General features: G+C 41.6%; 1 protein-coding gene across 1 annotated transcript; it reads right to left on the bottom strand.

The window, feature by feature from the left end:
- Window positions 1-22578: 22578 nt before the first annotated feature.
- On the bottom strand, window positions 22579-140040 carry LIN28B (lin-28 homolog B; the record flags this gene model as incomplete). Its single annotated transcript, XM_043543136.1, is given in 5 exon segments — window positions 22579-23116; window positions 88388-88572; window positions 134599-134783; window positions 139807-139833; window positions 139836-140040. Coding segments are annotated over 5 exon segments (972 nt in total), but the record flags the coding sequence as incomplete, so codon positions are not given.
- Between the last annotated feature and the right edge of the window lie 4139 nt (window positions 140041-144179).

The following is a 144179-nucleotide window of genomic DNA, read 5'->3' as shown; positions in this document are numbered from 1 at the left end:
GGCAAGGGGAAGTCTGGATTCCATAGGCTGGGGCAATCTGCATGGTGGGGCTGCCCTGGGACATGGAAGTGCCAGCTCTCTGGCAGGAAAGCAGGTACAGTTCTGTTGGTGGAACTCTGCCTGTAGTTTTTGAAAGTTCACTGCACCCAATATATTTCCAGAAACATTTTGGGTTTGACAAATCAGTATTTTTCCAATGAAATGCCATTTCATCAGAAAACTCCCAACCAGCTCTACCTAGGATTGCTGTGTCCCAGGCCTCTGCTCTGGCTGTGACAGTACACGAGCACCCACACTAGATGTGGGGCTGTTGTCAGACAGTTTGGTTTACCCACGTTTTCTTTTTTTCTTTTTGGAAGGTGCAGTTTGCTTCCTGATTAAAGCCATCAGAATGAATTAGTAAAATCACAATAATATCAATGGCAATACAACAATATCCTAAATGCAGGACTGTGACTTGACTGCAGGCTAAGCTGTGGGAAAGGTGGAGGGCAGTATGACTAGACAAGTGCAGGACCCGTGTGTGAACAGAGAAAATTAATGACAGGCCAATTTCTTTTTTAAAATAAACAATAATTTTCCCCAAGTTTGTGCCGCTTTTAAAAGCCCTTCTTTGGATCTTATTCCCCAAGGGCACAGTCCTCCCCCACTGACCTGAGGGATACCAGAAGTGTGCCCAAATAGAGACACAGCAGGCATGAGTGTTGGGAATAAGCGAGCCATATTTTGAGTGGTGGCTGAGTAAAAATCATGGGTGGAGACAAGTGCAAGACTCAGATCCCACTCTCACTGGTGTAAGCCTGGGAAACTTTGCTGGAGCTACTTAGGTTTACACCGGTGTGAGTGAGAGCAGAATCTGCCCAAAAACTTTAATTTGGCTTCTTTGCACCATTAAGGTACCTACTGAAAGAAATCCTGTTTACAGTCTTCCTCAGTCATCCCCCCGCCAAGCCCTCTCTTCCTCTACCCTGCCACTCAGCTTTCTATTTTAATCTCTTTGGGTGGTAATAGTTGAGGAAATGGTCCAGTTCATTTATTATCTTGTTTTAATGAATGTAGTGAGGGTCTGTGTGACTCATGGGGCTGAGGAAGTTGCTCCGGTAATTGCTCATGACTGTTGAACTGCAGAGTAATAACACAGAAATATCCGACTTTACTTAAGGGCTCATACTTCAAGGCCTGTACTAGTTAGTGCCTTCCCCTCCCCTTTCCGTTCTGAAGATGGTGGGAGTGGGGAAATGAAGCATTTTGTGATGACCACACACTTCCGCATAATAGCATTACAGACTGAGACAGCCCTTGTCTTGATGACTCTTTTCCTTATTCTCGGGATATGAATAAAAAGGGGGAGGGTCTGTGTGTGTGGGGGGGGGTGGGGGTGAAATGTAGAACTCCTCCACTGAGACTGATAGCCCAGATGCAGTCTCAGAAACAGACAGGAAGCTTCTTTATTTAAGTAGCTCTTCTAAATACCTCGTCATCCCCTTCGCCGGTAGCAAGCCTCCTTTTGATGCATGAAAGTCCAGTTATGCTAAAAAGGGCACAAATGCGAAAGCTAGCTTACAAACTACTTATGACATAATGGTCTCATTAGGGAATAGGTGGTGGAAGGGGCAGCTAAGCGCCCTAGCCTTTTACATTTGGAAACAACAGTAATAACACAGGCCAACACCACTCTGCCCTTTGTAGAGCAGATTTCATCTGCAGATTTTTTAAGTGCTTTATAAATATGAATTAAGCCTCATCACTTCTGTGGGAGGTAAATATCATCATTCCCATTGCACACATGGGGAAACTGAAAACCAGAGAGTTTGAATAACTTGAGCACCCAGATGGAGTCAGTGGCAGGGCAAGGAATCCCCAATGCTGTACTCGAACCACAAGATTATGCATATGTCCACACAGCAAGAGCTGTGCATGGGCTAGCCGACCTGAGCTGGCACAGGTAACCATAGCAGTGAAGGCTGCGCTGTGCAGGCTAGCAAGCCAAGTACATATCCAGGGTCCATGCTGGGCATATTCTGCCCACATTGAGCTGTTTTCATTGCTATGTTACCTGTACTAGCTGGGTTCAAGCTAGCTCAGAACCTGTACCCAGCTCTTGCTGTGAAGTTACTCGCTTTACTTCCTCTCTGTCAGGAAGCCAGCTTGTGCATTCACAGAACTTTGGGCACAGCATTAAAATCAAAGTCTCCCATAAGCTGGGTTTAAAGGAGCATCCCCGATTGTTCTGGTTAGAATTCAGGTTTATATCCACTTCATAGGCCTGCTACGAGGAACACTTGATCCAGTCGTGCTCTCCTGAGCACTCGTGTGCATTGTACACATACACACTAGCCAATGTGCTACATCACCAAAACTTACAGGGACAAATGAGTTTTGTGATCCTATTCTATCCTATCTCTGTGTCGGACACCTGACAAAGTACCACACGATGCAGCACGATTGGCAGTCTCTGACCAATAAAGGCCCAGGACTTGAGTAGCAGGCCAGGTTTAAGGAGCAATGCCAGAGCCAGAGACTGAACAGTGCCTGGCAAAGCTCTGCTTGGATCACATCAATGCTAATTTCCCCTCCTCATTTACTGTCACTATATTAATTTTCAGATTTTTAAGAGGCAGAAAGAAGATAGCCTCCCATGAGTGGAAAGATCAAAAGAGGTAAAAAGCACACGGGGAAGAAATGGAGAGGCTGAATCTGGGACCAATTCTGGAGAAGCTAGACTTTGAATATATTTATTTGGGGACTGATTCAGCAGAGCTGTCTAGTATCCTACAAAAGTTTATATAGGGTCTGCATAAACCACATGAAATAAATACAGCCTTTCTTTCCCTCCTCTTCCCCCACTTTTAGATATCTGGCTTTCATATTGTCATTGCATGATTGGTTTGTTTGCTCAATTCAGTTAAATATTAAAGATTATCCACTATATTCTGGATAGGTCACTTGGGGGACCAACACCAATGCTGGAAATAAGAATTGTATAACTCTAATGACAAAAGGCTTTGTCAGTAATGAATTTAAGCAGGGAGAGGAGGGACCTTTTGAAAATGCATGGTAGATAAAACCAAGGATAACTCAGACATCCATGCTTTAAGGTTCGTGCATAAATCCTATTAGTTCACCACAGAACATCAACACTAAAGGTCCTTATGTTCTGTCCTTGCTTGCTTTTTTTGACTGCCCATATATGAGTGGCCTCATGTCTCTTTCTTTCAAAGTAAACTAAATCAGAATTCTGCTGAGCGGAGAACTTAAAAGTGAGCAAACCAAAAGGGATGCTCAACCACAGGGCTGACAATGCCCATAATTGTCTCCCCCCAAAACAAGCATTTATCAAAATAATCCTCATGGTGTCTAAATGAGAGCTGGCTATACCATAGATAAAATCAAATACAAATAATTTGAAAGATCATATTAATCATAGAAATGTAGGGCTGGAAGGGACTTTGAGAGATCATCAAGTCCAGCCCCCTATGCTGTGGCAGGACCAACTATACCTAGACCATCCCCGACAGCTGTTTGTCCAACCTGCTCTTAAAAATTTCCAGTGACGGGGATTCCACTACCTGCCTTGGAAGCCTATTCCAGAGTTTAACAGAGTTAGAGAGGTTTTCCGTAATATCTAACCTAAATCTCCCTTGTGGCAGATTAAACCCATTACTTCTTGTCCTATCTTCAGTGGACATGGAAACCAACTGATCATTATCTTCTTTATAACAGCCCTTAACATATTTGAAGACTGTAATCAGATTCTCCCTGAGTCACCGTTTTTCAAGATTTAACATGCCCAGGTTGTTATTTTTTTAAACCTTTCCTCATAATCAGGTTTTCTAAAGTGTCTGTCATTTTTTTGCTCTCCTGGACTCTCTCCAATTTGTCCATGTCTTTCCCAAAGTGTGGTGCTTAGAACAGGGCACAGTACACCAGCTGAGCCTCACCAGTGCTGAGTAGAGAGGGAAAATTACCTCCCACGTCTTACATACAACACTCCTGTGAAAATACCCGACAGTATTAGCCTTTTTTGCCACTGCATTACATTATTGACTCTCATGATCTAGGGGTTTGATTCTGATCTCACTCACACTGGTGTAGGTCAGGAGTAACTCCACTGAAGTCACTTTAAATGAGATCAGAATGAGGCCTCTAATAATTAAGTTACGTGTATTCATTTCTCTTTCATGCAGGGTCAGATTAAAGCAATCCAGGACCCTAAGCACACCATGACACAGAGGCAGGAGTGGCAATAGGAAGACCCCCCCCACCCCCCTTTCCCTATTATTGCTTCAGCAGCTGGGTGTATGTGCTTGGGGATGGTGACAGGGGCAGGACTGGACTGCTGCTCTTTCCTTCCGTCACACACCCAATCCTCTGCTGGGATGTGGGGTGGGAGATACAGAACATTGGTCTTGGGGTTAATATGCCATTGAGATGCATGGAGCACTTACTACCCGGCTCAGGCAGATGTCACTGAATCAGTTATGCTCAGCTCATGTTTTCAAGCTTTCTTTGCCAGGGCTAGAAACCCTTTTTTAAATTAAAGCTGAGATTCTGTTGTAATCACATGATTCCAGGAGCTGGAGCCTGAGGCATGGTCCCATAGTGCCTTAATCTGGCCATGCTTTCCTCAGAATTATGGGAATCCACAGCTCTGTCAGGCCTGGAAAACTGCTGTCCCGTCCCCGCCCCCGCCCCTGCCCCCCCCTCCCCTTCACACTTCTTCCTAGACTTCTGCTTCTAGGCTCTGAGACAAGGTCTCCTCTAGGCTCTCATCAGCTCTCCACGCTGGTAGCTTCCCCCTTGCCCCATAGCTCCAGAGGAAGGGCTGCTTTTCTGACACGATTTGTCTTGAAAACAGGGATTTCCCTACACCCACTCAGGGAGGTGTATGCTCCTCCTGAGTTTCCCCAAACATCCCCCCCAGTTGTCAGCTACTTCAGTGTTGCCAGTGTAGTCATTGACTAGAAATTTGAATTGAAATTGAAACATTAATACACACTTTAAAAGCATATACAGTATAGGCTAAAATACTTGTACCTGAGAAATCATCATGGGTTTGAAAAGTATGAACAAAGATGAGCTTCCTTACACAGCTGTTGTTTTTTATGACAGTGTCAGTGCATTCATTTCAGCAATGTTGGCCAACCTAATAATTTCAAATTATGATTTGTAAGCAAGGTCTAAATGAGCTCTTCCTGCCAGCTAGTGATGAGCCAGATGGTGTGGGGGGAAGACTTCAGGACCAGACTGTATTTACATGAACCCACCTCCTCTGACTAGGTATCCAGCAGACAGAACTGTGTTGCCCACGTAATCAATTTTGGCTGGTTTCGGTTACAAATTGTATTGAATGTTGGGGTAATTAGTATTGAAAGTAGGGATAATTCAGTATTGAATGTAGGGGTAATTAAATGTTGTTATCCTTACTGTATGAGTAAAGGGCAGCAGAACTGTACTTAGCCTATCCTGATTGAGGGGGTCACCGTTAGTGCTTAATTTTTGCCAGCCATGCTTGGAAGTTCATTGCCTTGGGACCTCTGGGCCACATCCGTTATGAAAGTAAAAAACTTGCTTGACCCTGACACCTCTTTCATTACAAATTAAGCACTAGTCACCCTCAACTGAACTGCACTCACTAAGCAAGAGGTTTGGATGGCAGATCCCCGTGCAAAGAGAGAAAGGGTAGAGATGGGTTTTGCTCGGTAGTGTGGGCTCCTCCGAAGGGCTTGTCCACACTGCCGAGTTTTTTTTGCCAAAAGGCATCTTCTGGCAGACAAAACAGAGCCACAGGCACTAGTTGACCTGCCCCTCCCTCTTCTCTGTTTAAAGACAGAGCTGATTCGGCTCCATAGAGAGTCTTTTGTTTTGTTAAGTGACCGCTAGAGCTGAAATCACTGATAATCAGGTCTAAGTGCTTAGACCTGCTGTGGGACAGCATTTCTGTGGAAGACACTGCTGGCCCAGCCTGCACTCACTGTGAACTTCTGTTCACTGTTTGCCATTCCTTACACTTGTCCATGTTGTAACCCAAACTCCATTTGTAAAATGCTCACTCCATTTTGCAAAACCCTGCTGTAATCTTATTAGTTTAGTTTAGATGTGTGAATGAGGTATGTATGGATGATGGAATCAACCTCCAGCTCCAGCCTGTCCTGATGAAATAAAGTGTAAACACCCAATGGCTGAAGGTGCAGACAACAGCCCTGACAAAGTAAGAGGAGTCCACCCTCAAAAGAAAAGAACAAAAGTACAATTGAAGAAACATCAAAGCCAGGTCCTAGGCTGAAAGTCATGTCTGCAATTGACGGATGATCAATCACACCAAACCCAGAGGCCGCGTGACACAGCAAGACCTATAGACTCTGGATTCAAACTAAAGCCTACAAAAAGGATGGGTGAGATGGAAGACTTTGGAGGGTAACGTTCTGCTGCCAACGTGGAAGGGCATCAGTGCATGCCCAGCAGAGACCCAGCTCTTCCTTGTGCCTGGCTTTCCTGGCCAGTTAGCCGCCACAAGCTACAAACCCAAGCCACGTACTCAAGCTACATTCAGGACTGGTAACTATACAGCAGCTGCAGAACATTTGATGTGTGTGTGTGTGTGTGTGTGTGTGTGTGTGTGTGTGTATACATAGGTATTAGATATTAGTTATTGGTCATAAATCAAATTTTGTTATAATAAACGTGACATCTTGTCTTGTCCCCTGAAACGATCCTGTGTAGCTTTGTCTGCATAACAAACTGCATGCATTATTCAAGATATGGGCTTACCATGGATTTATATAGTAAAAGTGGAGGAGTTTGGTTTACCAGACTGATCAGCAAAGTCAATGCTGGCAACTTACATGAAAAGGCTGCAAAACACCAAGCCTCTGGACTGCATCGACATGCAGAAAACTTTATCAGACAGACACTTACAAAGAAGTATTTAATGAGGCTTTTAAGAATGCTGGAGACACAACACAGTTTATGCAAACAAATATGGCTGTCGCATCATACTTTATATTTAAGCAAGAGATACCACACACTGCAAACTGGAGGCCAGTGTTAAATGCATTGTCACTTTTCAGAGCATCCGATGAAGTGAGCTGTAGCTCACGAAAGCTCATGCTCAAATAAATTGGTTAGTCTCTAAGGTGCCACAAGTACTCCTTTTCTTTTTGCATTGTCACTTGTTCATCCTAAAGTTGGCCACTGGTTCCAACCAAGACCAGCAAATGCTCACTATCTTTCTGCAAGAACTCAGCTGACTGGTTAGAAGCATGCAGTGCAACAGTGAAAGACTCAGCAGTTTAAAAAGTGAAGAACTCTCTCACCACATTCAGGAGCCGTGCATACATGGCTGATGAATGAACCAGTGCAAATGGGCATTAAGTATTAAGTCACTGCATACATTAGCTTGATGTCTTTCTAGATGCATTTCTAGATGTTCAGGTTATAGAAGACACATCGGCTTCATCTGTGACAACCCACATCTTAGAAAAGTTAAATGCTTGTAAATTGAACCCCAAAGAGATGGCTGTTTGTGCATTTAATGGAGCTGCAAACTTCTCTGGAAGACATAGTGGAGTACAAGCTTTGCTCAGAGAAAAGTGTCACCCTAATCTCTCCTATATACACTGCAGAGACCATCTACTCCAACTAACATTTGTATGAGCTGCAGGATCTACAAAAGACAGTTAAAAAGCCATAAATTTAATGTCTTTGTTGTACTCTTTTTTTCAGCAAGAATCCGAAGGGACTAAACATCTTGGAAAAAATAGAAGATACACTGGGACTGAAGTTCAGATTAGTCTAACGCTGACTTTCTCATGAACGATCCTTGGCTGTTGTCTTAAAATTACTGCAACCATTATTATTGGCTTTGGAAAGTGTCTACGGAGATGGAATGGATCTAAGTAGTGAGGCTGGTGGACTGTTTTTGCTACTGAGTTCAGAGAAGACTATCGCCATTCTCTGTCCTGTAAGTCTTCTGTTGAAACCTCTTGGGTCATTAATGCCATCCAGGCATCTGCTACAACAACAGTAGATTTTTGTCCAGCAATAAAAGTTACACTTGGATCAATCAGAGATCTAGCCATTGAAAACATATTGGAAGAAGCAAAGACTTCAGTTCATAAGTTGACTAATTAAGCACTTATATTGACTCCTTAAGTGAAAAGGACAAGAAATGTTTGTTAAGCCAGCTGAAAAAGTACACAGACTTGATTCTTACAAATCTACAACAGCAACTTCTGGATTCTGCACAACCTCTACATAAGTATTTTCCACTGAATGCATCTGATGAAGTGAGCTGTAGCTCACGAAAGCTTATGCTCAAATAAATTGGTTAGTCTCTAAGGTGCCACAAGTCCTCCTTTTCTTTTTGCGAATACAGACTAACGCGGCTGCTACTCTGAAATAAGTTTTACAGGTGCCTGTCTTATAAAATACCGACAGTTGAGTGGAGTGAGGCAGGCACTACCTGTAATGGGGCTGCCATGTGATCAGAACAGAATAGAGAATTTGAAGACAGAGTGGAATATAATACAATGAATAAATTAAGATTTGACTTCAACTTCTTCTTTATCATCAATAGTGGTTCGACCGAATCTTTGCGCTGTGTTTCCTGGGATGAAAGAAGTAGGAATTCATCTCTTGCTACTCCCAGTCACAACAGCTACAGCTGAGCATTCTTTTTTCTTCATTGAATAAAATGTTGTGCTCTGAAAGAAGTTGCCTTCTCCTGGATCATGAGCACGTCATGAAGGACTGGAAAAACCGGACACATGAGAAGCCAGCAAAGATGAATTAACTCCATTTGAGAAGTTAATTCATGGACTTGTGCAAAATTACAACAAGAAAGATGTAGATGTAACACTTCATAGTAGGCTTGAGTAGCCAACTTTAATTTGTGTGATGATTTTAAAGCATGAGTTAAATCTAATAAGATGATCATGAAACATTTTTCAGTTGTTGCTATAGTGCCATACAACCCACCTTCACCCTCGTCGGCCCTGTATATTTGAATACCCCCCTGTATAGTTGAACCTCTCCCCCCCACCCCAATTAAATCCCTGGGGAAAACATTGCTTGAAACTTTCCAGGAAGCCGGAGTTTGACAGTTTGATTTGAGCTTCTGTTGTTGCACCACAGCAGCCAGCACAGGAGGCCAGGTGCAGGCGGGGGGCAGAGAGAAGTGGTGTGTGTGCTATGGGGAGTCATCTTCCTCCGGCTGGCTAAGGGGAGAAAGAGAATTGCAAATGCATGTTGCTTAATAGATGCCCTTTGAAAGTGTGATCCAGCCTGGTGCTCCAGGGTTTAATCTGCTTTTCTGCTCTGGTAACTTTGGCCAACAGTTTCAAACTGACTCGTTAATTTAGGTATGTCAACTTGGTGGGTGCCCAAGTTAAAACACCTTAAAGGGGCCAGGTTTTCAGAAAGTGCTAAGTATGTCCCCACTCTGATCACTGGGCCCCTTTTGCAATGTTTCAAGCAGGCACCCAAATTGGAGACACCCCAAATCACCCATGATTCTTGAAGGCTTGGTCTTTGACCTTCTAGCCTTGGCAGTGTGACTTGAGAACTATATCAGCAGTTCAGAGCTTTTAAGGCCAAAGGAATCCTGATAATCTAGTTTGACTTCCTGCATAACACAGGCAATAGAATTTCCTTCAGTAATTTCTGCATCAAGCCAATAACTTCTGGTTCATCTACAGCAGAATCTCTTAGTTCAGTGGTTCCCAAACTTGTTCCGCCACTTGTTCAGGGAAAGCCCCTGGCGGGCCGGGCCAGTTTGTTTACCTGCCGCGTCCGCAGGTTCGGCCGATCGCGGCTCCCAGTAGCCACAGTTCGCTGCTCCAGGCCAATGGGAGCTGCTGAAAGCGGCGGCCAGTACGTCCCTCGGCCCGCGCTGCTTCCAGCAGCTCCCATTGGCCTGGAGCAGCGAACCGTGGCCACTGGGAGCTGCGATTGGCTGAACCTGCGGACGCGGCAGGTAAACAAACCGGCCCGGCCCACCAGGGGCTTTCCCTGCACAAGCAGCGGAACAAGTTTGGGAACCACTGTCTTAGACATTTATCTGGATTTAAAGCCTCCAAGTGATAGAGAATCCATCACGTCCCCAGGTAAGTTGTCCCAATGGCTAATAACACTCATTAAAAATTTGACCCTTATTTCTAGCCTGAATTTGTCTAGCTGCAGCTTCCAACCATTGGATCATGTTGTGATGGGTTGCTACTCCTGGTGCAGAGTCTGGGAGCTGTGAGAAACCACTGCACCCCTCTAACCATTCAGTTGGACTGAGTCTGCTCACACTGCTTCCTTGGTTGGAGACATAGCCAGCCTTACCCAGGCCCTCTTATCATCCAACATGACAGCAGGTGGTGCCACAAACCCAAACTGAGTTCCCTGAGAGTACTTTACCTAAGCCATTCAAGTACAAACAGCAGATCCCAGCCAGTTTGCCAGCTACCCAGGTCCCCACCCCGCCTCTGGAGTATAAAATCAAAATTATATCATCTTGCACTGCACAGGGATTTGTACAGTGTAAGCTCATTAATATGTCCGCCCCTTCCTCAATGTGGAGAGGAATATGCACATTTGTGGTAACCAAGCTGAGATTTTCCCCCCCAGATACATCACTTAAAGGCACACTGGTTTAGGTTAAAATATAAACAAGTTTATTAACTACAAAAAGATAGATTGTAAGTGATTATAAGGGATAGCAAACAGATCAAAGCAGATTACCTAGCAAATAAAAACAAAAAATTAAATTTAACATACTAGATACATTGGATATAAATTAGCTGTTTCTCACCCTGACTGATGAAACAAGAAGGCTTGGAGATTCTCAAGGCACAAGCTGCACTTGCTTTGCAGCTTGGGCTCCTCAGGTTTCCATACACAGGTTAGAAATCCCTTTGGGTCTAGCACTTCTCCCAGTTCAGTCTTTGTGCCTCCGGAGTTTCCAAAAGTCCTCCTGTGTGGGGAGTGAAGAACAACCGATGATGTCACCCCCTGCCTTATATAGCTTTAGTATTTGGCGGGAACCCTTTGTTCCAAACTCATTTCCCAGATCAGTTTGTGAAAGGTACCCAAAATGGAGTCCAGAGTCATGTGGGCTGGTCACATATCCTTGCAGAGTCATAGCAGCTATTACTTATAGGCTGTCTGTACCATTCTCAGAATGGCTCACCAGGTGGGGGATAAACTTCTCCTAAGGCCTATTGTTTTCTCTAATGGGCCATCACCCGGAATGAGCCCTTCCCAACTAGCTATTTAGACTGGAAGCATCCTGCCTACTGGGTGTCACCCAGGTGTGACTACATGTGCAATACACAATCACTATTTATAACATCATATTAAAAAAATGATACATGCATATAAATAGGATAATCATATTCAGCAAATCATAACCTTCCAATGACACCTTACATGACCTGTCTTGTACAAAATGCATCATCATTATGCCATAATCATATCCTAATAATAGCACTGTGAAAAATAGGGGGTGAAGTGTCACACATGTAATGCCTTTTTCTGCTAGATTAGAGAACTGTCTACTGTCAGAGATCTTTTCCAGGTATAGACACTTGTATAGCATTATCACGTCACCTTCTAACCTTCTCTGGGATAAGCTGAATAGATTGAGGTTGGCAACTCCTTTTTTGAAGTGTGGGCACCAGAACCGGACGCAGTACTCCAGTGTTTATGCTCACACTTGAGTTCATAGGTCCACCGCCAGAGGACACTGTAAAGTAGCTTGCTGGGGGAAGCGGGAAAACTACAAGAGCAACACTCTTGCTCTGCGTGGTTTGGAAAAGAGAACCTGGGAATAGACTGTGGGACTCGCTGACTGGGGACGATGGAACTGAGCGCCATGGTCAGGGAGACAGGGACAAGGCTATGGTGAGTGAAAGGGGGTTGTGGGTGGGGGATGACTGAAAGCCAGTTGGCTGGGGGCACATCCTGGCACTCAGATTGGACAAGGAGCTGCGGGAGTGGGAGGTAGACAGGTACTAGGAAGGTGGGGCAGGGGGATGTGGCACAGGGCACTGAGATTGGACAAGGAGCTGGGTTGCTGTGGAGAAATGGGACTGGCTGGGCACAGAGACTAGACCAAGGAGCCAGGGAGATATGCTAGGGAGACTGAGATTGGACGAGGAGCCTGAGGAGAGGGGGAACTGGAACTGGCTGGGCACGGAGACTGAGATTGGGGTGAGAAGCCTGATCAGTTTGGATTGAGACAAGGAGCCAGAAGTGGGGAAGAGACGAGAGTCAGACTGGAGACAGGACAGAAGGGATCAAGCTTCAGGGGAACAGGCATAAGAGTCTGTACCCATTAAAGCACACTTCCCTATAGAGCCTGGAACTTCAAGTCTTGAGCAGTAGTAAGAACTGCCTGGAGAGCCCCAGATCTTCCACCTGCCCTAGGCAGTGCACCCCAGGGTTTGGGGACATGGGCTGGGGGCTGCTTTTGGGCACTCCAGCCCCCTGCTCAGGGCAAGTGGAGGGTGCGGGGCTACCCACAGTGGTCTGGGCTTCCCGCACTACTCTTACCACAGTTTGGCTCTAGCTTCCAGCTTGGCCGGGGGAGAGGGCTTTGGGGGGAAGAAGAGGAGCAGGGGATGGGGCCTCAGGGGTAGAGGATGGTCTGGGATGTGGCCTCGGGGGAAGAGGAGAAGCAGGGGGAAGGGCCACGGAGGGAGAGGGGCTCCTATATGTGTCCCACTTTTGCCTTTTGAAAAGGTGGTCATGCTACCTGGAACAAAACCCAAGATTCCAAAACCTCACCATTTCTCTGCCGTCAGCAGACAACTGTGAAACCCACTGGCAAAATTGTGTCTCATCCTCCTCTAGTGCTGCTCCACATAAAGGAAGGACAGCACTCTATGCTATCAGTTTATTCTGGTATCTCAAGTGGCAGAGATCTGTGCAGTGGATCTACAGATGCCAATCCTGCTGCCAAACCAGGTGGGTGTCAGTGTGGTGCCACGTAATGAAATTTCTGTTTTGTAAAATGCCCGGAGAAAAAGTCTAGGAAATCTCTCTCTCTCGCGTGCTCTCTCTCTCTCATGCACGCACATACAACTAATGTTAAAAGACCATCATTTAAGGTTGTAAAATCAAGCACTTAGATGTTAGGAAATGCCAGAAATTATGTTGCCTGTGCAACCTCAGTTTGGTCCCCTTCTGTGTATGCATTATGATAATCTTCAATTACACGGTCACATATTAATTTTTCCACAGTACCCCTGCCTTGTTCAGTGCACAGGGCTGACTGGTGATCTGGGCATGAATCAGGGTTATGTAGCATAAAAGGCTGTTGTCTGTAGGTCCCTCACTTCATCTGTTGCGTAAATTCAAAAGTGTGTAGTGAATGCAACAGGGGATTGCAGGAAGAGAAAGGAGGGTCTCATGGTTAAGGCAGATGAATGCTGTCCTGGAGAACTGGATTCTCTCCCTGCCTCTGCCACAGAATTTCTATGTGATGCTGGGCAAGTCACTTAAACCACACTTTTCATAAGTGGTCACTAATTGTGTGTTCCTCCTTTTCTGGGTGCCCAGCTTGTGACACTGCGGGGCCTGATTTGCTGAAGTGTTGAGCACTCTTATCTGCAACTGAAGTCAGTTGGAGCTGTACTTGAATATAGAACGTGCTATATAGTGCTAAGCATTATAAGGGGCAAGGAGTGCAGGCCACACCTATGGAATGGGGGACTATATCCTGGAAAGCAGTGATTCTCAAAAGACTTTGGGGCTCACAGTGGACAAACTACTTGACCTGAGCGCCAGGTGTGATGCTGTTGCAAAAAGGTCTAATCAGTGACCTTTGATATATAAACAGGGGAGTAGCAAGGAGGAGTTGGGAGGTGATGGCACCTCTGTATACAGCATTCATGAGACCGATACTGGAATACTGCATGCAGACGGTTCTGGTGGCCACATTTTAAAATGGATATTGAAGTACTGGCTGTGCAGAAAGGAGCCACAAAAATGATTGGTGGGCTGGAGAAAATTCCTTACAGTGAGAAACCTGAAGAGCTCAATCTGTTTAGTTTATCAAAAAGTAGATTGAGGGGTGACTTGATTATAGTGTATGAGTACTTCCCAGGGAGAAAATACCAGGTACTACAGTGCTCTTTAATCTAGTCGACAAAGGCATAGCAGTAACACCTCTGAAGCCAGACTGAGTCAAATTAGAAATAAGGCACAAATGTTTAACAGTGAAGGTGATTTAACCATTGGAATATACTATCAAGGGAAGTGGTGGAGTCTCTATAACTTGATGTCTTCAGATCAACTCTGGATGCCTTTCTGGCAGTTATGCTTCAGTCAAATATGTTATTGGGATCAACAGAGGGCGATCAGATGAGATGGCCCCTTCTGGCCTTTAATTCTATGAAAGTATTCTAAAAATACATTTGAGGGGTCTCAAACTGGGCATGTAAAATAAGTAAAGATTTTTTAGCTTAATCTCTTTATCTCAGCGCCCACCTGCAAAATGGGGAAAATTCCCTTCCTCCCGCCAGGATTTTGTGACGGTAAATTAATGTTTATGAAGAACTCAGATATTATAGTGATAAACGATAGTGTTTTTTAAGTACATTAGAAGCAGGAAGCCAGCTAAACAACCAGTGGGGCTCCTGGGCGCTCGAGATACAAAAGGAGCACTTAAAGACGATAAAATCATCGCAGAGAAACTGAATGGAATTCTTTGCTTCAGTCTTCACGGCTGAGGACGTTAGGGAGATTCCCAAATCTGAGCCGTCTTTTGTAGGTGACAAATCTGAGGAATTGTCACAGATTGAAGTGTCACTAGAGGAGGTTTTAGAATTAATTGATAAACTAAACGGTAACAAGTCACCGGGACCAGATGTCATTCACCCAAGAGTTCTGAAAGAACTCAAATGTGAAATTGCAGAACTATTAACTATGGTTTGTAACCTGTCCTTTAAATCAGCTACTGTAGCCAATGACTGGATGATAGCTAATGTAACACCAATATTTAAGAAGGGCTCTTGAGGTGATCCTGGCAATTACAGACTGGTAAGTCTAATGTCAGTATCGGGCAAATTAGTTGAAACAATAGTAAAGAATAAAATTGTCAGACACACAGAAGAACCTAAATTGTTGCGCAAAAGTCAACATGGTTTCTGTAAAGGGAAATCATGTTTTACTAATCTATTAGAGTTCTTTGAGGGGCTATTAGCCAGGATGGGTAAGGAATGGTGTCCCTAGCTTCTGTTTGTCAGAGGGTGGAGATGGATGGCAGGAGATAGATCACTTGATCATTACCTGTTACGTTCACTCCCTCTGGGGCACCTGGGATTGGCCACTGTCGGTAGACAGGATACTGGGCTGGATGGACCTTTGGTCTGACCCAGTATGGCCATTCTTGTGTTCTTAAGCAACCTAGCTAAGCCCACGAGGAAATTGATAATTCTGTCTTCATAGCAGGATTTGAATAGTGTGAGGAAACTAAACAGACTATTGAATAGCTGCTTATTAAATGAGCACCCTCCAGCCTGTGCACTGACTGAGGTGGGGGTCTTGTAGAAACAACAGTAGGAACTCATGTAGTTAAAGACTGTATCATAATGCATACATGCAAAGTAGGGGCGGGGCTGAATAGGATCCCACTCTCACCTCAGTAGGGACCCTGGACATTCTGCGCATTCAAGCAAGAGAAGCGTGTCAGAATTCTGCCTTTAGGGTTTGGTTGCATATTGAGATTTTAAAATTTTTTAAAATTCGGAAGTGTCCAGCTGAAATAAAAAGGACATAGGCTTGTAATTGTCCCAGGGATGTTTATCCCTGCCTCTTATCCTTATGGTCTTCTCACTTGATCTGCTATCGGATGTATAAAAGTAACCTCTGAATGACATAAAACTGGCATAATAAATCCTTGCCACTCTCCCTTCAGTTTACTACTTAAGTGTTTATAGGATGAGTGAAAGGCAGAGAAGAAGCTGAAGAGCATTAGAGATCATGACCTAATATGTGTGAGATAAGTTGTCTTTTCGGTGTTTTTTTTATTATTACGTTGGGTGGAGGTTACAAAACCTTAACCATAAGGACTGGTGGTAGAATTATTTACAGCATTGATAACTCTCACATTATTTGGTGTTTTCCTTAATGCTCCAGTTCCTGGAGTCATGTGACTCTATGAGACATTAAACTTTTACTTTTAAAATGAAAAAGTTTCTAATCCTCAAAGTTACAGCGAAAAGCTTGAAAATGTGAAGCTTAAAGACACAAAAACCCAAAGGCAAATGAAAAGAATGCAAAACTTATTACTTCAAAATCCGCTGAGGTTTTTTTAAGGCCTAACTCATGATATTTGAACACTTCAAAGTAGCAGTACAATTCACAATTTAAGTTGTCTCAGTTATCTGTGTACCAGTTTTTTTGCCCTAATTGGACAGTTCCATCCCTCCACAATATTGCATGTATTAATGGTGTGTGTGTGAATCCTCACTATCTCAGTGTAGTGATGCGGGACGCGGGGGCTTGCCCAAGCAAGGACAGTGGGTCTCTTATCTAGCTTCAGCTCAAGTCATCAAGTCACAGCTAAGCTCTACTGCTCCTGCTAAATGCCTTCAGTTTTTCTAGCTGCTTAGGAATGCTCCTGAAATGTAGAGTTTTGCTTTCACCTCACCTGCTTTTGCGGGCATCACTTTAGGTTGACCAGTGATATAAAATGTTAGCTCACATTGCTATCTATTGACTAATCAAGCTGGTTGAATACCAGGAGTTTTGATATTCTTATTGGTCATGAAACAATAGCATCAATCTTCATTTTCATCGAGTTGTGGGAAGCCCCAAGAATCCTTCCATTCTGAAAAAGTTGCTTTAGTTTCATGGGCTTCCATTCCGATAATCATTAAGAGCTGCTGTAGTGATTGGGCTACAGATCTATTGCTGTTCTTGTTGATGATACCAATATTACAGAACACACACTATGCGATGTTATATTTAACCTATTTTAACACAATATTAAAAACAAAATATGTGATTAGATACTTTGATAGAGACCCTCTTAAACTGATCATTACTAGCTACAGCAGAGACACTAAATATTCCTAGACTGAAACAAATGCTGTATTTGTAATTGGGTGATAAGTATTACAGTCAAGGGGACTTGTGATGTTTGCCTTTCGATCTCAGATAAAATTTCCTGCAAGAAACCAGAAACTAGATCAAAATTACTCTTGAAAGTTGAAAATGAACATAATGTGTCAATGTAAAGCTATCTGAAAAAAGCAATCCTTCAGGGATGCTACTACAGGGGTTGGGTGGGAACTCTTACTGTTGTGGAAACATCCAAATGCATAAAACCATTCTGCTTTCTATATGATGTACTCAAAATTAAACCCATTGTAAAAATATCTAAATATAAAGGGACACAGTTGGAATTTAATATATAGAAAGATTTAAAAAATGCAAACTCCAGTATACTTGCATGTATATAGGGGGAAATTAAATTCAGTGGCACCAGGATTTCACATTATGCTAAATTTAGATTTGGAATGTGAAGTTTTCAGTTAGTGCTGGATGATTTATAAGTGATACTATTTAATTTTAAAAAATTGTGCATTTCAAATTTTAAATCCCTATGAAACAGATGGGAGCAGAGATTCAGAAGTTATTGAATAAGTGATGGCATGGGAATTAATTACCAAAACAGACATTTTTTGTCACTAAGTAGATGAATAACTTAAATTTATGGTGCATATTGTGAACCAGTTTCAAAAGTGATGATCTTTGACAGCTTCATTTTGACAGCGGGACACAGCTTTTGGGGTAATTTATGCAGCCTTGCTGATGTAACACAGAAGTACAATTATCCATTTATGGGACTTCGTTCTGAATAAGCAAAAATGTATATAACTAAAAAGACCTTTTCTGATGATGATATGCTGAAAAGAACGAACTGTGCTTAAGTATGAATAGTTGGTGTAGGGACAGCATTCTTTATCCTTCAACCATTCAACCCAAAGAAAATCTCCAGAGTCCACTGTAAATGTCAACGTTATATGTTTTATTTTTTAATCAAGTAATTTATTTAAACCTCACAATATCCATGATTGACAGAAATAAAAAGACATTAGGCAATGAAATGAGAATATAAAATACATGATATGTAGAAAGGCAATCAGTGCTTTAGTCCATTAAGAAGACAGTAAACAGGTGAAATGACCTTCAAAACTTCAACTCACTGTCTTTAAAAAAAAAAATACAATTCAAGTGATTTTTATTTCACCTTGTAAACAACATACAAGTCAAAATGGACAATGAGGTAATCTATACTACAGAGGATAATTTAAAACCACTAGATAAGACACAGTATTAAAGACATAGAAATCAGTGTTCACTTTGGTCTCTAGTATGGTTATTGTTGTTATTACCATGAGCAACGCATACTAGTTAAACCCAGTCTGGCGATGTTTGTCAACCAGTTGTTGCTTAAATAGTAATCCAAGAGGTAGTCAAGACCATCATCCTTTTAAAAGCTAGTTACTCTGACATTTGGTTTACTGACAGTGGTAGTAAATATCTTGGGACTTTCCAATATTCTCATAAAAATTCTACCAGAGTCATTTAATTGCAGCCCTGTTTAAGTATAAAACAGAAATGTGTGTTCATAGATCAACCTCACCAGTCAACAATTATGACAGAGGTAACACAACCAACATATCTTAAAGAGGCTGTTGATAGTAACCAAAATAAGGTCTGATGCATTTAACAAGGCTTTGCTTGTCTCTAAAACAAATAATCAAATCTCATTAAGATACCTAGAAAATTAAAATTAGTGCATCTGCACATGTACAAAGCTTTCCCAATTACTTTTAAATCCAGCACAGGGGAATACACATATATATTTTTATGATAAACATTTTCTTACAGATAAATTAATTTAAATTAATTTTAAGACTTAATGAGATTTCCCATGCCCTTTTATAATTCTTCTTACAAAGAATGTTACAAGATCTATAAACACTTTTATGGGGCTCTATTCACAAAACTAAGTATATAACTAAGCAGTAACTCTGGGATAGCACTGGTGCAAAATAAAATTGAGCCAAAAAGGGGAAGGCATGAGGATTAAAACATACTACATTTGGCAGTCCCCAAAAGCTGATTAAAAGCAGAACATTTTGGAGGCTAAAGATGCCAAATTCGACAACAACTACAACAAAAATGCCCACTTGATTCTCCCCGGCCAAAATAGGCTCTATTTTTTTTAAAATAAAACAAACAGTTTAATCTTTTCAGTATGCAAGTGTGCACCTTGTTTTAGCTTTTATTGGAGGACAAAAAAATCATCCCACAATGTCTTCTGAGAGGAGATCAAATCCAGTATCTTATTTTGGATGGAGGAGGAGATGCAGAAGGAAAGAAATTCCCCACGTTTTAAATTTCATCTCCGGTAGTGTGGGGAAGCTAGGAGTACAGCTCTTTCAGAAACTATTTTAATACAATTATGTGGACTGGTTCCATTGTGAGGTGTTCTGGCACACGTAGTCAGGGAAATGGGAATCAAGGCTGCTCCTATAAAGGGCTCTTAAATGGAGAATACTCTACACTTCATCATCAAAAGTGAAGGAACAGTAGGAGGACCCCAAAACATGGATCTGTATAGGATTCCCAAGGACCCATAAATCTCCTTCTCTTATTCATTTGAAGCAGCTTATTTAATCTGAGTAATTGAGGATGAAAACCAGACTTCCTATTGCAATCCAGTGCTAATTAGTTACTTATCACAGCTCTGCAGTTCTGTAGTTAGCTTTAGTGTCTGTGTTTTGTTTTTTGTGAACAGTGCCCACAATCCTTTTGATGAAAAAACAATATATAAACTGTAAAGAACTGTTTGGAGACTTTTCACGATTTCAAACGGATGCTTCATTTTAAACAAGTATTTGCTCTAAAGTACGCAGTGGTGAATTACCAATTTACATATATAGTACAGATAAATAGGTTTGTACCATAGGATCAACAGCCACCTTTAAGGCCAGAGCAGCACAAAGGTGTGTTTATGCAGTAAGTATGAGGTAGCCTTTTGCTGTAAACAGAATAATAATTTTATTGTTACCTATGTAAACGAAGTGGGCTTGATACTTTTTTTTTCAGAAGGTCTGAGCACCTAGGACTGCCATTGGAAATCAATGGGAGCTGCAGCTGCTCACCGTATCTGAAAATCAGACCCTGTGAATGTAAAGTCACACATATTCACATAAGCAACCAGTTCAGGAATACTGCTTTATCGCTTATTTTCACAGGACATCATAATACAAAAAGTTGATATCTGATTATAAGAAACGTAGGTGTATGTCAACTCAGAGGTAGTTATTATTGTCAGTATACAACACTTATATAGAGATATAAAGGTCTAAGTCTATTTGGTTTTGTTCTGAGTAAGCAGGCCTGTAGACTATTCTGTAAAGAAAAAAACAACATTACATGGTATATTCCCTGAGCAAAGTTCTTTGTCCTGAGTATGCTATGTAATAGTGATCACATTCTAATATACAAAAATAAAACCTAAGCTTTCAATAATAAGATAGGTTTGGTATGTGCTCTTAGCAGTTCAGTCTGGTTTTGGTGCACAAAACTCTTTCAAACTGCACCAGGAAGGTCTGTATGTCAGGATTACTTATTTCCTAATGATCTCAGCTCTGAACTTTTTATATGTAAACAGGGAATGACCAATTTTCAAATCCACAATGGCCTATTTCTATAAGGAACTTTGGTTTAAATTTTCAAAGTGACCTAAGTTTTGCATCTTTGCTCTTTAATCTGGTTATTACACCTGCTAGAAGGTTAAGCAATGCCACTTTGATTTGTCTACATAATTTAAATAAGTTTACAATCCTCACGTAAGGCAAGGAAGTACTTCTCTATAGGTACATCACATTCAATATCGTCAAAGGTAAGCTTTGCATTACAGCATACTGAGAATGTCAGTAGAAACCATTGAGATTCTCACAAACACTGTCATGGAATTCAAGCAAAGTTCATCTGCAGGACTCCCGCCCTTCATGGAGGCAGCTGATCCGTATCTATTTACTGCAGCAGCAGCAGCTACAGTAAAAGTTTCATGTGGCAAAACAATTTGGGGAGGGAGGCCTTGCCATATAATGGGCCCAATGCACTGCTGGTGTAAGGCCACTGCAGCCAATGGCATTACAACAGATATGAATTTGGCCTTTTCAGACATGCTATAGTTCTTTTTTGATTATCTGAGCTTAAACCTACCTTCCTGTCTCAATTTTTGTAACAGCCTATGTTTATTGCCAGTGTTAAGGATTATACAGGTTTCTCCAAAGAAATTACATCTGCAATGGGATGGTTAGGACATTTTCTTAGGTATAATTTGTTAATTTACCAATTGCAAATGGACCAGGTTAAGGATGGCCAAAGTGCAGCCATGGGTTGGTTAAAGTGCAGCCCAGTGAGTTTTAGAATGGGGCTTGCAGACATGTTCTTCAGGGCAGAGGAGCAGTCCCAGCATGCACTGAGCCGAGGCTGGTCTGCAGTCTTCTCCATTTCATGGAAAGCAGATGGAGTCCTAGGGCTTCTGGCAAGTCTCGCACTGTTTGCATGTCCCTGCTCTAAGGCCTCTCTGCGTCAACTGTGTATGTTCTTCACTCAGTACTGTACTTTTACTATATGAATAGCAGGGGATGCTGATGAACTGTAAGTGCCCATATAGTTTTATTCTCCACCAAGGCTGTACCCCAATATGTCATTAACTTTGTATTTCTTCTTCCTTTATCTTAAAAAACCCTAGGGAGTTCTCTCCATGACTTTCAGTAGTAAACAAGGGGGAAATCCCCTTGATCTATACACTGACTCAGGGGGACAAATTGGGACCAAGGGAAGCAGCTGCTGCCACCACCCCCGTCCCCACCCCCTTCAAGATTTTCACAAAACTCAAAGGGGGCAGACAGGGTGGTAGCTTGATACCACTCAAACCAATCAGTTCAGAACAACTGACACATTCTCCCCCACACAACGGTCACCTAACTTAAAATTAAACCATATTCATTTAACATAACATTTGAGATCTCAGCACAGAAACTACACATTCATTGTCTTTTCTGGAGTCTACTCCTGAACAAAGATTGTGGCAACAGAGCCATACTTAATCAAGGCATGCCCTTGACAGGTGTGTGGAGAAAAAAACAACATCGCTACACTTTGGGCATCAAGAACAAAATATATACCCAAAATAGAGAGTTAGGGGAATGTCTTAGTATTCTTAGTACCATATCATTGGTAGCTTGGAGAGGTGAAGTATCCTTTGGTTCACACAAAAGTAACAGTCATGATCTTAACTGGTTTTTAAAGCATGTTTCAAGATTGCTGCCAGGAATGAGTATCCAAAAACATTCTGAACCATGACTATTGCTTCACAATGGATGATGTATCCTGGGAAATGGAGACTGTTCTGCTGGTGTGTGTATGTATACATATACAGAGATAGAGATAGTGATTATAGATATGTATACATACAGACAGAAAGACATGATAGAGACACACGCACTCGTGCACATCCACACAAACAGGCATAAAACACAAGACACCCTGCTCAAATGTAATTTGCTTGGAGTGATTTGTCTATTAAAAAAAATAAATTCACAGTTCCTCAACAGTAGTTAAAATTTCAGGTCAGCTACTGATAGTGAAATTACTTCCCCTGTTCTTGCATGAGGTAGACATTCCAAGAGGGTAAAGAAAATGAAAGGTTACGACAAAGCTCTAAGTTTTTTTCCTTTTTTGAACAGAAGGCCCCTTTCTGCTTTGTTCTTCAGGTGATGCAGATAACTTACTGGAGGCAGCTTCTTGTGGTGACCTGCCTGAACGTTCTAAGATCTCTGACCTTCCCTCCTGAGAATATGATGGAGATGAATGGCCGTAAGCCCCTCCCCCTTCTCTCAGGAAAGCAGAAGTGGAAGGCTGTGGTTCTGCTTCATATCTTCCCTGAGAACTAGTGGGCTGTTGTGAAACAGTTTTATGAGGGCAGTTAGCCACCATGTGCATGATGCTCTGACAGTAATGGCACTTCTTTGGCTGTGGAGGTAGACTACATTCCTTAGCATGATGATCAAGGCCACCACAGTTGTAGCATCTACAAATGAAAAAGAGAGTCTGTTATAAAATACGTCAATAAAAATATTCTTCAAAACATTAAAGAAAGAACGAGGAAGAACCAAATCTTAAGATATGTAAACAATTTTTTATTTCATGTGAAGACACACAGCACATTCGTAAAACAGTGGGAGTTTCCACTCAATATTTTATAGTGTTTATTTTCTGGTTGTAAGGATTTAAGGTGAGATTTTTTTCAGAAGTTTCTCATTGATTTAGCAGCACAAGTTCCACTGAAAGGGAATAGGACTTGTGCTCCTCAATCACTTAGGTACTATGAAAATCTCATCCTCATTTAGGCCAGATTCCGCCACCTTCATTCATACTGATGAGTATCTTCCTCCACAAACACTTTGGTATCACTCACACAGAATCTGGCCCTTACTTAGAGTCTGATTCAAAGCCCACTGAAGTCAATGGGAGTCTATCTACTGACTGCAATAGATCAAGTCCTAAGGCCAGATTTTCAAAGGTATTTAGGTGCCTAAAGATGCATTTAATAGCTTTAAAAATATGGCCTAGGGACACAAGAGGTGAAACTGTCAGGGCTCTTTTGTGTGAGACCCAACAGTCACCGACGCTGTGTGCAAATACATTAGAAAAATATATGAAGGGAATAATAATGACTTTATGTACCCCTCAGTGGTAACAAAAGTTAAAGTCCAGAATCAAAAATAAGCTTTATAGTTTATTAAACTGTAAAAATGGATGTTTGGACTCTGCCAAAATGTACCAGTTGTATTTCTCTGCAATAAATAATCTCAGAGAATGTGCTTGGGCTGATAACATTAGAATGGTCCACTAGAGGGCACCAAATATTCAAACATGTGCCCACAATAAAGTCTGTAGCTCATGTAATGTAGATTAAATATCTTTACTTGAATATTTGTAGCAATAAACTGTTTGAGTGCTAGTGTGTTTAATTTGGGTTAATGACTGAAGGTGTGGTTGCAAAAAAATCAGGCTATGATTGCCTACAAGTGCATCCTCACTAATTAGTGCTGTTTGTGCCATATTAGCTACAAGGTAGAAAAGAGTCCTCCATTAAAAGTTGAATAATATGGTGCAATTTGATAAGAAAGAAGTTCATGTTCTTTGATAAACAGTCTCACAGTTTACCCAACCCTTCCAAAGGTATACACCACCTTAAAAACTGTATGGCATCCAAATTAGTCAAATCCAACAGAGCAAAGGGGAAGTTATGATGATAATAGCTAGATCATTTCCCCACCAGGTAATGGGAAGGAAATCTCTGCAAGGGTCCCTTTGAAGAAGAGTTCCTCCCTGATTCTTTCCTCTGTGGGGCAGAGAAGAGGAATTCAACCTCCCATGATCCAGGAGGTTTATAGGAGGCAGTTCTGGAGCCCGGGGGTTCTCCCCACTGCCCGCTGTTGCATGACTTCAGTGAACTCTCCTGCCCCAGGCTGTCCCCTGTACCACCCTTAAAGGGATGTTCTCTCACCATAGAGGAGGTTCTGTAGGAAAAGTTATACAATCCTGTGCTGTGTTACCTTTGTCAGTAATATCTGCATGGATTAGTAGGTAGGGGGAATGATGTGTCCCCAGCCCCAGCTCACCCACCAGATCCCAAGAGTGCTGCAAGGGGATGGGTGGGAATGGTGTCATGGACCCAGCAGCCTGAGTGGAAGGTCCTCTCCATGCCTGGATCATTGTGACATAGTAAGAGGGAGATGGTGGCCAGGAGAAGCTATTGGCAATACCTATTGCTAAGAGGTTGCAGCATGGTTCTGAAAATATAACAGTGAGCATCGTAAAATGGGTTTATTGTTTTCTTCCTTGGAAACCCAGAACTCAACACAATTAAATTTAAGTCTTCCAAAACCAAGTAGACAAACTCCAGAATGTTCAACTATTACATGGCTTTAACCTTTAAAACAGCCATGCCAATGATTAAACACACAGCCAGAATGTAAATACTTTACTGGTAATCTTGTTAACTAAGGGCTCAATCCTGCAGTCCTCAAGCAATACCTCACTGAATGATCCTTATTTATACGACAGGCTCCATTTATGATTTCTTTAAATGAGCACAGTATACATTTTTTTACTATTTGCTAAAAAGAAAATAATTGCATGAACGGTTAAATCATGCACAGAATGCAGGTCTGTGAAGATAATTTCTTTGACGTAATAGGACCATCATGTTACATTCATCTTGACCTTTGTATAGATATTTGCTGTGTTTCTATAATTAGCATTATACATCTTATACATGCATAAATTTAATTAATTGTTTACCATTTTGCTGAGGAAAGTGACACCAAATCACATGATGTGATTTCTATGCTTAACTTACAAACCTGTTAAACAAGGGAAATACTGCTTACATAGACCTGCTCCAAAGCCCACTGGAGTCACCACGAACTTTTCCATGGACTTCAGTGGGCTTTCGATCTAAGTCGCGGTTAGATATTTTAAAACTGCAGATCACTGGAAAATTGCAGTTTTAGCCAGAACCCTGCAATCACTTGTGAACATATTTAACTTTGTGACTGCTGTGTTCGTCTACTTGCATGCCCAAACTGAAGCATGGATGTGTGCATGTTTGCCTTAGCTTGTGAAACAGATTTCACTTTTGGAAGAAAAATTGCTAAAAATAGTATAAAGTTTATACCAGCCTTGAAAAATTGCCATTAATATTTCCAGGCAAGGAGGGGGAACCCTTTCCCTCTAACAACTCTTGCCTATCCATTAGCATGATCCAAAAAATTCCTTGCCTTGGCCAAGCTGAATTTTGCAAGGGCAATTTATAATTTGAATAAGTAAAATGATACATAGAATTCCAATGATTTTTTACAAATCCTTGCATAGAATGTTGTAATGACATCAGCTGTGCCCAATTTTTAGAAGTGTAACCAAAAAAAAAACCCTGCTAAAATGAGTCTTTAAGTGGCTTCAGATGAATGCTAACATTTTTAAATATTCAGTATACATCTGTTTTTTGTGTAATCGGCCAGTAGGATGGAAGAACTGTTTCTCAAACTGAGTCTGTTTGCATGTATTGTAAACTGACCCAGCAATCTTAATTACCCTCTGTAGTTGAAAGGAAAAAAAGAAAATAGGCAGGGTTTTACAAACCACAGTCATCTAGCATTTATTTCCCCAATATTTCAGCAAGGTTAAATAAAATGTTAGATACTTCACACCCATCCTATTCTCTAAGACCAAAATGATAGATATTTCTTATGTTTAGTAAAAATGTTTTCATATATTAAACATTGTACATTGGTTTCCTTTCCCTCAGTCACTGAAGCTATTGCAAAACAAATGACCAAATTAACATCTCTTACTGGTATATAGCTATGTTTGACAGATAAGATCTCTCCAGAACCACTAGATAAAACAATAAGAGTGACAACTGAAAAATAATGGCAATGATCCCTTCCCTTAGCCCTCCTCCCCCAAAGTTCTAGAAAGATACTAAAAAATAAGGGGGGGAGGGTGTTATGATTTAAATTTGATATTAAAGAATGGCATTTTCTTGCTTTCTTTCTATATAGTATAAGATATGTATTTATTCTGTGACTTCTTATCTATGTGTTAGTAAGGATTGTAATCCACTTTGGGAATGATATATCTGACCTTAATTCTGGAGAGAATTTTATAGCTGTAAATTTAACTTATTTTCACTTCCTTCCTTTAGGATCACATTCATCCAGAAGCTTCCTTTCTCTCTCTCTCTTTTAAAAGAGTTCGAAAATAGGTTAAAGGGCCTCAGTAATAGAGTAGGCTGCAGCCACGGACAAATCAATTTAATCAGTCACTATGGTATGCACTGTGTTATCCAATTCAGTGAACCATTTCGCCTCACCAATTGACCAAAAACCTGCTGTCAGGGCCCCCACTTCCACTCCAGGGGCCTCAATCAGCTTTTGCATCTATATTTATCATTACATCCTGCTTTCAAAATAGTTTAATCCTCCCCAGTTTACTTAAATTTCTAGTAGCGTTTTTTGTTGCCCTTGTTTTAATAAAAGCTATTGTAATTAAACTGTAATTTGGCTTTTCAGCCATGTTTTTGTCACCAAGCAAGTCAGTCTACTGGTTGAAGTGTTGCATTAAATTGTGTATGTGCCTGTTCATGTGTGCCTGGACTTAAACAGGAGGGTGGTATTTATTCAGTTCTTCTGACTATTTATTCGTTCCTTGTCAATCACTCTTACCAGCAAGACAGCTCACACCCCATTCTGAAATGCTTTCGTTCTCATGGGATTGACACCAAAATGGAAATGGTCAGCCACCTCGGAGCACACAAATGATACCACATGGTATCATTCATGCACATTGAAATGTGGTATTAACCCTTTTGTTCTAGCTGAGAATTCAAAACACAAACTGTTTGTAATTGCTAATGTGTCAGCTGTATATTCTTACCTTACACCACAATGAAATGAAACCTAATACATTATGATACACAGGCACAGGCTGATCTATGTATGGATTTGTATATTCTTGTGTACACACTGTATACATAAATATACAAAACAATAGACAGGCAAGCTTATACAAAGGAAAATTAAGCAAGTGCACATTTGAACATGCATATATAATCCAAACCAATAACACTGGAATAAATGATTATCCAAAATAAAAATGCCACTGAAACATGGTGATTTAGCTCAGCATCTTAAAATAAAGTTAAAATAAAACAAACTACTATACATCACATGATGTCTAGGTCAACATAAAGTCTAAAGCACAGCTAAAACATGTATGAGCAACTCCTGATTCTGTCTCTTCGAAACGATCTGCTATAAAAGGAACAGCCCCTCATAGTCTTAATAGGCTCTGATAATTTATTAGGTGACTGCATGCTCAAAACCTAACGCAACATGAAGTACAGATAAAGAGATGACAATTATCCTAAATGTGAACACTGCCTCAGTACAGTTAGCTGAGTAAGGAAGGTAGATTAAGACTGCTTCTGAGACACGGAATGAAAAATTTCATGAAATGAAAGCCTTAGGAAATCTGTCTAGCATCATTTAATAACATCCTCAACATACTTTAAAATCAACAGCAAGAAAACAAGTCTATTAAAATCTACAGCTGAGAAAGGAAATATAAAAAACCCACCACCCTAGGAATCTAAGAAACACTCTCCTTCCAAACACCGGTTCACCATCAATTCATAGTTAAATTGAGAATTTTACAAAGTTGAACAAAAACCTTAAATGAATAGGAATGAAAATGATATGAATGTAATAGGTGCAATATTAACTGTAACCAAACTGATGACTGGAATTCATTTTAAAATTACCTATGCCTTCAGAAGCTTAAATGCAAAGTAAAAAACACTTCTAGCATTTAGCTTTCCTTAATTTAAACTCATGTTTTCATGTTCATACTTAGAAACAGTTTTATAGTGACACCAGCACTGTCTTGCAAACAGTTTGCCACAGCTTGGGTGATCTAAGCAACAAGGAAGGCCAGCACAATTGTGTGCGTCTTCACGCTGACCTATAATATGATTTGGACAATAATCCAATATATATGATGAGTAGAGAATAATTGTGTAGCTCTATGGTGTTATCTGTTGACAGAAAAAACTTTAAATTACTTACTGGTGACTACATGATTTTTTACATCTACTTAAAGGGCAGGGGAAAGGGAAGGGCTGCAGGCAGCGGTGTTTAACTCATTTAAATGTTCCCTTTTTCCCCCCCTTTAAATACTAACCAGTAATAAAAACTGCATTTTGGTGCGTTGTGAACAGTGAATGGTTTCTAATACAGTGCGGGGGCTAGTGGTTTAAATGCTTTGAAAGATGGCATGTTATTTTACAGCAAGTGCAAATTAGAGGTTTTACAACACATGACACATAGACTAAAAGGAAACGTTTAAGAGACCTAAGTTTATAAATAAAGTTTTCTTTAGTCATTAGCTCCACAACATTCTTGAGGAAATGAGAGTTTTGCAAGCAAAACACAGGGAAGTTTTCTCTAATTATCCTATTCTGATGCTAGGGGAGTTAAACTATCCATGATATAGCAAAAAGATTAACATTGAACATAATTGTTTCAGTATTTAAAGGCTTCAGTGACATTAGTCTGAAGAACAAGATGGTTGGGGGGAGGGGGGCGGGAGAAGAAGGGAACACCCACACCTTCCCTTGCTGAGCCTGGTTCAGATGTAAACAATTACCCACAGAACATATATGATGAGAGTAACTGTAACGAAATTGCCTGCCCCTGATGCTGTTTTATCATTCTCTTCAGTCAGGGCAATACAGCAGCTGAAGTCAGAAATGCTTCTCCAGCATTACAAGATGCTTCAGTCTGTCCAAAGTCAGCTAATCTATGAGTTCATTTTTCATAGGAATCTAGAATAATTTTTATGGATGATTTAAAGGTTCTAATAACCCAAGACTGGATATTAAACCTTTCCCAATAAGCATTCTAAAAGCTGAGAGCATCACATTTAATTTCCTGCAGCTAAACACAAGCCTTTAAGATGTTCGCGTTATGCAAAGGCTAACCACTGCCGCTGTAGGCTATAAAGCCAAAGAACTTTTATTTGTTAATTTTTTTGTAAAGAAATCAACAGTAAAAACGTCAACCTGACCGAGTGCTAGGAAGTCACTTTAACCTACTTTTGTTTTAAACAGGACTTCTTCCTCATATTACTTAAGAATATAAATGGCAGGCAGGCATATATCTGATGTCTTTACAGATACTGTGAACAGTAAGAGACAGAGACGCTGAATATGAGGTCAAAATCACCACAACTTGAAAACAGACAGCAACTGTCATGGGAAGGGAGGTGGGGTTATTTTTTGTCAGCTGCTACAGAAACAAAAGAAACAAGTTGTACGTGAACAGTCAAGTAAACTACATAAAGTCATGCATGTGGAACCTTAAATTAGAGCAAAAGAAGGGGGAAGGGCAGGCAGGAATTCAGGTTAGCTCTAGATTCTATGCAGCCTGCTACCCATTCCATTTAATATCTTCACCCTGATTCTTATAAATGGAGGTTTATTTGTTTTTTAAAGGGAGGGTATTTTCTTAATCATTTTAAAATTCAGGAAATCCCAGAGGAAACAAAGCAATGGTGTTGCTCACTTGTGTTTAAAACATAACGACATGAGTACTGCTCATGGCATAGGAATTGTATTCATGCGGTTGTCCAGAATTTCACAGTGCTGCTTCACAACTCATCAGGACACACTTTACACTGGTGTGCATTCTTTGCAATCCCATTGTATTGGTTTGTAAATTAGGAGGGCATCATGACCAGGCTTTCTTGAAGGGAAAAACTAATGTGAGACCTGTAACAAACACGAGACATACCCACAAAAATACTCTGCTCATTCTAAGCAAAGAAAAAGACCAGCTGAGGTTTAAGATTTTTCCAGAAACTACTCTGCCTGTTTCACACACTGATTTTATTTACTACGTCATTTTGCTTTCTTACCTTTCGATTAAAGCAGACAGAATCTCACAAAAACAATATTATTTACTTACCCATTAAAATGTTTATTTATATTTTTTAATTATGCTCTTATTGTTTTAATAAAACATATCAGAAAACTGTGTAAATTAACCCAGCTGAAATGTTAGACGATGGTACCTTAGGATCAAATTCCGATGTTTACAAACAGGCCTGACCCTGCAACTGTATCTGCTAATTTGGCCCCTTGTACCCACCCATGCAGGAGGGACCCTGTTAGCTGCAGTGGGAGCCTACAGGGGTCCACGCTGGGGAAGTTAATTGCAGCAGTGGGGCTTTTAAAGTGAAATTCTGTTTGAAAATTCACAGCTTCACTGTTTTTGAGGGGAATGAAAAGCTGATCTGCTCACCTTTATATCCCCTCCCCCTCCAAAATAAAAAATCCTCTAGCACAAGGATAACAAGTAAGAGCTAAGAGGTTAAATTTTTGTAGAGGCTGTTTAAAAGCCTCTCTCTTCTCCTAAGACTGCCTTTTCTCCACATTTAGATAACCCCAACATGCTGTCACGAAGACACTTTCTGCATGGTTTCCAGTAACATAGCATGGATTATTGTTGATGTATGTGTTCATTACAAAAAATGAAATGCCTAATTGTAAACTCATCCGACTGAATAGTTTCATGTGGTTAGTTCTAACTCAATCTATTCTCCCTAGTGTATTTTAGAAGTAATATCAATAGGTTATATTCTTTTGTTGATGATTTTTTTTTCCAACAAAGGAGCTAACAAATCAGGCAGAGCATTTGTCTGATAAATTAGGCATTTGGTGATACGATGAAGTTAAGTTTGGTGGGAAAATAATTGGTTTAGAATGAGCTACTATGGTTTACTAAAAGATTTTGTTTTCCTGATAAGAAGCAACCAGAACAATAAACGTAAGATGGTGGTTAAACCGCACAGACCCATATAGAATTCAGCCATTTTATTATTCTTCTAAAAATGGAGAGGACCACACAGACATTAGCTCTTGAAAAAAACTTCTCTGACAATTCCTTTCCTTTCCATGGAATCTTATTTACACTGTTCACTCAGTCTAGTTTGCAGACAGGGAGGGAAATTATTTTCACGCAATCAAATAAAAAATAGGTATGGAATATGTCTCCTGAAGGAAAAATGCTTTGGCTTTTTTAATTTGTAAAAATTAAACAGTGCATGAACACAGTCGTTTTCTCTCTAGCGGGAGTTAAGAACTTCTGAGAAACAATTTTACGATGTTCAATCTCGATACAAGAATACAATATTTACATGTCAGATTTTAAAAGGTAAAATGTGTATCTGTCCACAGCACTAACACAGCACAGAATGAAAATGCATATTTTAAAAATGGACTCAGTTCTTACTAGATGATAGAACCATTTCAAATTCAGTAACCATTTAAATACACCATGTTGAAAAGAGTCACATAAATTATACGTTTCAGGTGTGAAACGTTGAACTATGAATTCAGATAAATCCTAAAGTTAAGAGCCAACCCACTTACATTTTGAAAAATATATACAAAAAACAGAATGATGTTCCCTGTGAGCTTTGATATTTGACACTAGCAAGCAATTATGACCTTAAATTAAAGTGGCTCCATTTAAAATATCTAACATAAAGCTGTAAGTGGAATTGCAGAATTAACAATAGTTTTTCAGAAAGAATTTTGGTGACCAGTTTCTAAAAAACTTTCTTAAATTTAGCATGCAAGACCTCAGCACAGAAATATTTTACTAACCCATTTTGTACAGAAAATACTCTATCAGAATGAACCAGTGTACCATAATATATATTGTTTGTTTGTTTTATAAAAACAAACATTCTCTGATCTAAGAGGTAAGTGGTGTGCACCAAAATATGAAAATTAAACATATAAAAATATCTATTACCTAACAATGAATTAATTTAACTGGGTAGAAAGTACACATTGACCTATTTACTATTTTTAAAAAGAGAAATTTTAAAATATTTTGTGCATAGCACATTGCCGGTAGACAGACACAGCTACTGACATAGCATAGGGAACACAGAATAATGCCTATGTCACACACATTAATCTAAACCTAATCCTTCCCTAGCATTCAACATTATAGGTTCTAAACTGGGACATTGTTCTGCTATAGAAAAATAAATGACTTTTTTCATTAGAAAGTGCGGCAGGATTTCCAAGTGCCTTATGAACAATTCCTCCTGTGTTTGAATCTTACATCCTCCTGCAACTAAATCTTAACTGGACCTGAGGAGAAAGTAGCTCATTTCCACAAGGAGCTCTTAGGAGCCTATGGTTAAGAAGTTATCAACTTCCATTTAAAGTAATTAACTGCACCCATCCACCCACCTATTTATACAACGTAACTGGGTAGGGAAGCAAAACTGGTTCCTGCCCCAGCCCCTTACATGCCCTTCTGATGGCAAAGAGAGACCTTAAAGAGCCACAAAGAACCACATGGACCTGACATAAGCCACAGAGTCCGCACCTGCAGCCCCTGACGTGCCCATAGCACTCATCACCACAGGGGATGCTGTACTGTGGGGCATGCCTGTGGAAGCTGCCATGAATGAGAGTAGCCTAAACACTACTCTAAGTTAGTGCCTCTCAACCTTTCTAGACCACTGTACCCCCTTCAGGAGTCTGATTCGTCTTGCAGACCCAAGTTTCACATCACTTAAAAACTACCTGATTACAACTGATGCAGCAAGGGTCGATTTAGCTGGTCTAATGAAGACATGCTAAATGAACAACAGAGCGCTCGCCGATCGACCCTGGTACTCCAGCTCCCCGAGAAGAGTAAAAGAAGTGGACTGGAAAGCATCTCCCGTCGATGTAGCACAGTGAAGACACCGGGGTAAATCGACCTAAGCTACGCTGACTCCAGCTATGTGATTCATAGCTAGTGTAACTTAGGTCGACTTACCCCGGTAGTGAAGACAAGCCCTAAGATGGAATTTTTCAAAAAGAGGTGCCTAAAGTTAGGCATCTCAATCCATATTTAGGCATCTAGACACAGTGATTTTTCAGAGGTGCCTGAACAGCCATAGCTGTCTTTTAAGTAAGTGGGAGTTGCAGGTATGCAGCACATCTAAAAATCAGGCAAGTTTTAATGAGATGCCTGACTTTAGGCATGTATGTACTTGAAAACTAAGACTAATGGCTTGTCTACACATGGAGTTATCCAGGAATTGCCTCGTGCTTTAAAAACACACCCTACCTTAATCCAAATTAACTTTCAAGTGTAGACAAGCCCTAAGCATTTTAAAAATCCACAGACTGTTGTGGTGGGAGTCTTTTGTGGTTTTGTGGCTGCTCTTGTTGTTTTTGGGGATTTTGTGTGTGTCCCACCAGTATGTATTTCAGATGTACAACATTGGGACTGGGGAACAAAAACTAAACCATGTTTCTAATGGGTAGAAAACACAGAGGGTCTGTTTTTGTTCTTGCTTACACCATTGTCAATCAGAAGTAACTCCACTCCAAGTCATGGGCATTAGATCAGTGAAAAACCTCGGTGAGTTTGAATCAGGCCCAGTGCTGTAAATGCATCTCTGTAGTCATGCTAATTGATGTGTTAGGTCATGGTTCTAACACGACATGTGCGGCACATGCTGGACTAGGTTTTTCTGGGAATCTTAGCAGATCTGTAGGCAGGATGTTAGGCTGTTTAAGGCTGTGTCTACATTACAAACTTCGGTTGATGAAAATTATGTCAACATAAAGCTGCCACAGTTAGTATAATGCTTATGCTCATGCATACTTGGCTTCTTGTGTCAGGGCTACATGTACTCACCAGGAGTGCTTATGTTGAAGCACAGTGCTGTGCACCATGGGTAGGATCAGTGTGCAATACACATCATCTGGCACGCTGTCTTTTGGGAAGCTTTGGCAATGCATGCTGGGGCAGAAACAAGTCACACAGGGGTGACTGAGAGCAAGGGGATCAAGTTATCATCACGCAACTTTCTCAATGCTATCCATATCTCGTAATTTTGGCACAATTTTTAAAAATCCCACAAAACCAAGCAGCACTTCTCACTGCCTGCCATCTCTGACAGAAGCATGGAGTGTGTAAAGCTCTGCACTATTGTCATGAACATTGCAAACATAGAATGCACAATCCTCCAGTATTTGCAGAGCCGCAGGAAGAGCTGCAACAATGGGGGAACATGATGATTTTGTGGAGGACAGACTGCTATGGGACATAGCAAAAAACAATTCAGGGTGGTTGGAGGCATTCACGGAGCAGCTGCAGATGGTGGAGTGCCACTTCTGGGCCCAAAGAATGAGCGCTTACTGGTGGGATCACAGCATAATGAAGGTTTGGGACTGATGAGCAGTGTCTGCAAAATTTTTGGTTGTGAACGGCCACATTTTTGGATCTGTGTGCTGAGTTCACTCCAGTCCTCCAGCACATGGACACCAAAGTGAGAACTACCCTGACAGTGGAGAAGCGAGTTGCGATCACTCTGTGGAAGTTTGTGACATCGTATTGCTACGGGTCAGTGGGAACCCATTTTGGAGTTGGGAAATCTGCGTGCCGTGTGTGTGTGGCTGTTGTCATGCAGGTGTGAAAGGGCCATGCTAGGCAGGACTGTGACTCTCAGACACAGTGAATGGAGTTGCAGCAGTGAGGTTTCCGAACTGCATTGGGGCAATAGATGGCACACATATCCCTATTTTGGCACCCGCCATAGCATATATCGATAGAAAATGCTACTTTTCTATGGTTTTGCACATGTTGGTGGTCACCAGGCATGCTTCACTGATGTCAGTGTTGGCTGGTCGGGGAAGGTGCATGACATTTGCATCTTTAAGAACACAGGACGATACAGAAAGCTGCAAGCAGGACATTCTTGCCCACTGTAGATTATCATTGGCAATGTTGAAATGCCAATAGTGATCCTGAAGGACCCAGCCTACCCCTTGCTAAGCTGTACACCAGCTTCCTCGACAGGAAGGAAAGATTCAACTACAAGCTCAGCAGGTGCAGAATGACTAGTGAATGCATTTTTGGTAGATTGAAGGGACACTGACATTGTTTACTCAAGACTGGATCTTGGTGAAAAAAAACATCCCAAGGGTTATAGCTGCCTTTTGTGTCCTGCATAATATCTGTGAGGCAAAGAGAGAAAACTTGCCATGGAATGGAGGAGGAGCGGCTGTCTCCTGAGTTCAAACAGCCAGAAACAAGGGCTATTAGAAGAGCTCAACACAGAGCTATGTGACTGAGGGAGGCCTTGAAAGAGCACTTTAACAGTCAGTAATGTGGTGTGGTGGACTGCACTCTGTCTGTCCCTAAAGTTTTGGGGGTGTTAGGAATTGTGCAGTGCTTGCTGTAGAAAAACAAGTTGTGGGCGCTTTCACGAGTGCTAGGCACTCTGCTGCATATGTTGTGAAGTAATAAAGATGAATTATTTACCCCGCTCCCCCCCAAAATAGATTTTTATTGCATATCAAAACCAGTGCAAAACCCCAAAGAAATATAACAAAAACTTCTGAAATAAATTACTGGAACAGAACTTAACAAGGGGAAAGAACTTTCATGTCCATACTGGCTCTACGTACAACAAGAGGGGCTCTCACAGCTCAGCATATGTGAAATGGTGGTTCCTCTTACTGGCCCTCAGCCTGAAATGGTAGGGATGTGGCCCCTGATGCCACATGGAATGTTGGGGAGGGTAGGGTGGTGCTAAAGGGGAGTTATTCACTGACTGCAAAGGGAGGCAACACTGGGACTGTTGAACCTGTAGATCCACAAGAGTCTCCAGCATCTATGTTTGCTGCCAGAGAAGCCCCATTATGTCCTAGTGCATCTCCCTCTCCTGCTGGGACTTCTGGGCCTTTCTCCTGTCTGCTCTTTCCTTCTTCTGCAATGTTCACCCTCCAAGCCCTTCTGTTCATGGTCAATGCAGCACTGGCTTGCAGGGATCTCACTGAACATATCCTCCTGGCTGTCTCCTCTTCTTTCTCTTCCTTATCATGGTCAGGCATTCCATGGCAGCAGCTACAGACCAAACACACTGAGGTACGATTGTCTGTACAGTCACAACGGAAAGCAAAAGTTAAATTTCAGAACACTTTTTCCTTGCATGAAACAATACCATTTCATCCCCTATTTCCATGGATGAGTGCAGGGTAATGGCTTGGAGCACTGGCACTATTTTCCACAGGTGGTGCTGATTTTAGCTGATATCTTGCTCCTGAGGGTAATGAAAAGACAGAGAGCACAACTTCTCCGCTGGCATCCCCAAGCTGCCTGGGCCCGTATGCTGCCAGCCTGTTTCCTGCAATGGTTCCTGCTGAAGTCATTGTGGACTAGCCTGAGAAAGTATCCTACTGTGGAGGAAGCTATAAGGCTGTCATCCCTAGAAACCTTTGGGAGAGGACTGCAGAGCACCTCCAGGGAAGTTTCATTGAGATCCCTCAGGAGGATTCAGGGGACATCCTTGCCATATGCCCCCCCACCTAACTGTACAGGGGAATGAAAAGTAGATAACACTCCCTGTCTTGTACTGCCACCTTTTCTAGTACAAGGAACTTAATTAAAAGTCTATACTTGTGTCCAGCTACGTTGGGGTCAGGTGCCATCTGTACATATAAACATTGTAATGCAATGGGAAATGCATTCACACACTTACCCGAGGCTCCTTCCCCTGCATCTGGGTCACCTGTGTTCAGCTGACAGAATTGACTAATTGATAGTGGTGGAGTCTTGAACAGATCCTGGCTTGCGGCATAGCTGGACCCCAGGATCACATGACCGCCATCTTCCTTTTCCTCTCCACTGTTCATGTCAGGGGGCTGTGTTTCAGGTTCTGAGAGGTACCATGGTGCTCTGTGGGGTTGGTGGGGCTCTGCCAAGCATGGCATGCAGCTTGTTGTAAAATTGGCAAGGCTGAGGCTCAGCACCAGATCAACTGGTGGCCTCCCGGTATGCCTGAAGCAGTTCTTTAGCTTCCATGCAGCAAGGTTGCTGATCCCTGTCGTACCCCTTCACCTGCATCTCCTGTGCAATCTGCTTGTAGATGTCCACATTTCTATGACTGCTCCATAGCTGTGCCAGCACAGCCTCTTTTCTCCACAGGCCCAGGAGATCCAGCACCTCAAAGTAGGAGCACGTCTGGAGCATGTAGCCAGAAAGGTCATCTGCACACAACAAAGGTGAGCTGCCAAGGGTGCTCACCAGGCTGGGGAATCAGGAAAACGCATTTCAAAAATACATGTTTTTTTTTTTAAATGGTGGGTTGCTTCTGGTCTCCATAACCTTTGGGCAGTGAAGTTCACAGTTTTGACCAGAGCGGTCAGAGTCAGACATTGTGGGACAGCTGCTGGAGGACTGTTAGGATCGACATAGGTCACATGGTATCTATGCTGCACAGTATTGACCACAGTAGGTCAGCCATGGCTCAGTGCCGTTCTGGGAGGCTTTGGTGATATTTACTTCAGCAGAAGACAATTTTGAGTGTAGAGACACACACAATTAGGTTGACGCAAGGTGACTTATGTTGACCTAACTTTGTATTGTAGACCAGATTACATAGGACCAAATTCTGCAGTGGCCTACAGGATGGTGGAACACACATACCTCATGTAAGCTGATCAGTAAATAGGTGTGAATGGAAGGAAGTGTAACTCACATTGATTTGGCATTCAGGTGAGGTGCAAAGCCAAAGGAAGGAAGGAATAGCAAGAAAACAACATGAGGGCATAAGTAAAACATAACACCTCTTTTTGTTCCCTTGACATGTAATTGCACTCATTTTGTACACCCACTGAATACCAATTCAGTGCCAGTAATGTGTATATGTCACAGATGCTAGCTTAGCAATTACATCTATTTTCTGACAAATTTACATGCAGCATGTCATTTACAATACTAATTACCAGACTTTACACAGAAATTGTCCTACAGAATTGCAAGAGAATTGAACCTCTCATACCACGTCAGGATTTCACCTATTCTCCTTAGAAGGCCTTAGCATATATCTAAAATATGTTTTATAGTGAGTACCCAGTATACTGAGGTACATTGTAAGGTACACCATACTATGAAACACTCGCTCTTTCATTTGTTGTAGGGGGAGCTCGTAGCTCTAACAACTACTTTGTTTGCAGCAGACTTTTGAAATTCAGCAAGCTGAAAGCCCCCCCAAAGCTAGACACATGCCTTTTGCTTATCCCATGAAATTCCTTTCAGATTCAGCTGAGCTATAAACTGTTAAAAATTGCCATTTCCCTTCTGCTACTTTTGTTGTCATCAAAATTTTGGCAGCATGCCACAATCGGAAATGGACATGGACATTCTAATCTATGGCCCAGCCCACAATGCACTGGGAATACCTGGGAGCTGCCAGAGCAACGGTAGTGATAGTGTGTGGGAAGAGGGCTGGGCTGCACTTGTCCTAAGTACTGTTCTGGAATCAACGTGTGTACACGCACACACATATATGAAATGTACTGTATGATGGTGTAAAATAAAGTTGTAGGGAAACCCTCACACTTGTTTGGCATGTTTGAACACCTGCTTTAAACTCATCTGCCTTCATATATCTCGTATGAATTTGACACCCAAAACCAAAATTATTATGAATGTTTGGTAATGGGACTATTGCATAAATAGTGCCTGCTCCTGCAACATTTTCTCATATAAGCTGTCTTATTGCATTCAGTGAATGGGATTTGTGTAAGTAAAGGCCACTCGTGTGATTAAGGGTTGCAGGATTGGCCAATAATTCATAGCTTCATTTCATTCTTAAGAAATGTAAGAACAGGTATAGCCTGGCACATTCAGCATTGTGAGGTTGAGTCAGTTATCTATAGAGGGGTTCATTCCATAGCTCCTGGAATTGATAGAATAAATCATGTCATATGACGTACATGTTGCACTTCTTTTTGCTACAGTATATCAAAAAGACAATGAATATGGTGGTTGGTTTTCCTTGAAATAATATCTGTAAGATCATGTATTCAATGATCCTGTTGCCTAAAGAGTTAGGAGTGATCAGGCATGCAGTAGCCACACATTACCAGTAATGAAAATCTGCATACCTGTTTACTAAGAAGCAAAGTAGTCTACTTTTAATGCAGTTCTCCAGACTTGTACTCCTTAAAAGTCCACAATGGACTAGCTGTTCCACAAAGTCACAGTGTGGCATTGAAAAAATGATGAAAATAAATATTTAGTGACATTTTTTCTGAAGCTTTCAACATTTCTAGGAAAAATTTGAACCTTGAAAATTTCCAGAATTTTATGTCAAAACACAGAAGTTCCAACATTTAGGGCATGATGAGGGTACGTTATATGGTAACTTGGGGGCATGTGGGGGAGGGAGCAGAACTGGGCCCTAAATGCTTGAGTATCAATTCCTCCTTTCTGGAGGCTTTCCTGCTAATCCAAACTCGCTAGGGCCCTCCAATGGCTGATGGGGTGAAGTGAGTAACTTCAGCTGTATATCTTATAGGGTTTTGTACCAGCTAGTTTTTTCTTTGTCCTGAGTTCTGACAAGATGGGTTCTTGTGTACATGAAAGGCCTACTTCAGTAGGAACTGTGGGTGCTCAGCATCTCTGAAAATCAGGCCCACAAGGTGAGATTTTTAAAACCAACTAAGCAAGTTAGATACACATCTCCTGTTAATTTTCAAATCCTAGCTGGCTATGGAAATCTCACTGGGCATTCAAAGTCTGAAGCACACCAATCTGCGAAGATGTTGGCCTACATGTGCCTAGATCAAAGTTCTGGCTATCCACCCTCAATTTGTATAAGAGAGTTGATGTAGTCATGTGGATGCTCCATATATAGGGAGATATGGAAGGCTGTAAGAAAATTGCGGGCCAATATTTAATTTCAGAAACCTCAATTTCCAATGCTTACCAAACTTCCCATGCTCACGGCAACTCTTTTGCAATACCACTCACAGAACTTTGGCCTCCTGCCTCTCTGTCATGACAGAGGGAAGGCCAAGTCATATTTCAGTGAAGTGGCATAGCAATTCAGTGCATGCAGGGTGAGGGTGGCAGATGGGGCCAGTTCCGCATGTGGGTCGAGGCCAGGCTCCTCAGGGGGCTTGCCCTGCTCGCTACCCTGGCTCCATGCCAAGTGCCGCTGCCTGGAATTGACCCTACTGGCACTGGCTTTGCATTTTGCCTAGGTGCAATTTCACCTCCACCAGGTGGCACAGGCCAGGCTCACCGACCAGCAACATCTCCTGCATGACCTCAAGGACTTTGTCTTCCATGACTGCTGATGAGTGGGGCTGGAGATCGGGGGGGGGGCAGGGGGGTGGCTTGGGTTTGTGCCTCCCACAGGGCACAAGGCTGGGACAAGGGAGCCCTGTTGGTGCCAGGCCCTGACAGGGCCACCAGGGATCTCTGAGCTGGGGCTGCTCTAAGGCGCAGACCCTCGCACCTCGCCTTGGGAATTGGCAGGGTGGAGGGGGCATATCCAACCCCAGCTGCAAGCTAAAGGAGCCTGCTGCCAGCTTGACATCTAGCTTAGGTCCTGCACCACCACCCCCACCCCACCCTGCCCTGAAGGCAGAGTATGGTACTTAAACTGACCACACCAAAACTGCAACTTTAACAACCGTGAGGACAATTTTGTAGCCAAAAACCCCTGCAACTTTCTTAGAGCCTTAGAGACACCACTTTTGTATTTGATCTGCATGTCTAAATCCTTACATGGGAAGTTAGAAATCAAACTGTGTACCTAAGGTCTGGTTTTTAAGTGGTCAAGAGGATTGCAACAATATAGGCCCTTACAATTACTGAAGCAAGGGTTTTTTGGTTTTTTTTTATATTTATTTTTTCTTAGCTTGGCCATAGGATTACTAATCTCTTGAGAAAGAGAAGCTTACACACACAGGTCTGGGTTTCATATATCTTTCTCTGAATTCTGTTGATACTGTGTGTGGGTTAAAATTAATCTTAATTACCAACAGTTACTAAAACAAATGTGTCAGATGCTGTGAAAGAAAACATTCTAGCACATGTTAACTGTGACTGCGCTTGTGCAGCTATACGTAATATCTTCTTGTTCTCACACCAGTAAAATGGCAGCAAAAATGTAAATAAAAGAAAATGTTTTTGAAAACTATTATATCATCCAGGAAACACGCTGCTTACAGGTCCAAATTCTGTGCTAAGTTACATGGGTGTAAATCCAGAGTAACTTCACTGGTTGCACTGCAGTGGGGCTAATCTGCATTTACATTATTAATGTAACAGAGTAGAATGTGGCCCCTCCTATATAAATGCTTTTAAAACATATTACACTAATTGTAAAACTAATTGTTTAGTTTAATTGATGTAACACAAGTGAAAAATGTAGCATGAATCCCAAGTTAGGAAGATAAAGTGCCAGAGAACAGGACTGAAGTGTGTAGTTCTGTTTGCCAGCATGGGTTCAGCCTTTAGGATTCGGCAAGGAAGAAAGAAAGAAGCAAAAAGCACCAGAGATTCAGAAAGTAAGAGTGTTTATAGGCCAAGGATCAATTTTCCTGGCATGACTGATGAACTGTGCATCAGAAGATTTAGATAAGATATCAGCCATAGATGTTTGAAAGCCAGGAAAGATCCAGATAAGGGGATCCCTTTGTGATCAAAGTGAATGTCCACTGGATGAAGTCTTGGATGCTAACAAAGTGTTTGGCCTACATACTATAATAAGTAGCATCTATATGTCTACGTATAGTGCACAAAACAAAACAAGCCATCACTATGTTTTGATCAACTTTTCAAGCTCCAACTATGTCTAAGTTACAAGTCCTAAGCCAAATATTTTGAAAGCGGTCTCAAAGCACAATAAAGTGGTTAATGACTGAACTCCTGGAGCCTTAACATCCCACGTGGGCTACAGGGAAGGGAGAGTCTCTAAATGACAGCCAACCAACCAACCTCCCCTTGCTAAAACTCCTACCTAACTATAACTGGAACACGGTTGTTCAATGGCATTCATTCTGCAGGGCAGGCTGCCCTCTGCAGGATAGGTGGAATTTTAAGGCACTATGGGACAAATGTATCCTTGGTGTAAACCCTGAAGCTGCTGGCGATGAATTTGACCCAGCCTGTGAGTTTTTGTGTGTGTGCATGCATATGCAGTGTGGTTATGTTAAGCATGTACATGTGAAGAAGCTACTGACGTTATAGGGTGAGATTTCCAAGAGCACTTAGGTGATTTAGGAGCACAAATCCAAAAAAATCTCATCCACAAAATAAATACTAAAGATTGAGATGATGGTCTTGTGGTTAAAGCATTGCTGTACCGGGATTTCGAAGATGTAGGTTCAACTCCTGGCTCTGCCACTGATTTCCGATGTCACTATGAGCAAGTTACTTTATTGCTCTCTGTTTCAGTTCCCTATCTGCAAAACTGGGATAACAATATTTCCCTGCCTGCCAAGGATGATGTCAGGAAAAGTTCATTAATATGCAAGATGCTCAGATTTTCTGATGATGAGGGCCATACAGATGCAGCCAGACAGATAGAAATGATCACTGTGTGAATGACTCCCGTGCTTGATGACTTTTTATTCTGCAATGAAGCACCACAGTAGGATGTACTCATAAGGGAAAGAGGCCTGGCTTTTGTGCATCCACTCAGGAAAGATGGAAGAATCTGTTAGACTCAATTTCTGCTTAATTTAATATTTCTGATTTTTTTTTTTTTAAATCTTTGAGGGAGTGGAATAGGTTACGGTTTCCTGAATCTCTAACCCACCATGTGTACAAACTCTGGGAATCAACAGTTATGTACTCTGATTTTCACTTCCAGCTAGATGATAAAATGAAACTGATACAGGCATAGGTGCCGACTCCATGGGTGTTCCAAAAATAGTGGGTGCTTAACACCCACCTGCCAGAGCTGCTTGGCGACACCCCCAATCAGCTGTTTGGCAGTGCTCACAATTAACTGACTAGAGGTGCCACCAAACAGCTGTTTGGCAGCTGGGGGAGGAGTTTGGGGGAGGGTGGAGAACAGTGAGTGGGTGGGGGCCTCAGGGAGGAGGTGGAGCAGGGCAGGAAGAAGCGAAGCGAGGGCGGGCCCTTGGGGGAGGGGCAGAGTGAGGGTGGGACCTCAGGGAGGGGGTGGAGTGGGGGGTGGAGCCTTGGGGGAGAACAGTGGTGGAGCACCACTGGAGAAAAGTACCTATGGACATAGGTACACATTGGTGAATTGAGCATTAGATCACAGCTACCTCTGCTGCTTCACAGAATCGCCATCTTGCTGATGCTGTGAATGAGATTAGCATTGCTAATCACAGAACTTTTAGAAGTGACACGCCTGTCAATGATTGACAATCTGTCCTGCTTATTCATACTTTGTGCCTCCAGTCTAGATTTGAGGAGGTGAGAACAAAGAACTGGTTCAAGTCTATCTTCACCAGTTTGACCATGAAGCTAGTGTCCAGTTCAATCTGAAGAGGCATGGGGTAAAATTTTATGAGCCTAATTCCCATTGAAAGTTAATAGGATTTAGGGTCCTAAGACCCAGATCCTCAAAAGCACCTATCTGCCTTGTTAGGCATCTACCTCCATCATTTAAGCACCGCTGGCATTTTCAAAACCACCACTAAGCCGCTGCCTAACTCCGCAGGCGCCTAAGTTCCCATGGCATGTAAGCTACTGCTGGTGGGTATTTGCAAAGTCACCTAAGCGCTGATGCTGCCCCAAACTGCTCGGAGCCTTAGCTAAAGCTGAAGCGCTGGAGGCCCTGAGAGGGATTCTCAAATTAGGTAAGGGAACTCCTATCTCACCAGCAGGGCCTGATCCCATAGGCAGGATCTGTGCATGCCTAACTCCTCTTACCTGCCAGGCCCTGCAGCAAGAGGGTTGGGTGCAAGCCACTGACTGGTGGAGGGACAGCAGAGCCCCTGCACAAAAGACAGCCAGAGGCACAGGGAAATGTAGGGGGCGTGTGAGAGATACTAGAAGTGTGAGCAGGAGAGAGAGAGATTTGGCTGCTAGGGTATGGACTACCAAAGCGGTGGACCTGGCTTAGTTGCCTAACTCCAGGAGATGGTTTGTGGTTGAGGATCCTGAGTGGAAGGAGGCGCCTATCTCTGGCCCGTCAGCCAGGAGCAACAGGTCAGCTCCTTAGACACCTAAGCCACTCTCCTCTCTTCTCCTCACCCTTCTCCTAAGTCAGGTTTCAGAGTAACAGCCATGTTAGTCTGTATTCGCAAAAAGAAAAGGAGTACTTGTGGCACCTTAGAGACTAACCAATTTATTTGAGCATAAGCTTTCGTGAGCTGCATCTGATGAAGTGCGCTGTAGCTCACGAAAGCTTATGCTCAAATAAATTGGTTAGTCTCTAAGGTGCCACAAGTCCTCCTTTTCTTCTCCTAAGTCGTTCACTCCTGGCTAGCTTAAGTGGCCTCCTGCTTTACTGGCTGGCTTCTGAAAATCCCTTCCTTAAGCGCCTAACTCTCCTCATGCTATGGGCTGGGGGGGGGGGGTGCCTAAATACCTTTAAAAACCTGTCCCTAAGTCACTTCTGAAAAGGGACTTAGGCTCATAGATCACTTAGGTGCTTCTGAATATTTTATCCATGGTCAAAAAAAAAAAAAATTGGGGATTGGTCCTGCTTTGAGCAGGGGGTTGGACTAGATGACCTCCTGAGGTCCCTTCCAACCCTGATATTCTATGATTCTATGATATGCTCTTAGGAGGGGAATTTAAGCAAGCATTGCTGTACTGTTTAAAAGGGGCCTCCATTTAAATCTGTCAGGAAGGTGGTCTTTGATTTAAGAGCTATGCTATCAGGCATTCACCAGTGACTGGAACAACATATGTGTTTGCCTCACTGGAAGATGCTGGATACTTTGCTGGACACTAAGTGAGAGTCTGACATGCTGAATGTGTAATAAACTGGCCTCATTCTTGATATCCAGGAAGGGTTTGTACATGGGAAAAGGCTGAAAGCCTTGATCAGAGGCTTGTCGAAGTATGTGCCTTTGATCCTCCTCCTTAGGTAATTCTACCCCTAAACAAATGAGACACCTGAAAATAATTGATTCCAGATAGCCAGAGAATGGAGGAAGGTTGCCCTCAGGCTCAGACTCCTGTGTGAGGGCCAGAGAATCCACGAATTTCCCTTAGGAGAAGTCTGATCTTTCCCACCCTATGGACCTGGGACAAGTGGAGGACGGGGTGAAAAGACAGGAACTTAACTTCAGGGAACTGGCTTATGGTTAGTGATAGGCTAAAAGGTGGCAACGGAGGTGCTAATTAGGGTGAGGAGAGAATGTGGGGAACCTTCAGAGAACTGGACCTGAAAAACAGATGCTAGTCTGCTTAAACTAATTCTAGAGGATTAGTTTCTGGGTATTTTAAGTGGAAGCAGCTGGAAACCATTGTCGGAGGTTCCCCTGTAGTGACAATGCAGCTTGCAGGCTCACGGAATACTACAGAGGTTGTGCTATGTTGAGAGGGAATGCCGTCTTTACAGTAGTCCAGCCATAAGACGCAGGATGGAGAAACATGGTCCAAGTAGTTAGGACACTAACCTAGGACTTGAGAAGCCAGGTTTAAGTCTCTGCCCTGTCACAGACTTGCTGTGTGACCTTGGCCAAGTCACTTAGGGCTAGATTCACAAATGGGACTTAGGCTTTGCCATGCCCAACTCCTAGGCACCCTGTCACTCACAGGAATTCACAGTCCAAAGTTAGGCCCCCAGACCCCCCTGCATTGTATGTGGAGAGCTAGGCACCTAAGAAAGGGATTCTCAGAAGCCAAAAAGCTGAGCAGGGAGCTGCCTAAGCTAGCCAGGAGTGAAATACAGAGAAAAGGGGCAAGGCTTAGGGCCCAGATTCACAAAGGTACTTAGGCACTGACCTCCCACTGATCTAGGCCTTAGGTGCCTAAGCTTGGGATTCTCAGCTGTGGATTCTCTCCTGAAGTTATGTGCCTAAACCAGGTCCCCCATTAAAGCCAAGAACCCAGTGGTTAGCGCATTCATATGAGATATTGGAAGACCTGGGTTGAAGCTCCTGCTCCAAATCAGGCAGAGTTGCTGCGATTCAAACCTGGGTCTCCCACATCTTAGGTGAGTGCCTAACCACTGGGCTATTGAATATTCCTGGGCATGCGCCTGCCAACCAGCCCCCAAATTCCTGACCTGTCCTTGGCTTTCTTTTGCTTGGCTTAGGGGTGCTCTGAGCACACCTACCAGATCAGCCACCACAGGCATGATTTGCCTAGTTTGAGAATAGCATTGAGACTTAGGGATGAGGTAGATCCGAGCAGCGTTGGGACTCGGATGGTTTTGCACATACCAACTGGCAGATACTTAAGGGGCAGGATTCACACAGGTATTTAGGTACCTAACTCCCACTGAAATCCTACCTTATGCACCTAAGGGGATTTAGGCACCCGTGAGGTTAGGTGGCAGCTAAGCACTGGTTTTATGAATGTCAGTAGCACCTAACTGTTGGGCTGAGGGACCTAAGGTCCTTTGTGAATCTAACCCTTAGCCTCTGTGTACCTTTATTTCCTGTCTGTGAAAGGGGAATAATAGACTTCCCTACCTCCCAGGGATGATCTGAGGATAAATACATTAAATAAATACATTTAAGATCATGAGGAGCTCAGATATACAGCCCCCATTTCTGTAGTAAGTACTTAAGACAGAGAGAGATGGATGTGGAACTGGCGTGGAGCACATGCTGAGCTGGGGAAAGGATTGCCTCAGAATAGCAGAGGTGCTTTCTCCTTGTTATGACCACCTAGCAGCTGGCTGAACACCAGGTTGTGAGTCACAGACAGATGGCAAAAAACAGTAGATTCACTCCCTTTACATGGCTCAGAAGTGCTGGTCTACACCTAGCACTTAGGTCAACCTAGCTATCTCACTCAGGGGTGTGAAAAATTCACACACCCTTGAGAGACGTAGTTAAGCTAACCTAAGCCTGGTGCAGACACTGCTAGGCTGACAGAATAATTCTTCTGTCAAGTTAGCTACCACTTCTCAAGGAGGTGGATTTACTACAGTGACAGGAAAACCCCTCCCATCAAGCAGCAAGTGTCTGCACTACAGTGGCATAGCTGCCGCTGTAGCATGTATAGGCCTAACACAAGAGGGAGTGTCTCAGAGCCAGTTCTTAAAAAATGTTTGGCAATTTTTCTCCTATAGGTGGAATTTTTTATTTTCCCTTTAAAAAACAAAGATAAAAAACCTCTTTTCTTTTCCTTCCCTCTTCCCTTCAACAAGGAATGGAAGGGAAACATGAAAAATGAAAACTGGAAGACGGAAGCACAGTCTCTAGCTTCCTTTATCTTGCAACAGCCTAAGCCAGAATAGCCTTAAGGCCAGCAGCAGATTGCTTTGGTTAGTTTTCAATGCTAGTTTCCTCTCATACGTTGAACATTTTGGGCAAGGTTCACAAGACACTGCACCACCTAACTTTTAGGCATCCTAGTGCCTTGTGGAATCCACACTCAGAGTTAGGTCCCCAGGCTACAATACAATGCCTGGGAAGAGTTAGGTGCCTAAGAATGAAATTCACAAAAGCCAGCAAGCTGAATGGAGAGCTGCCTGAACTAGCCAGTAGGAAATGCCAAGGACGGGTGTATGGGGCTAAGCCCCGCCCTTCTAACAGAGGTAGGTAGGCATCTATCTCCACCTGGGATTCACAGCCTACAGGAATATGTCTAAACCAGGTCTGCCCTTTTCCAAGAAAAACAGTCGTGGTGAGTGCCCTAACCGCCCATCTGTAGGGTATTTTTAAGTTGGCTTCTCTTCTATCCTGTTGAATAATTAAATATTCATTGGGCCAAAGAGAATGACTCGGGAGACCCAGGTTCAGTCCCTGCTCCAAGGAATATTTAAGAATTTCATAGAAAGTAGGACAGCTTCAACAGGACAGAGTTAGCACACCTACATGGGAGGTTGGAGACCTGGGGTTAAATACCTACTCCACCTCAGGCAGAGTGAAGATTTGAACCCAAGTCTCCCTCATGTTGGGTGAGTGCACTAACCACTGGGTTGTTGGATAAAGGGGACAGGCACTGGCCCAATCAGCTGTGTTTTGTGTGAGGTCTGATCCTGTAGGCATGTTCTTAGGCAACCTCTGAGCATGCAAGTGCCACAGGAACTTTACTGGTGGAAATGTAGGCACCTACAGGAGTAGGCAGGACCTAAGTAGGGGTTTTGTGAATGCCAGTTGTGCCTCAATGTTGGACGTATGCCTCCAAAATGGCAGCAGAGCATCTAAGTCCCCCTTGTGAATCTAGTCCCTTGAGAATGCTACTTGGGCTGGGTAGTGGTGGTAGGGTCTCCTGGGGTGGACTCCACTCTTTTTAGTGGCAAGCCACTGAGAGTGTGACTTTGACCCCCACAACACTGGACATGGCACAGATGGCTGATGCATGAATACTGAATAGGTTCTGCGACTTCATAGAGCATAAACAGTGGTGATCTAGGACAGCCCCAGAGGCAGTGAGCCACTAACTTTGCAGCAAGAGGATTGACACAAGGGGTTTCTTCCCCACATTTATTTTTGAGGCTTTAATATAATTAAAAATATTATTTCAAATGAAAAAAAGCAGGAGCTGAACAAAATCAATCACGTGTAAGATACACCTTTTAAAATAAATTCAAGTCCTACCAAAAATCTGAAGAAATCAACACCATAGAGACAACACCACTAAATATAGAAAGAAATAATGAGCCCCTTTTAGCTTCCATTTATCAAGCCTGTTTACAAATTCTTGGCATAACAGAAATCCAAAATAAACCCAGAAAGCAATTTTTACAGGAGAATAAAGAATCACAAGATGATATTGATATTCAGAAAGCAAGGATATATTAGGGATTTGGATTTCAACTCTGAATTCAGTTCCTGTCCTACAATAAATTAGTTTTTCTTTAAATAATTAAACAGAGACAGTACAAAAAAGGTCTGTGTTATCAGAGTTTAAAATTTGTGAGATATCATTTTTAATTAAACAAATTTTAGTGAGAAGTTTAGAACTGAGGTCTGGAAACCTAATAAAGAGAATTCAGATGATAGTTAATAATTTTTGGTATCAATTATGAGTTGTTTTAGAGATATCAGAAAAAAACAGCAATTTTATTGTTTAGTAAACTGCAGATTATCTTTGTTTCCAGCCTTTGCTTATTCCTCCATCTTTGTCATACAATGTAATAATGAAAAAAATGTTCTAGTTCCAGTAGGAATATTTTTCAAAACAGAGGATTTTTAAGGGCATAGGAGGATACACTTTGTATATTTTTTAAGGAAAATAAACAAAGCTGAACAAAATGAAAACTTTGATTCAATCCTCAATAGCAAAATATTCAGAAATAACTGCAATCTGACTGTTTGTAGATTTAATAATGGTTTTCAAGCACATGATCTTTTGATACAGGCTCTAATACCAGTTGTGACAAAGTTCCTCCTCTGCCTTGGTGGGTCCTGCGCTTATTGGCGGATTTGCCTGCCTCAGAGATTCACGGCAGCCCTGAGCTTGGCCACTTTTGCTAGTGGCTCAAACCTGCCGTTCACTCAGCTACCTCATCACTGGCCAGCATGGGAAAAAGGAAGGGGAACAATTCCCACAGTCTCTGCTGATCCACCATGTGGGTCAGGGAACAGCCCAGAGACCTTCCCCTCTGGTGGAACCCACAGTCCAGGTCAACTCCTCCTGTGTCTGATCAGGAGTTGGGAGGTTTGGGGGGAACCCGGGCCTGCCCTCTACTCTGGGTTCCAGCCCAGGGCCCTGTGGACTGCAGCTGTCTAGAGTGCCTTCTGGAATAGCTGTGTGACAGCTACAACTCCCTGGGCTACTTCCTCCTCCCAACACCTTCTTTATCTTCACCATAGGATCTTCCTCCTGGTGTCTGATAATGCTTGTACTCCTCAGTCCTCCAGCAGTACACCTTCTCACTCTCAGCTCCTAGTGCCTCTTGCTCCCAGCTCCTCACACGCATGCCACAAACTGAAGTGAGGTCCTTTTTAAACTCAGGTGCCCCGATTAATCAGCCTGCCCTAACTGATTCTAGCACCTTCTTAATTGGCCACAGGTGTCCTAATTAGCCTGCCTGCCTGAATTTGTTCCAGCAAGTTCCTTCTTGTTCTGGAACTGCCCCTGTTACCTTACCCAGGGAAAATGGACCTGCTTAATCTGGGACTAATATATCTGCCTTCTCCCCGGAGCTTGGACTGCTCGATCCGGCAAGTAAAGCTGTGCCTCTGAAAAAAACAACAACAAAACAAAACCCACTCTCCTGTAGCCATCTGGCCTGACCCTGTCACACAGTGTTCTGTACAGAAAAAAAAAATCTTATTTTTGCCATCATTCTCCAGATCCCCCCCGCCCCTCCCCCCACACATCTGCTGTGTGTTGTTCTAAACTTAAAGTTTTATTTGCATCAGATTTTAAGGGTTTTTATTCCAGAGAAAATAATTTCCAATGAGACATTAGAAATGGAATGTGGTGAACCGGAATCTTATTTCCGTTTCACTAATTTAATAGCTTTTAAAGTAGTTACAATTAAAGGCCACTGTGAAGGGGACTAAGGACAAGAACGTAGCTACTCACTCCCTTATTAGACCTTCTTGGAGTGATAATGGGTAAACTTTTTTTTGAGTGTCTCAGTGATGTAGGAGTGTAAATCCCATTTCCAAAAGTGACAGTCTCTTAGAAGCCAAAGTCTCACTGAAAGTCATTGGAACTTTGTCTCTTCAATCACTTTTCTGAAAATTTTACCCAGCAAACGTTGTTCACCACACCTGCCTCCTTCTCCCCCGGCTCCCAACGTCTTTGATGCCATATAATGAAAAGAGGGGGATTAAAAATTCCCTTTAAAAAGAGAGAGAAAGAAATACACATGGAGGTACCAGCAAAGGAAAGAATGAACCCATTACCAGCAGGGGACTGAATGGAGCTTTAATTCTTACTCTCTCACAGTATATGTTTACCGCGATAAAACACCAGAGGCTTCCCTGTGTCAGCTGACTTGGGCTCACAGGGCATGAGCTGAGGGGCTATAAAATGCAGTGTAGGTGTCTGGGCTTGGGCTCTCAGACCCTTCCCCCTCACGGGGCTCTAGAGCCCAGGCTCCAGCCTGAGCCCAAAGGTGTACCCTGCAATTTTATAAGCCCACAGCCAGAGCCCAAGTCAGCTGACACAGGCCAGCCATGGGTGTTTTATTGCAGTGTAACCAGTGGTGAGCTGGAGCCGGATCGCACCAGTTCGCTAGAACCGGTTGTTAAATTTAGAAGCCCTTTTAGAACCGGTTGTTCCACGAGGGACAAACGGTTCTAAAAGGGCTTCTAAATTTAACCGGCCAAAAGTGGCGCCTTAGGCGCTGACTCTCTGGGTGCAGAGCACCCACCGGCAGCTCCCCGCCCCACCCCTGGCCCCAGCTCACCTCACCTCCGCTCCGCCTCCTCCCCTGAACGCGCCGCCCCGCTCTGCTTCTCCGCCCCTGCAGGCTTCCCACAAATCAGCTGTTCGCGCAGGAAGCTGGGGCAGGCTGAAAAGCAGGCCGCGGCTTCCCGCTCAGGCCCAGGGAGGCGGAGCGGAGGTGAGCTGGGGCGGGGGGGGGGGGTGAGGAGGGCCGCCCGCGCCGCAGCAGGTAACCCTGGGGGAAGCTGATTCGCGGGAAGTGGGGGGGGGGAGAAGCAGAGCGGGGCGGCGCGTTCAGGGGAGGAGGCAGAGCGGAGGTGACCTGGGGCTGGGCGTGGGGCGGGGAGCTGCCAGTGGGGGCTCTGCACCCACCAATTTTTTCATGTGGGTGCTCCAGCCCCGGAACACCCAGGGAGTCGGCGCCTAAGGCGTCACTTTTGATGTGATCAGTGGGGGAGTGGCCGCTCCCCCTGCTCCCCCCCAGCTTCACTATCCCGACCCTAGGAGCCAGAGGGACCTGTCGGATGCTTCCTGGGAGCTGCCCTAGGTAAGCACCGCCGGGACTCCGCACCTCACCCCCTGGCAGGTGCCACTGGCTCTTAGGGGTGGGGTGGGCACCCACTACGGTGGCCCACAACACCCTCCTGCCCGGTTCTGGGGGCAGTCAGGGGACAGCGGAGGGGGGTGGATGGGGCAGAAGTCCTTGGTGGGGCGTCAAGGAACGGGGCGGGGGGGGGTGTTGGATGGGGCAGAAGTCCCAAGGGGCGGGGGTGGGCAACGACCCCCTCGTGGGGTGAGGAGGGAACCCGTTGTTAAGATTTTGGCAGCCCATCACTGAGTGTAACCGTACCTTCAGGATCCTCTGAGCATCTAGTGGATGGGGCCTGATGGAAGCACTCCCCAGTTGTTATCCTGCGGTAGGCATGAGCAGTATTGTGAAACTCCACTGGGAACAGGCATTTTGTGGGGCCAGACTCACTTCCTGCCCCACAAGGGTACTGTGGCAGCAGAGTTGTACCTCCCTGATGTGGTGCACCTGTCCCCTGACAGTTCAGACATTCATCTGACCTAGCAGGAGTGGGACGATACTTTTCTTTATTTCAGGAAAGGTGGCATGGTGGTTTTTTGTTTGTCTTGGAGACAGGATAAGGGGAAAAGAGAATATTTATGCCTAGACTGACTCCCTGTACTTGCTAATAAAGCATGAACCAGTGAAGAGCCTGGAACAGAAGACACATCACCTCCATATTCGTGCACATAACAAAATTCATGTGGCAGAAGTGGGGCCGAGGGGTTTGGAGTGTGGGAGGGGTCTCAGGGCTGGGGCAGAGGGCTCTGGGGTGGGGCCGGTGACGCAGGGTTTGGAGTGCAGGCTGCTCTTGGGCTACAGTGGGAAGAGAGAACTCCCCCCAGCTCTCTCTCCCCACAGCAGCACCTGGGCTTGAGGGGCGGGGGAGAGGTGCCTTTCCCCATCACAGCAGCTTCGGGCCAGGATTGGGTTGGGGCCGGGGCTCCTCTCCCCCCGCCGCGGCAGGTTCAGGGCTGGGGGCTGACGCAGCCCTGAGTGCCTGCAAAGCACTAATAGGCTGCTGTGCCGCCACGCAGCTTAGAGGGAACTTAATTCATGACTCCTGCTTGATGCGTAATAATTGAGGCAGTGTGGAGAGGTGTTCACTTTGTCCAGCAGAAGATTTGCTTCAGTGGATCTGATCTGTGCTAAGCAAAGTACGGGAGCCAGCAGGCAACCAGAGAATCACTAAGAAACAATGACACATAGGACCAAGTAATCTACCAACGAGAACTCTTGACATGTGTACAGTCACTCTCACTCTGACTTCTTTCACAGAACTACAGCTTACAAATTAGTAGGTGGGGGGAAGGATCATGATTGGTTGTTACCTCTGATGTCACTTAAGAGTGACCTGAGCTATTGACCTGGCTATGGTCTATGATTGTAACACTTAGTTATTAATTTTTTTTTTTTACAATTTAGCTTAATTACAACCTAATTTTTCAAAGGTATGCAATTTCAGTGAGTTTTAACTAGCGTGCAAGTGTGAAGTATATGTGTTATTACATTATTAAGATCATTTGGGACTAAGAGGGTCTGACAAGGAGTGCTACATTTCTTAAAGGACCCTTAAATTAATCTTAAATTCATACTCCAGATACACTTGTACATTACAAGAAAATTCATCGTATACTCGAAAAGTAAGTGCTGTAATTTTGATGAGGGTGCTATTTTTCATGGATTAAATAAAAAGGTTGAATTCCAGTTTTAAGTGTAAAACTCAACTCAAGTTTAATTATTGAGTCACGATCATCACCTGCATAACACTAATTCTCTCTCTGCCTTCCTTCCATGCAATGGAGGTATCATAACAGAACATACTCCTTCCAAAGTAGAGAACATAGCAAACAATAAATATGATGGGAGTATTAGGGAAAACTTGACTGAACTTACAACCAACCTAAAAAGAACAGGAGTACTTGTGGCACCTTAGAGACTAACAAATTTATTAGAGCATAAGCTTTTGTATTCTATGCATCTGATGAAGTGAGCTGTAGCTCACAAAAGCTTATGCTCTAATAAATTTGTTAGTCTCTAAGGTGCCACAAGTCCTCCTGTTCTTTTTGCGGATACAGACTAACATGGCTGCTACTCTGAATCCAACCTACATGCTTTTACCATTGTGTTAATGGCATATACATTTTTATCTCATAGAATTCAAAGTACTATCAAAGGATGCACAATACTAATAGGTAGGATCCTGGTAAAAATTTTAAACCTGAGAGGCAAAGAGCATAATCCCTAGAAGATGCCAGTAATTCACCTGTCTTGTTGTGCTAAAATGCATGAAAATTAGCAAGACAGCAAGCTGAGTGTATTCTGCCAGACTATGGATATATGTCCAGTTGGAGCTGTAGGGAAGGGTGTTCCAGGCTTTATTAACTGAATTAACCCAGCGCAAAAGTTAGAAAAGTTATGACCTCAACTCTGAAATCAACTAATACCACATCACAATGATATTTTAGGGATCAATATAGAACCGCTAGGAATCATTTCAAGATGCTGAACATCTTGAATAACACATGCTGAACTTTGAAAATACAGTCACAAACCATCCCTTCCCTGCCTCCCCCAGCTGTAAGACACCATCTAACCAAGTAGAGAAAACACATAACTATAGAGTCCAAAGATTCAGCATTACATGAAAGGGCAATTGAAAACAATTTTTGATGAGTCAAATGAAAAATTGAATGTGAGAGGAAGGCTAACTTTCCCCTTTCAATATTGAGAAAAAATTACTTCCTTGTATTTCACAAGATAATACATATTTATGTTTAAGAAACACAACCAGCATGACATAATTCTAGTTACTTAATTTCTCTACTTCAGTGTCCCTCTCCGTGAAATGGGGGTAATATATTAAGTTCACAGGGGCTTAATTAGTTAATGTTGGTACAGTTCTTTGAATAATCAATATTTATGATAGCTAACAATCTAAACAGCTATGTATTTTTTGGGAGGGAGGGTCTGGATAATCAGCGCTTTGGCATGTATAGTAAAACCCCATTTACCTCAACCCCAATAGCCTGAAACTACTATCCAAATCTAAGTTCTCAACCCATGAATATTGCGAGGTGTTTAGCACTTCTCAGGCCCTTACCTAATAATTCTGCAAGTTAGCTGAACCACTAAAATTCTTATGTCCCCAGAACATTTTGGATAAACAAGGTTTTACCCTACTTTTAATTGATTGACAGGTTTTTCGCAGTTTTGTAAAGCAGCAAAAAGTCACAAAGCCACTAAACATGCTTATAAATTATCTTAAAGTTCTATTAAATATCTTTTCAAGTGTATCAACACTGAATGTGTTTACCTAAAGCCAAACATTATTGTCATGCACATTTACAATTGTGCTATCCCCAGCCCTGCTTTAAATGTAAAATATCTGAAGTACAAATGGTATATGTCACAACCAAGGAAACCCACTTTACTTTAACCTTGTTAATGGGGAGCCAGATGGAACCTCTGGGGCCACCCATTGTTCTGTTTTGCATTTTTGTGTAATGCCATGGTGTAGGTCCATAGGGCCTCATGAATTCCCCTCCTCTGAATATATGCTGTGCTGTTAAAGGCACTGAAAGGATCAAGCTCTGCTCAAAGAGCAGCTGGCTTTTTATTTTTTTTAATGGTGTAAGCAGCAGGGTTTTTTTTTTCCACCCTGGCGAATACTGATCTATCAGGCCTCAGGTCAAAAGAAGCTTTAACTATGTCCTGTCAATCACATCATACACTACCTTGATTTCTTTGTACCATTGTCTTTTTTTCTCATGCTCATTGGATTGTATTTCTTTCCCTCACTCCTTGCTAAAGTATTCAGCAAAAGTATTTGACTGAATCTGGTTTGGTGAAAAATGCAGGGTTGGTGAGGCAAACATTTTGCTAATTCATGCTGATTTCACTTAATTCTTTCAGTCAAAAAAATCAGAAAAAAATCAAACCATTTCATTTTGGAATTTCTGAAATGAAATGTTCCAATTTTTTTATTCAAAATGGCTTTTCGTGTCAAAATGTTCTTTAGTTTTATTTTTTAAATAAACATTTAAAAATGCTTAAAATTGAATGAAACAAAATATTTCATTTTTGAATGAAACATTTTGTTTAGCCTGAAACTGGTGAGTTTTTTACTTTTCAATTTGCCAAAAATTAAAAAAAAAAAAACATTTTCAATTCAACCCAATTTTTTTCTGAATTTTTGGAATTACCAGTGAACCGAAAAAGCCAGTTATTCACTCAGCTCTACTCTTCACACACTCAGGATCTGATCCTGCTCTCTTACACACACCAGCATTAATTAGTATATTGAGAAAAAGTTGCAGGATTGGGCACAAACTTGTTTTCTCACAAAATAGAATATTTTATTGTAACACTTAATTATATAGTGGTCACTTCTGTTCCTGCTAAGTTGAACATTTTTTATTTATTATTAAATTATTATTTTAGGGGGAAAGGGAGAGAAATGGGATTTGAGCAACAATGGCACACCGCCATTTTCTCATCGCGCGTAATGTGAGGGAAAATACATTGTTTTACCATTATTTAAAATATAAACAAATAAACCTTGTAACTTTTACTGAATGGCTGGGGTTTGAAAGGTGAAACTTGACAATGGAAATATCCCTGTGCTTGGGTGCCAAGTCAGCAGAGCAAAGCACTCTGCTAAATAGGGATACACTCGAGCACAATTTGAACATTAAAACACATGTGTAAGTGCATTGCTGAATTCAGGCTTTTGACACTACAGTAGGAGCGGCCAAACTTACTGACTCTCCGAGCCGCATACGACAATTTTCAGAAGTTTGAGAGCTGGGGCACACCTGCCAGGGCTTGGGACTTCAGCCCCACCGGAGGTGCCTCCCAGGGCTTGGAAGTTCAGCCCCACTCCTGCTGAAGCCCCAACACCTGGCAGGTATGCCCCACTGGGCAGAAGCCCCAAGACCCAGCAGGAAATGCAGGAGTATCTAATGCACATTTTAAATCTGCCTTTTTGTATAAAGCCCCAAATGTTCCTCTTCACTCCATTGTGTGGAGGGGTTCAAATGATTACAAAAAAGGATGGAAAGACCCTCAATACAGTATGTGTGGATGGAGTTTGGGGGAGAGGGAGAACAGCAATGGCTATGAGGTGTATCCCCTTCCTCAGACCCTGCTGAAACCTCTTTGCATGAACACTGTGGTTGGGGCTTTGCAAGTTTTGGGGAGGGAATACTGGAATGGGACGTGGTAGAACTGTGAAGCATCCACTCTGTATTGCATACTGTCGCCTCAGATCTAGATTCTCAATCAGAACTCCACAGGCAGTTTCATTCTGCATCTTGCAACATTAAATCCCCCATCAATTCACATGAGAGGAGAGCCAGGTTAAAGACTAGAGGGACTAGCACAGCACAAAAATACCTGTAGGTCCAGTAGCTAGGACTTCAGCCCAGGACTTGGGAGACCTGGGTTCAAGTCATTTAGCCTCTCTGTGTCTCAGTTCCTCATCTGTAAATAGTAGGGATAGGAGGACTTCCCCAGCTCACAAGGATGGTGCAAGGTTAAAGACCATTAAGTGCTCAGATACTATAATGATAGGAGCCATAAAAGTACCTTAAGTAGATAGGATCTGCTTCTCTCATGCCTTCTCTCTCCTTTGACAGGGGAGACCATAAGCCGTAGCAAGGCTCTATTCATACTAAGTATCAAAAATTTTTCTTGCAGGGTACAGACACAATGCATCATTTATTTCAGATTTTCTTGGTGATAAAATGTACACAGCTTGAACAGAGCAGGTCTCACTTGGGCCCAGCTATGCACCCCTCATAAGGCCTGAAATTGTTTACTTTCACCTGTAATTATTTGGGGGAACTATATTTGATTTGGAAAAGAAAATTATCTCCCTACCGGACTCTGTTTTTCTGCTCTCTTTTTCCCTATGTTGCATGGGTTCTTAGCATCTGTCTTCCTACGATGACAACAGAAGATATCTGGCTACTAGTAAAGATGCCAGACGGACACTATGCTCAGAAGTCCTCTGCCATTATTACAGAGTGTGGTGCAGAAGGTGATTTTATCGCCATTTGCCAAACAGTCACACACAGTCCCTTCCCAAACCACCTTTGATCAAATGTAGAGAGAATAAACTTGAGGAATTAAAGGTACCATAAATTTTGAAGGGAGAGCATAAACTTAGAAATAATAGTGTTCTCTTTATTGTTTGCTTGCTTTATGCATTTTACAGCATTTTTATTATATTCAGGATTACTGTTTCATCTGCCTACTCATTTAGTCCATTTCCCTTCTTTATGTGGGTCTTTGAAAGAGCATCAGGGGAGAGCAAAATATTTTAAAATAGGAGACTTCTGACCATAAAGCCACAAAAATGTGTATGTTTAGTATCTGAAACTACTGTAATATCCCGTTTTGAAACTGATATTTCCAGCTTTATCATGTCCCTTCAAAAGGCAAAAAAAATCTTAAACAGATAATTTGTCAACACTGTGTCTCATTGGTTGACAAATTAATCCACTGACTTAGCATTGTCCACACCAGCACTTCTGTCGGTGTAACTTACGTCACTCGGGGGGGTGTTTTTTCCACACCTCTGAGCGACATAAGTTATTCCAACACAAGTGCTAGTGTAGACATAGCCCTAGAAAAAGGAATTGAAAGGGAGGGACTACGGCCTCCCATTGACTCTCCTAGCAGAAATGAGTTAAAGACAAGAGTATCAGGGACACTGAAATCAGCAAGCTCTTAAGAAACTAAGCAGAAACACCGCTGCCTCTCCCTCATAATTATCACGTGCCCCTGCACCTCCCATCCTTAAATGTCCCCTGCTGCTCCCCTACTGTTCTGTGTACCCAGTTAGTTGATGCAGCCCATGCCCAGAAACTCCTTTACCATTGTCTCCTCCACAGCCCTACTGCTCAACATACTCCCTCCATCCCGTAACTGCTCCCCACACCATGTACCCTTATCACATGCAGCTTTTAAATACTGACATATATCAATGTCACTTTAGCGCTCACAGCTGGATGCATTTAGGAAGGAAGGATTTTTAAACCGACAATTTTGAACTATCCTTCTCTTACGCTTGGTATTTATTAAACCGAACATGAAATTTTTGGAACAGATTTGTTTTAAATCTACACTCACGGAGAACTGACATGGAACAGTCCCAGTGGAATATTCTCTTTTATAAATGGGAATCTGCCCTTCAAAGAAACAGTTTGAAGTCAAATCAAAATAGATTTATATACCATACAGAAACAGCAGTCCCTCTACAGTAAAAGTAAAACAGAGTATCAGGATTAAGCAAATTTACCACCCATCAACATGAGGTGGAAATGTGGCGGTATTCTAGTCAAACACCACACGGAATCCCATAGCAGCTGGATGTTTCTGTGACAGTGATCTGTGTAGTTAACACTGCGTATGCTGCCATATTTAAGCTCCAGCATTAATCCCACATTGAGAGGGAAAGGTGCATTTTACACCTCTCAAAGCTATTGTTTTAGATCCTGTCTCTGTTCCAAGTGCAACTGTTTTGTAGGAAGTCTGTGACACTCAGCAGAACTGGTTACAGCAAATGCTGAATTGTGTCCATCCAGCCACATATCAACTGTGTTTGTATGTCCACATCTATCAACACTGCCTAACCATGTTTGACTGTGTGTATTCTGGGAAAATCTTGGCCACTATGCCATAGTGCCTCAGCAGGCCACAGAGTGCCAGAAAAACATGCACAATGAGAGATGCCAAACAGCATCTAGGGCAATGCACTCTGGGATGCACTAACACAGAGAGAATGTGGAAGGAGGCGGACTGGCCAAACTAGTTATATAGACATGGCTTTGGGGGAAAGGCGTGCCCTGTATACACTGCAAAAAACAGGTGCAGAATCAGTTCCAAGAAGCCAATCATGTGAAATCACAAAATAATGCTAGCTGTCATGATTACTAACTGAGTATTGTAACAAATGGTTACAAACTTGGTTAAAAGTTCCAGTATACACAGGACATCTCCCTTTCAATATTCTGAAGAAGACTGCACCAAATCTGCTCATTTAAGGCTTACTTTGCAAATGTAAGCAGTAGACTTTTTTTTTTTTTTTAAAACGAAGGCTTACATTTTGCAGAAACTGATGAGGTTGCCAGAGATACACTGGTACAATGTACCAGCCCGTACGGGCTCAACCTGACCCCTGATTAAATCATCTCCCCTTTGACCCCTTTCTCCAAATGCAGTCTAGAGACAACCTTCTAATAGATACCTTCTGTGTACAATAGCTTTGACATTTTGTTTCCAATCAGAAAAGTCAAGCTTCTATACAATGTATCAAAACCTGTATTTACCTAAAGTTACATATAAGTCAATATAAGGAAATTACTGTCTTAAAAGCATCCAAGTTTCTCTCACTAACTCTGCACTGCTGGTTTATATTTTACAAATAAACTAAGCAACTGATGCTAGTCACTCAGAAGAATGAAATAATAATCTAGACCAGGGTATTCTCAAACTTTTTCAGTGTGAACCACAACTTGACAGAGAATACTTCACAGACCCCTTCCCGTCCCTTTCCAGATCACATAGTGTTGTGGCAGCCTACAGCAACTGCTTACATGGAAAAGTAAAGTATCTCATGTATTTGTAGTTGACTTTTCATGCAATTAAGCAACTAGAAACAGAGGAGGAGAGCAAGAACCATGTGATCAAACAGCTCTCCAAAGACCACCAATAGTCCACAGTTGGAGAGCCTCTGATCTAGATTACATTATTACACATACCCTTTCTGATGAGTTCTTATTTTAGAAAAAGGAGGGCATTTTAAATATACTCAGTATGTGCTATATATCATTGTGATAGCTTACTAGTATTAAATGATTCAGTACAGGGAAATGAAAGAGTCTGGCGAGGGACACTAATTCTAGAAGTATTGCGGGATTGCAGTCAGAGGTCTATGTCTACACTGCAGTGTAAGCTTGGGTTCAGACTCAGGTTTGAGACCAACCCTGCAAGCTCAGCAAAAAACCTGCCTCTCACTACAATCGATTATATGAAAAACTTGGAGGCATTTCTCAGCAGTTTTTGCATTACCAGTGAGTAAAAGAATGACTTAAAATGCATATAATTTCATTTTTTAATAATTCAACAGGCCAAGATCTTCAAGCTAATTACCGAAATTGAGATGATAGTATTAAAACCGTGCAAAGTGCTGCACCAACATACTGGAAGGCAGAGTTTCTGTCCTGGAGAGCTTATAGTCTAAACAGGCAAAGGATTTGGGAAGGGCACAGACAAACTACCTAAACTGATGTTAGGCACATCTCTCATTAGTTCTGTTAATTTTTTCTTTTATATAAACCACTTGCCTCTTCCCCTCCCTCTTCCAATGAGTCCTGGTGCCTGAGACTACACATTTCCCCACCTCTGCTACCCCCAATCACCTGATTAAATAGAGCGAGCCCTCCTTCCACCCAGCCTGTCCCACATCAGCGCCAGGGCTGAGAGTAGTAAGGAAGAATCATATACGGCCTACCACAGAAAACATTCACTCTAGTCTAGGGCCCAGATTTTTAAAGGAATTTAGGGACTGCTCTGCTCAGTGTTGCAACACCTACCTGATTTTGGAGCCTAAGTCTCATTCTCAAAAGGGATTTAGGCATTTGAGTCTAAATCCCATCATTGTCAATGGGATTTTGACTCTTAAGTCTGCATGGATATCCCAGTCCTTTGAGTCTCTGCCAGCTTCTCCTGCCATCAACCCCCAAATGGGGTGAAGGGGTGGAAGCTGGTGCTCCTGGAAGAGGAAGGCAGGGGCCTTCCTGGGCAGTCCAGCCTCTGGAGTCTACACTAGGTCCTACTGCATTTTCTCCTTTCCCCTCCATTGGGGTGGGAGGGTAGAAGGGTGGAAGCCACTCCACTGGGTTTCCCCAAAAATTCACCGTTGAGCTGAAGCTACAAACGAAATGTTGCAGCTCTAAGGAGAGAATATTTTGGAAGGTTTTGAGCTTGTGACAGAGGAGTTAGAATGAAAGTGTCTGCGTATCATTTACTGTCAGGAGAGACCTAAGAATGTGCTATATACACTCAAACAGGCAACCAGATGGAAGCCCTGGTGCTTTATTTTCTAACTATGATTTACAGGTCTCTAATCCATTCGGTGTGACACAGACACCCAAGAAGCACTGGAATCTATAAAGATGTGAGTCAGATTCTGAACTGAGGGAGACATGGCACGTTTTTGCTAAAAGAGCCTGTACATTAGACACTAAATCTTTCTTTCACGTGTTGATACTGAAATCACTGTTCTTCCATTTGTGGGTTTTAAAAAACAAACAAATAGGTTAAAATCCCCACTCTCGTATTGCTTGGTTTTGGGAATGGAATAATACATATATAATGACTTTAAAAATGAGTGTGCAGATAGAGGATCAATCATCATTCTCCTTTAAATATATTCTGTGATAGATCTTGAACTATCACATATATGGGTCTCTTTTCATGAAAATGAATACTCCAGTTTGTAATTTATGAAAGGACACTCCCTGATGACACGTATGTGTAGAATGAGTTCAACTTTGAATAGCTGTAACAAAAAAAGATCCTCACATATTTGTTTAATCATTAGCACTGGGAAATTCTAACATAAGAACAACAATTTCAACACGATAAGAGGACCTGATCCTGTGAAATCAATGGGAGTTGAGGATACTTGGCAGCTAGCAGGATGGGGCCAGATCTTACAACCCTTACTCAAGGCAAGTACTTCTTATTTATGCAATTAGTCCTGTTGATGCCAATGACATTTCTCAAGAGAATAGGGGATAATTGAGCAAATAAAAATTGTATAATCAGATCCCAAGTATCATATTACAAAATATTGGACAAAGTATTTAGTATGTTGAATATATAAAACTGTTATATTATATCCATGGTATTATTCACCAATAAGAAATTGCTTCCATGTCAATCTGTAATATCTAAGAAGATTGCTTACTTCAACAAGCACAGTACAATTAGCTTGTTACCCTTAACCTGGGTTTAAAATAAGCAAATTGTTTGATGACTTTGATGTTTTGCACCCAAAATGTGCTGGCTAATTTTTCCATTCCAGTTCCCATTCCAGTCTTTAAACTGCCTTAATCTCCTGCCCTCAGATGTTGACCTTGTAAGAACAGAGGTCATAGGTTAGAACAGACAGACCTCAAACGATCTGGACTATCAATTCATGCCTGAAAGATTTCTCTTTCACAAAAGAAATGACTAAAAAGCAAATTCCAAATTCTGACTACCAAGCCTTATAAAGCACAAACCTGTTGTATTTACTGAAACTTGGTGATATGTTACAGTCAAGCAGTTTATGAGGACATTACCTAAAATTATAAATTCTTTTATTTTTTTGCTATTGGACAGAGACAAAATCAGTGCAGTCAGCCCAAAATAATGACTAAACTTCAAAAATAGAAATGGAAAGCTGTTCCCCTAGGGCAGAGAATTTGGAACCAGCTACCTTAACCATGCAAAAGAATAATTTCTAAATGCTGGTAATCTATATTGTAGAAAGTAAGTACATTAGCATTTTTTATTAAGGGCACTTCTTAAACATGGTTTGTTTCCCTGTAAAGTTGGAAGTGGAAATAATACATATGTCAGTTTACACTAATTTTAGTGATAATTGGGAGAGTTTTCTCTCTTATTTTAGTTTTCTTGCCATAATTAGCTACGCAGCAGCTTTACTCTCTCTCTCTCTTTCTCTCTCTCTCAGCAGAGGGTAAATGGCTCTTTCTTCAAAATATTGCATACAGCCCATAAGTAGAAAGGACAACCTCATGAAACCCCAATGAGTTAGAAATGCAGGGATCAAAAGCCTTGTGATTTACATAATTTCTATCTCTGAGTGACTCATAAACATGCAAAGACCAAAAGTGAGAAGACACAATTCTTTACTAGACTATCTAAAGGCAAATAAAGTGATATACAGACTAATTACTTTAGTTTTTCTAATATAAAAAGTGAGGAATATATTAAAAGTAATGAATATTGCTCACGCAAGGAGTTAAGCATTATTCCTAATAAGTATCCCAAGTTAAAAAACTGAATAGATACGACTGACTCAGAAAGTATCACTCAAATAACCGTACTTCTCATTATTGTATGCTTAACAGCCAAGAAGTGTTTTAATATAGTAGGCAATGTTAATTTACACAGAATTATAAACATTTAGAAATCTATAATTAGGATTTCTTTACATTCAAGCTACATGCATTTCTGAGTTAATCATCAGAAAAAAGGACAATTCCTATCTCACAATGTAAATAACAGGCAAGAAAACAAAAAGATTCCTAAACAATTCAGTGTTTAATGAATTCTATTCACACGTTACTCCAGACTCGTTTTTTACGATTAAGAGTAAAGGCCACTAAAAAGAAAGTGTATTAATTAAATTAATGCAGTAACTCTGAATGAAATTGAACTTGAAACATTCAACAATTTAACAATCATATATTAGTCAAAATATAGCCATATATCACAGGAAATCAAAGCAGCCTGGTTAAACTTTGAGGCAAAGGCTGGTGCAACATTAATTGCAAACAATGAAATCAGAGCAGTCTGTGGTTAGCTATTGTTTCAGTGCTGTCGGAACTAAAGTAAATGGCCAGCATTTAAACTGTCCAAAAGCTAAAGAGTTAAAACCAATTCTAGTCACTTCTAAGCCAAGGAAAGCCATTCACTGTAAAACTGGTATAATTTAAAATCGCCTTTCGCACTGTATACTGAATAGTTGAAAAGATCTAGTGCCATGAGACCCAATACAAATAAAATTATAAATAATGGAGATAAAAAAAAATTTAGGTTCATTCCCATATTTTATAGTGACCCTTCACAATTTTCGCCTTCCTACTTATCCACTGCTCTCTTATTGAGTTCACCCAGCCCCCTCCACTCCAGCCACGGTGCCAGCTTCAATTCTGCATTTCTCTGCTTTTATCACAGTCATCTTTGCACTTTTTTCCACACTGTCCATATATATGCAACCTCCTCCTTGGCCTAGCTCATAAAACTATCCCCTCCCATCCCTCTTCAAGACCTTCTTCTACTGAGATGTCTACAAGAAATTACGCAACTAATCACAGCTATGCAGAGAGGGAGTTGGGAGTAATCGATATATCACACACACAAAACTATATTAAAAGAATATTAAGGTTGTAAAGTCAAGCACTTACAAGTTAGGATATGCCAGAAGTAAGGCTGCCTGTGCAACTCTAATTTGGTGCCCTTATGTGTACGCATTATGATAGTCTTAAATTACATGATCACATGTTATTTCCTCCAATACGTTATTTCTGCCCTGCTGAGTGCTCAGGATGGATGACACTCACTGAATAGGTAGTTATTCAATATTTCTTTTTCTCCTCATTCAGTGTGTTCCCCCCATGCATTATTTATTTTAAATCATCCAAACCCTGCACTGAATACAAAATTATGAATTTCCTCATGGGCTTTTTCTATGGTGCTCTCACCATGATATCCTAATGCTGTACAAACACTAGTTTTATCTTTACAATGCACCTGTGAGTCTAGGTGGTATTATTATTCCCATTTTACACATGGGGAACTGAAGTACAAAGTTTCAGGCCAAAATGATCAGAAATGTCTATGATTTTGGTGCCCAATTTGAAAAAAAAAAAAACCTTTTACCTACCTTTCACCTTCAAGATTTGTTGCTCCTGTCCATTCCACTGTAGGTGTGTGTACACCCATGTGCGCAGTCATCAGAGATTTTTGCCTTAGCGGTATCCGTAGGGCAGGCTGTGGCGATATATCAGGCGATATATCAGGCACTGCCGGCCCTGTACCCTCTCAGTTCCTTCTTACCGACAACTCCGACAGAGAGGCAGGAGGGCGGGTAATGGAATGGACATGAGCAACACATCTCGAAGAACAACAGTTACGAAAGGTAGGTAACCATTTTTTCTTCTTCGAGTGGTTGCTCATGTTGATTCCATTGTAGGTGACTCATAAGCAGAATCCTCAAAGGTGGGATCAGAGTTCACAGACTTGCAGATTAGAGCACCTCTCTACTGAAACCAGCGTCATCTCGACGCTGGGTCAGCGCATAGTGTGCCGTGAATGTGTGAATGGACGACCAGGTCGTGGCCTGACAGATTTCTTGGATCGGCACCTGAGCGAGGAAGGCTGCCGAGGACGCCTGCACCCTCGTCAAATGAGCTGTCACTATCACCGGCGGGGGCACCTTTGCTAGCTTGTAACAGTAGCAGATACAGGCCGTGATCCATGATGATATTCTTTGGGCAGACATGGGATAACCTTTCATCCTGTCTTCGATTGCAACGAACAAGTGTGTCGACTTACAGAACGGCTTCGTTCTGTCTATGTTGAAGACCAGAGCCCGTCTGACATTCAGGGTATTCAACCTGCGTTCCTCATCCATTGCGTGGGGATTAGGACAAAGGACTGGCAAGTATATGTCTTGAACAGTATGTAACTGGGAGATGCCCTTGGGCAGAAAGGCTAGGTGCGGACGCAGCGGAACCTTGTCCTTACAGAAGACTGTGTAAGGTGGTTCAGATGTTAGCACTCTGATTTCGGACACCCGATGGGCTGAAGTTATGGTGACTAGGAAGGAGACTTTTCAAGAGAGAAGCAGGAGACAGCAGGAAGCTAGGGGCTTGAAGGAGGGACCCATGAGCCTTGACAGGACAAGATTTCGGTCCCAAGGGGGTACTGGTTCCCAGACATGTGGGTAAAGGTGCTCCAGGCCCTTCAGAAAGCATGCCATCATAGGGTGGGCGAAGACCGACCCACTTTGAAATGGAGGATGGAATGCCGAAATGGCCACCAGGTGCACCTTGACCAAAGACAGCGACAGGCCATGGAGCTTAAGGTGCAGCAAAAAGTCCAGGACGTTTTGCAGAGGGGCCTCTTCCACATCGATGCGACGATCTGAGGCCCAACACGTAAATCGCTTCCACTTCACCACGTAGGTAGCTCAGGCAGAAGGCTTCATGCTGCCCAGCAGGACTTGCTGGACACCAGTGGAACACTTTCGTTCCTCTCCACTCAGCCACGCAGCAGCCAGGCTGTCAAGTGCAATACCACCAGGTTTGGGTGCAGCAGATTGCCATGGTTCTGGGACAGCAGATCTGGCCAAAGAAGCAGCTGCAAGGGGTGGCTGCCGACAGACCCAGGAGCATGCCGAACCAGTGTTGATGAGGCCACAAGGGTCACAAGGATGACCATGGCCTTGTCTTGCTTCACCTTTAGGAGGACGCTGTGGATCGAGGGCACTGGCGGGAAAGTGTACATCAGCACTCCCGACCATGAAATCAGGAAGGCGTCCAACAGGGAGCCCTTGTCCCTGCCCTGCAGAGAGCAGAACACATGGCACTTCCTGTTCTGCCTGGATGTGAACAGGTCCACCTGGGGATTCTCACACTTGCGGAAGATTAGGCTGACAACCTCCACATGGAGCGACCATTCATGGCGGGACTTTTAGTGGTCTGGAGATCACAAAGGGGCAGTCAAAAAGCCTGGTGGGCCAGACAAAAATGTTAGAATGGCCAGATCTGACCCGTGGGCCATATTTTGCTCACCTCTGGTGCCTGCTGGGAATGTAAACCACGTGTGGGCCGTGGTGAGCGGGTGGGCTTTTATGTGGGAGATTAAACCTGACATGGCCTGAAAACGTGCTTCAGGAAGGAAGGCCCTGGCCTGCGCGGAGTTGAGAACCGCTACGATAAACTCTATGTGTTGGACTGGCATTAATGTGGACTCTTCCATGTTTATCAACAGGCCCAGGTTGCTGCAGGTGGAACACACCAGATTGAGGCTCCTTTGCACCTGCTCCGGAGACCTGCCCTTGATGAGCCAGTCATTGAGATACGGAAAGATCTGGATCTCCCAATGTCTGAGGTAAGCCACCACTGGTGCCACACATTTCGTGAACACCCTGGGGATCAAGGACAGGCCAAAAGGTAGTGCCATGAACTGATAGTGATGCCCGGCCACTATGAAGCACAGAAACCGTCTGTGTCCTGGGAATATGGAGACATGGAAGTATGTGTCCTTTAATTCGAGAGTGGCGTACCAATCCCCCGGATCCAGGGAAGGGATGGTGGAGGCCAGGGAGACCATGCGGAACTTCAACTTCCTGAGAGACTTGTTGAGGCCACGCAGGTCCAGAATAGGTCTGAGGCCCCCTTTTGCCTTTGGGATTAGGAAGTAGCAGGAATAGAATCTTCTTCCTTCCATATCCCGAGGAACCTCCTCCACAGCTCCCAGGCACAGGAGTTTCTCTACCGCCTGAATGAGGAGTTGCTCATGAGAAGTGTCCCTGAAGAGGAACAGGGAAGGAGGTGGGGGGAGGGCGTGAGGGAGGGGAGGCCAAAAATTGCAGGGTATAGCCCCGAGCGACTACGTCCAGGATGCAGCAGTTCGATGTAACCCTGGAGCAGGCCAAATGGTAAAGGAAAAGGCAGTCGAGGAAACGGTGGGAAGGATCCGGACAGATGTTGCTGCATCGCTCCTGGGTGCACCCTCAAAATGAGCGCTTCTGGCCCCCTTGGTGCTTCGCTGGGCAGGCTGTGCAGGAGAGCAGTATGATGATGGGCGGAGGCAGCTAAACCCAGTGTCCTGTTTCTTTGTAGGACCTTGACAAGGTGTTCCAATAAGGCCATTGGCTTGGCCACTGGCCCTGCTGCCAGGCCGGCCCCAATGCCGCAGACATGCCCTCTGGAGCACAGTCCCATTGCTACCTGGGTGAGAGGCTAAACTGCGCCTCTGATCTGGAGAAGTCATTGCCCTCCAGTGACCACAGCGCGGCTGTCGAGGCCTGGGTCTGGCGGCTAACGGTCGCCACCGGTGACTGGTGTTGGGAGTAGGGAGAGCAGCACCATGTCGGGGAGGGGCCTCGAGGTCTCAGCGTCAGCGACTGACGATGTGATGAGGACTGGTGCCGGAGAGATTGTCTACGCCTGGGAGAGCTTCGGTCCAAAAATGGGGACCGGGAGTGCGGTACTAATGACTGGTAACGATGGGCTGGAGACCTGGGCCGATGCAGAGACCAAGAGCATGGCGACCTAGGGCTCTGTCTTGGCTCCAGAGACCGATGGCGCTCTCTCATCTTGTGTGAGGCCTAACTGGCGGGCTTGCCTTTGCAGGGAGCCTTAGCCAGTTCCATTGCTGAACCCGGTGCCAGCTGCGATGGGAGCTCTCTTGGCTCTGCAGGCGCAGAGAGCTGAAAGAGAGTTGACTGCACCATCGGCTTGGACCCTGTACCGCTCCCTGGAGTTGGTGGTGGGTCTTTTCGGGGAGAGGAACTCCCCAGAGCAGAGCCCTTGTGCGGGTCCAGAGTGGGCATAAGGCCTGAAGAGGGTCTTTGCCTATAGCACCTTTATTGGGCTTGCTCAGTGCCGTCTTTTTTAGCTTCTGTTTCAGCACTGGGGATGGTGAACGGTGCTAGGAGGAGCCTGGTACTGGAGGTGCGCTACGCTCCAAGGCAAAGCACTGGGTGCCATTTCGGACCGAGCCAGCTCTGAGGCTGGGCGCAGGGCAGCCTGCATCAGGAGGGCCCTTAGTCATATGTCACGTGCTCTCTGTGTCTGAGGACAAAAGTTCTTACAGATGCGACAATGCTTCTTCACATGGGATTCCCGAGGCACTGCAGACAACTATCGTGCGGGTCACTAACAGGCATAGGCCTGTTACACGTGGAGCATGTCCCGCCTGAGGCAAAGTCCCCGCTGGGACCCTAACTAACTGAACACTTAACAGCTACTTAACTACTAACCAACAAACAATAGAACTATTTACAACTGGAAGCACAAGGCTGAGACAGGAAAAGGAACTGCTGGCCGCTTGCAAAGCAAGGGACGGAGGCGCTCCGACTCACCACCATGGGCGGTAAGAAGGAACTGAACGGGTGTAGGGCTGGCAGAGCCTGATATACCGCGCCATGAGCGCGGCACTCCAGGATGCACCACAGCCGACCCTATGGATACCGCTAAGGCAAAAATCTCTGATGACCACGCACATTGGCGTGCACACCTCTACAATGGAATCGACATGAGCAAGCACTCAAAGAAGAACCTAGGGCCTAATTTTTCAGAGTACTCACTATATTACAGCACTTTACAAGTTCAGAGCAGAGCTCCTGTTTGACAGCAGTTACAGCTGTCAGAGCTCAGCACTTTTGCAAATCGAACCCCAGGTGTCTCACATTGGACACCCAAAATAAATGAGGAACCCACAATTAGTGGCCACCTGTGAGAATTTTGGTTTAAGTAACTTACCCAGCATCACATAGGAACTCTGTAGCAGAAGCAGGAATAGAATTCACTTCTCTAGGATATTGTTCAACTGCCCTAACTATGAAGCAATCAGGTCTTTTCCTGCTGTCCCCTGCCTCACTCATTACACACCTTCCAACATCTGCAACAAATGAGGCAGGAATCCTACAGATGATAGAGTCATACACTACATAACCCTGATTCATCCCCAGCACATATACTCTGTCCTGTGCACTGACAGGGGTCCCGTGGGAAAAAATAGTTTGTCATGATGTAATTAAAGACTGCCATAATGCTGTGATGTATGTGGGTAACATTTTATGACCTGTTTATATGACTCTGTACCTATCACTTGGGTATTCCTATCCAATGGGTGCAAATGGCTTAATATGCAGCTTCTGGGGCAAACCAGGAGACATGACATGTTTGTATCACATAACTGTCTGGGGTGATATGATATGAATGGGTCATTTAAGGACTGGCTGGAACCAACCCATATCAATGGAGCATCTGGAAAGAGAACAGGAAGACCCAACATCTGAACAACTGATACTTAACAATGGGAGGCTCTGGCAGGTGAAACACCTGAACTCAGTATGACTTTGCAGCAGCCCGGTGGGCAGAGATGTGACAGAGACCTGCAGGAGCAAGAACGGCTGGGGGTGCAGGAGGAGCACACTTCCCTGCAGAACCTGGAATTCTGAACCCAAGAGTCTTAATGTTCTTTTATTGCTTAGCAAATAGCTGTGAAACCTACTGATCAAATGTGTGTCTCATCCTCCTCAAGTGGTAGGTCCACATAGAAAATAACTTTCTACTGCTACCATTAGTCTGTTAGCACAAGTGACAGAGAACTATGCTATGGATCTAAAGATTCCAATTCTGCCGATAACCCACGAGGGGGACGGAGATGTGACAGGAGGTTGTGATAAGAACTGGGCTCACAGAGACACAGCAGCTCTTATTTGGGACTATAAGGGTAGTTAAACTCTGGAATAGGCTTTCAAGGGAGGTTATGGAATCCCAGTCACTGGGAATTTTTAAAAACAGGTTGGACAAACACCTATCAGGGATGGTCTAGGTATAGTTGGTCCTGCCTCAGCGCAGAGGGGATGGACAAGGTGACCTCTTGAGGTCCCTTCCAGTCCTACATTTCTATGATTCTATTTGTCTGTGTATTGCCTTCTTCATCTACACTAGGAAAACTGCTTGCCATTTTCAGCCCTGCTGCAATTGATGATTAGATGGTGAAACCCCTTAAATCATGTCTACACTAGAATTTATGCTGTTGCCAGCTCCATGTCCTGAGAAAAATCTACAAAATTTCCTAGTGTAGATGCACCCTAGATTGGAGCTATTTGAGGCAGAGGCTGTCTCTTCCTATGTATTTAGAACGGGTTCTCAGGGCAAATTTTTTGGTGGCCTCAGAGTGTGACCACCAACTCTTGCTGGTGGCCACTTTCACGCTTTTTCCTAAAATACTTAATTAGCTTTAGGAAAAACAAATAAATATGCACATATACATGTCCAAATCATTGTAATTTATTTATTGCCAGCTAGTAAGACCGTTGTGAAAAGTGATATTAACAAACATACAAGTGTCACTTTTCACAGCAGACTTACTTAACCCTAGCAAGCCGGGGGACAAATTAATCCCTGGATGTGGGGCCAGGGTAGACAGCGGGGAGCTACAGCCTGAAGCCCTGCTGCTGGAGCCTGGGACTGGAGCCCAAAGCCCCATGGCCAGAGCTTGCCACCTCGCCACCCCAGCTCTGCTACAGTTAAGGTGAAGACCAGCTTTCTGTTTGAAGCTTGACTATTCTAAAATCCATACGGTTATTTGGATTGCCTTGAAATTTGCCGTGCCTCATGGGGGTGCATGTCAGTACTGTCAGTGCCCCAAATTTAGGGCCATTTGGCTAAGGAGCCCAAGATACAGCCCCCAGAAAAAACAGCTTTTTAAAAAATTGTGTACAGACAGAGATCAAACCAGGGCTCAGACCATTGCAGCAAGGTCTCAGATGCTCAAGCGTTACCCCAATAGAGTGCATGACATCCACAAGCTCTTTGGGGCAAATCAAATTATGTTATTAGAATAAGAGTTTGCTTCTCCAGGCGGGTGTTCTGGCAAGCATTGCCAAGACTCTCATCCCTCATGGATTATACTGTGCCTGCGCAGAGAGAGAGAGAGCCCAGGAGTGCTGAAAGGTACCAAAGATCCACAGCACCTGTGTGATTCTGAAGGACTGTGCTGGCCATTGACTCTGAGCCCAAACAGGAACTTTGAGTTCAAAGCCATCCCAGGACTGAAGTTGGAAACAAAAAAGGAGGTAATCTACCTTCATCACAAGAGCTTTTTTTTATTTTGGGGCAATGTAATTTGAATGCTGCAAGAATATTTAGAAGATAGTGAAACTATTTGTGAAAGAAAATAAACTATTAATGCAAATACTCACTGGGAAGGGAAGGTGATTGGGGGTGGAAGAGGAGGTGGAAATAGGGGCAGAGGAGTTTGGCTATAGCAAGGGGAGACTTAGGGGATAAATAAAGTTGGTGGGTAGGAGAAGGGGTGGGACACTAGGAAAGGATACATGTGAGTGAGTGACAGGAGGACTGGGGGGAAATAGGGGCAGAAGCACCTGTCAGCCTCACATTCCCCTCCCCTGTGTGTGTCACAATCTGGGGGCCACTGGCCCAACTACATGAGAACTGGGAGAACTTGTCCTTTTTGGGGGTCTGAGCCTCCCTTTCAACCCTCCCCTGCCACGTGCACAGGATCTGGGAAAGCCCCACCCCACTGGGTGTGCAGCTCAGAACAGGCATGCCGGGAGCATGGACGAAGAACATGCTGCTGATTCTGGGTAAGGAGTTGAGAGCAGGCACGCTTGTTGCATACCACAGGCTTTTCAGCACTGTGGAGAGAGAATGAGAACACCCATTGATGTGAATGAAGTTGTTTATTGTTTCAGGCTGTATTCATCTCCATGAGGTCTTCCCATTCTGGTGAGACCATCACCCTGAGATGTAGGAGCCACTTCACACCTTCTGAGCCTCCTCAGCTGCAGCTGATGTGTAGAGCTGTGTGCCACACCTACCTAGAGTACACAGTAGCTATGTCTAACCTAGGACTTTCGTCGGTAAAACTTTTGTCCGTCGGGGTGTGAAAAAAACACACCCCTGACCAACATAAGTTACACTGACAGAAGAGCCGGTGTGGACAGCGCTATGTCAGCAGGAAACGCAGAGTTAAGGTTTCCCGGTGACAGCTGATGCCCTTCCAGAATACAGAATTCAGCAAAATTCAAACTTCAGAAAACCAGGAAATACAGAGTTAAGGTAAATGCCCATGTAACCTTAACTCTGCCCTCTTTGCACGATAACTCAAAACACCCATACTTGCATGCTGCCTTTTCACTGTAAAGGAAAAGAACTTGCCCTACACTCAAACACTGAGCCTACCGTCCTGGCACAATACCACACTTGTGAAATTTAACAAGCCCTTCACACTTATTCACAGGATACCATCTAAACCTATATTTCCCCTTCACCATCATTAAACCCACAGGCTGCTCTCATGTCCCAGTTCACTACTGACAATTCCTGAGGCAAGATGCACACCCCCAGTGCCTTACTACTGAGACAACCGATACAATTTTGCAATAAAATGATGCAGACTAGCTCCTCAAGGTACACATCCTTTCTTTACTTGCAAATGTGGAGGTGTGGGGCCAAACCCTGATCTCCTCATATCACAATTACAGCTCTGTGAGCCTCCTCAAACTAATCCCCACCTCCTCAGCTCACAAACACACCTCTGCCCCACCTACTGTCTCCACCAGTCAAACCATTTTGTACAGCTCACACACTGAATGCAGCTGCAATACATGTGGATAATTCCCAGAAGCTACTGCTAGCTCCATAGGGGCAGAGTTAAGGTTGTGTGAGTGTTAATCTTAACTCTGTGGGTATGTCTACATAGCAATTAAACACCTGTGGCTGGCCCTTGCCAAGGGGGAGGGTCCCAGAGCCTAAGCTCAAGCCTGAACATCTAACACTGCAGTTTTAGAACACCACAGCCCGAGCCCTGAGAGCCTGAGTCAGCTGACCTGGGCCAGCCTCAGGTGTTTAATTGTTGTATACCCTCTGTTTTCTAGTTTTCTGAAGTCTGAATTTTGCTGCACGGGATGCTCTGGAAGGATATTAGTTATCTGTCACTGGGAAACCTTAGATCTGCATTAACAAAGTATTTTGCCATTTAAATGCACTCTTATTTACTGTTATTTTTAGGAACATGAATAATGTTTTCAAATTATTTACTAAAATATTTATTAAATTAAATAATACCTCTACTGAGGCCCTGCATTGGTTCTGCTGGACCGTGCATAAATGCCTACACACTCTCACTCTTAAATCCTTTCACTTTATCCAATTCCTCAAAGAGGTTAGGAAACATTACCTCAGGAATATAAGAAACAGTATATTATCTGTTTCACTCCATTTATAGTGCTTTCTTTTAGAACAGCTGGGAGTAAGTACTAGGCCTGGTAGTACGTGTATGCAGAGAGAGCTGTCAGTTTACAACTGACATGAAATGACAAGCATGTGAGTGTGTCACTGGTGTGGGAGACAGCTTGAAATCAAAATGCTCTCTTTTTGTTTTGTTTTTCATTAAATGAATACTGTCAACATCATTTTTTAATGGACTGCTTAAAAAAATGTTCCAACAGAGCTCCCTTTCAAGCAGTTATCCTGATTTTAAAAATAAACCAAACAATTCTTTACAAAATATAAGGCTTTTTCCTCTCCCTAATTCCTGATTTAAGAAAGTATCCCTATTCAGGCCAAACCTGCAACCACATGCTTAAGTCCCACTGAAGTCAACAAAACTTAAGCATATGTTTAAAACATGTTTAAAACATGTTCTGATGTGTGGTCCTGAACAGGGATGGTCTCCAAGGCAAGCTTAAATGCTTTCTTGATTTGAGGCCCTAGTGATGCTACTTGGAGTCTTCTGGGTGGTCACAAGAGCACCAATGTCAAACATGCTGAGGCCCACCTTTCCTCCATCACCATTCTCCCTCTGCAAACTCCTGCCGGCTACCCCCTCAGTTTCAGCTGTTTTGCTGCTGTTCCTGGTAAAATCCCCATCTTGGAGAGCCTAGGGAAGGGTGTGCACATTCATCAAAACAGCTAAGCCAGGGGTGGACAAACTTTTTGGCCTAAGGGCCACATAGGGGTTCCGAAACTGTATGGAGGGCCGGGTAGGGAAGGCTGTGCCTCCCCAAACAGCCTGGCCCCGGCCCCCTATCCGCCCCCTCCCACTTCCCACTGCCTTACTGCCCCCCTCAGAACTCCCAACCCATCTAAGCCCCCCGTTCCTTGTCCCCTGACAGCCCCCCTGAAACCTCCCACCCTAAACTGCCCCCGGGACCCCACCCCCTATCCAATCCCCCCTGCTCCCTGTCCCCTGACTGTCCCGACCCCTATACACCCCCCCACCCCCCGACAGGCCCCCTGGGACTCCCACGCCTATACAACCGCCCCCTGTTCCCTAACTGCCTTCTGGGACCCCCTGCCCCTTATCCAACCCCCCTCCCCCTGCTCCCTGCCCCCTTACCATGATGCTCAGAACACCAGGACTGGCAGCTGTGCCGCCCTGCCAGAGCCAGCCCCGCTGCCGCACGATCTAGAGCACCGGGGCAGGCTGGTGGCTCTTGCAGCCATGCTGCCTGGCAGGAGCTCGCAGCCCCACCACCCAGAGCGCTGGTAGCACGGCAAGCTGAGGCTGTGGGGGAGGGGGGCCAGTGGGGGAAGGGCTGGGGGCTAGCCGCCCTGGCCGGGAACTCAAGGGCTGGACAGGATAGTCCTGTGGGACGGATGTGGCCCACGGGCTGCAGTTTGCCCACCTCTGAGCTGAGCTGACTACGCAAAATGCTGTCAAATGGACAAATCAAACACATTAAAATATTCAGGAAAACACTTTTTCTTTTTAAATCACTTGTAAGTTATAGTGCTCCTAAGTTTTCCTGGTAAAAACACTAGGTACAAATGGTGTGCTGAGACCCCTAACTACCACGCTGACCAATATTGTCTCATTGTTTCTTTGTGCTCACCCTCTCTGTATCCATCTGCTGTCTCTTTCTTATACTTAGATCATAGGCGCCAACTCTGTGGGTGCTCCGTGACTGGCGGACAGCTCCGTGACTCCGTGACAGCTGTTTGGCGGCACTTAGGACTTTCCAGGAGGGAAGGGGAGGAGCATGGACACGGCGCGCTCAAAGGAGGTGGCGAAGAAGAAGCATGGCAGGGGTGGGGACTAGGGGGAAGAGGGTGGAATGGGGGCAGGGTGAGGGCGGGGCCAGGGATGGGGGTGTCGAGCACCCACTGGGCAGAGGGGAAGTCAGTGCCTGTGACTTAGATGGTAAGCTCTTTGGCGCAAGGACCATTTTTTGTTATGTATTTCTTCAGTGCCTAGCACAATGGGGCCCTGGTCCACAACTGGAGCTCATAGGTGCTACTGAAATACAAATAATAAAAAAATTGTAATAACATTGTCAGGAGTTTTTCAAGTTGATGTAGCCCTTCTAAAAATCGCCTCAACTTCTCTGCACAAAAGTGACAGACAGAAAACAGACTTCCATATGGAGAAAAGGAAAGGAAAGTACAAAATAAATAAATAAAATGACGAGTCTGGATATAAAGTCAAAAAGAAACCCCAAATAGTGCTGATTATCATAAACACAGACAATACAAAGTAAAAATATAAAATGGTTGAAGTATTGTAAAAGTATAAAAAAATCTGACTGGACAATTTGAAAATATTGTCGCATGCTCAAGCAAATCACACTAGGATCCTAAACTAGTCAGAATAGACAGAAGAACTGAGTAGAAGATACTTATTACCAAAAAAAAAGAAAATAAAAAAAAAAATAAAAGGCAATATTCTGAAAACAACTTATGTAGCTAAGAGACACATCTGCTGTACAAAGATTCTGCTTCTGATTTTTTCTACTCTACATAATGCTGTGTAAAAACGATACATTCCTACTGAACAGATGTGTTGCTTGTGTGTATTTGGTATTGTATCTACTTTAGAGAAAAGTTTGGATTGCTCATTATAATGTAGCCATGAGAAATTTGAGGTCTGATACTTTTTATGCATACATCATCAACAGAACTGATAACTAGCAGGTCCGGTTCTGTCTTTATCCCACCTTTCATATACATCAACAGGAATTTTTTTGGATAAGCACTGAATAACAAACCAGGTAAACTTCAGGGCTTGCCATACTTGCCAAACTTGCCAGAGTTTTAAGGCCCTGATTCAGTAAAGCACTAAAGTTTACGTTGAAGCATGTGAGCCATCTCATTGAAGTCAGTGAGCCAGCACACATGCTTAAAGTTAAGTATGGTTTAAGTGCTTTGCTGGATAAGGGCCAAGTGCTGCCCTCTTCTTTATATGTGCAATGATACTGAAAACAGTATTCAGAGTGGTAGCCATGTTAGTCTGTATCAGCAAAAAGAACGAGGAGTTCTTGTGGCACCTTAGAGACTAACACATTTATTTAAGCATAAGCTTTTGTGGGCTAAAACCCACTTCATCGGATGCATGCAGTGGAAAATACTGTGATGGTATATCAGCTAGAAAGAATCTCACTTGACTTTTAGACCATATTCAAGTGAGTTTGCTGGGCTGGCAGTTAAAAATGTGCCTATATATTACATTAAAAAAAAGATATTAAAAGCAAGTTATTTAAGTTGCAAAGCCCTCAAAAGTTAGAAATGCCAGATTTACAGTTGCCTTTGCAGCCTTAGCTCTGTTCTCTTATGCATCCATCCAATGCACTGAATGAGGCAGGGATCCCGTTGAAAAATAGTATGGGAAAGAATGTATCACGATGCACGTGCACAAAGGGCTGAATTGAGGTTGCACAGGAAACTTTATATCTGGCGTTTCCTAGCTACGAGTGCTTGACTTTGCAGCCAAAATGTTCTGTTAATTTAGGGGTTTTTTGTATGCAATACGCTAGGTTTTTTTTTTTTTTTTAGACGGGAAAAAAGTAAAACACCAATTCTATTATGTACAATTGTAACAATATTTCAATGCCGAACCTTCAGCACTGTAGTATAGACCTTCTACCATTTGACCTACAGAGCTTCGTACATTAGTTGGCAGCAGGAGACGGGCTGTTATCCCAGAGGGAAGCTGCTGGTGCCATGTGCTGGGTTGAGGGGTGAAGCCCAGCTTGGCATCACTCTCTTCCTCCCCACAGGACGTGGGAGTCTCCTACCCTGCCCCATGTAACAGGGGGGATAGACAACTGGGTCCACATGCTGGGTCTGGGGGAATTATGTGGGGAGCTCAGTCTAGCCTGGTTCTTCTCCCCTCTCCCACAGCTACCACATCTGGCAGTTCCCAGTGCAGAATCTGCTGCCACCACTTGAGCAGTGGTGTGACTATGGCTCTTCAGAATGTTCACAGTCAGCTGGTATTGTGGCAGGCTGCCAACTTTTTTCCTGAGTAATGAGAAAGAGAATGGAAAATGTGTCTTATGCTGCTGTTGCTGGAGCTGAGAACTTCTCTATGCCCTCTGCTCCTGCAGGGGGCCTTGAGCACCCAGTCCCCCTACTGGTGGAAGCATTCAGCAGGAAGTCTATTGGCTGAAAGCCCCCTGTTGGAGCAGAGGGCATGTCTATGCTGCAGCCAGGAGCATGCGTCCCAGCTCAGGCTGACAGACTCATGCTAGTTCAGCTCCAGGTAGCGCACTAAAATTAGCAGTATGGACACTGCGGCTCCAGGCTGAGATCCAGGCTTGCCATCGGAGCTTGGACACAGGGGGTTGCTGAAAGGCAGTATGGTTAAGTGGATGAGATTTGAATCTTCCCTATGAGCTACAGGGTTGTGAGCCCACCTCTGATAGAAGTGATTTTATGCAACCTCTCAAATTTCCAGAGGCAGGTATAAATATGCAACCAAGAATCAGGCTAGGAATAACGAGGTTAGTTCAATGAGGGAGGATGAGGCCCTCTTCTAGCAGTTGAGGTGTGAACACCAACGGAGGAGAAACTGCTTTTGTAGTTGGCTAGCCATTCACAGTCTTTGTTTAATTCTAAACCGATGGTGTCAAATTTGCAAATGAACTGAAGCTCAGCAGTTTCTCTTTGAAAAAAGAACAGGAGTACTTGTGGCACCTTAGAGACTAATAAATTTAGAGACTTAGAGACTAACAAATTTATTAGAGCATAAGCTTTCGTGGGCTACAGCTCACTTCATCAGATGCATACAATGGAACATATAGTAAGATTATATATACACACACCTACAGATAAGTTGGAAGTTACCATACAAACTGTGAGAGGCTAATTAGTTAAGATGAGCTATTATCAGCAGGAGAAAAAAACTTTTTTAGTGATAATCAAGATGGCCCATTTAGACAGTTGACAAGAAGGTGTGAGGATACTTAACTTAAAGAAATAGATTCAATATGTGTAATGACCCAGCCACTCCCAGTCTCTGTTCAAACCCAAGTTAATGGTATCTAGTTTGCATATTAATTCAAGCTCAGCAGTTTCTCGTTGGAGTCTGTTTTTGAAGTTTTCTGTTGCAAAATTTCTCTTTGAAGTCTGGTCCTGAAGTTTTTTTGCTGTAGGATGGCTACTTTTAAATCTGCTATTGTGTGATGGCGTATATTACATTAGTGGACACCGCACCATAGTAACTCTGACCATAGTAACTCTAACCCAGGAACCAATCCATGCAACAAACCTCGATGCCAACTCTGCCCATATATCTACACCAGCGACACCATCACAGGACCTAACCAGATCAGCCACGCCATCACCAGTTCATTCACCTGCACATCCATCAATGTAATATACACAATCATGTGTCAGCAATGCCCCTCTGCTCCCTAGGTGTTCAAACCTCAACTGCTAGAAGAGGGCCTCATCCTCCCTGATTGAACTAACCTCTTTAACCCTAGCCTGATTCTTGCTTGCATATTTATACCTGCCTCTGGAAATTTCCACTACATGCATCTGACGAAGTGGGTTTTGACCCACGAAAGCTTATGCTCCAATACGTCTTTTAGTCTATAAGGTGCCACAGGACTCTTTGCCGCTTTTACAGATCCAGACTAACATGGCTACCCCTCTGAAAGTTAATTTCAAATGGTTAAAGTGTAGCAAAGTTATAAGGAACTGAAAATAATGGATTAATGGAAAGTGTTAGGCAACCTTAACTGGAGGCATTGCTACCAATTCTACCTGTAATGCACAACTCTCATTATTAGTTGAGTCCTTTATTATGGGATGGTCAGCAGAGACTTGGTACATTCGGGAACCAATAGAGCTCACATCACAGTTAAACAATCCTTCTGGCCTACCATCCTGATAATTGTTTCCTTGTACAGCATTTTGTACAGAGTGTGAATAATCATTCAGAAGGAACACTATTAAAGAACCCTGGAGAGAGTTGCACCCAATTCTTTCTGGCTGAAAGGACAGTTGCCATAATATCTCATAGTTGCCTTTTGGGAGTTAGAAGTTGAGGGGGAAAAAATGGCAATATGAAAGTCTTAGGAGACTTTCCCAACTGGAGAGGGGCCTCAGACAGAAGGTGACTGGAAACAAAGAAAAGGCTATTGAAAAGTTGGCGAGAAATGGACAGGAAAAGAAAGAATAGGGAAAGAGAGATTAGCAGAAATAAGAGGGTAGGAAAAAATGCACAAAATCTAAAAGCAAGCATGGGAAAGAGACCTAGGGAAAAGAAAAGATCAAATTTCTTAATTTTAGGATACAGATTTATGAGTTTCTTTTGAGAGACAGTGTGTTCAAGTGGATTGAGCAAACGACATGGAGCCTGCAATAACTACATTACTAAACTTCTCTGTCTTTCCTTTTCTGCAAAATGGCAGAACTGTAAATGTTATCAACCTTATAGGGCTGTAGGAAACATTAACCTCTTGGCAGTGAAGTGCTGGTACCATGTCATAAGAACATAAGAATGGCCATACTGGGTCAGACCAATGGTTCATCTAGTCCAGTATCCTGTCTTCCAACAATGGCTAATGCCAGGTGCCCCAGAGGGAATGAACAGAACAGGGCAATTATAGAGTGATCCATCCCCTGTCGTCCAGTCCCAGCTTCTGGCAGTGAGAGGCTTAGGGATATTCAGAGCATGGGGTTGTGTCCCTAACCAGGCTAGCTAATAGCTATTGATGGACCTATCCTCCATGAACTTATCTCATTCTCTTTTGAATCCAGTTATATTTTTGGCTTTCACAACATCCTGGCAACGAGTTCCACAGGTTGACTGTGCATTGTCACAACAAAAGGATACAGGTCTCCCATCCTTTTCTCCAAGACATTTCTCGACGTTTGTTCCCTCCCATGTCACCCACATGCCCCAACCACTGGGTGCCTTCTTTAAGCTCTCTCTGCCAGTTCTTTCCTCCATTGATCAAATGACCACCCTATGTTCCTTTCTCTACCAGACTTCCACCCATCAACTTTCCAAATGTGGTTCCATCTGCTCCTCCTGCCCCATAACATTCCCTCCCTTTCAAGTTCTCATTCCAACATCTCTATCCTTGCTCATCTCTCTCTGCCCCTCCAACTGCCACCCCTATTCCACCCAAATCCCTCTAAATTTGAGACAGCTTTCCTAACAAATAAAACATTAAATTAACCCCCTTGAGAATGATTTATTCAGGGGGTGGAATTTGAAATTACCAGCCCCTGTATCATGGAACATTTTTTTTTTTAATTACCTGCCCAATGCAGCTAGTTATACGACCTCGCACAAGCAGCAGTTTGACGCAAGTCCCGTCAGCAATACCATTCTACCCTCTACCCATTCTACCTTTGCGTACCTCACACCAGATACCTCAGTTTTATCTCAGCTGACTGACCAGACTGTGGGCTGTTAGTGATCATCACTTGTAGGATCCTCAGCTGCAGATTGTTCCTCAGATTCCAATATTAAATCTCCAGAGACTTTTTAAACTGATCTCTGACTCGAGGTATGTCTAACACTGCAACTGTGCTAGTGTAGCACTTTCATGCAGGTACTTCCTACATTGACAAAAAAGGGGTTTCAGTCAGTGTAGTTAATCCACCTTTCCAAGAGGTGGTAGTTTGGAAGAATTCTTCTGTTGACCTAGCTGTGTCTACAGTGGGTGTTAGGTGAACCTAACTATGATGCACAGGGTGCAAAATTTTTCACACCTCTGAGCTATGTAGCTAGTTCGATCTAATTTGTAGGTGTAGACCAGGCCTCAGATAAAAAGCAGTCCCAAATGACAGTTAATGAGATTAGTATTTTGTTATTTAACCATACCACCAAGAATTAAACTTGCATTAAACTTGTTTAAGGGGCAGTCTTTTATATTTAATAAAGACAGTGCTCTCCTCCTGCTCCCACTCAGAGGTGACTGCGCTGAGATTCCTGGATTTCATTAGGAGTGTACTAAGTATTTTGCTCTCTTTTTAAATTTTGGTTACAGCTAAGAGCTGGAATTATTGACAGACCCTTCTCATTACTGATGCCTAGTTCCAAATTTTAAACTTCAGACATTTTAGTGTGGTTAGAATTCTAAGAACAGAAAGGTGTTTATTTTTTTCACCCTCCCTAATTCACAATCAGTTTAAAGGTTTTGTCTTCAACCGTCTCAAAAATAATCAACTTCAAGTAGACACTAAGCACAAAGAGGCAGTGCAGTCTTGTGGCTAAGGCACTGCACTGGTACTCAGGACATTGGGGCTCAATTCCCAACTCTGCCACACACTTTTTGTGTTACCATGGGCAAGTCATTGATTTTGTATCTCTGCCCCAGTTTCTGACCTGTAAAATGGGGATGTAATATTTCCTTTCTCCCAGCCTTCATGTGTCTTGCGCATTTAGATGTTAAGCTCTTTTGAGGCAGGGAGTGTCTCTCGCTACATGTATGTACAGCACATAGCAGAGCAGCATCCTCATCTCGATTTTGGCCTCGAGGCTGAAGTTTTTTGGCCACAGTAGGCTGAAGAGATAGAGGATGGGTAAGGGAGATCTTTCCTCCTCCTGGGGGGACGCTTTGGTACCCTTTTTCTTGCAAAACTGTACTTTGTTCCAGAACTCACATCATCTGTGAGCCATGCTATCCCTGTAAGTTTTCTTCCTTGGTTGAATACCTCAGGGTAAAGGCTGGCTGTTGGAATGCTCAAGTCTGGACATTCGGGGAGGCACTAAGCATGATCAGTGCTTCACAAGGTGTCCTTTTCTTGATCCACATTGCCGTGGCTATCATGCTGGGCAAAGCTGTGGAAAGTATGGTGTCAGGGTTCCTTCCCCACTCTGAACTCTAGGGTACAGATGTGGGGACCTGCATGAAAACCCCCTAAGCTTATTTTTACCAGCTTAGGTTAAAACTTCCCCAAGGTACAAACTATTTTACCTTTTGCCCTTACACTTTATTGCTGCCACCACCAAGCGTCTAACAAATATATAACAGGGAAAGAGCCTGCTTGGAAACGTCTTTCCCCCCAAAATCCTCCCAAACCCTACACCCCCTTTCTTGGGGAAGGCTTGATAAAAATCCTCACCAATTTGCATAGGTGAACACAGACCCAAACCCTTGGATCTTAAGAACAACGAAAAAGCAATCAGGGTCTTAAAAGAAGAATTTTAATTGAAGAAAAAGTAAAAGAATCACCTCTGTAAAATCAGGATGGTAAATACCTTACAGGGTAATCAGATTCAAAACATAGAGAATCTCTCTAGGCAAAACCTTAAGTTACAAAAAGACACAAAAACAGGAATATACCTTCCAATCACACAGCTTATTTTATCAGCCATTTAAACAAAACAGAATCTAACGCATATCTAACTAGATTACTTACTAAGTTCTAAGACTCCATTTCTTTTCTGTTCCTGGCAAAAGCATCACACAGACAGAGAGATCCTTTGTTTCTTCCCACCCCTTCAGCTTTGAAAGTATCTTGTCTCCTCATTGGTTATTTTGGTCAGGTGCCAGCGAGGTTATCCTAGCTTCTTAACCCTTTACAGGTGAAAGGGTTTTTCCTCTGGCCTGGAGGGATTTAAAGATGTTTACCCTTCCCTTTATATTTATGACATGCCCCCCAAATCACAGATAGGGTGAAACGCTGACTATAATTTCTTCCTGGAGCTCTAGGGGAAAACAGAGTTAAAAGGACTAACAATATTTTCCACATCTCAAGGATGATTTTAACCAGTTGATTCTGGGAAACTTTCATGGGAGAGTGCATCAGCCACTTTGTTAAAAGCTCCTGAGATGTGTTGGATGTCGAAATCAAAATCTTGGAGAGCTAAACTCCACCGAATAAGTTTTTTGTTATTTCCCGTGGCGGTATGAAGCCACTGTAGCACAGCATGGTTGGTTTGCAGGTGGAAACACCACCCCCAAACATATGGGCGTAGCTTTTCCAGAGCGCAGACAATGGTGTAACATTCTTTTTCACTGACTGACCAGTTGCTTTCCCTCTCAGACAGCTTCTTGCTGAGAAACACTACAGGGTGTGGTCTGAGGGTGTTCCTTCTGGTATCCGCTCCAACTGCAACCAGGGTTGTTCCTCTCTCCTCCCTCCACCCGTTTTGTTCTGGCTTGCCCCGCCTCTCTGGCGGTCTGGGACTGCTTGTATCAATCAGCATAAGAAGCAAGACTTTCTGCTGAGTCCATTTCCTTATCCCATAAGCACTGTTTTATTTCCTCCTTGGACATATTCAGGAATTGCTCCTGAGCTATCAAATCACACATTCCGTCAAAGCTAGTGACACCCCTTCCTTGGATCCATTTATCTAACAGATCCTTCATCTGGTTTAGATAAGCCACATTATTTAGTCCAGGCCCTCTCTTAAGGGTTTGAAATTTTACTCTGTACGTTTCAGATGTAATTTGAAATTGCTTTAAAACCAAATCCTTGAACTTATTAGAGTCAGAAGCCTCATCAATAGGCATCTTATTGAATATGTCCAGAACTCTTCCAATCAATTTTGCGACCAATGTGGTCATCTTGTGAGCTTCAGGAATTTTATGGAGAGTGCACAGTCTCTCAAAGGTGAGAAAATATTCAGCAATATCACTGGATTCATCATACTGTGGACATAGTCGCTCCCATTTGTGGATTGTTGGGGAAGGATTGTTAGGGTTATTCAGTAGATTCCGCTCAGCCCTGACTTTCTCCATCTCCAGTTCATGCTTCCTCTCTTTTTCCTTTTCCTCCATTTCTTTTCCTTTGCCTCCATAGCTCTCCTGTGAGCAGCCTCTTGGTTCTTTTCTGTCTCTATAGCTCTCTTGTGAGCAGCCTCTTGGTTTTTTCTGTCTCTTTCGCTGCCTCCATTTCTTTGTCCTTTGCCTCCATTTCTTTGTCCTTTGCCTCCATAGCTCTCCTGTGGACAGCCTCTAGGGCTTTTTCTGCCTCTTTCGCTGCCTCCAGTCTGGTTAACTCCAATTTGTATTGTGCCTTGGTTTCTGTCATGTTTGCTTCTCTGTTTTTAACTAACTTTACACCCGAGAGTTAGAAATAAACCAAACAAAAAACTTGCCTTGTAAAATTTTGCTGTGCTGTAATATGATACCTATGTTCTCTGATAGTGATTGTCAGCCTACAGAAAAATCCTTAAAAAAAAACCCTAACAACTTTGTCTCCAGGCAAATAGACAGAAAACCCCTCTAGTTGCTCTTAGGTAAAAAAAAAAAACTTCTCCAGGTCTGTGAAGACTTGTGAATTTCCCTGCAGGAGGTCAACTACCCTGCTTTTAGGTAGAGAAAACTTCAGCTCACAAAAGACAATTCCCTTTTGTCTCTGCTCTGGCCCCCAAGCAGAGACAAAAAACCCTCTAATTGCTTTCCAGCAGCCCAAAGGAAAAAAAAAAATCCTTTTTAAAATCTGTGCTTCTGGTTCAAAAAATCTCAAAATGATTTCAAGTTAATCCCACCTCTACCACCATGTCAAGGTTCCTTCCCCACTCTGAACTCTAGGGTACAGATGTGGGGACCTGCATGAAAACCCCCTAAGCTTATTTTTACCAGCTTAGATTAAAACTTCCCCAAGGTACAAACTATTTTACCTTTTGCCCTTACACTTTATTGCTGCCACCACCAAGCGTCTAACAAATATATAACAGGGAAAGAGCCGCTTGGAAATGTCTTTCCCCCCCAAAATCCTCCCAAACTCTATACCCCCTTTCCTGCGGAAAGCTTGATAAAATCCCTCACCAATTTGCATAGGTGAACACAGACCCAAACCCTTGGATCTTAAGAACAATGAAAAAGCAATCAGGGTCTTAAAAGAAGAATTTTAATTGAAGAAAAAGTAAAAGAATCACCTCTGTAAAATCAGGATGGTAAATACCTTACAGGGTAATCAGATTCAAAACTTAGAGAATCCCTCTAGGCTAAACCTTAAGTTACAAAAAGACACAAAAACAGGAATATACATTCCAATCAGCACAGCTTATTTTATCAGCCATTTAAACAAAACAGAATCTAACGCATATCTAACTAGATTGCTTACTGACTTTTTACAGGAGTTCTGACCTGCATTCATGCTCTGGTCCCAGCAAAAGCATCACACAGAAAGAGAGAACCTTTGTTTCTCCCCTGCCCACCCCCACCCCAACCCCAACCCCCACCCCTTTAGCTTTGAAAGTATCTTGTCTCCTCATTGGTCATTTTGGTCAGGTGCCAGCGAGATTATCCTAGCTTCTTAACCCTTTACAGGTGAAAGGGTATTTCCTCTGGCCTGGAGGGATTTAAAGGTGTTTACCCTTCCCTTTATATTTATGACATATGGAGACTTAGGTGCCATTGAAATTCACATCATGCAGCAGCTTTTGAGTGGAAAATGCCCCCTGGACTAAAGTACAGTCTTTATAGCGGCATAGTCAAAAGCATCATGAAAGTTCTTCAGACCATTAGATGTAGAGTTGAACTGGGAGTGGATAGATAAAGGGTGAGATCCTGAGCTGATGTGAATGAGTGCAGCTCTGGGATTTGGCCCATAATCTGTAAAATTACTTTAAAAAACCATGAGCTGTTCTGCAGACCATCAAAAATTAAGGCATTTGGAAGCACCCAGAACTTTGTTCATTAAGTGAAAATATAACTAACTAATTTATATACCAAGTTAACATTAGCTTTTCAACCTAAATTGCACAAAATGTCTTCTTCTTCAGATGTACAGTACTAAAGATATCCATGTAACAAATGCATGCATGCATTCATTTCTGCATGCTCTTATCTCAACTGAGCGTTACATCGCTTCACCTGTCTTCAGTGTGACCTCTCTTTTTAGTCTAATCACAATATTTTCAATATAACCTTAACATTCCTTTGCAAGCTCTCCCCAACTCAGTATGCAAGGATTTTAAAAATGAAAGCAATCAAATGAGCAAAATGTATTTCTACATATACAGATCAGGATATCTAATCAAAGTAGTAGGCAACTTGTACAAACCAAACTTGCACAAAAGGGTTTCCTGTCACATATGAATGAGTACTGAAAATACAACATTCAGAAAAACTCGCAAAGAAGGCGGGATGGAGGGGAAGAGAGTAACAAAGTAAAGTAATTACCTATCTCCCTTTGGTTTTCTTTTCTGTACTGTCTTCCCTTTGGGTCGTCTCTCACTTCCTAAACAGGGGCTCCCACCAGGGCCTGTTACCCGTATTGATTCAAGGCCTTTGGAAGATTTCTTAAAAGTAAATTCCACTGGTTCTCCTTCTTTTAGGCTTCTAAATCCTTCCATGTAAAGCTTGCTCTGTAAATAGGAAAAATATTCTTGGTTACTATTGCCTTAAAAACAAAGTTGACAATTATAATAACAGGACAACATTAACTTTCCTGTTATGTTTATCCTACAAGACACAGGTTGAATTGGGGTTCCCTTAATAAGATCCACTAAAGATTCTATACTTATGGTCATGGTGAAAACATTCTTCAAGCTTAAGAAATAATGAGATTCTCTTTTTGGATATGAACAAAATTGAATAATAATGTCCTTATTCTCTGCTGAATTGATATGGGCTTTTGGGCTGTACAAATCTAAAAGTGCTGTATGCTCATACAGTTCTCTGTAGAAACTTTCTGCAGTTTAAGGCATTTTAATAGAAACAGAGAAGACAAAGCAAATAGGTTTTCTTAAAAAATTGGAAGAAAAGAGAGCAAATGCTCCCTCTCTAAGTGAACCTAGATATTGAGTTCTAGTTGATAATCAAAATGCAACCTATAAAAGAAAAGGGGGGAAAGGAAAGATCAATTTTCAAACTAGCAGAAGTAAAGAATAATGAGCAAAAAGAATGAAAAAGGAGCTACCAACAAAATGAATTGCAAAAGGTAACTCAGTTACTCCAGGTGAACTGCTAAGTTAGCATTCATTGCCGGTAAAACCTATCTTGTTGGTATGATCTGGGTATGGATTTATTCTTTAATCCAAGAAAAGCAAATCATCATCACCAGGGTCAGAGAAACAAAACAGCAACACTGATAATCTTTTGGTATATACTTCTAGTGTGAAATCCTGCCCCAATTAAGTCAATGGGAGTTTTGCAATTGACTTGAATGGGGCCAGGATTTCACTCCTCACCTCAAATCCTCTGAATGCTGTATAATACTAAATCTATATCCAAGGATAAATCTGCTGAATAAAAAACTTGGATGAAATGGTTAGCAAGTTAAGTGAAACAGAATAGAATGTAAAAAGGAAGACAATAATAGACTCTGGTCTTATTAAATTTTTATTCAAAATGTTATATTTAACACAGACAAGATTAGTGGGATTATAAAGTGAGTATTACAGAATCACTGGCAATACCCAATACTTAAACTGGGCTTTTATGTTTCTTATAAAAACTAAAGGGAAGGGGAACAAAGAAGGGAACACTTTTTTGTTGTTGTTATTGGCTTGTGAATACTTCAGAATAGACAACACATCTGGATTGACTCATACAAGCTACCCAGCCAGTACTCTCTTGGCTAAACCATAGAGTCAACAAAGGGAAGCAATCTTAACTGTGAAGGTAGGATGCACTGTAGTGGTCTGGAAGGTAGCTGGACACTAAAGCTGTCAATGGTCAACATTTCTCCATTCAACCACATATTGGCTAGAGCTGGAGAACATCAAGGGATGCTCTTGACCACACATAGGCAGCAAGTAGTCCAACATCGCAAGGGAAATTGTGGGGACAGTGAGTCTATCCTAGCCTGCTAGGACCCCCATTTGTGTCAACTGAGCCTGGCATCCCCATTGTAATATCTTCTGTGGGAAGTACAAAGAGGAAGCCTGATCTTGTGGTTAAGGCATGGAAGCCATACTGAGACAGGAAGATTTGGCTCCTGTTCCTATCTCTGCAGACTTCCTGTGTGGGCTTGGGCAATTGAAATCACTTAATTTTTCCATGCCTCAGTTTCTCTATCTGAGAGAAAGTAGACACTATCAAATACTTACCTATCTCACAAGGTATCGAGAGATTAAATTAATGATTGTAAACTTGTTTGAAATCTTCATTTGGAAGAAACTAAATGAGTACACAGACAGGCATGCTCACAGTAAAAGAACTCCTATCTACTGGGCTCCCACAGTCTACTGAGCAGTGGTCATTCGTAGTGGTACGGGAAATGTACTATTGGATTCCAATGCACTATGAGTCACAATATCAGTTCAGGCTGACAAAGGGATCTGGTTGCCTTTAGGGAAGGAATTGCAGGTTTTTCAAGAGCTACAAGCACAGAAGATTCATGGATCCACCGGTTAGAATGAGGAGGGCTTGGGCATGACCAATCCTGCAGCTCGGGTAGAAGTAGTTGTTGCACCAAGATGAACAAGTGTGAAGCGTGGAGCAAACACAGGCCTCTTCAGGTCAGAGGGGTGATGTCTGCAGTGCAGCTGGGAGCGAGTGTCCCAGAGTAGGTAGGTAGATGGGGTAACTCAGCTCGAGCTAGGGCGCTAACAATAGCAGCACAGATGATGTAGCACAAGTGGCAGCTCAGGCTAGCAACTCAAGTCCAAGCCCGCCTGACCCCTGGCTCTGAGCTTGGGGCTAGCCATAACAGCCTGTCTGCTAGTTTTAGCATGCTAGCTTGAGCAAAGCTCCTGCAAGTCTGTTAACCCACACTGGGAGTCTCACTCCCAGCTGCAGTGTAGATGGCCTTAGTGCCCACCGTTTAAAAGGAAAAGACAAGAAAGGGAGGAGTTTGCAGCTATCGGTACTCCACTTTATGCTTTTGGCAGTTGCTGGGAATGAAGGTAAAGGTGCTGATAAGGACGATCCAAAGTGATCTAAGATTATCGAAAAATATAATTGGAATGCAGTATTTATTATATTAGCTTGTGTGATCTGCAAAAAAGATCTAGGAAGAAGCACTCCGCTTTAAAATATCTGGATAGAATTAGAGGGACTCATGCCACATGTGTGTGATTTCCAGGCATCATTATAAATTCACAGTATGAGCAGGGGAGGACACATTCAGCCACTGATTGAAATGGACTCCTGCCTCCAACTGGCCCATGATATAGGCCTTCACTGCCCACTTCATAGAATCATAGGACTGGAAGGAACCCCGAGAGGTCATCCAGTCCCCAGTTCCCTGCACGCATGGCAGAACTAAGGATTATTTAGACCATCCCTGACAGGTGTTTGTCCAACCTGCTCTTAAAAATCTACAATGATGGAGATTCCACAACCTCCCTAGGCAATTTATTCCAGTGCTTACTCATCCTGACTGGTAGGAAGTTTTTCCTACTGTCCAATCTAAACCTCCCTTGTTGCAATTTAAGCCCATTGCTTCTTGTCCTATCCTCAGAGGTTAAGGAGAACAATTTTTCTCCTTCCTCCTTGTAATAACCTTTTAGGTACATGAAAACTGTTACGTCCCTTCTCAGTGTTCTCTTCTCCAGACTAAACAAACCCAATTTTTTCAGTCTTCCCTCATAGGTCATGTTTTCTAGACCTTTAATCATTTTTGTTGCTCTTCTCTGGACTTTCTCCAATTTATCCACATTGCTCCTGAAATGTGGTGCCCAGAACTAGACACAATTCTCCTGTTGAGGCCTAATCAACGAGGAGTAGAGCAAAAGAATTACTTCTCATGTCTTGCTTACAACACTCCTGCTAATACATCCCAAAAAGACGTTTACTTTCTTTGCAACAGTATTACACTGCCAATGTTCCCTCTAATTTTTTTCCATCCATGTGTGAAATGAATTTTGTTACATGCACCAATATCGAGGTAATGTACAGATGTGCACCACCCGTAGAAACAAAAAAACTAGATATAATATATATTTTTTAAAAGTTACCATAGGGATAATTACTCCAGCCAGGACATGTTAGGCATTTTAGAACTCACTACTCAAAGAATTAAATTTGAGTGTAAGAGAGAAATAAAAATTATGAAATGCATAGACCAGTCAAAAAACTGAAATAACAGCACTTTGAAAGAATAAAATTACAGAGAATATATGTGCATTGCAGGGAGTACTGTACCAAGAAGTAACAACAACAACAACAATAATAATACAAGTATGTGTTGGGAGGTCAGTGTGAAAGACAGAGTGTGTGTGAGACAGAGACACACAGTGTGTGTGTGTTGGAATGAGAGAGAGTCAGTGTGTGTGTGTGTGTGAGAGAGAGAGAGAGAGAGAGATGCGCTTCCCCATTAAGTATGCTGCCTCTTTAAGTAGATTGGCACTCACCAGTCTGAAGCCTGCTTGTTCAGACACAGCAGCAGCTGTCAGCAAGCTCCATCCCACGCCCCACTCCTGAGCCCTGTCGTGTCTCCCCACCCCCACGGAGATGGGGTATAGGGGAGGGGGACACTCTGACATCAGCATCCAGCTCTCCCCCCCCACACTCTGCACAGGAAGCAGGAGGCTCCCAGGAGCAGCTGGCCAGAGGCTCCAAGACAGAGGGCAGGAGCAGTGTGGTGGGGTGGAGGAGGGGCAACTGAAGTGTGTGGCCCTTGATAGACTGCTGGGCAGCTGCGCAGCTTAGAGGGAACTTAGCTGTTGACTCATATTTAGCTTGTGATCCACTATGACCCCCAGATTCCTTTCTGCAGTACTCATTCCAAGGCAGTCATTTCCCATTTTGTATATATGCAACTGATTATTCCTTCCTAAGTGGAGTACTTTGCCTTTGTCCTTACTGTTATAATTTAAAACAAGCACCTTTGTGCTTTCTCTCATGCTGTCCCTCAGAGTTGTGAGGAACTTCCTGTAAACATCCTCCTTAAAATTCTCCTTTGCTGTGATGCCTACAAAAAACTGGACAGTGGCTGCTGGTGTGCTGAGACCACGGCCTATCATGCTGACCAATACTGTCACATTGTTTCCTTGTGCTCCCCCCGTCTGTCTGTATCCATCTGTTGTCTCTTGTCTTATACTTTGATTGTAAGCTCTTTGGGACAGGGACTGCCTAGCACAATGGGGTCCTGGTCCATGACTAGGGCTTCTTGGTGCTATGATAATAAAAATATTAAATAATCATAATCCCATTTTACCTGGCCCTGAATTCACTCACAGATACAGCAGTACCTCATTGGTGCTACATCAGCCACATGGAAAAACATTAGGAGACAGCATGTTGTGCTACAACAACAATATTTTGTCCTTGTCGTAACCATAAAGACAAGTGTTCCAAACGGGATAGTCAACATGGATCAGAGAAGTATGCTGCTCACAAAGGGCATCAGTCAAGCTGTAAGTATCAAGAAGACAGAGACAATGGTATCCCAGAGACATCAGCAATGATATGGGCTACTTTTTATTATATATATATATATAATTTATGCTGTTGTAAATAAAGCTGTGCCAGTGTTTAGGTTATAAACCCTTTTTTCAGGGCTTTTAATTTGGAAAGCAAACAGCTGGAAGCTGATATGTGGTAAAAAGTGTTACCTATTTTGTTTTTGCTTGTTAGGTGTTTTTTTAACTAATTTTGGTTAAACTTTTAAATCCTCGTTAATTTAGAGCAGTAATGATGGCTTAAAATGTTTTTGTATTGTTCTACTTTAACAAAGCTTTCATTTGTAAACAACACTCAAAATTTACTATGGACACCTATGACATTTAAAAAACATTAAAATGCAATTTAAAAGACATTTAAAAGACAGCTATCAAACCTTGATAATCAACTATTAAGCACGGTATGATTTCTTTTACACTATGCATTGCTTATTATATGGAAAACCCAAATTGTTTCACATTGCACCCTGCTACAATATATCTTTGCAGCTTCACAGTATTACAGAGGGACATGGCACTCCTCTGATTTACTGTGTAAATATTTATTAAACTGTCAGCCTCCCAATAAAAGGATTCTTTGAGGATGCACCACTATTTTGAAGCATAATGAAAGAAAGTGGCCTGGAAACAAATAGGAAAGATCAAATGCTTGCCCTCTTAAACAGTTTTTATAGAGTTGGTTGAAATATGTGAATCAATATTGGTAATTTTTTAAAATTCCCACTTTTGTTTTTAAAAATGTCAGGGGTTTCCTGACTAGCTCAATTACGCCCATTCTGCCATTAATTTATATATATCTTGCAATCACATGACAGAGCTCTGAACACGGACCATCCCACCCCACTGACCTCAGTGAGACTCTACACGGGTCCAAGAAGGACTGACCCATTTATATCCGGTTGCCGGAACAGGCCTTAGAAAAGGGGAAACACAAACTGACTACACACAAAGTAAACAAATGAAAAAATAGATACTCTTTCTCTACTCTCTTTCCATTAGAAACAACCTTGGGTGTTACTTGTAGCCATAGTGGGTAAAGCAATTTCAGACTCGAGTGTGATTTTTAACCTGACAGTGTTTCTCTAGGATGTGCTATTATTCCTTGGTATTGCAGCCTATGCTGTAAGGCCGCACACATCTCCAACACAAGCAGTAGTGTGTCACAAAAAGCTTACGAGTTCAAGTGAGTAACAAACAGGAGGAAGAGTTAAAAACAATCCTGTTTTCATGAAAAGTGTCCCTCAGTATGAAAATGGAGAAGAAAAATATAACAAACATAAACTATCTAAGTAGGAGTGTGCCTAAAAAGAATGCTTTCCCAGCACTGCCTGTGGGTGCTTAAGACTTTCACTTAAACCCACAAAAGGAAGGAAGTTCTGAGTTAAGGCTCATTATGGGGGTCTATTATCCTCTTGATATGCGTGCATAACTCCTATTAACATGTACGTATGGAGGAGAGAATAGGCCCCCATAACGAGCCTTAATTCAGAATTTCCTTTCTTTTGTGGGTTTCTAGTCAGGTCTTAAACACCTGCTGACGCAGCCATAAAATTCTTTGAAAACCATTCTGTGGAGGGGCAATTTTGCTCAGATGGTTTACAGTTTTCTGTATTTTTAATGTTTTTTTTAAAAACTGTTCAGCATAACGATCAAGTGCTATCAGAGTACACTTGGCACTTTACAAAGAAAAAGTCAGAGTCTCTGCCCTGATTTGTTAATAATCCAGTCAAAGCACAAAGCAGATCAAATTCTGAAGCTTGTCTACACTGAAATTTTAAGGCATTCTCTCTCCACTGATCTAGCACCAGTGCAGCTCCACCAGTTCTAGTAATAGTGTGAGCTCTAGTCTAGACCATTACGTCATACAGTGTTAGAGGATAGAGTAGTAACAGGTCTATGTTAGCTCTCCTACCTGAGCGAGGCCCAAAATGAAAGAATTCCCTATAATTGTCAGTGGTGGTGCAAGATTCCAACACAGGTTCATAGAATATCAGGGTTGGAAGGGCCCCAGGAGGTCATCTAGTTCAACCCCTTGCTCAAAGCCGGACCAATCCCCAATTTTTACCCCAGATCCCTAAATGGCCCCCTCAAGCACTGAGCTCACAACCCTGGGTTTAGCAGGCCAATGCTCAAACCACTGAGCTATCCCTCCCCTGTGACTGTTGTTGAAACGTTTGTGGAAAAAATGTGTTTTGAAGAGGCAACTTTATTTTTTAAATCCCTCACTTAAACTCACTTCATATGACAATAATGTCAAGAGCAAAGAGAACACCTTGGAGTTTTACACTCCTTCCACCCTCTCCACCCCCCGGAATCTAGCACAGAACTCCCACTGACTACAGTTAGCTAGCATCCTTTTGGAAAGGGCATCTCAGCCACATGACTTTGGCTGCTCCACACAAACTTCAATCTATTGCAGATTATAACAGCTGTTTAAACATGAAGTACATGAAATCAGGTCTATGTATCCAGTGTACTGTAGTTTTTAATCTGGTTTGAGATGGTATCTGAAGTAGATTTTTTTTCTTATTTTGTATTTTCAAATTACAAGCACAAAAAGCAATAGTTAATATTTTATAAGAGCTGCAGTTACTATACCTTATAGATAGAATATATAGTATGTCTGCCTACTCTAAGATATGCTTTCTTCAATATTTCAATACAAAGAAATAGAAGCAACAGAAATAACAGTCTCTACAGTTTTAGAAATATCCTGTAGGAAAGCACTGTAAATTAAGGCTTTAAAAAAAAAAAAGGTTTAAGGTAACATTTTTAGTATTATTATTATTCATTACCATTATCATTGGTTGTTAAACTGTTTCTACTGCCTACTAGACAACGAAGGCTCATGTTTACCACATGAGTAAATGGCCCTACCACCGCCAGTGTCAAAATAGTTGTACTCAATTATATCAGCCGTTAATTTGTCCTCGATCTTCTTAGTATTGATAGCAAAGTAAACAAAATGAATAGGAAACGGAAGGAAAAAGAAATACACTAAGGTGCTAACACTGCAAATACTAACACACGTTTCATTTTACTACAGAGAGTAGTCCCACTGAAATCAATGGAATTATTCATGGTAGTAAAGTTGTGCATGTGCTTAAGTGTTTGCAGGTTTGGGGCCTTTGAGCTGTATTCACACTATTACTAGGACCCCATGTATTGTAGGATGTCATGGGATTTGGCACTGAATGTATCCCTTACTACAGAATTATGAAGACTATTTAAACAATTTTCTAGCCCTTACAGTTGCAGACATAACCTTCTGAACATGACCTAAGTGTGAACTGATGTATTTTGTCTTCCTGAGTATGCAGGGAACCTAAAACAGTAGCTCTTAGAGATATGATTTCTCTCTCTCTTGCTCTCTCGTCAATTGTGTGTTAATTCTGAAAACTAATGATGACTATATCAGGCCCTTATTCAGCAAAGTCCAACAGCATGTGTCCTACTCCAAGCATGGGGTATCTTCAGTAGGACTACTTTTGCTTAAAGTTAGGCATATTTGTAAATAGTTTGCTGAATTAGGACCTAAATGTAAACATTAAATTTCACTACTGATTATTTTAGCAGAAGCATCCACGTAATGGGGTGGATTCTCCACCTTGTTGGAGCACTGCTTGAGTATAGTGGAGAGGAATGCTGGAGGAAGCAGGTTGTAGCTCCCTGATGATCAGCTGCCCAACTCTGGTACAAGCTGAAGCTGCACAGGAGCAGCTCTAACTTACACCACTCAAGGACCTTACCCCACTTTGGAGGATCATGCGTAGTGAAGCTCTGGTTCCTCATATGCACTCCCCACCCCACCCCACCTACTTACACTGGAGGAGGAGGCGAAGAATGGTTGTGGCTTGCAGCAGAGGCAGTTCTCTACATAGGGGAAATCTCAGCTGGCCATCTTCAAGTTTTAAGACCACTTTGTGCCAAATAATCAGATTGGAGAATCCAGCCCACTGTGATTATTCCACTATCTCAAACTACCTCCACCACCTTTCCAAGCCCCGCTTGTCCTCTACTTAGTTGCCAAAAGTTGAAACTCTTCCGCCCCCCGCTTCCCCTAACTCCTCCTGGCAATTTCTGTAGTGAAATTATGCATTTTCAATACTGAATTCCAAAGCACACTGAAAATTGATGGTGTAGTAAAATAAATATTGGGACCACAATTGGGCATGCCCATGTGGTTCTCAGTGCAGAATCTTAAATTAAACAATACAAGGAGTTCTGTAGTGACTGTACTATGCTTGCTATTTAATTCAGTAAAACCTTCCATTTTGTAATGTACCTGAATCAGATGTCAACAGATGTAGTTCTTGTAGCATAGCTCCATTATCAGGGAATAGGGGAAAGTTTGCACAGGCTCCCAGAGCTAATGGAAAGGCACAGGGCTTCAGTATATATGGCCAGGACCTCCAGCAAATTCCCTGAGATCTGCAGGAGTGGAGACTGGGCCTCCTACTTCTTTCACAAAGGGTACATTTGGAGCAAATTCTGTGATATGAATCTCACTGAGCTTTTCCTCCCTTTGGGATCTTTTCCATGAATTTAAGGATGGTGAGGACTGCAATATGGCCATGATTTACTCATTTAATTTGTGGGGTTTTAAATAATACACTGAGCTGTCTCAGATTACTCTTCCCCAGTCATAAATCTGAGAACAGCTGATTTTCAATAATTAATAATGTTAACTTGTATAGTCCTGTAAATGCGGATCATACTATAGACAAATATTTTCCATTGGAGGTGCTGAAGCACAGGAATGCTATAAAAGGCTCAATTTATTATCTTTGCTGCATATTTCAAGTATTAAAATTGAATTATGTCAGTCAGTGAGATCACAGGAATAATGTATATTCACTGACCCGCAGTGGTACACTTATTTATAAATACATGCATTAAACGCAGATCCCTGCAGTTGGCTTTAGTGCACCTTTCAGAAGTCTCCTTCCATGTGCTGAAACCAGTCTAGCCACCTCAGTTTTTCACCCCTTCTCAGCTCCATCAGTACCGTTCCTCTCAGTTTCTCCTATGCACACACATCCACTTGCTCAGGAAAGACTAGCCCTCCTTCTCAATAAAAGTTTTATTTGTTTAGCTGTAAAGCTTAGCCTCTCCTCCCCCCCACTGTCTTATCATCCCCTTTCATTCCAATAAACTACATAAAAATGCAAAAAGAAATCAAGCCCATTTGGGGAGTGGGGGGGAAAGGAGATCAGCTGTTCCCCTACTATGGACCCAGGAGACAGCTCCTAAGAGGTCAAGGATCTGTGAGTAGAGAGGGAAATGGGGCCAGAGACATTTGCACTACCCTGTGGGAAATGATCTCTGAAGTTAATACAACTTTAAGCTGCATGCTCCATCCTGTGGAACCCCCTCCACCCATGAGAGGGAAGAAGAGACTTTTTGAAAACTGCCCTAGCAGGGCAGCAAGGAAGTAAGTGAGCATTTCAGTCAGTGTAACAACAACTTGATCATATTTCTTGCCAACTTGGTAGTAATCATACCTGAGCTATTAAGCTCCTCAGCCTTTGGTCTCAGAGTTCAGTTAGCCAAGGATAAAATTATTGCCTCGTAAACAGGAAGCTACCTCAGAGATCATTAAGTATTTTGTGCTACTGCAGTCATTATTTCTTATCTGTAATGCAGTATGCCCAGTGGCCCCATTGTGCTAGGTGTGGTACAAACACTCTGGAACTCACGGCTCCTACCTCCAAAAACTGACAACATAATTTATTGTGTACATCAGTGGTGTCAAATCCTTTGCAGAGGATTGAATCCTGTGTTCAGTTATCATCCACAGGCCAGAGAATGCCCACTGATATGAGCTGGAGGGTTGCACAGAGATCAAGGGGAGATTATGGCCCCTATGTAGTAACTAATGATTTAGTTATTTATTATTTGTTCAGTGCCTTATTGTCACATTCTCACTCAGTGAGAAAACATTCTTCCTTTCTAGGCCTCCAGTATTTCTGTCTTTTGTTTCTCTTTCTTCTCCATCAGCCTTTCTCTGTTTCTCTCATGCTTCCTTGTCTTTGTGAATCTCCTCTGTTCTTTTTTTCTATTTTTCCTTCCTGGTAGCAACTCTAAATTCCCAACCCAGCAGGCTTCACACCCGCTCTCTGCCTCCATTCCATCCACTGAAACGATCAGCAGTTAAACAGTTAATGTTCACACTGAAGCATCATCACTGAGTTTTAACACTGACGCTCCAGATTTAGGGCTAGACTATACTAGAAGTGCTACGTCGGCACAGATGGATCGATGCAGCTGCACGGCTGCAGCGCGTCTGGTGAAGATGCTCTATATCAATGGGAGAGAGCTCTCCCATAGGCATAACAAATCCACCTCCGTGAGAGGTGGTAGCTATGTCGGCGGGAAAAGCTATCCCACAGACATAGCACTGTCCACACTGGCGCTTAGGTTGGTGTAATTTACGTCACTTGGGGGTGGGGCAGGATGCTTATTCATGCCCGTTACTGATGTAAGTTACACTGAAGTATGTGGTAGTGTAGACCTGGCCTAATTGAGAATAGAGGACTTGCACCTCTGAGTCACTGATTCAGGCTTTCTGCAGACTCAACCAGACCTCACTGCACTGGATACACTCAGTCCCCATTTGGAAGGTTAGCTCTGCAGCCATGTGTGCTAGGAAAGTTACTTTTTCTTAAAATGAAAGCTTAGATTCTGGAGAACATATGCGGCCCACAATGTGTTATTACCTCTGTCAAGGTTCCTTCCCCACTCTGAACTCTAGGGTACAGATGTGGGGACCTGCATGAAAACCCCCTAAGATTATTTTTTCCAGCTTAGGTTAAAACTTCCCCAAGGTACAAACTATTTTACCTTTTGTCCCTGGACTTTATTGCTGCCACCATCAAGTGTCTAACAAATATAACAGGGAAAGAGCCCACTTGGAAACGTCTTTCCCCACAAAATCCCCCCAAGCCCTACACCCCCTTTCCTGGGGAAGGCTTGATAAAAATCCTCACCAATTTGCATAGGTGAACACAGACCCAAACCCTTGGATCTTAAGAACAATGAAAAAGCAATCAGGGTCTTAAAAGAATTTTAATTGAAGAAAAAGTAAAAGAATCACCTCTGTAAAATCAGGATGGTAAATACCTTACAGGGTAATCAGATTCAAAACATAGAGAATCCCTCTAGGCTAAACCTTAAGTTACAAAAAGACACAAAAACAGGAATATACATTCCATTCAGCACAACTTATTTTATCAGCCATTTAAACAGAACAGAATCTAACGCATATCTAACTAGATTGCTTACTGACTTTTTACAGGAGTTCTGACCTGCATTCCTGCTCTGGTCCCAGCAAAAGCAACACACAGACAGAGAGAACCCTTTGTTCCCCCCTCCTCCAGCTTTGAAAGTATCTTGTCTCCTCATTGGTCATTTTGGACAGGTGCCAGCGAGGTTGTCTTAGCTTCTTAACCCTTTACAGGTGAAAGGGTTATTCCTCTGGCCAGGAGGGATTTAAAGGCATTTACCCATCCCTTTATATTTATGACACATGAGGCCCACAATGTGTTATTACCTGTATGGCCCTGAGGATGTCACATGGGCCACAGGTCTGTACTGATTGGGCTGCAAGCGGCCTGTGGGTCGCAGGCTGAGAACACTAACAGGACAATTCACATGAGTAAGGATTGCAAGATCTAGCCCCTAATCAAGAAAAGATTGTCCAATTTAACATGTATAATTCAAGAAGGTTTATTAATGAGGATGTTTATTAAATACTGCATATTTTAAAACCAAATCCCTGCTCCTTAATTTATGGTCCCCACCTGGACACCTAAATCCTGCAAATGCTGAGAAGGCTCATGGATGTTGCAGACTGTGCTTTCCCCCATCTATGTCACATATTCTCTATCATGCTCTTTCATATGCCCTCTTCCTTCTCCCCTCTCTCCCCCCACAAATAACTCCAAGACTCACGGACACATCTCTGAGTGCACATATTAATAGCTGGATTTCTATTCCTCTTTGAAAGTTCCACTGACATAAGGATTCAACATATTACAAAAGCCTAGTTATCCCAGGTTGGCATAAAGCGAATACAACACCTAAAAACTAAAACAGAATTTTGAAATACCTGTTAATGTATTTAATTACCTAAAAATAATATCAGGGAATAAAGGCACTAGGGGATAGGACAAGATTATCTGGGGAAATTATTAGGGGGTTAGAATACAATTGCCCATGAAACAATTACTTAATAGCTATCTTTTCTTTAAAAAAAGGGAAACAAACTGCAGTTATTTTCATGTCATTATCTACACTGTAACAACCAAATACTGTAATGGTTTCTATGCAAGAAAAAAATACACAACATTTATACTGCATTAACAATTCCAGATTTAGAATCTGAGATCTATAGCATAACCGGTTTCTTTTATTAAGATTAACAAATGTGACTAGCCTCCCATTCATAGCTGTTTCAGAAAAACATTACAAAACAACAAATACATAATCCAGGATATATTTTTGTTCATTAGTATCATCAGTTCCATCTTCCTAAAAATTACAGATGATTGAAAACCAAACTGATTTATTTCACATTATATTTCACTTACAATAAAATAATTTTATAGGAACTAAAAATACTGATTGGTTCATTCAGAAATTCTAATAATTTAATACAAAAAAATACTATATCTTGAAACGTTAATGAGAACAAAGTAATTTTATACTTTAAACCCGTGTCACTGTTTTATGGAAATGACAGATCATCTAAATATGTAACAGTCTACAGGTAGTGGAGTACAGCAAAGCTGGTAATAAATGACTAACACTGTCTGGACATAACAGGAAATGAGTGGGTGAATAGGAATTAATGTTTTTCTTATATAATTGAAATGCATAATCGTAGTAAGAGTCAATGCTGATGATTTGAAAAGAGTTTGTGAGTTTAGTTCTGAATGCTCGATTCTATTTAACTTGAACTTTGAGAAAAATACCCTAAAAATATTGTACTTAGTTTTTTTAAGAAATATGTTTATTTCATTTGTAACTGATATGAAATGCACTATTTAAACAGTACATCTAAAACAGTTGGAGGCGATGGCTGTTTGGGGGATGGGACAAATTCTGTTCTGTTACAAAGGGCAAGTCCCAAGTATCTCCACTGACTTGAATTAAGCTACTCTGAATTTAAATTGGTGTAGATGAGAGCAGAATTTGATCCCAAATTTTCTTTTATCAGAAGTATGAAAAATAAATATAAAATGACAGCAGGAGAGCTGAGGATCAGGAAGAAAATAAAGAGATTTTTTGTTGCAGAGGAAAAGACATTAAAAAATTAAATTAAATTAAATTAAAAAAATAAAAGAAACCCCTCAGATCTATTACTGTAATGTAATATAAAGGGCATTCAGAAATGTTTGCAAAATGTTATTTTCTAAATAACAACACAATACCATGAAGCCATGATTATATTCCTTGAGGAAATCATTGTAGAACTGGAATATGTTCTATTACAATGCATTAATCAAAATACAATTGTTGGCTTTAATATTGAGAGACTTCAGAGTTGAGTCTGCCATTTTTCTGTCCTCATTTTACCACACTAAGCCTAAGTACTGCAATTGCTTTGAGGCCCCCTGAAAGAGGACCACATCATCTGCAATACAAAGGCACAAGGGGGTTACTTAAGGACAAAGAGATATTCTTCTTCCAATGAATGCACATAACTCCCATTAACATTGATGAGAGGAGAACATATACTCAGAAGTGTCAGCCTGAATTTCCATGCTTTTGTAGGTTTAAGTAAAACTCTTAATAAAATGTATATGTCTCATAAAAGACACTATACAAGTAATTCCAATGTTGATTAAACGAAAGTATACAGTGTTAAAAGGCAGATTCCCCACAACTGAAACCCTTTCACCCACAAATATTTTCCCCCCTTTTACACTTCCCACAATTTCATGTGTGTCATCAAGCAGCATCCTTTGAATTTTTTACATGGCTTGAGTTGTGTCCACTCACTCTAATATTCTTCACTTTAAATACCAAAAGCATTTTGTTACATACCAGTGTAGGACATTGTTTTATTGGATATGCAAAACACCCAGATTTCAAATATCATCATGGAGAGTCTCACGTATGGTCATTCTAGATCAGACACATTTTTATTGACAGAATTTTCACTATAGGTTATTCTACCAGATGGGGGAGAATACCAAAGGCGAAGAGTGAACATGTTTTCTCTTTGAAAAGTCCTTTCTAGCTCAGGGTATTGAAAGACTGGGGACACTGGCTCTACAGCAATCAGACCCATTCAGTAAAAAACTGTTTAACTGTGCTTTTTTAAATTAAGCCACAACTCAAAGAAGTTTACTCATGTTCAGCGTATCTGTGACATCAACACAAATTTTCTCTATTTAATGGCTCTATTTCCCTCTGTTCTGATGATACTTTTTTTCCAATAGGAGATTTCTTTCCCCTGTAAAATTGCTTGCTATCTTTATCAAAACTGAAGTCATTTTATTATGTCATCTTTTGATTTTGACTCTTATTTTTTACTTAGTGCCTGTATTAATATGATTATCTGGCCTGGTACACTGGATCTACTTAACACTAATGAAAGCTACAACTACCAAAGCTTGACTGCCAAGCAAAAAAATCCCAAAAGGTTGTTTGTGATCTGTACTACTCCTTTTTGGTTTATATAAAGATAGCTCCTAAATAGCTGTCTGACTGTTGATTTTTGTTTGCTTTTTTAATACTAGAAATAAACAAGGTCCTGACTTTGGTTAAATCGTTGGATGCCCTTGAAACAGAAAGCACAGAAATTTTTAAACAGAAAATGTTTTAAGATGTTTTCTCTGAAATGCTTTTTTTCTAAATGAAACATTGCTTTAAGGAGGCTGTGTGGTTACTATATTAACCACTGTCATTATCCCAGAAAGTAGAGAAATGCAAAGTCTGAGCCTAAGTCAAACCTGCTGAGGCAGTCACAGTTGATATACAGGGGTCTGCAGCCAGGGCCCTTGTCTGAGAGCAGATAATTGCACAATTCCATACCAAGACACAGTTGTTGGCTAGTGGCCTGAAACCTGTGAGGTGGTGTGGTCAGACAGACTACGAGGGGTGAGAGGTACAGTTCACCCAGTAACTAACATCAGGCATTTCTCTCTGTTGTCAGTAAAATTCTGCTTGGGGTTTTGATCTTTTAAATTTTATTCATTTCTGTTGTTTTTTGTTTTGTTATAGAGGTTTAGGGACAGAATGGGTTGTTTGTATTGTGATTGTCATTCTTATGGTGGAAAGGCTTGGGTGTTTTTCTGTCTCTCTCTCTCTTTCCCCCTCTCCCCTGGAGGAAGGTTTTATAATGTTCCCTAAAGATCCTCGATTCCCCTGATGTCCTTTGGAAGATTGCTCTGTAGCTGAATCCCCTCAACAGAGAATGCTTTGTCCCTAACTCTCACATGTTTCATCCTGGGCTTTGTGCTCTGCATGGTCCCAGAGGAGCACAACTGTTGCTGTGGTTCACAGATCAAAATTCCATCCTTGATGTAACTGGGGCTTGATCCATTAAGTGCTTTGATAATTAGGACCAAGGCCTTAAACTGGTATAGGAAGCTGACAGGGAGCCAGAGCCAGTGGAGGGACTTGAGCACAGGCCTGATGTGCTCACAACAGTCTGAGCCATGGAGAAAGCAGGCAGACGCATGCTGTACTAGCTCAGCCTGTGCACTGTATCCACTCAGCTTTAGATACAATGAGTTATAGTAATCCAGTCTGGAGATGATACATGCTTGGATCATTGTGGCCAGGTCCTCATCCAGGAGGAAGGAACAAAGCTTCCTAGTGATCTGAAGGGGAAGGAAAGCATTTTTAGACACTGACACTACCTGGTCATCAAAAAAAGAAAAGGAGTACTTGTGGCACCTTAGAGACTAACCAGTTTATTTGAGCATGAGCTTTCGTGAGCTACAGCTCACTTCATCGGATGCATAGCATATCGTGGAAACTGCAGAAGACATTATATACACACAGAGACCATGAAACAAAACTTCCTCCCACCCCACTCTCCTGCTGGTAACAGCTTATCTAAAGTGATCATCAAGTAGAGCCATTTCCAGCACAAATCCAGGTTTTCTCACCCTTCCCCCTCCCCCCCCCCACACATACAAACTCACTCTCCTGCTGGTAATAGCCCATCCCTCTTTGAAACCTCTCTTTATAATGCGCATGATAATCAAGGTGGGTCATTTCCAGCACTAATCCAGGTTTTCTCACCCCCCCACACACACCCCCCTCCAAAAACCACACACACAAACTCACTCTCCTGCTGGCAATAGCTCATCTTACAATGTGCACAGCAATAATCCAGGTTTAACCAGAACGTCTTGGGGGGGTTTGTAGGAAAAAAACAAGGGGAGATAGGCTACCTTGCATAATGACTTAGCCACTCCCAGTCTCTATTCAAGCCCAAATTAATAGTATCCAATTTGCAAATGAATTCCAATTCAGCAGTTTCTCGCTGGAGTCTGGATTTGAAGTTTTTTTGCTTTAAGATAGCGACCCTCATGTCTGTGATTGCGTGACCAGAGAGATTGAAGTGTTCTCCGACTGGTTTATGAATGTTATAATTCTTGACATCTGATTTGTGTCCATTTATTCTTTTACGTAGAGACTGTCCAGTTTGACCAATGTACATGGCAGAGGGGCATTGCTCGCACATGATGGCATATATCACATTGGTGGATGTGCAGGTGAACGAGCCTCTGATAGTGTGGCTGATGTTGTTAGGCCCTGTGATGGTGTCCCCTGAATAGGTATGTGGGCACAGTTGGCAACGGATAGGTTCCTGGGTTAGTGGTTCTGTTGTGTGGTATGTGGTTGTTGGTGAGTATTCGCTTCAGGTTGGGGGGCTGTCTGTAGGCAAGGACTGGCCTTTCTCCCAAGATTTGTGATAGTGTTGGGTCATCCTTCAGGATAGGTTGTAGATCCTTAATAATGCGTTGGAGGGGTTTTAGTTGGGGGCTGAAGGTGACGGCTAGTGGCGTTCTGTTATTTTCTTTGTTAGGCCTGTCCTGTAGTAGGTGACTTCTGGGAACTCTTCTGGCTCTATCAGTCTGTTTCTTCACTTCCGCAGGTGGGTATTGTAGTTGTAAGAATGCTTGATAGAGATCTTGTAGGTGTTTGTCTCTGTCTGAGGGGTTGGAGCAAATGAGAAAACCTGGATTTGTGCTGGAAATGGCTCTACTTGATGATCACTTTAGATAAGCTGTTACCAGCAGGAGAGTGGGGTGGGAGGAAGTTTTGTTTCATGGTCTCTGTGTGTATATAATGTCTTCTGCAGTTTCCACGATATGCTATGCATCCGATGAAGTGAGCTGTAGCTCACGAAAGCTCATGCTCAAATAAACTGGTTAGTCTCTAAGGTGCCACAAGTACTCCTTTTCTTTTTACGAATACAGACTAACACGGCTGTTACTCTGATACCTGGTCATCCAAATTTATGGAGGAGTCAAAGAGGACCTTGGGGGTTCAAGCCACCTTGATGAATGGGGGCTAATGCCTTTAATAGAAGGTGGAAACAGCATCTCAGCTAGTTCTTCTAAGTGTTTTTCCTTTCAAATCAGCATCACTTCAGTCTTGCCTAAGTCCAACAAACCCTTCCTCTCCTCTGCTTCAAACCTGAGTCCCTTCCACCCTCCAAAAAGCACAAAAGCAAAGTATTTGTAATAAAATTAAAACATATGTTTAAAAAGTGACTAATTAACATGACACGTGTCTACCAGTACACTGTCTTACTTCTATGTATATTCCTTCCCCCTGTCCTTAGTGTTTCCCTCTCCCCCTCCTTATTTTTAGATTGTTAGCTCTTCAGCACAGGACCTGTGTCTTCTTCCTCCATGGCTTCTTCTCCAGTGGAGATTTGCCCCAGTGACAGTCAATGATAGTTAAGCCACCAACGTAGTGCAAGTCTCTTGAATACATTGGCATGGCTACTCTTTGCATTGGTGGTATGCCCCTGGCTTGAAACCATAGTAACCTCCGCTGATGCAAACAGGGGCTCTGCCTGTCTATACAAGCGATCTGCAACGTGTGGAATTCATTCAATTTGACAGAGTAGTGAAATTTGACAAATTACAAAGAACATAAGGATTTACATTTTTAAACAAACAATCTTTTATACATGCATGTGTTGCAGCTATTTTGCATCCCATAATACCTTTTTCCGCACAAATGTGTGACACTGCATGGGCATTAATGTTATTTGATGTGAAGCATCTATTGTTCTAAATGTAGAGATAGAATCACATAAATGTAGCACTGGAAGGGTCCTCAAGAGGTCATTTAGTCCTCCCCCCACATACTGAGGCAGGATTAAGTATACCTAGAGCACGGCTTCATTGTGTTAGTAAAAAATGAGCAATCCTTCCATGATTCTCGATCTATCACATGAAAATTAGTTATGTTTTAGCTTTTCATCATATTTAACTTTAGTATTTAATGGGAATTGTTGGGGAAAAAACATGTACTATAAATTAACCACATACTAAATGCCTAAAATATGCTAATCTGTGTTTTGTACTGTAGCACTCCTAGTTGTTCTGGTCAATTATATTATTCTCATCTTTTCTGCCTTCAAGGCTTTTACTCTTGATACGAAATGAGAAAATTATTAAACGAACCCATTAGGTTATTCTTCAAATGTAAACATTTTGATTCTCTAAAAAATAATTAACAAAATAAATTAAGTTTGCATTATAGACTAACTGCTTGTGAAATAACTTTTTTTTATATAGCACTTCTTCATACATAATATCTTATTCAAATATTTTACACTCTTAAGATTGCCCAAATTCACAGAGTAAAATATAGGCAAACGAATCTTGCTTCAAGAATTGAACTTTTATTGAAGCACCACAAAACCAAATAAGCTATGGAGCTACTGAATTCATCTGAGTAAACTCAATATCTCTTGTTTAAATACTGTAATGACCTTTTCAGGAAAGTAAATATATCTAATCAATTTCAGTGAACTGATCAGACAAATGATTTTTTAGTAAACAAGACTGTTGTTGGTTGCTTACAAGTTAATGGAACTACTCACATGAATAAGGAATAGCTATGAAAGTGCAGGTTTGCAGAATTGGGCCCATTATGAGTTTGCTGTGCAGACTATATACTCTCTGTAAAATTTCTATAATTAAAGATTACATCTAGAGTACCAGCCAGATGAGCCATTACAGGCTATCGTAAGATCATGAAGATTAAGTGAGGCAGTAACATAAAAATAGATATTTGTTCACAGGAACTTCAGGTAGAATAAAATCAACCTGGTATTATTGTGTTTTAACAAACAAGTTAAAGGGACACATATCAAAGCTTTTACAAAACTAAAGACCAAGAGAGAATTTTCCCGCATATAAAGTCAAAATTCCAATGAGATTTTTTGTGTAAACAAATAAATATTTTTCCTGTGAACAGGTTTTCTGCATATTTTCACACTAATTTGTAACTGATACATTGATCCTCCTGTTCCATAAGTGACAGGCAGCAGAGCCAATTAAGATACAGAATTTTCTTCAGTCTTTCCACTCTTTCTTATGTGACCTTCTGACCCCATCTGATATTTCCACAGCCTTAGAGAACCAACTAGAGAATCATTGATTAGTAAACATTAACATACTGAATTACAGAGCTGATTACTATAGGAATGAGTACTAAGAGGGTCAGCTATTTACACTAACTGGGAACTAATATTAACTGGGAATGAAAAACAACCCTGAAAAAAGATCAGATTAGACAGCCAAGCATTGCTTCAAGGGTCTTCACAAATTATTGTGCTCAGGTACCGAAAACCAATTAAGGGACAAGAATTGCTGATTCTACATCCTTGATACAGTAATTTGCTATTCATAAAATTTGATTATCTAGCCCATATAAAAAAAAATTACCTTCATGTATACCCCGAACACCAGCTCCAGATCGGGTTTGTTTTCAGACTGATTCGTGGATCACTAGCAGTCTAATAAAGCCTTCCGAGTGGTTCACAACACAAAGTATTTGGAACCAACCATGAGGTGACTGGGCTGTTAAACGGGGAAGTGGAGGATGAAAAGATCTCTTTTACAAAATGGTTTGTCAAATAAAAGAGTTGGATAACCAGTCCTGTGTACAAGGGCAAGGGCATTAAGAGCTGGTGCACCTTACGGTGAGCATTAGCCAGAAAATGTGCATATATTCCTCAGGCAGTACTTGGAAAACACATGCAGGGAAGTCCAAAAAGCCACCCTGCACAGATCTAATGCCAAGTGCTTATCTTGTTCAGACCAGAGTGAGGTTGTGGTTTGTGTCAAGTATGTTTTTAATTCACTGTATTGTGACAAAGACTTTCAGTGGAATGATCTTCCTGTAAGAGTTGGTATCTTGACAGTCAAATATAAACTGTACATTTGCTAAATACATATTTTAGTTAGTTTGCTGTTCTGTCAGAAGGCACCTCTTCACTAGAGAATTAAACCAGTCATATGTAACTCAATGAAATTATCACAATTGTAGTTCACGAGTCAGTGCAGCCATTTGCACAAGTGCTAAGTGGATTTGCTTTTACCTCCCACTTCCACTCTAGTGCTTCACTCCAAACAGTGGTGCACTGTGGATGGTTTCTGAACGGCCTGCTGTAAGATGTAGAGCACCTAAGAGAATTGAGGAAGGATAACTCCCACAATCCCCCCTGGCAAAAATCTCAAGATTCTTTGGTGTTACTCCATAATCTCCCATGGATCCAGTAGAGGCCAGAAGCTTTTAATAATATCTTTATAATATGTACGAAGCAGGCCTGATTCCCCCCACCTGCCCCCAGCTCGATTTTTACCTTAGAAATATCAGGAATGGTAATTCTGGTCTCTTCTGGTTTTGCTGAAAGCTCTGTCTACACTTACAGCAGCCTGTAGGGTGTACACACTGCACATCCCCTTAGCACAGGTATAAACAGTAGTGTACACAATGAGGAACTGCTTAGGTGAGTAGAGTACGCACATGCTAGAACTTCAGGGTATTTAGCCTGCCCAGCTCTCTGCATGCCCAAGCAGCACCTCCTCCACCTACACTGCTAAAAATAGCAGAGTAGTGTCCTGCTCCCTCCCCGCTGCTGCAACGCAAATGAGACTCTGCTTAGGCGAGTACAGTACAGACATGCCAGAACCTTAAGGTATGTACCCTACACAGCACTCTGCATGCCCAAGCAGAGCCTTTCCCCACTATCTCCGCACAGTCAGAGACTTTCACTGCCATGTGTAGCTACACACACCTCAGTCGGGACACAGCCTGCTCTTCGCTGCAGCATGTAGCTAAATGTACCCTATATACCGTCACCACCAGTGTAGACAAGGCCTTCGATATCTCAGAGGCTGTATATTGTGAGTTCTAATGCCATCATGGAAGGGGTAAGGGAGTGAAATCTTTAGCAAAGGGTTCCATTCTCCAAAATATTAATCGTTTGTGTTCGATAAGTGTTAACAAAAGATTTTTATTCTTTTTGAAGATCTGAAAAGTTATTATTAGGAAACCTAGTTCCTTCCTTGTAGATTCTATGAAATCTAAAATGTACTCAATTTTTATCAAATACAGCTGTTTCACTATAGTTTTCTCTACATAAATGTTCAATCAGCGCTACTTGTACTAGAATATTACACGTAAAACTTGATTGACCAAATCCTGTGTACACTATATTTACTCCTAATGAAAATACAGTTATGAAGCACTGAAAATTTGGCAAACAGATGTAGGCATTATGGTTAAGTGCACAGGGCACTGGATTGGAAGTCAGATTTCCCCTGCCACTGTGGGCAAAAACTTCACTTCTCTGTGCCTCCGCCACCCCGCCCCCGACCAGCAATCTTTATCTGTCTTTTTAAATGCCTATTTAGATCATGGGTGGTGGCAAGTCTAATAGCCCAGGGGAGGCTCTGCCTCCGCTGTCACTTACTGCCGGACGCCTGGTTGTGGGTTTGGCGGGGGAAGTTTTTGCTTTATTATGCCCCATGCAGGTTCCGGGGTGGCTGAGGAGGCGGTATCCAGGGAGATTACTGATGAACCTAGGAAGCTGAGTAGCACATACCGCCTCCTCAGCTGCCCTGGAACTTGCATGGGGCATATCAAAAGCTCAGGTTCTTTGGGAAGAGACGTTCTCACGCTGCAGCTTTTCCTGAGTGCCTTGGGGTCTGGGGAGGGGAGGTGTGATGCAGCTGTCCCGGGGCTCCTCCTGGCAAGTGGCAGGGGGCCCCCTCGGGGCTCCTCCAGGCAGTTTTGGTGGAGAGGGGAGAGAGAACTTGGCATCCAGGGCTTTGGCCAATCCAGGGCTCTTCTGGGAGGCAGCAGTGTGGGGGGTGCGCTCAGGGCTCCTCCGGTAGGGGAGGACTGGTTGCTCCAGCCGCGGGAGGGCAGGGGATCTCAGGGCTCCAGCTGCAGGGATGTGTGTGTCTCGGGGCTCCAGTTAGGGTGGGGACACAGGCGGAACCAGGGGCTAGCCTCCCCAAAGGCTCCCTCCCTCCACCCATGATTTAGATCGGAAACTTATTGGAGTTTACAAGGAGTGTCTCTTACTATGTGTTTGTACACTGCCTAGCACAATGGGGCCCTGCTCTCAGTAGGGGCCTCTAGCCACTACTGGAAAATAAACAAACAATAACTCATAACAGCATTTCTTAATGCAATAATTGTGAAATTGAATCCACTGTCAAACATGTTTAAAAAATAATTTCAGTCCTTTGTGTGCATACAGTCAAAAGGTAATGCAGAGTTCACTTCTTCTATTTATAGGGTTTATTTCTGTGGCAATTACACACTGAACTGGACTTCTGGGAATTGCAAAAACATAGATACAGCACCAGATTCACAAAGATGGTAAAATGAAGCTATATTCTACCCTCATTCCATCTGCAGAAATCCCAAGGGAATTTTAAATTGTCAGTAGAATACGTTCTTTTAAGTTTAGATGTAGGCTCACATGCTTAACACAGGTGAAAAAGCATTAAAACGGATGAAATGAGAACTAAATGTGATTTTAGCTGTGTGAATAAGAAAGAGTATGAGCTTGTGCTGTTCAACGTAATGTGCACCGTATGCCGCACCTTTGTGAAGCTGCTCCTTTACTCAGATGGTGAGGAGGAAGGATGTTTTGCTACACAAGTTCTTTCCTAGTCAAGTAAGACATTTCTGTATACATATCTGAAATAGACTCACCATTTTACAGTACACTGAATTCTAATACTGACCAGTAAGATTATATCCGTTAACATGATCAATTTTCATCTTAATATTAGAAATATAAACTAAGACCACCCCCCACAGAAAATGTAAGCCTGTATTACAAATTGGGACTAAGGTGGGGGCGCGGGGGAGGAGTGGAGGGTGAAAACATCTGAAGTATGCACACATGCCTACATGTTTTAACCTGGATCTTTTTATCAAAAGCAAACTTTTTGAATGAGCTAAAAAAAGGAATTTGGATATGGATAAGAGAGGCCATTTGTTGGGAATTAATACAGTCTTAAGGACAGGTTAAAAACTAAAACATGGCCTGTATTTTTCAAGGGTTTGTAGTAGCAAAGCTTATTTGAATTACAGACCGTTGAACACTACATGTTTAATCACTGTACCGGAGTCTGCTTGCCTTGTGGGGTACTAATGTTGAGTGTTTTGCTGTAAAAAATTTAGGATAACAAAGATTACGAAATCTTGGATCCACTCTGGAGTCCTTTTTAAAATAACCTGAGTACTATATACAGTATATGTACAAAACCTTTCAAATCCAAGCATTAGGCAGCTCTGTTAAAAAACAAACAAACTCAGATCTTCATTTTCCTGCTCCCTTAGGCCGTGCACTCCTTTTTCTGACTTCTGCACTCATGTTTTAATCCAACAGTGGCATTCTCTGACCTTGCCAGTGTCTTGTATGGTTAAAGGTTCACAGAGTGAGGTCAAGAGAAAGCATGACCAGAAGACTTGTGAAAAAGGAAAACAAAATGGAGGAGGGGCTAGGAGGAGGGGGCACCCTGAGAAGATGAAGGGAAGCCAGCAGAAATGCCTACAGCATATTTTGTTCAGCTCCAGTGAAGTAGCATTTCCTTATCACGACTGAAGAACAAAAAAGGATTTCATGAAACATCTTCCTAGGTCAACCCAAAAACCTTTTTCTAAAGGGCTATCTTGAAAGCATTATCTATCATAAATGATATGCTATTAGTAAATAACCTAAGGATCTGTGTAAACATAATGATCCATAATATGCAGAGGTCTATAATTTGAGTTGATGGGAGGAAGATTGTTTTGAAATGCATGTTCCTACCTTTTATCCTAAGAAAGAACATAGGGAAAATCCTAAACAGTTTCATTCTGCAAGAAAAAAATACAATCTTCTATAGCAGTGTTTCCCAAACTTGGGACACCGCTTGTTCAGGGAAAGCCCCTGACGGACCCGGACGGTTTGTTTACCTGCTGCGTCCGCAGGTTTGGCCAATCATGGCTCCCATTGGCCGGGCACAGCGAACCACTGTTCTATAGTGTAATACAAAACATGGTCTTTAAATGGAAAAATGTATCTGTAACTATTTCATATTAATTTCAGGGATAGCATTCCCTTTGGAAATATTTGCTTGAATTAAGCTATTGGGTTTACAAAAGAGTGAGGGAAGAAGAAGAAGAAAATGTCGGGGGGGGGGTTTGCATAATAAATTGATGGGCACAACTGAACCGGATTAAAAATATATATATATCACCATTAATAGCACCATGCTTATTTACCGGAATCTGAGGATCAGTATCACTCTGCAAAAGCAACATACTGATAAAAACACCTTGTAGAATCACTCACACAATACAGTCTGCATAAGAACAACATCCCAAATACATTCAAATTTCGCTAATACACCAAACATTGCAATCATGTTTCGCTAATACACCAAATCATTGCAATTCCTAGTCTGAAAAATTTTTGTGCCCATCTTGTTCAAAGGGTTGTGCCCATCTTGTTCAACCTTACGCTACAAAGCACCACCTAAGGCTGTGATCCTGCGTGCATACATGTGCTTAACTTTATGCACTGCAAGTGCATAAAGCTAAGCATACACCTTGCTCTTTGCAGGAATAAAGTCCAAATTACTGCAGTAAACAAAGGGCCAAACAACAAAGAGTTTTAATAATTCACTTAGATTTGGTTTATTTTCTAAAATAATAGCTAGATGCTACTGGGAAAAAAATGGCACTGGAACATCAAACCATAAAAAATTTTGTAAAAAAAAAGTACTTCATCAGTAAGACCCTGATCCTGCACCATGAAAGAAAGAGCTACTGAGCTTAATGAGCCCTGAGATCCCAAATGGGACGCCATGCAAGTGTGGTAGTCTGCCTATACAAAACAGCTTGCAAGATCAGGGCATAGACAAGATATGTATAAACAAACACCTTTCCTATCTGTAAATGTACTTTCTACAGTTACAGTTAACACCTATGACTACTATAACTGAGTAAGTTAATTAAGCAACTCTATTCTTTTCAATTTGTCTAATGTATGTTTTATAGCACTTTCCATGTAGTCAGTTTCATGTTTCCCCTGTATAATCAATCAGCTTCCTCTCTTGTTGAAAAGCCCTTAAAAATAACAACGGCTTTGTTTACACTAACAAAATGTTATAGTTGTTATTCACCACTGGTGCAGCTCAAACTAGGATAGCAATGGTGGAAGCTGTAGTGCAGACAAGCCTCAGTGCCATACTGTAGTGTAGAGAGTCCAACCACCACATTGTACTATCACTTTTTAAAAAAGCATATAGATGTCTGCTTAAAAGTCATAGCAAGATTTGGCCCCAAGATTTTAAGCACTATGGGACAAATTCTGTCCTGGGTTTTGCTTGTACATCCCCATTACTTGCAATAACATTGCATGGTAGGCTAGAATTTGGCCCCGTGTTCACTTTGGTAGACAAATCAAGGACCTTGCTCCACACATAAGGACTCTTGTGGAGAACTCATTGCAGGATCAGGGCCTCACTCATACAAGTCCATTGAAGTCAATAGGACTACTCAGATGAGTATGTATTACACATACAAGTAAGTATTTGCCGGATCGAGAGTATATGTATCATGAACATAATTGTGTGTGTTGTGTGTGTAACTAAGGATACATTTCTCTATTGCTGCAATTTTTCAATTTGTTTTAACATGATCAACTTTAATTTTTTTAACTGTCTGCTTTTATTATTAGTCCAATTTCTGGTACATCACCTTTTCAACAGACTATCGCCTGATATTTAAAACAAAAAATCCTTTGAAAAAGTAAGCGTTTTTCTGCTCTCTTGCTACCTGCATGCACACTAGCAAATTTCATAGCTACAAAATTCACCATCCGCACAATTCCACAGGTAGTATAGCAATGGTGAAACCTGTGGCGTACCAAAGCCTTTGGTTCCACTGCTGCTACCACTGGTGGAACTACATAAATGGTAAATTATAGTTGCAGAGATCAATTCTCCCCCATGTCCAGGCTCTGCTTTGGGGCAACTTATGACTTACTGATGCAGCATCAGTTCAACCCTGCCGTTAGTTCCAGCCGCTGACGAGCTGCTTTAATCTATAGCACTGGAGTAAGGTCCTCTAAGAAATGTTGCACTGGTGGAGAATCTTCATAAGGGGTTCTCCTTTGTCATTCCCCCATTGGCAAAGTAAGGAACAGGACAGGTTAAGGGGCCCGCTCTGTTATCTCTGCCAACTATATATCAGTAGGGAGTGCCCAGATGGAGTTTTGCTACTGCTCAACTAAAAAACCTTTGCAAACATTTCTGTAATTTTTTTTTTAAATATATGTCAGGAGATAATATTTAAAGATGCTCTATCAGAAACTGGATTTATTTTTTAAAAGTAACCTATTTCAAAAAATTGAATTTGACAGTGTCCTAACAAACTTCGAAAAATTACAAACATGAAAGCAACTTGTTAACCTCTCATTTTAACATATCCTTTGGTAAACAAAAAGTGGCCTATAATACAACTGATGCTCTTGATCCTACAAACTTTTACTCAGGTATGTAATCCTTGCTCAGGTGGACTGTCCTACTGATTTCACTGTGTTTGTCAGAGACACAATGACTCCAGGGTTGAAGGATTGGGCCCCTAAATTCTCTTATTCAAAGCACATAATGCCATATCCAGAGTTTAAAAGCTTGGGGCCTGATCACACCATTCCTGCAGAATTCCTCTCTAATGGTGAATTCTTTTGTAAAACTGATAGTACCTTATGGCCCTTGGACTAAAAAAACAAACAAAACCCCACCACCACCCTACTCAAATACAGTACCAATTGGAGTATGTCAACAAAAATGTCATTAGACAGGGTTCACAGGAATGGAACAATTAAAAGGCTCCAACATAATTACATGTTTTGAAAAGCATTATTAGTACTTGGGGATTTTAAAAGCAATCAAATATAAATGTAAAAAAGAACAGAGATAAAAGTTTACACCGGAACTTTAAGTAAAGTTACCAACCCGAAGGAAAACATCAGCTAAGCATTCCAGTAACTTAATATGTACAATGAAAAAAAACCAAAATATCTTGTAACACATTCCCTATGTCTAATTTATATCTTTAGCTATTGCCATCAATAGTACATATGAAATGCTTGATCGAAACTGGAGGAAAATCACAGAGGTAATGCAAATTGTATTTGCATTGTTAAATAATTCTGGTTTATAAATAATTTTACAAACAGGTTTGCCACCTAACAAACTAACAATAAATATAATTGAAGATATCGACAACATAAGAGTTAAATACAATAATCTTTCATCACAACACTATGTTCTTTTGATACAAAATCATAGTTATATTGTTTTAACATAAACTTACATTTCATTATTTCAAAAAACCCTCCAGAACATACATACATATATTTTTAGAACAACTATTACAGTTAAATGTGTTATCAGGGTTGTGATGAGAGGACAGAGAGCTAGATCCTCACTTGGTGTAAACTGACACAATCCCATTGAAGTCTGTGGAACTACACTAATTTACGCCAACTGAGAATCTGTCCCAGAATGATTACATCATCATTACTGCCTTTTGAGATCTAACAGCACATTTGAATACGCTTATACACACACATTTGTCTGTTCTACTAAGGTTTGTCTGTTCTACTAAGAAATTCAGAAAGATTTGCTCATACTTTAATATTAAAATAGTTACAACCTCAGTCCTGCATCAGGATCTGCTAACGCAACCCCCTGCACACAATGAAAATCAATGGATCAAGGTCTATTTTACAAAATGTATCTTAATGAGACTTCCCTTATAACAGAATTCTCAGTGTGGATGAAGCATTTTTAAAAGATAAAATAATGATGTCCTCTCCTCCCCCTTATTTATTTAATTCACAAGCATTTAGGGCCTGATATTACAGTCCTTACACAGAGAAAATTCCCATTAATCCCAACAGGCATTTTGCCTGGAGAGCCTGCAGCAATGGACTCTGCGTCCAATAATTATTTAGATCTAAAACTGTCATATCTTTATGGACTTAATCTAGAAACCCCTTTGTTTACATGCGTAGTCCTTACTCAAAAGGGTAAATGTTTGCAGGATTAAGATCTACAATAATTAATCTATTTGAATCTCTCTCATGTGAGAAGACCATTTTTTCCTTCAAACCAAACAAGAGCAAAAAATGTTAGGGAGTATATGACGGCTTTCTTGCTGTTTGTGTTACAGCATTTAAAGAAACTAAGAAATCGTTTAGCAGAAAAGTGTAAGGTACAAGATCAAAAGGAAGCTCAAGAACATTTTATAAAAACATTTAGAATTAAAACATTTGATCCAGATAGAAAAAGTGGGCATTTTGTTGCTGATGAAAAGTTATGCATTTATGTTTACGAAGTAAAATTTACAGAAAAAATACTCAAGGTTCTAAAATATTAAATTAAAATATCCTTCTTTAGCAGCACACATTTTGCTTAATAAATAAGAAGAAATCTAGTTACTGATTTGAGGACTGAAGAAGCCAGAGAATTTCTAACTTTTCACCATAACTGCACACATGCCTCCAGAAAAGTATACTTGTGTTTATTTCGAACAAAAAATAAGCAAGCAAATTAATGAATCCTATCTTATCACTATAAAGTTATAACATGTTTCCTTTTTAATAGGATTTATGTTTGTAGTATAAACAAACAGAAATACGGCACCACACTACTGCTGTTAAAATGTGTTTATCATCAGATTTCTCTTTGACATAAAAAGCAATCCCAACCCCCACACAAAAGCTAGGTGGGTGGGTACCCCTCCCCCATCTCAGTTACCATGTGCGTTCTGAGAAAATATGGTAACATTCAGAAACCTCAAAGGTAGCTAGAAGACGGGATAGGAAACATTTTCCTCCCAAGCTCAGCACAACTCTATAATGCAAACTTTAGAAAGATGCAAAAGATTAGTATTGTTTTTTTTTTTAAACATTACTATCTTGAGTTACACATCCTAAGCATTACTAAAATAAAAGCATGATTTTAAACAAGGAGCAGCATTTCAAGATAAACATCAATTATTGTTAGCATGCATCCTGTGTTATGAATTCCATATGATCCATTTCAACCAAAATTGTTATAAATGCTAAAATTGGATTTCTAATGTCTGATTCATTCTGATTCACCTTCAACCCTATCTCTGACTCACTAAAAGGGAAGTCACATGACTAAAGCAGTGAACGGAAGAACCGTTTTCTTTCCTTTCTGGAGAAGGGGGGGGAGTGGGGAACACCCAAAACCTTTCTGAAGGAGAAACAAAAGCTTGGTATTAGCTGTCCAGGGCCATTCATGGGTGGGGCCTGCATGCCAAAAAGCTGTAATAGGCTGAGGTTAATCTTAATGGGGGCCCACTTTAACCTTCTGAATGCACCAAAAAAACATGAAAACAGCATCCACCCCCCAGGTCTACTTGCAACAGCACTCACATGAAAACAACAGGCATTCTACACAGGGCAGAACTACAACAGGGACAGTTCTACTGGGGCATCATTCACAATTTAGAAACAATGGAGCCTCTTTGTTTTTTAGAATCACCTCTACGGTGCTGCCATCTTTATTTTTTAAAAATACCATCCCCCCACTCAGCACTATATACACTTCAGGAGCTTCTTGAATAAATAGGAGTATCCGATGACCAGGCTGTTGGGTGGTCCTAAAGTCTTGAACTAAAGGCTGTATACTTTATTTGGGATGCAAAGATAAGAACAAAGTGTTGGGTGTTTGTTTAAACCTAGGTTCAGTTTAAAAGTGGTTACATCATTAATAGTGCTTCATGTAAACATATGCTAGTATTGTTCTAAGTGTCAGCATAAATATAACTAAACTTTTGAAGAAAAAAATGACTATACCCGTATAAATCCTGATTTTTTTTAAATTTTTACGTATTAAATCTCTCAGCCTTATTTACAGCAATCTATCTTTAATTATTCTGCAGTTGTTCACACTGGGTCTTTACAATGGAAAAACAAGATAGCTTATATTCTCACTGCACTAGTATTTTGATAATGTTTCCATCTAAATTATGTTGAAAAATATATAGCCATTTCACTTTGTGAAATAACCAAATTTAACCCTATGCATTTTAACTTAAAAAAGTACTAATTTGTTAGTCTCTAAGGTGCCACAAGTACTCCTTTTCTTTTTGCGAATACAGACTAACACGGCTGCTACTCTGAAACCTAGAATGAGTCAGATCCTCTGAACAACCCCATACGTGAGGTATCATTATTTGGATTCTCACAGACATTAAGTATTTTCAGTACTGTATCATGTGCTAAATTAGCTGCCTTTTAAAACACTTTAAACCATATTAAGAGACTAATAAAAAGAGAATCTTTGAATCTTCTACATCAATCACTAGCACTATTAACTAGAGGCAGAGGACTGGGTTATAAATGGCCCAAGGAAGTGATAGGCAATGAATAGCCCGCCCCTGACCCTGGTTTCCCTGGTTTGATCAAGAGAGCCTGCAACCTGAGCCAAAAGGGTGCAAATTCCTCACCATTCAGAATTCTTCAATGGAGTGGGGGAGGAAACTGTTAAGGAGGCACACATCCAAATGCATCTGCATGCAGACTTTGTTTACAACTTAACCTCTGAATTACTCTGTTCTTACACACAAAAAATCATACTGAATTTATTTAAGTTCATTGAACGCCCAGGTGTATTATATCTGTTAGAAAACTGCAATATATTATATGCGTCCTTTTAAAATGAGTGTCTGTTTCTTCTAGTTAAAACCTTAAACTGACTCATGGTTCATGCAAAACTATTCATTTTTAATTCATTCATTTAAAAAAAGTCAAATTAGGGACCCAATCCTGCTTCCTCTGCAGTCAATGGTTTTGCCACTAACTTGAACAGGAGCGGGATTGGACTGATTCTGTCTTTGAATCAATCATGTCATTTAATCAATATTTTATAAAGAAACATTGAAGAGCTGAAAAAAGGATTCCAGGTGTTCTGTTCATTAAGTTAGTTTTGGTAATAATCGGCTATTATTCATACAGTTCAAAATGCCATCTTTGGAGAAAAATATGCTTAAGTGGAAACTATTCTTAAAGGAATTCAATTCAAATATCCTTTTGAACCAATGGAGTTACTACAGCATTTAACCTGCTTAGATTGCAGCACCCTCATTATAAAGGCAGCAGGAAACAAAGCCAGTTTTATATAGGCTAAAGAAACATGTACTACTTGAATATGAATATCACACAATGAATGAGGAATAAATAAAACATTTAGATCAAGGAAATCATAGAGAGATCTGTGTAAGAAGCCAGAGGGTGAAAACAGAGGGTCTGATGCTCCACACTTATCTGTGTAGCACTCCACTGCAATCAACAGAGCTATGACTGGCATAAAAAAAGTGTAAGTGGAGATTCAGGCCCAGAGTATCTACAATCAGTAATGGACCAAAAGTAGTTATATTGCTGTGAGAATGCAATGGTCATGAAATGGCACCGACCAATATAAAACCTATCTGAAAATAAGTATGGTCTCTTCAATTACTTTACACAGCATGCTGCATGATCAAAAACTACAAATAGCAAAGATGGTTAGACATATTCCTTCAGTGAGGCTTTGAAAGATGCAAAGATGCTGCTCCTATTCTTTTAAAAAATAAACATTTAAAACACACATCATTTTTATATTAAGCAATTCAAATCAGTAATGTTTAAGATGGTTTATTTTAGCATTTTGGCTATCACTTGGATTTATTTTACTAGCTTTTTGACAAATAGAATTCTACTGTGATTTTTAGGGTAAAAATTGATATCATAAATATGGCTGGAAACCTTTGTATAGATCTCTTACTACTGTTTCTCACCATTTGCTTCATGGAAACTAGACAGTTCAACAAATGAACAAGTGTTATTGATAAAGAAAATATTTTCTTTAATAAATGTGTCAAAACTCTTTTTTTACTACAGTAATGTAATATTTAGTATCTTCTAACAAGCAAATTCAGCCATAGTTCTGAATAAACTATATGTTACTTGATAATCTTCTTCCACAGAGATTAAGAGAACTAGCTGTCTTTCTATCATTTTCTACAATTTGGCAGTGATGCAACTGTGCCTCATAGAAGTGCCTGATAATGAGTTGTATACTCCAAATTATATACACAGTGTAGAATAAAAAAGTTATACAAACAACAGATAGTAAATATATTAGTCTCACAACAAAATATTAGCAGGATTCTTTCTCTGAAAATGTAGATTTTTATAAATCTATATTCTGCTCTAGATTATTTCAAAGAAGGCTGATTTGAGAATATTTATTGTCTATTTGAAACCCTAAGAATTTCAAACGAACATACCCACAAAGGTGAAGCTGCTTTCAAATTAACCATTAAGAACCTGGTGGAACAAAACAAAGGAAGCCAAAGGAGCAATTTCTCTCACATAAGATGTAAACATGAGGAGGTCATACGCTACCTTCAATGCACATGCACAGCTAAATGTGCTACATTATATATATATATATATATATATATATATATATAACCTTACGTTCATGCAAATGAAATGGCCTCACAATTTTCTTTTCATTCTGCTACTTAAAGGAAGTGAGGGGCTTGGTATACTAAACTCCCACTGGAAATAGACAGAGCTATACTGAGTAATCACCCCCCATATATAAAGAAACCTAAATGCTTACTTGATAGGAAACTTGTGTTTTAAGGCTTCATTTTCCTCACTGAAGTCACTGCAAAAAATCCTTGGGTGAAATCCTGGCCCCACTGAAGGAAATGCATTTGTGCCACTATTTTAAAGAAGCCAGGATTTTACTCTTTTTGATTTCAACAAAATGGGGCCCTTAAAGTCTAACTAAAATGTCTTGGACCTTCGATAGTTTTAATTATGGAAAAAAGTCAAATTAAGATGCGTTAGTCATTTTTGTTTTAGAAAATTATTTCAAATTTTGTAATCATTTAACAAGTGGACTATATTAATCTCTCTAGAAAATAATGATATCATGATACACCAGAAGGCAATCATTTCATGTTGATTATCTCAATATTTCTCAAGAGAATATAACATATTATAGCTATATTTCACAGAGGATCTAATGAGCTCAATAGTGCTTAGCTCTCACTTTTTTCCCTACTGAAAAATGTGCATATACCAGTTATACAGTGAACTAAACAAACAACACTAAGTGAAACAGGCACTGTAAAAAACAGAGATGACTATATAAGCACTACATCATTTTGTACACAAAAACGAACTGTTTTCAGTACTGATACCTATACAGAATTATTCTAATCATAGTCTTATTAAAAAAGAGAAACAGACTGATCAGTCTACAATTTAAAACATTAGACAAACTATTGAAAAGTCAGAAGGTTAAAAATTCTCATAAGAATTAATATTGCTTTTCCAAAGGGCTAGTGTTTAAAATGCTGCTGTATTAGAACCTGGTCCTAGAAATCTTTATGCAAAGAAATAGTCCTCAATTTAATGGGTCATCCCAAATGAGCTGGGCTACCCATGTGACTAAGTCTGCAAGATTAAGCTGGTAGACACAAGCATGACAAGCACTGAATGGTATGGCCTGTTTTCCTTAAAAATAAACAATGGTAATATTTAAACACTCCTTTCTACATACTTTTTAAAACATACAACTAAAAATTAAACTGCTGTAATACAAAAAAAAAATCCTTCCCTATAAAATGATATGCTATTTCTAAAGGTATTGATTTCTTTGAGGAAACCATGTCCAGGAGGACTGATTTTTCCTAAAGAGTTTTACACTCAGTGAAAAACAATGTACCAATTAATTTATTAAAAAAAAAAGTTTTTGTGCTCGAATTTTTTTGCAGAATTACAAAATAACATCCGTTGACTTTTGCATTAGCATATTAAAGTTCAATTTGCAGAAATATTTTTTAAATGGCAGTTTAAAATATACTTACTAACACACAGAAAACCACGCAGAGATGTATGTACATATGTTTTCATAAAAATACTTATCCATTCATACAGTAACATACTATATTGAGCACAATACTCAAATCTGGTATGGAGGCACAGGGCCTCCACCATGGTTCGACCTGCAAGTTTGCGGCAATTGTCATAGCATTTCCCACTGGAGGGGCAAACTCCTCCCATCAACAGGATGTATATGTGTGGGGTGGAGGGTGTCATTCCATTTGGGGATCATCGCACAAATTTCTTCCGACATCCTTCCTTCCTGTGGGAAAGGATGCTCTGAGCTTAAGTAATTTTTCAACAGAAAAAACTAAAAATGCCTTATCAGCATGGGAGCTTTGCATATCTTAATGTATCAAAGCAGATTGGCAGATTAGTGGTCTATTGACAGGTTAGTCATATGAGACGGCACATAGCACACATATATTGTACTAGAAAATAGTACATAGTAAACATGATATAAAAAGTTACATGATCAGTCTGGTCCATGAACTTGTGATCTACAACATCATATATTATATAATTTTAAGGACAAGTAAACAAATTTGAATTAAAGACACTGGACCAAACTCGATGCTGATTTACACTTTATGTACCTCACAGGGACTATATCAGGACAGACTACAGTTCACTATCTTTAAACCACAAGAAAGCTATGATTAAATAACATTAAGGAAACTACACTGGAAACACTAAAGCAGCACAGTGGTAGCGCTTCAGTGTAGACACTACCTATGCCGCCAGGAGAGGCTTTTCCATTGGTATAAATAATCCACCTCTCTGAGAGGCGGTAACTAGGTTGATGGATGAATTCTTCCATGGACTCAGCCCTGTCTACACCAGGAGTTACGTTGGCTTAAATACACCACTCAGGGGTGTTGATTTTTCACACTCCTGAGTGACGTTGCTGGGTCCACCTAACTTTTTAGTGATGACCAAGCCAAAGGATTTGAATTAAATCCATAACAGCAAGAAAATTCAGAGGGTAGGCTCATTCCTAATCCACCATGTTGGGGGTAGGTATTGAATGGGTTTCAAAAGTCAAGGGGACTGCCCATGTAAGAAAAGTGGGCAGAATTTAGCCCTTCTGTGTTGCAATATCTAAGAAAAACAATGTGGAATGATTTACGTATAATAGGCCTGAATTTCTCTCAGCGATTCAGCTCAGTCCCTTTGACATAGATCTATGTGATTTCTTGACCTCATTGTTTATGGCAGTTTAAAAAAAAGGTCAACATGTAGAAATAAGAAGAGATGTGTTAATGATTCATTCAACTCATTATTTTCTAGTTTCACATCAATAATGGCTAACTGTTCAAATGTCAAAATTGTATGTCTTAGAGTAGACCACACAACTTAAAAATATATGATATCAATACATGTCAAAATATTAAATCTATATGGGCCTGATCCAAAATCTACAGAACCCAATGGGTCTTTCAGGTGACTTCAGTGGGTTTTGGATCAGGCCTTATATGCATTTGTACATTCCAAATATCAAAAGTCTAGTAAGCATTCTTGAGACATTACTGCACAGGCACAGGAAATGTTTTTAAAGCCCATATTTCAGCCAATATTGTATTTTTGAAACTAGCCTATAAAGTCGACCAAGACTTTTCAGTAACGCCTTACAAAATGCTGTTGTAAAAAACATAGAGCAGTTTTAAAGTTAGTGCACAGGGTTAGTTTATAGATTTTAAGGACTTCTGTACTTCAAAAACAACCATGTTTGTATTTATTTTAGTCTGTTCAAAACTACACACGGGAAAGCACTTTTATGCTAAATCATCTGAGGGATAACTTTGTTATATGAATTGATATAACCATGAACAATAGGAAGTTATAACAGAAATGGTAAAGGAGCCTCAAGTGGTACTATAATAATATTATAGTAGAAAAATAAAGCTGTGTATCTATAAATTACTGTGACTCATTAGTAGAGGACCTCAATTGGGAAAATATTTCTTTGATGTCGGCTTCACTGATTAAAAATACACACTCATTAGTATAATTATTTTATAATAATATCCAATATTTTCTAATAAAGCTGTATACATTCCATAAAAACAATGAAGGAATTCTCTGGTTTTTTTGAGCCAACTCCATATACTCCAAATTAATGTTGATTATGTCTTTTCTCAGTGATTCTCACAAGACAAATATCCTAATTAATAGATAATAGATAAAAAGCAACTGAAACAAGGATATTTTCAAAAGAGAATTTTTTAAAGCAACTCAAAGGAAATGACTACACTACAAATTATAAACTTGTCATTTCATAAAGTCATATTTTTGAAATTATAACAACTTAAACACTAACATTTAATTGGAAAATATACAAAAAATACAGGCCAAGCTCTAAACTATTAATACATTGCTATAATTTTGGTAAAAAATATTTAAAATATGAAAATATAATATTTCTACATTCTGTTCTTCACTGATATTCATACAGATATAGGAGAAATAATTTAAGTTATTCATTAGAATGAGATGTTTTAAAATAAATCTTTTTGTGAAATGAGATGATCATAGAACTAAATGTGATCAATAACTCAAGAGTTATGTTCTCCATACTAATTAATAAATATTTCACAGATTTAGTGACAGCTTTCTTGTATTACCAGCTAAATTGAATCAGAATACACATAACTATTATTTTTTAATACTGGATAATCTAGAAGCTCCCATTATTACAATAATCCATATTTAAAATGTTTTAAAGCAACAGCAAAATATGTTTAATTTATCCATTAAAATGCCACAGTTTAGGCTGATATTACAGACACTCAGAGATATGTCAGAGTTGGGCTGGACTTTACCATCCTGCGTATCTACCCAAAGGATGGAATATGAAGGGCTAAGAAACTCTTTAGCGGAATTTCCTCAAAGTCTTCCTCTGTGGTGAGAGGATCTTGTAGGAGACAGGGATGCAGCCTCTCCTACTGTACTGATCTCCAGGATCCAGAGGAACCCTTTTAAAAGTTAGCACTACTAACTCTGGCTCTCCATCCCCAACTGGAGCTATGCTCCCACAGTCCTAGCATTTTGCATCTATGGAAGGAAAAAAAAACCCTACTCTGTCTGTAGGGAAGAGGAAAGGCAGGTGGGCAGTGGTGTCACCCTGGAACCTGATTAGGTCTTCCCTAGACTAGATTGCCACAATAGCTATACTGGCCTTCCCCTAGTGGAGATGCAGCTTATACTGGCAAAAAATGTTGCCAGAATTGATGATACCCGTTTCGCAAATGAATTAAACTATACCCGCAAAATTAACTATTTTATGGGTATAATCGTGTCTACTGTGGGGCTTCTTGGCAGTAGAAAAATGTCTTAAAGAAACACAGCCTTCACTGATATTGTGATACTAGTAAAAGTTTCTTGCGTAGACCTAACCTGAGTGAATAACCCTTGAAAAACTTGAAAGGATTACTGTAAATTGAATTACGTAATTGATAATTCAATTGACTCATTTTTAGAAATTCCAGTTTCTGGAAAATCATCCTTTAAACTGCAGATCCATTTTGTTTAGATTCCCTTAAGAAATGTTATAAAAATGTTCTTCTGCTCTCTTGTTGATATTTATAATGGGCTTTTCACCAAACTAGTAAGGTCAAGAGCCTCTAAGGTATTTAAGCTCCCAACTTTCATTGGAGTCTATGGGAGTTAGGTGTCTAAACACCTTTGAGAATCTCAGCCTATCTAAAGGTCTGACCTTGCTTTCACCGGTGTCATCCTGACTGGCTATACAGGGGAAACAGATTCTAAACAATGTGCTGTCAAAACACAAAGTAAATAAACTTAAAAAAGAAAGAGAAATATTTTTTCAGTTACAGTAATTGTATTAGGAACAAAATTTTCACACCAATGTGATTTATTTAGATTGTAAGCTCTCTGAGGCAAGGTTGTCTTTTCACTAGGTGAATGTAGAGTGTACATAATGGAGCCCTGATCCCTAACTGGGGCTTTCTGGTGCTACCTCAGGACAAATAATAACAAAAATTTCCAAGTTGATTTTCTTTTAATGTAGGCACATATATCTGCTTGGATACCCTCTCTGTATGAAGGGTAAAAAGTGTTCCAAACAGAATGTCCTCCTCCTTCCATGCTCCCAAGCTCATGCAAGACTTCCTCAGAGTTGGAGGAAGGGAGAAGTAAGTTCTGGAGAAGGATCTGTAGACTTGTGTTTCCCTTTGCTCGTGCAAGGGAGCATTTGGTCCCAAATAACTGGACCAATAGTGACCAACTGTAGGTCCCCTGAAGGTGTAACAATTTGTGATTTATGTCTAGAAAAAAATAATATTTACAATTGCTTAGCATGACAGGAGCTGATCCAACTCCATTCACGTCAATGGGAGTCTTTCCACTGACTTCAATGGAATTCCATACTGCATGTGTCTTCAGATTAAAAACGCACGAAGATGTTAGCTTTAAATGTAAATAGATCTGTTCAGAGGCATTTATCACAGATGAAGGCTCCCTTACTAGGATTCTCAAAGGAGAGGCTGATTCAGTTAACTGTGAATCATATTATAAACCAGTGGTGGATTAAAGATTTTGCCGCCCCTAGGCCCTGAAATAATTGCCGCCCCCACCCCCCGCCCCAGTTCACGTCCGCTCCGCCTCCTCCCCTGAGCGTGCAGCCGGGTCCTGTTTCTCCCTGCTCCCTGCCATTGCTTGTTCGCGAAACAGCTTCGCGAAGGAGGGGGGAAGAGGAGGGAATGCAGCACCCTCAGGAGAGGCGGCGGGGCTGGGCCGGGGATTTGAGGAAGGGGACCAATAGGGGCAGGGAGGGGGCGGGGAAGGTGTGGAGTTGGGGTGGGGCCAGGTGTGGAACGCGCAAACCAGCGCTGCAGGAAGCAGCCTCTGGCTGCTGTTATAAATTTGCTGCCCCTGCAAATTTGCTGCCGTAGGCCTAGGCCTTGTCGGCCTAGGCATTAATACGCCGCTGTTGTAAACACTCCTTAAGATTTTTTTGTGGTTTACCAGAACTAAACCACCACCACAAATCCCTCCACCCAGCAATTTAAAGCTGTTTCCAAACATCCAACCTATACACTCCGGACCCTGGTTTGAAGGAAGCAGCTCTCCTCCCCAGGAATCCCTCATCAGGTATCCACTCTGCCACTTCTCCTGGAATCCTCCCACATGACCATTCCATGATGGCCCTGCAAGCCACTTCCTAGATTCCCAATGAATGGGCTCAGGCCCCTGAGCAAGTCTCAGTACCAATAGCTGGGCCCAGATTTTTTATTGCAGATCTGATTTCAAGCCTGTTCCCTCTGATCTCCTTGACGCCAACAGACACACAGTTTGCTCCTCACTTGCTCACCTACAGGCTTCTCTCTCTTGGCTCCTCAAGTCTCTTCCATCCATTTTTATTTAGATTGGGGTTTGGGTTTGTCTGCCCCCAAACAACAGTTCAGGGAGCCAGGTTAGGAGCAGCAGGCCTCACACAGAGACTGCTGTACTCCGAAGTGGAACTGCTATGTTGCACGCAGCAGGGGAAAACAGCCTGCCATTCACCCCTCTTGCTCATCAAAACTTCAAGTCACTGTGTACAAGCTTTTTCAAGCCCGGATCATCATAAGAAAGAGATGTACTAGATCACTAAGTGTACCTTCCCCCCACACACATGGAGAAGATCTAGACCCTGGCATCAGGAACGTTAGATATTAAACGTAATACACTGTGCCAAGTCCTGCATTTCTTGTACCAATAAAACTTTGCTTGCCCTAGTTGACATCAGTAGCAGCTTTGGATACAAAAGAAATTCATGATCACGTGCCTAATCTTAAAGAGACAATCAACTTAAAATCTAGTCATTAAAAACAATAGTTGAAAACAGATTCTATTTGGGATATTATATCTGCCCCTAAATTCCCCAATCAATATTTTTGTTTCTTGTGTTTTAAAATTACATTGTATATTATTGTTGATGCTTTTTTTCTCTATCACTTTCCAGTGTTGTGTGAAAGACCCACTAAAACAAGGGAAAGAATGCAATTTACTATATACAAAATGAGGTCAAATGCATGAAGTAACTGAAAAAACAAAACAAAACAAAAAATCCTCAGATTTCTTCCAGTTTCAGTAGACTTAAGTGTAACAATAGTAGTTAAAACAAGTTTCAGATGGAAATGTGTGCTTTTAGCTAATGCTGGTCATTTAAATACAGATATAGAAAGCATCCTGTTTTAGGTCCCAAAATCCTTATGCAAAAATCAATCCCATTATGGCAATAATTTTGGGCTGCAGGACCAGACCCTAATATAGGACATCCCCACTATCTGCATCTTCTAAACAAATCCACCTAGGCAAGGATCTTAAAATTCAGAAACAGAACACAAGGTTATGAAGTTTTCATGTGTAATAAACACTTATAAATTGCATCTATTTACATTTAAAACCAACAAAAACTGCTCTTTTTTGTGTGATCACATAAACAGTCTTGTTAAGCACTTTCAAAGTTAAACCTTCTTCCCAAGGTGAACCATAGAATAATTAGAGCTGGAAGGGACCTACAGTGGGTCAGAGTTCACCCCTCCCCCTTGGTTAAAAAAACGTTATATACAAACATCTCAGCAGTTAAACTAACTTCAAGCATCAACCCTTTTACTGTGATCTTGGGGCTAAAACCTCACATATAATCCCTTTTAGTTTACAGAACTGTAGACCTTTTAAACTGCTGTACTTAAACTTATGCAGAATCACAAGAAGTTTCTATCATTGCACACTCATTAGGCCCAGGTCTGCCCCCTGATAAATACATGCATCTCCCACTAAAGACAGGATCTATTATAAAGCAGCTAATGTGGAATTTAAGGTGCGAAGAACAACAATACTGAGCCAAATCCAGTATGGTACAACTCTGTTGAAGTCAACATAGTTACACTATGCAGAATTTGGCCCATTATATTTACTCTTATAAAAATAAATGATAGTCCCATTAATGCAATTTGAGTAAAGAGTGATTCAGAAACAAACAGGTTAACTATTCTATAACTTCCTTCTGGAAATAATGAATAGCTCAAACAAAAGATCAACATGAAGATACTGAATACATGGACAGGCATATGCAAACCAAATCTGAAAAGGACTTGAGTGTAAATGTTTACAAATGTACTCTACTTTAATTATAATATATAAATATAGAGAGACCTCTGGTATGTTTCCATCTGAAATAATGTGTTTGGCTCTGAGTACCTCATTACCAGAAAGATAATGACAAGCCGAAGGTAGTTCAGAGAAGATCAATCAAAATCAGAGTGCTGAAGGGAATAACTTAAAAAGAAGAGTTAAAGGCTCAATACTGCAGCTGTTCCATGCACAGAACTTCCATTGACTTAAAGAAGTATGGGCTCTAAAAAAGACCTAAATATGCACAGCTTAGTTAAGCAAAGACAAAGGGAAAACATGATTATAGTGCACACATAATTGAGGGGTGTAAACACCACAGAGGGAGATAAATTATTTACAGTGCTACAAGTAAATAGAAGTGGGTATAATAGGATGAAATCATTAAAGGGAATTTGGACTGAATATCAGGAAAGTCTTCCTGACAGCAAAATCTCTTAGGCTTTGAACAATTTCTCAAGTGAAGGGGGTGGAAAATCCTATCATTGGGAATATTTAAAGCTCGGCTAGACAAAACACTAGAAGTGTATTTGTAGGGAACAATCCTGCATAAGCAATCCTGTATAGGTACTAAATTATGTGGGTTTTTCCTATTCTTAATTTGTAGGATTCTCTGATACATAGTATCTAAAAAGTCTAGTTGTATGTATGCCAAGCCCTGTACATAAGTATGTGCTGTAGTAGAAGACACAATAGTTCTAAAATAGTATACAGCAATATTTATCCTGACAAATTCATAATATGACTGCAAACCCTTTCTCACATGAACAATACTTCTGACTTCAATAGTTAAATGATTAAGACCTAATTGCACGAGTACAGCTTTGGAGGGATGGGGCCCATTGAACGTACAGATACCAGACTCTATTTTAACAGCATGCAATCTCTTCTTTGTATAACATTTCAGATTTTAAAAGGGCCTTATATTGTTGTGGCTATCTATCCACCAGTGGCTACTGTCACCTTCAAATCAGCTAGCCAAGTAGCACAATTATTCTGTAATAATGAAGTATGTGAAATTCAAACTCAACCCGAGTTAGGCATTGCTCCTCTTATAATGCCCCCCATTATATTAAAGCTTTGAGAGAGAGAAGAGACTAATGTCACCATAAGCCCTGCATTTAATGAATATTTCACCAAGAAAAAACAAAGTGGGATATATTAAAATACTTTCTTTGGTGTAATGAGAGCAATTAATTATGAACCACTGATAAATTAGTGCATTAAGACATATATTTGAGAAAAATCCAAAATTATTAATGAGGTTCACAGTTTAAACCAATTAGCTATACTATCTTTTATGGTATTGTGTACTAGCAGAAATCTGTAAATCCATACAAATATTTATGACATGTACATTAGTTCAGTATCTCCAAACATTTATGCTTGAAATGATTTCCTCCTGCATAACTCACTTATTGGCTTATTAAATGTCCCCATCTTCTATGTGACACAAAAGACAAACTGGCTTCAACATTTCCTACAATTTTATTTGATTATCTTTTGACTTTCTATGAATATTTTCTATTGTGTAAGTAAATTACACATGACTTACTTTAAAGTGTGTATCAATAGCAAAGTCCTACACATAATATGATCACTTAACATTTTTGTGCAGTTACACAGTTCTAAGAATATTGTTTTCAAATATTTTATTTTATTAATCAATTTGCTATCCTTTAAACACTTGGTTTTTTAATATTAGAGGAGCAAAGAAAACAAAATATGCCAGGGTATTAGACAAAAAGGACTTTTTTTCTTTCTTTCATCTTTAAAATACATTTATGTAATCACAAAGAGCAATTAATGACCTAAAGACAGTTTAGAGGGAAAAAAGGCAAGGAAACTGATAGCAATCAGATTTGACAATGATTTCAGTAATTCAGTCTCATGAAAAGCAGCAGGAAAGGAGCTGCTTCATCCATGCCTGACAGTGCGAAGCAGGAAGTGTAAGAATGTAAAAACAAAGTATTCCTTTTACATTAAAAATAAAAGCTCTATTTCATTTCACAGTTATACTTAATTCCACATACAAACAGAAAATATGGATGAGTAGACCCTGGAGGCAGGGGTGGACAGATCACAAAAAGGTCAAAAATCTACCCAAACACCACCACAAAGCAAAGCAACATACCAGCAAGCATTGTTTCTTGTTTCAGTTATCTCCTATCAGCTTCATCCTAAGTATATATTCCTTAAACGTGAATGGTGAAAATGAGCACAAATGTACAATAATATATGGAATAAAACTAGACCATCAAGATAGAATATCACGTAACAAAACCTCCCCCAAATCATTGTAAACGTCATAGGAAATGGACAACAACATGAAAAGTTAAGATGCCTTTAGCTTTCCTGACATGGCCATAACCCAGCCTGAAACAGTCTCTTTACTTTGCAGATATTGTTCTCTTTTTCTCTGATCAACTCAGAAGGGTGATGAAATTCAAAATGTCATTCTTGCAATTTGGGACTAATACAAGCATGTGGGAGATCTAGGTACGCTGGTTTCTCACAAATCACATCAATAACCTTGGAAGAAGTTTTCTAAACTTCCTGATTAACATTTCTTGTAGCTGAAACTTTTTCAAATGAAGACATTTGTCTTAGAGTTTCCATGTACAAAATAAGTCTCTAGATACCAGTTAGATATGTTAAAAATATAAACAATGGACACATCTTTATGTTCAGTGTCTTTAAAGAGACAATGTCCTTAGTCTTATTTACTACTAGATATGTTTTCCAAAAGAGATTTTTAAAACAAACAAACAAACACAAACACACACACACACACACACAGAGTTTGATGAGTCATGTATTATCAGAGGGATGTTTTCATGTCTGTATCATTGCAAAATAAACCTATTAATTACATTTACTTCTCACCAACTAATCTGGGATGAACTACTTTTAAAAAATGTCTAATTCTACAAGAGGAGTGTTACAAAAAAAATTTGTTCACAACAGACCTAATTGGTGAATATATTTATTTCTCCTTTTCTGTGTATATTTTTAATCACCTTTGCACGGAAGGACCTATCTGCTCCTGAGCAGATGACATAGCTGAAAAGTTTAAACCTTATCAAAAACAGGATATGAGATTATTTTAAAAAAAAAGAATTCAAAAAGAAAAGTTTGTACCCCTGCCCTGCATTGTGAAGAGATAAAATATCCTTTTGCACAATCCACCAACTATGGATGCTGATTTTATTTGAATTTTAATGGGCTGATGTAGATAGAACCCCTTCTTAGAGCAGTTTTTATTACATATATACAGATGCATTTAAATATCTAGAACGATAGATTGATTGTTTCCCTTCCAGTGTAACTCGATCACCATTGAACTCAACCCAAAAAAAAAAAGGGGGTGGGGGGTGGGGTGGGGGGAGAAGATGGGAGACAAAAGTTGGTCTTACTTGGTGTACAAAAACATCAACTGGAGACTCCAAAGGGTTTCCTTCCCGGTTGATCATGGAGATGAACCCGAATCCCATTCGCACATTGAACCACTTGCAATGGCCTGTTCCATGCAAAACCTGAGATTCCTCCTCTTCCTGCTCTGGCAACTTCCCGGGCTCGTCTCCACCTTTACTCGCCCCTGCTGAGGAGGGGGAAAAAAACACACACACACACACACGATGCAAAGCAAAGAGTTAAATTCTGGTAAACGTCCTTTGCCTTGTACAAAGGGATTGCTCAGAGGGGAGAAAAACAACCACCCCCACACACCCGCACATTACAAAATCAACCCGTTTTCTTTCCCTGCACAGAAAACCATTTAAAAAAAGCACACAACCCAAAAAGCAGCCAGGGTAACAGAGAGGAAACCCAGCATATGCTGGCTCTCTGTCGCCCGGAACAGCCCACGTTTCTGTATATACGTGTATTTTTCCATTTTACGCCGACTTTCAGCCATACTACACCACAGAACGCGATACTTTACTTGAATATTGCTGGTTTAGGACCGATCCCATTTTCCAACAGAAATGCTCAGCTAAATTATTCTCTTCTTGCAAAGCGCGGGTGGGGGTGGAGAGGGAATGAGCAAAAAAGGGGCAGATTGCACAACAACGTGTTATTGCACATACAGCGGCGGATCCAGTACTATTTTCCAACGTGCATCCACCCCCCCCCCCCTTGGAACCACTTTCAGTTAAAGTTGGGGGGACAGGTGTACAAACGTTTTCGCATCCCACCACTGAAACTGTGCTTAATCGTACAGGAACAATTCAAACAATAGCCCCATGAAAGCTTTTCAAGTTGTGTGAATCGGTGTGGGCGGTACGGAACATTTTTGGAAATCCGTAACAATAGGTTTGTAGAAAGCCCCTTTGCGCGATCCGATTAAAAAAAAAAAAAAAGAATGGTGCCTAGTGGGGTTAATAAAGAGGGGGAGGGGGAGGGGAAGAGAGCGAGAGAGAGAAAAATAATAGAAAAACAATAGAATAAGAAAATTAACCTTCGGCCATGTTGCCCCACGGGCCCTCTGCTCCAAACTCGTGAGATGAAAACTTTCCCTTTGGATCGAAGTGGTCTTCTGCATCAATCTAACATCCTGATTTTGAACGATCACAAATTTAGCTCGCATGGTCTAATGTGCTTTCCCTCTTTTGATTTTTCCCCTTCTCTCTCCCTCAGTTTCTGGCCCCCTACGCACACGTGACTTTGTCAATTACATGCTTTCTTGCGACTAATTTCACATCAGATCCTTAAGGGGTTGGCAAGAGTCTGAAGTAGCCAATCGCCATTTCAACTTAGGCTGACACACCAAAATAATTTATGAATGAACAAGAAAATTCAAATACGAACTTGTCTTACAGCTACTTTGCACACTCCACGGGAAATCAAGATGACGTATTTTGGGGGTTTCTGTGCGCGTGTGTATTGACACATATGTGTAGAGATACACGTATAGCTACATATGGAGTTACATCCCATCCCTAGACATACAACTGAGATTTTATATGTATATATATATATATATACTGTCATAGGAAGGAGATATATTATGTGAATAGACACACAAATATGTATACAGGATCACATATACTATGTATGCATGCATAACCATATGTGAACTCTGTACAGATACACACCTTACTACACACATTGCCGTGTGTACAAAAATATGTACATATTTGCAAGTGTTGCTACTTCCTTAATAAAAGTGGCATTTAAACACCTTTGAATTATAACTGTATTTTTGCCTTTTAACCTTGTATTTATTTTCTTGTAGACACGTTAGCCAAAATTCGACTGCTTCAGGGAATTTAACACGCTGATCACCTTATTTTAACCTACTTAGGTTGCCAGGAAAACTTTATATGTACTGTACGCAGAAACATATGCACACTTGGGCTCAACATATACACAGAGAATCGCTGGTGTTCCTCCCTTTGTTTCACATGACTATTTCATATTCAAAAGAAACGCGTACCGGAAACGCGATATCACCTTAATATGGTTCAGAATGCGTTGAGGTTTAGCGTTTCAAAACATTTTTGGAGGGGGACGGGGCGAGGGATTGCACTTCACAGGTTTCTCCGCCATCTCTTTCCGGGGGAGGGGATGTGATTAATGACTTCCTAAATAAGAGCCCAGTTTTCAAGCCTAGCATTAGAGTGAACCTCAATCAGCAGCGATTGTTCTCCAGGAGCATGGTGGAGGAGGAGGAGGAGGAGGAAAGGCTGAAAGAGAACAGGAGGATTTGCTAGGGAGGAGGAAGACAAAAAAAAAAAAAACCAGGAGGAAGAAGACAAAGAGAAGAGGAATAATGCTGGCCTGGAGACTGCACTTTTAAATCTCCACTACTACTGGGTGGGAGAGTCAAGCACATAAAAGAAAAAAAAAATCTAACTGGCTTGATACAGCTTTCACGTGTTCCTTCACGAATTCCCTAGGCATTGGACCTCTCTCAGGTATACAAGTAGGAAAGAACAATGTGTTATTTCTACTACTGTACTTGGTGTTCCAGGTATTTCAAATAATAGGTTTTAATATGTTAAGAAAAAATACTTATCAAAAATGCCTATTTCCTTCCTTTTCTTCCTGGGGAAGAACATGGATAAATATACAGCATATGTTTGGGTAGGCATGAAAAATATAAAATCACATTGCCCATTTTTTCTTGTCAGTAAACATCCTATTCACAGGCACTACACAATCATAAACTAAGGTTTGGTGACACTTCTGCCCCTGTAACATTTAAAAGGTAGTTTATACCTTGTTAAAATCCGAGGACACTGGGTTAAATTATTTTCTGATTATTTTCTGGCATTACCCCTCCTGTCCCATCCACACAAACATAAATAAATAAAAAGCCAAAACAACAAACTGTGATCCGCCCAGATCTTGTACAATTGTGTTTTATAAAATTTCAAAGCACTTGCTGTTTCAGTCTGCCCAATTAAGCAAACCCCCTTTGCTCTGATAGGCCTGTTTACTCTTTTTGTTGCTTTTCAGGAAAGTGTATAAATCGCTCTCCTTTGTCTTTAATTTCTGTTTGAAATAACAAGGTGCCCAGTTGAACGTTTGGTAAAAAGAGAAGGGGGTGGGCAAAAGTGTAAAAATACAAGCAATCTGGCAAGTGGAGCAGAAGCTCTAAATCCTGAAATTCCTTTGCAGTCTTCAACCGTAAATTTCCTATAGGTTATTTCAACAGTAGAGGTCGACTTCCTACACTGACCTGCCTTTACACATTTGTGCAATAAACCATTCCTTTTTTCGTTTCCACTTCCTAATAAATGCAATTATTTTACTAAGTTAAATCAGTATTCAACTCACTTTATCTACGTGAAAGATTAAAAACTAAATATTTCCTATATATATATATATGAACTACTATATATAATTTCAATTCTGATATAATCAATGGAAAAATAAAAGCAGGGCAGCTGGAGAGAACAAATATTTAAAGCGTTTTTCTGCAAAAAAGATTGAAAACGAATGTAGTGTATATATGAAAATATCTATCAACTATTTGATATGTCTACTAAAACCAGGAGGCATCTATATATATATGATTTTTTAAAATAGTATCTGTTATAAGAGTCTGTATTTTTCTCAGATTGGTCTCCTCTATCCGCATTTGGCTGAAAAATGCTATGGAGACTAGACTCTTGGGTTTACTGATACTGGACACAAATAAGTTGACCCAGGTTGTTGGTTTTTTTATGGAGAAACTGTCCTTTGTTTCCAGATAGTTTGATATTTTTTAAAGCAATACAGTATTATGCTTTTTATCAGAGTAAAGGGAGGAGTGTGAAAACAGCAAAAGAAAGCTGAATGCAAGTATAAGAGATAGTTGAAAGGATTTCCTACATTACAAAATAAATGCTGATTGTGTAAATTACGCGTGTTGGGGAGGGGGGAGATTTGCAAGTGGTCTTTACTGAGATTTCCAGGCCTCCAGTATTACTGGAATTAAGGTTGGGGTCACCGGACTGGTCACTGGTGTCAGATGTTATCGACTCATTCATTTCCTGCAAAGGACATCAGCCTTTCAAGTTTTGTGGAAGGTAGAGAGCTGCTGCCAGCTGGGAACTCTCAAAAACCTTCCAAAATTCATTCACAAACAATCGGCCACAAACACCCACTTCTTTTTTTAAGCAGACCCAGGTCGGGGGAATTCCAGGATCATGGTCATATTTCAGGCGTTAGAAAGATGCCGCTGTCTTTAACATCGACTTGCTCTCCCCACAGAAAACATGCTTTTTCGTTGAGATAATTACACGGAGAAAGAGACGTATTCATGAAACTGTCCCAGGACTCCTTTGGCATCAAAACGGCCAGAGCTCTGGGTGCCTGTTTTCTAATTTGTCATGTTTCTAAAACTTCTCTGGTTTTAATTTTTTTCTCATTTCCGATTTCTTTTAACACCCTTTTCCACTCCTCCCACCTCCATGTATTTGGATCAAAACTCATGTTTAACACTGTGAAAACTGAGCTCTTAAGATAACTTCGATTTACCATGTTTTGAAAACACTTTGTATTTTTGCTCAGGTCCCTAATCAAGAAAAGCAGGAGCGCGCGCCTCTGCCATTGCCCTGTGATAACCACATCGAAAAGGGGGTGGGGGCTTCTCTTTTTGAACTATTATCATCACTCAGAGCTGGAAGCCCCATGTTCCCCTCCCCCGACGGCCCATTTCACTCAACCGTGCCGGTGTGGCTGTGGGGGAAGAGGGAGCCCGCGCGCGCCGCGCTTGGTGTCCTTTATTTTCGTGCAGATCAGACGTGCCTGGTGCTTGGTGCGATGGTCTCTATTAAAACCAGATCCGCCGCTGCTGCGGTTCTTCCGAAAACGAGGGGGAGGGGCAGCGCCACTGCGGCTGGTCAGGTCAAGTCACCCACCCATCTCTCCTCCCCCACGTGGAGCCCGGTTCCAGGACCTGGCTGAGGGGCGCTCCTGGCTTTGCCTCGGAACTCACCCGCTTGGCAGGGACCAGACGCGACGGCGCCCTCCAAGCCTGGCCCCACGTGAGAGCCGGTGGACTCCCGCCTTTCGGGCACCTCCTGGGTCTAGCCAACCCGGGTCTGCTTCCACCCAGCCAGCCAACTTTCTGCCCCTCGCCACGTGAGGGGGATCCGCAAGGTCCCGCCCGAGCCGCGCTAAGCGGAGTGGACCTGTCACGGGGTGCTTCACGGTGGCTTTCTCATTGGCGCGGTGGGGCCGCCCAGTCCAGCCCCTTCGGCTTCAGGGAGAGCCCGTCCTCTCCAGGTTGTTACCGGCAGGGATGCCCCCGGGAAGTTGCATGTTTGAGGAAAAAGCTCTCCTGGGATGGCGAATGCCCCACTCCCAGAACCTGCTCCCTGCTAGGAAGATCGGGTCTGTCCCAGTGGATCTAGGTAACGCTGCCAACCTTAGAGATGGTTTCAGAGTAACAGCCCTGTTAGTCTGTATCCGCAAAAAGAACAGGAGGACTTGTGGCACCTTAGAGACTAACCGATTTATTTGAGCATAAGCTTTGATGCATCCGATGAAGTGAGCTGTAACCCAGGAAAGCTTACGCTCAGATAAATTGGTTAGTCTCTAAGGTGCCACAAGTCCTCCTGTTCTTTAGTTTTGGAGATTCCTCCTGAGCCCTCACGTTAGGAACCCAGAGTGTGTGTGTCGGGGAAGTAACACCTTCTCCCTCCCTCCCCGCCCCCCGCCACACCGTGTTTCTCTTCACAATCAGACTGCTCGGTCGGGGCTGTAGTATCGGGTGTCGTGTCATGTCGAACGGTTTCATTAGAGGAGTTGCAAGGGGGTAGGATCACGGCGTGAGAGAAAAATCAGCGGGTGCAAAGGCTCTTCGAGCCCATGGTCTCACCTGCAGCGCAGGCGCCAAAATTGTCCTCTGGTTCCTTCTCCGCTGCAGCCTGGGCAGGGCTTTCCTCGGCACCCCAGCGTTCATTAGAAACGGGGCCAGGGCAATGATCTCCTTTCTCACACACACTTCTTTTTTTTTAACCCTCAGGGTTAGTTTTTCCGGGAGAGTTTTCTGGGATCATTAATGCATTCCATGGATTAATTTGAAATGCAAGAGAGGTTGGTATGGCTGCTTTTCATATTCAAATCTTCATTATGTGACGATCCCAATTATTACCTATATAATCTCTCCACCGCAACCACTTTCCATTATTGACCTGCAATACAACGACCACTTCAAGCTGGCTAGTCTTTGTTGCAAAGACTGCCTGTCCTGTTGGATCTAGGTAGCTCTGTCAATTTTACTTATTCCTTTAGCTTTGAAGACTCCTCCTTAGCTGCCCTCATGTCAGGAAACGTGGGCTGTGTGTGGAAAAACAGCGAGAGGAAATTTAACAACACCCTAAATCAGCTATAGCGGTTCCAACGAATAAAACACTTTTTTAAAAAAGGGGGGAATCTTTCTTCCTTTCCCCATTTCACTATTGTTTACGGTGATTTCCTTACCCCTTTCCAAGACTCCGATGTCCCGACTATAAAAGTTAACACCTGTAAATAACGTCAGGGGTGTGTGTGTGTGTGTGTGTAAAGTTTCCGAGTAGCAGCCGTGTTAGTCTGTATTCGCACAAAGAAAAGGAGGACTTGTGGCACCTTAGAGACTAACAAATGTATTTGAGCATAAACTTTCGTGAGGTTATGCTCAAATAAATTTGTTAGTCTCTAAGGTGCCACAAGTCCTCCTTTTCTTTTTGTGTGTGTAAGCTTATACTTCTTAACCGAAGATGCTTCTTAGACTTATTTTAAAATTTAAATTAAATAAACCTCGTTAAGATTGAATCGTTCTCTCCATAATTATAAACTACGAAAAATTCAAACATACACTTGTATACATCTATGAATATTAAGTGACTAACATTTTATGCCAATACCGTCACTATTTACACGTTTTTAATTATTTTATTGTTAATTATCGATTAGTTTAACGGACCATTAAATATTTCCATTGTTTTCCAAGTTATTAAATACTTAATCATAAAAATTGGTAGTTTTTTCTGCCATTTGTATTTTGTACAAGTTGTTATAGAAAGTTGACGTCACACTGCAGTGGAAAATAGTGACGTATATAAAAACGTGATGATGAATTAATTTTTTAAAGGATGTGTCACATCTCAAGGAGGTAGCTGAATGATTGGAATATACCTAAAGTTTATTTTAAATCTGAACTTTTAATATGTTAATAAATATTTATGAACCACGATTTTCTCCTCATTCCTGACTAAAATATTCTATATCTTAAAGCCTGTGTTTTATTTTTTTCGTCCATAGGTGGTGTTATTTTAATTAATAACCAGAGTTTGGGGGAGGAAGGTTTAAAATAGGTGATTTGAAATATTTGATAGTAAAAAAATAAAATGAATGTCGATACCAAAAGTGATATTGTAAACATTCTGGAATAGCTAACAATGCACTCTGCATTTTTGCCTGTAATTCTGATGGTTTGGAGAGGCGTTATTAAAATACCAGAAACTGCTAATCCTAGATGTAATCCAAGGGCATTAGGACATTGAGAGCCCTTGCAGAGCTCACTGCAGGCTGTGGCCTCATGTACATTAGCAGTTTTTCAGCTGTGGATTTGCAAGGACTGATAAGGACTGCTTCCATGGTTAGATTTAAGGAGGCGCCACATCAGTAACTTGCGGAAAACGTGGTTATATTTGGAAAACAAGCCCTACAGAAGAGTCCCGCTTTTGTAAGACCACTTGCATTTCACTGTCAAAAATACTCAAAATAGATGGCACATAAGGAGACATTGTATATGCTTCCCTACATTTCATTTCGGGAACGAAGGAAAGGAAGAGAAGCCTAGAAATTAAAGATTGCAGCTGCTTCTCAAAGCTCCTATTGCTTTTTCAAGTTTCATAGCAATGGCAGTAAACACTGGGTTAAGAAGGAGCGAAAGCGCGGGACTGTGTGTGTTTAAGGCTGTCCCGCCCACTGGCAGGTAGACACACCAGTCTCCGTTACCCATTTTAGTAACAGCACGTGCACATACTACACTATATTGCTACAGAGATTAGGGGACCAACCCTGCTCCCATCTGCAGTCAACAGCAACACTCCCAAAGGGAGCAGGATCGGGCCCTAGATGGAGGTATAATCTGAAGGTGGGTTTGTATTATGTGGTGCATATAAATACATATGCAGCTCTCTATTGTACAGAGCAGCTGGATGCTATGGACGCTTGTTGCCCACTGACTATTCTGAACGGCTATATCGGACCAAAGCCATTGCCTTAAGCACAAGATGTAGCTCGTGATTAAGCATGCATCGAATTCCCAGCCCATTGTGCCGCGGCGCTGCATAAGCCTCACTCAGCGGTATGTGTTCAGTGCCCCAGGGAGGAGGATAAAGGATCGCACCAGAGGACCCCCGGCCCCTTTTATTTGCTAGTCTGAGTGACGTCAGGAGCACCTTATAGATTCCTAACAGTCATGCGCCTAACAAAAAAGTAGCAACTGGAACAGAGCCAAAAACACTAAACTTCAGTGGGCAACAGGAGAGCACCCAACAACGCTACAGAGCCTGAGCAGGGCTGGGCACAGGCTACATACAACTATGCAAACTCTTGAAACCAAGGTAAGCAACAGAATATGATCACCCCTTCTCCTGACGCGGCTATTGTAGTACATGTTCTAAGGAGCCAGACAGCAGGCAGTGGGCAAATGGGGAAACAAAATGGGAACAGCGGGTGTTGCTGTAGGGAGAGTAGTTGGGCAATGAGTTTTCCCAGGTGACCATTTGCAAAGTGAAATACAGGATTTGTTAGCGCAGCTTCCAGGGAATAAAATCAATGGATACTGCCTAATGAAACCTGACCAAGATCAGTGAACTCTGAGGCTTTTTTTTGTTCTTCTCCAGTTTCATATGCCAAAAACAGTGTTTGGCAACGTATAGTACTGCCTCAAAAATAGATGTAGGTAGGAATTGTCTATGAATGTGAGGACTGTGCGGGATAACATGTTTACATTGCTGCTGCATTAAAAATCAATTTAATATCGCTAAAAGATGGGCACTGACCTTTTACTTGTTGATATGTTTGTTATACAGTACTTAAAACTATTGCGTTTTTTATCATTAATAACTCGACCTGTTAGAGATGGTTGTGACACACCATAGTTCTTCTAAGAGTAATTCTGTAATGTATTTCAAGATGTCTTTAAATCCATTATTTAGGCTCACAAGATGACACCTGGGAATAAACATTCTATACTGTCTTTTTGCCCCCAGCCCAGAAAAAAAAATCCATTTACAAACCGTTAGACCAATCAAGAATTCCAAAGTCAAACCTTGGAGAAAACTGAATGAAATTCTTTCTTCGAGTCTAATCGCACTTTTCCAGACAGATATTAGCTTCATTACAGTATATTCTGTTGTGACAGTGGGAGGCATAAAGTAGTTATCAAATACCAATTCCCCAATCATATATGAAAAGTCAGCCATGTAAGACTTTATAAAAAAAAAAAAAAAAAAAGACTGACCTGGTCCCGAGGAGACCTTCTTGAATGACCTCATCGTCTTCTAAGGAA

This window comes from Chelonia mydas, chromosome 3, assembly GCF_015237465.2.
Source record: "Chelonia mydas isolate rCheMyd1 chromosome 3, rCheMyd1.pri.v2, whole genome shotgun sequence".
NCBI lineage: Eukaryota > Metazoa > Chordata > Testudines > Cheloniidae > Chelonia > Chelonia mydas.
Note: the sequence above shows the minus strand (reverse complement) of the source record. Positions and strands in the feature narration are given on the sequence as shown.